We start from the raw sequence: 144,179 nt of genomic DNA on the forward strand, positions 1-144,179 counted from the left end.
AGTCTGTCCATTGCTTCCTAGAATCTTACATTGGTCTCCAATTTCCGACCATCAATAACATAATTTAAAAGAAAAAGAAAAAGAAAAAGAAAGAGAAAAGGAAAGAAAAAGAACGAAGGGGGGGAGGGGGAGGAAAGGGAAAGCATAATTGGGTTTATGGCGGGGCTAGCTAGGGTATTTAAACCAGGGGACTACTACGGTTCGGCTTGCGACTTTTTTATTCGTGACACGGCGAATCATTCGGTGAGTGTGAAGGAGGGGGCTGCGGGGAGTTCGCCCTTGTGTTTCCCAGCACAACATCCGGGTTCTTGATATACACATAAGTAAGTATGTCACGTTTTCAGTAATAAGATTCTGACCCCCTGTCTTTCTATTATGATGTGGGGTTCTATGGGGAGAATGGAGGGCTCAATTTTGTTTGTTTGTTGTTTTTTATGATATACTTTTCATATTTGGCTGACATTACGGATGGTTTTTTGTCAAATCTACTTTAAATGTTGTTATTTATCTTTTTGGTCCTCCCAAGACCCCTGACAATATGGGCTTTGATATAATAAGGCTTGGGGTCCAGCTTGATAGTTACTGGTATAGTTATACATTTACGTCTCGTCTTTGAGACAGCTGGGTATAGAGACTTATTTTGGTTGTCCCGCTGTTCTCAATATTGCTCTATGGAGATTTACGTTTCTCCTTTTTCTTTTCTCACTCCGTGGGTGGCACATATTAATTCTAATTGGTTCTTTTTCTTGTTTTTTGTTTCCTCTCGATTTTTGCATTAGAACGGGCGGCCAAGACTTTTGGTGGGACCCTCCCTAAGTTATCAAGCTATTGGGATCAAGCCAGTTATTCCGTTTTAGCGAGGTAAGATTCTCTCGCTTCTTATATAGAGGTGATATTGTAGATCTCCAACTCCTACCAAAAACATCCCCAATGGATATGTAACTTGTACGAACCATGGTCAATTTAAATGTTTGGACCTTAAATAATAATATTATAAAGAAACTTGATTATAATTAGTTTTGTTTGTTCACAGAACGGAAGCCCACTCTATTGCCAATAAAGTGACTTACTATTGTATGGTCAAAATTGAAATTCCCGTCTGTGAAATGATCGCAACAGCTTTAGGACAAGTTTAATACAGCGGAATTGTTCATTCACTATAATAGGTGAGAACTATGTATCTAATAGGGCATGTTCGGGTGGGGACTTGGTGTTTTAATTACTTCCATGATCTCCAAAATGCAAAACACAATTGCTTTCCCTTTCCTCCCCCCCCTTCGTTCTTTTTCTTTCCTTTTCCCTTTTTTCTTTTAAATTATGTTATTGATGGTCGGAAATTGGAGACCAATGTAAGATTCTAGGAAGCAACAGACAGACTATATATGTTTTTTTCTTAAATGTGCTCACATTTGTTGTTATTTAGAATTTATGAAAGTGCACACTGTGTTCTTTTGTTTTTGCGTGATGATATACATATTCTCAAAATCTAGTATAATTGGTTAAAGATGGTCTTTTTTTATATGTACTGTGAACCACTGCTACATTATGTGATTAAGGGACATGTAAATAATTGTTTTTATGTAATGTTCTGTAAGTTGGTGTTTTTCTATCAAACTTTTTTCAAGCTGTGTATTGATTGCACATTTTTAATTGTTTCAGCCCTGACGAAGTTCAATGTGAACGAAACACGTTGGCTGAGGAGTCTGTTTTTATGAGAATTAAATAAAATAAAATAATTTTTGGAATAAGATCTGGAGCTTTCGAGTACTCCCTTTGGTGCACCGTCCCTATATACATGCATACTGTTTTTTTTACTCCATGATTACAATATTCAGATGTCATATTAATTGTTATCTTAACTTGTTGTTGCCCCTCAGATTTTCTTTGAAACGTCTCCTTGGAGCTTGGAAGCATCACTAGCTTTTTCTTGCTGCTGGCACTCCAGTTCCTGTTCTTGCAACTGTGATACTGGTCCTTTTGTAACTTGCTGCTCAGATCACGTTCCTCGAAATTGGAGATTCTACTGACTGTGGTAGTTGTAATGTGTTTATGATCTTGATCCAGGATACTCTACACCACTTTATTGTTGTACTGAATGAGTACACTAGTGGTAGTTGGTTTGAATTGGGAACTGGAAGACTGCTGTATTGGGGTTATTTTCCTTCTCGTGCATCCCTCTTCTCATAAATTGAAGTTAACGCTTCCCGCTGACTTATCTTCTTCAATCTGTCACAGTTTCCTTTTCCTCTTGAATGCACCAGAGGGATATTTCCATCCAATGTCGTGGTCAACCATTTTTCCTTATGTTAAAAAGCTTGACCCTGCAGAATAAATGTAAAATGAAATGCCATTTTATATACAGAAATGGGAACATACAGTATGTCTAGGTTTTTCAAATATACAATATAACTATCACGAAAAATGGATAGGATTCTATTTCAATAGTAAATGAAAGCATGAAAAGTTAATCTTTTATCTAATATCCTATCCCCTAATACTTACCAATAAATATTTACTCATCTCAATCTAAAACATACTTGAGATTGCCTTTAATATGGTGACTCCTACAGTACCTCCATAATTTTTAAACACTGTGGATAATATATGCTGCTATTACCCAATGTAATAATACTGTATATTTAATCCAAAACATACTGCTCTACTTCATGACCTGCACAATAGAAAAAAGAAAGAAAAGAACAGAAAAATAAAGAGGCTACAGTTTAAGGAAGGTCCCTCAACATATGTAGGGACTTTCTACACAGATATATACTCGATCTGCAGGAACTTACTCCAATATCAGTGATATAAGTGTAATTTGCAAGTAGCCAGATCCACTGTCAGTGAGATTGCTCCTTCTCAGCAGGTATGATTTGACCTATTTAATTGAGTTCTACAGCAAAAGAAAGAAACCAATGTAAATATTTAGTGCAAAAATGCACCATTGTTCAATCTAGACAACACCATAGGTAGTATTCTAAACACCTTGATGACCCACTGGCTGCCTCCGTGAAAACCTCGCACTACCTATGGGCTCAAATCCAGTGCTCTCAGTGCTGTTCTAATCACCCACCAACAACCTACAGTCATACAGACACATATAGGCACTATGGTTCAAAGTATGCACAATAAAATATTGAAATGTTGCATGGAAAAAATACATAAAACCAAATATCTGGAAAAAATGAATAGGGAAGTAAAGTAAGCAAGACATGTGAAACAAACAGGAGCAGTCTCTTTGGCATGACTAACATGGGTTGGTTGCTGTGAAAGGGTTTACAGTCATTGTTGAGATATCTATCAATGTTTTGCCCTGTAAAAGATATCAAAATACCTCAAAATATAGACTTCTTTCAAAGTCAGAGTTTATTCACTGCTTGGCCAGAGACCCAAAGGTACCTGCCTCACTGAAAGCAATGACCATGTGTTTACACTGCTTAACTTGCTTTGGTTAAATCTTCTCTTTTTAAGAATCCCCCAATTTGCTTCGGGACTTGCAACAATAATGTAGAGCTACAAGGCCCAGGAGAGAGTCTACCTCTCCTGGGGTTTGCAGCGCTGAATCATGGCTGTGATAAGGCTTAGTGTTGCCTCCCCACCCTTTCTGGTTGTGTCACCCATTATCCAAGGCTGCCATGCCCCTGGGAAGGGAGTCCTTTGTCTAGGCTTTGCAGCGCTACATTATGGCTGTGAGTCACAAGACAGTGAAAATCATTCATTGTAGGCAAGCTGCACCAAAGCAAAGGGAGCATCATAAACCCGCTATCATGGCTGTCAGTGAGGCAGATACCATTGGGGCTCAGGCCCAGCAGTAATTAAAATCTGACTTTGAAATGGGGCCCTTTCACTCTGCAGTGATGTCTTTTAAAGGGCAAAGCACTGATGTAAAATATGGTTGAATTAGAAAAAGAACCCATTAAGTGAAGCACTCTTAGACCAACACACCCAGCTTTTTCCAAACTGAGTTAAAATGGTTAAAATGTCTGTGACCCAGTGTCTCCCTGGTTGTCAGTCCTTGCCTCATTTGTATAGCCATCAGAGTTCTTAAGATACTCTCTACTTAAACTCATGAATATTTTCAACGTCCTTGCATCTGCCAAGTTCCCCAGGCCCATTTGTAATGTGATGCTCCAATCTAGATTTTTTCTTTGAATTATGGGATTTGCAGTCCTTTTGATCATGGAATAAACAGAACTACAAGTGCCAGAATTCACAAACCTGGACTGGAGCAGCACTTCATGCATGGAACAGGGAAACTTGGCTTTGCTGGCCCCTTAGTGACCATCAACCAACCTCCACCATTACGCCCTGATTTCACTCCTCTAAGCCCACTTTTATTTCTTTAAATCGTGTTGTGTGTTTGAAAAACAATTCATTCTATAGCCTTTCCTTTCTCACCAGCAAGATTGTCCCATAGTTCAATTTACAAATCCTTTCACTTTGCACTCAAGAAAAAGTTAACACCAATCTCCTTTAAAAAAAAAAAAAGTAGCAATATGTCTGCAGGCTTAGTGTGACATTTGACCTTTGTCTTTTAACACACAGCCAATGTAACAAGCTAAAAGCAACACTGAAAGGTATCTTTATTCCCATTCACTTTGGAACTGCAGCAGAGTAATTACCATGTTAGTTTTGGGGGCGCTACAGCATCTTCCACAACTGTACTATTGGAATCCATCTGCACTGCCTACACCATAAATGCACATAGAAATTAAATCCTCCACGAGTTTCCCAGCCACCACTCCGTATGGACTGCGGAAGCAGGATGTGAGTTGATTGTTACACGGCATTTCAGTTTTTTGTTTCACAGTTTATATACCACAAATTGAGCCCAAGGTCAGAATAATTTTTTAGATATGGGGATTTATGTGATTTGCCAAGAATCACAGGATGTTGAGCCGACAGCAGGACTTGATTTACAAAGGGTTTGAGGATCAAAGCACTGATACCCGCACAAGTCCTAACATCCCTGATTATCAAATACAAAAAGGTGCAAAGGGGCTTGAGGCACATCCCCTATACCTCAAATAATTGGGGAGCCAGTCGTCACCCAACCGACTTTTCCAAAACAACAGCAAACAGAATTAGCCCAGCACACTTAAAAAGGTCAAACAATAAACAGTCTTAGAATGCAAATATTTTCCAAGGAAGAGTCGATGTTATGTAGTCATGTTAAACGTCATCTTTTATTTTTCTGTCTTAAAAACATTTTGCAACCGCCAACGCGTTTTGTCCACGAACAGACTTCTTCAGGGCTACAAAAATACATAAAAAACACTATTTACAATATTGCAGACAAACATTTAAGATCAGATCCAAGACAGTTATTTTCGACAAACATCGGTTGAAACAAGTTCGCAATGATCATATGAAAGCGCATCAAATACATACTGTGAGGTATTTTACAAAAGTGTTGGGGAGACATGTATATGGTTATTAAAAAGCAATAACATTGATTGAACTAGATCTTATGACTTATACATATAACTATACTTGGAACTAAGTTCTTTGTTGATATATGGAGTTGTCCCTCCCTTCTCCTTCTTTCTTTGCCTTGTTGTGTGGTTTTGGTCAAAAAATTTCCCATTAAGGAAATAAAAGACAGCAGGACTTGAACCTGGTTCCCAATTCCATGGTATAGCTCTGCAAGGCAAATGAGAAGGGCCCCTTTCCTGGGCCTTGCAGGACTACATAATGGGTACAACGCCAAGGAAAGGGGGCACCATAACTGGACCTTGCAGTCTGACGGAGAACTGTGAGGATGGCTGCCACCTTTCAAATAGAAAAATACTTACCATTTCTTGGTGTTTTAAGAAGTTGTGAAGGCTGGTACTGTTACTAAATAGGGCTTCAATCAAAGTTGTATACATTCATTTGCAACATGACTTTTCTGTATTTGTTTACTTTAGTCTTTGGTTGGCGATTAAAACCATCTGTAAATAGGGGTGGCTTTGCTCTTGCAGCAACGTTGTAGAAGCTAGAAAGACACATCCTCTATCATGATGGCTATCCTTGTACACAACTAAATGTGAAAGTGAATCTCTGTGTAGTGTTCAATGTCGAACGTTCTGCATCCCATCCCATTACCTTACTTTGAGCCAACTTCCCATGTCCATATAGCGTCCAAAGGTAAGCAGACACAGAATATTTCACACAGATAACTAACTTCACTGTCACAATATGACAATACACACACGCACACAACGCAGTTAATGTTGTTTTTTTATAATGGAGTATAATTAGCCCATTAATATAAGGGATATGATTCCAGCTCACATGTTGTTCTGGGTGTGTAAAATAACCTAATATCAAGCAGTGAGTGGACATTGACATAGAACAGGGTCATGGGGGGAGACCTCACAGGAAGAGAGCAGACAAGAAGAGGTATTTGCCACATAACTAGGATCACATGGATACTGTGGACAGGTAGGGTTGAATATACGGCAGGGGAGACAAAATTATGCAGCAAAGAAAGGGTTTATTGTGCCTCAAGAAAGTGAAAATTATGTTGCATATATTTGTGATTAAATGCAAACTCTGTAGCATTACTGGTCAGCTATGTTGCCATTTCAAAATATAAGGATGCAAAAGGAACCCTAACAATTGGAATGATAAACAGGTTACATAAGAAAGAGACTAATGTATATTTAATTGTTCCTGTTCAAAATGTTATTGGCAAAATGAGTAATTGTGTCTGGCACAAAGGAACACACATTGTATTAGGATTGTTTTCACTCCCTCCCAGATGAAATCAGTTCGTATGAAATATTTGCTAATTTATGCTTAGCATAAATCAAGTTTAGATGTCCGTATTTCATGAAAAATTCTTCATGCTGCCCTCATGTTTTAACACCTTCGTGCTGTGCTGAAGGTTCGAAAAAGGGGCGTGGTCGTGACGGAACGGTTCCGTCATCAGCACAGCCCAACCGACGCTGATGTCGGAACCGTTCCGTCATTAGCGTCGAAGGGGTTAAAAAGGCGTCTTCAGTTTTTGGTTTACTTTGTGTTCTCACCGTAGGGCCACTCGTAGAATAGCATTCTATTCAGAAACCAGCCAGAGAGGACAACATTGCACTTCACATATGTTTTATCAACATGGACCCCAAGCTGTGGTCGAAGTGGGGGGAAAAATGTTGGGGAACTGGGGGCGGAGAATCAGAGGGCAGGAATAACTAGAGGATTGGGTCAGTGGGCAAAGTCAGAGTTGTGGCCAGAAAGAGCAAATCATTCTAATTTTTAGTATTTGTTTGGCATTATACTACCCAGTTACAGATTATTACTTTATTTAATCTAATCAATGGATAATACGAGTTATTGACATTAAAATACATTTACAAAGTGGGATTAGATTCCAATCACTGAATGTCCCAAATATGCTTTAAAGTGGAAGCACAAGCCATTTGTCTCCGAACCATGGAGTTTCCGTCATCAGCACTTCTAATCACTTTTCCCACAAGACAATGTTTGTTGGTGCCCCTCCCCCCCATGACTACCTCAGCCATGGGTTTCCCCAATACCACCCTTTAACAATGCCCCTCAAGTTTCCATAACCACACTCTTGCTCACTTGCATCTAATTTGATTTACAGCACCACTGGACCAGAGTAGGGTGTCCGAGCACTTTACATCACACACATTACACAGAGACAATCAATCATATGTGTAAATCACTGTATTGCAAATGTTACATAAGACAAAGATTACAAGGTGACAACCATACTAGTAGGCAGTATAGGTTAATATTGTTTGGTCCGTAGAAACACAAACTTTGAATTTAGAACATAATACCATTGTTGTGAGTTTTCTTTGATAATCCGAATTGATATCTATCCAAATGTACCCTTTTTGCAACATGAGGATAATGAAAGGCTGGGGGGGGGGGGGGGGGTGGACGGACCATAGCACTCTAATTTATACCGTGCAGTTCGCATGCAGTTCTTAGTTATTAACTCCCTATTCTTTGCTAGGATTTTGACTTATAAACTGCAATAACAAAAGGATCTAACCGACAAATGCAGTAACCAACTGACCTATTTACATTATGCGCACTTTGTGATCTGCATGGTACATATTCTTTGCAGCAGGCACATTAACCCTTTGTGCTACCTTTCCACAAGTCAAAACTTCCACTTGACAAAACTCCAGATCTCTCTAGTAAGAACACTAAGCACCGGAATTATCATGACATTTTTATTGTTGCCGAAAATTTCTGGAGGCCAGGAAGGAGGCGTCAAGCGCTTTTAGAAACCTAATATATATGCAAACATGACGCCCCCACCAGAAGTCAGCATCCAGTGCGATCCCACCAGTCGCACCACCCTGGAGCCGCCCTGATCAAGGGTACCATGACCTCAATGACAGAGTCACTGTCACTCTAAGGTAAGCTGCTTCATAGGGCTGCCCTCAAGCATGGAGGTTGAACTTCAGCATGGGTTGTGGTGGACAAGCCTTCAAGGTTAACCCACATTTGCCACCGCTAGGGTCCACCTGCTGGTGCTAAGACACCAGGGTTTCTAAGGTCTTGCGGGGTCTTCTCAGGTTTAGCACGGGAGTGTGCTCCCTCATGAGAGAGGTCTGGGGGACTGGTCATGAAGTATGAACCTAGTTCCCTAGTTCCAAATTTGGCAGCTCTGACCATAGTGCCACATCCTCTGTGTCTCCCACTGAACACCATACTGTCCCACTTAGAGCAACTCGCACTGCCTTCAACTACAAACCCAATTGTGACCTGCTATAAACACCTAGATGCGGCTCAATTCAAATTAAGCATTAGATAAGAGAAACATGCTGCATAAAAAAATAAATGTAAAAAAAGTAACAACATCCTGGAAAAAGCAAACACTCAAGGGAATGCAAGATTAAGTAAAGCATGTGAAATGTACGAAGGAACAACATAGTTACCTTAACGCTTTTACACTCATTATTCAGAAATCAACAAGTGTTTTTGCCTGAAAAGTTGAGGACATGACTACGGGCCCAGAAGGGACCCGTTTCAATGTCCATTTCTTATATCCTTACAAAACGTAAGCAGCATGGTTTAAATAGGCCTATCCCTGAAAACAAAGCAGCTGTACACAATTTATTTTCCAATACAATCAAGCATGTGTTGCACAGTACTTCCAGGAAAGGTGCACTTCCCCACCCAGGGAAAACAATGTTGTTCAAAGAAAGACAAGAAAACAAAAGTAGCTCTTCACTTGCAAACTCTGTAAGGTGGTGCTAATATGTTTGGGTGTGAATAAAATCAATCTGGCTACTTTGCAACCACTCTATCTTGCTTCATTTCGTTATTTTTCACATTATTTATCACTGTTGCAAGGCTGCACTTTGGAATAGAAAAATGTACGAAAAAGATGACATTTCCAGCAAAAGTTGGGGTTTTTTGGATCCATTTCACAGAGGAACAAATAAACGAAAGGAGAGGAAAGAGGGAGAGGGAAGAAGAGTAAGAAAGGGGGGGGGGGGGAGAGCAGGAGAAGCAGCATTGTGCTCGTCTTCTCTGGGCAAGAAGGAAAAGACCGAGTCCTTTGCCTTCTCTGCCTGCCCTGCCCGTCACCGAATGGCCATGAATGCTATTTCTGCCGTCCTGAGATGCGTGTATAAAATAAAAAAGTTGGGAATCTATTCAATTAAATTAGATGGGGCAAGCTACTGACCCCAGGACTCTGGATACGAGACCTTCTAAAGACAGGCAAAATATTTGTAAGTAACTTTATAGGCCATCTTGACATACCTGTGGCCCACATGCCCTGGGCCTCGCAGCACTACATAATGGCTACAAGGCCCAGGGAAGGAGGCCCGACACCTGGACCTTGTAGCTTGATCCAGGGCTTCGCGGCAGTAACGAGGCACTTGACAAAACACCACCGTACCACGAAAGTTCTACATACATTTTAAATGCACATTTCTATTAACAGAAAAAAAAATCTTTGCTTAGTTGATCTGGCTTCTCTCTCCTCCCCTCCCTCCCCTCTCCTTACCTGTGCCCAGCTGGTCCTGGAACAAAGGGGTCTACTGTCGCCTAGAAACAAAATGCAAAAAGGGTACCTAAAATGGCTGGTACTTAACAGAAGCACTGCCCCGCCCCTGACACTGTGCGGCAACAAAATTTCCGGCTCAGCTGCTGAGCCGTCCCCCATTCGGTTTGTCCCTTCCCCCCATCCCTGCACACCCAGGAATGCCACAAAGCCCTGACCAGCAAGGTCAAGACACCTCGCATTCCTAATGTGATTGGGTAGGGCAGGGCCCCTGGGGGAGCAGGTGGGCTAACTGTGACAGCGTGGCCTTTCACAGTGAAGCAGGCCCGCTGTGTTTTAGCGGAGCGCGTGGGCCTCATGCAGCGTCCCACACTACCCATGCTTAGCGCCGGCCCTGGCTCCAACCAACACTCACGAGGCTGGGGCCAGCTGGGTATTGTTCGCTGCGGAAGGGGGCTGTTGAACTTGGTCACAGGGGTGCAGATTTCTCCAGGCTCACTGCCAATCTGGGGCCGCAAGACGGGTGGTGAATTTGCTGGTAGTCGATCCCGGGTCCTCACCCCCCATCCGCTACTGCACATCAGTAAGGTGGTCTTGGTGAGAATTCCTGCCTTATGAGGGTAGTCGGCTGCTCTCCAAGGAGCCAGGCCTGGTCATATGTCTAGTTCTGCGGTCGGGGGCAGGGCTGCGAACCGCTGGCTGTGTGCCTACGGACCGACCAATGTCTCACCAGGGTGCTGCCTCTGTATTTCTTTTTTTGCTGGGGGGGAACTGGGAAGGGGTGGGGCTCCAGAAAGAGTTGCATGGGTTGCAAATCCACGGTGTTGCCCGGGCCTCTCTCCCCCTCACCTTCGAAAGACAGATGCTTTGCCTTGGTGAAGGAAACACAAAGACCTCCCCCGCCCGGGTCTCCCGGCGCACCGGCTGCTCACACTGCCCCATTGGCAAGAGGGCTGCACTTGGCACCATCCTGTATGGCTACTGCGTTGATGGGCCCGACATTGACGATGGTAGGGAAGGGTTTGTGGAGGCCCCAATATTTGGACCCCCTGGAGGCGTTGGCTACTCATGCTGCCCCTGGACAAGCGGGCCAGGTATTGGCCACTCGCCAGAACTACCCCAAGTGGTCACCGAATGTCAAGTCTCCATTTACCTGAAATCCAGGATGTTAGATTTAAGAGATGAGACACTTGTTTTCTACGCCCCCAAAAATCAATGACTGTAAAACCGTATGTAGAACACAGCTTAACAAGAACAGATCTTCAGGGAATGGGGGAAAATTAGACAAAATATAAAAAAGAACAGAAAGAAAACACTCTGCTGGATTCGGATCGTGGTACGACTGTGGCGCTGATCGCAATATCTTAACCACTATGTAAACACAGCAATTCTTCTGAGAAAATATCTATGTACAAACGATAAAGATCAATAAACATTCATTAACCTTCTTAGTTGAATACATCCACTAGTATCCTGATTTATGTTGCACATGAAGATAACACGTTTCACTTTAATTTGCTACTCAACATGTAGCTGAGATAATGTTTCCCTTTTATCATCAGATGTATCACGAGCTTAAAGTGACGTTCTTAAACACATGCTGCTCTCTGTAGTGAAATAAACAAACACCTTGTCACCTTTTCAGCATAACACACAAATAACTCAAATTCAGATGTTCCATGAAACACTAACAAAACACCGTTTTCTTGTCTTTAAGAATATCATAAAATAAAAGTAATACAAACATGAAAATTGTTTCAACAGAAAATGTCTTATTTCTGAGTAGGAAATGAGTCTGTCTCTCCTTACTTTGAAAAGTCTTATTTGTCTCACTCTTGAAATATGAAGAAACTATTATTAAATGAACCGTGGGGCATTTCCTCTGTGAGCGCAAAGGTTGTAAATTATCAGCCTTTGGAACAGAACAGAAAAGTACCTGTTTAATCTTTGACATGCTTCCACTGAAAGCTTTGTTAATTAGAAATGCATTACTTGACAGAGCGCTGCTTTTTCTTTCTTTGTTGCAGGCCAGAGTTATTTCCTTGACGGACCAAAAAAACAAAATAAAAACATTGTTTCCAACACCAAGGGAATAAATGGAGCAGGCAGCAGCAGTCAAGGCAACAACCCAAACACCAGCCAGGATGTCCAGCTAGAACCCCAGGGGAAGAGGACGAGTAATATAAGTGAGTAGACTAATCCCACTTTAATAACAGAGGCGACAAAGAATGAACACCTTCTATTTGTTACCTTCAAATTGCCATTAGGGACGGAAGAAGACATTTGGCAGTTGTTGGACTTGGCCCTTTTGGCAGGTTCACCCCTAAACTTTTTGCTTTTAAATGTGACCTGATGTTAGTTGTTCTTGGCTTCTGCGCCCTTTAACACTGTGTCCCAGTGTAAAGTGCGTGCGCAATCTGAGTGCGTGTGGTGAGATTGGCTTGCCCTCCCATAGGAATGCATGGAGGATATATGTGTCCATGGTAATTCGTGGTGTGAGAGGAGTGCAGGGGCGAGTTTGGTATGTGTGAAATCGTGAGAATAAATGCTGCGCAATGGTGTGCGCAGATTTAATGGGACTAGTGGAGAAGTGTCACTTTTTGAAGGGGTTGGGTGGTGAGCTTGGCTCCAGGAGCCAGGATGGGTCCGCCCGGTGGTGAATAGGGAGATCTGCATGTAGATGGGAGGGAGGAGTTGCACCTAGGACCTGAATAGGGCTGTGCCTTCCCTCCACAATGCTGGCTCCGCCCCCTGTTGTGCGTCTGATGTCCCTGGCCCATCCTGTGAATAGAAGAAGAGGAGCTGAGCAAAACAAAGTGATCAAGTGCTCCCAAACCAGTTGCATTTGGTTTTCCCTTAACCCTGTGCTAGGTTAGAAAGGAAATTTGTGTATAAGAAGGGTCTGTGACCCCATGAAAATGTTCTCTCTCTGTATTCCTAACTTGAGGGGGGCCTGCTGCTGCTGGGCGCCAGGAGGTGCCACCACAGGGGACCCTATGAGCTGGCCCCTGGGCCCAGCCTTTGCCCCCTTTATTCTGCAGGACTTTACCTGAGCCCTGCCTTGCTTTGGCGTGGAAGAGCACTTTGTTCGGACCCTGGACTTGGGACTTCCAGGACCTGAGCGTGCTCCCTTTTGCTGTTGTTCTAGGTGGCACTTTTCTCATCCCAGGAGCACGTGGGCTTCGCAGCGCGGAGATGCCTCATCTACAGAGGGAGCCCCGGCCTGGGGATTCCCCCGCCATTGCTATCTCCCAGGCAGGTGCCCACCCTGCATCTGTGCGCTGGACAATGTGTTTTTGCCACATTTCTGCTTATGCCACAAGCGGGTGCCCACCCGCGTTGTGGCTACTTTTTTTTAATTAGGTCCTCCAAGCGTGTGCCCACCCCGCATCTTTGGCGGTTCCTGAAGCTTATTCCCCTAGCGGGTGCCAACCCCGCCAGGGACTATGTGCATAGAGAGACGGGAGCCTACCCCGTACTGCCGCCGCCAGGAATTGAAACACTGAGGGCCGCCGCTCTGCCTTAGCGGCGACCCGGAAGTAAAGGGGAGAAACAGGAAGCAGATGGGAGCCCACCCTGCGCTCCTGTAAACTGAAGGAGGCTCGCCCGACGCGGAGAACAAAGGCGGCGTCGGCACCCCGGCCCCCGAGAGCGAGGGAGAGCCCCGTGGTGCCCAGAGAAAAGAGGAAGCCAGAAGCCGACAGGAGCCTACCCCGGACTCCGGTGCCCAAAGGAGAAGTCGGCCGGTCGGGACACCAGCGGAGCTGTGCCGGTGTCCCGGGAAGTGCCGCATTAAGACAACCCAGGCGGGAGCCTACCCCGCGCTGGGACGTGAGCGGGACCCAAAGGGGCGGGTCAAGAAGCAGCCAGTCCGGCAGCAGGGCTCCCAAGCACTGAAGAGGCCCGAGGCACATTGCCTGCCCCCGCCGCGGTAGGAGAAGTGCTGAGTGGCCAGCGAGGACTCTGCAGAGAAAATCGTTTAGAGAGCCTCAGTGTGGATTCCGGAGGGCACCAAGTGCCTGTGCCCATCCTCTGGATTTTCTACAGCTGCCTAGCAATTAGTCGGAAGCTGCCACGTTTAGATGAGTTTGGCGCACTTTGCTTTCGCTGCCTAGGCAGCGCGCCCTGACACTGTTGAACAAAGGGCATTTGAGCCCCATGGAAGGCCAGTTGGCCTGGGGTCAGTACCTAAAGTGATTCTGGCGCAAAGTGATTAAATCCTGTGTTTCAGGTCTAATATGTTTAATGCCTTTGGCGTAATGTATGTATGCACCCTGTGTTAGACCTCTAAATGTGTTTTATCATTAGGAGGTTGTTTTGCCTTGCATAGTTTATGCTAGTTAGTTTGTTTCACTGCGTGACCTATGCCTAAGGTGATTAGCATTGCGTAGTGTGTTCCTACCTTTTACCAGTAGTTACTGGTTATGTCCTACAATTTTGATTTGTGCTACATTTATAATTGGTGATTTGTGATTGTTCTAACAGTGGCCCAATTGGCCTTGTCAGGTGTATATAATCCCTTGTAGATACTGCCCAGTGCCCGTTGGCACAGTGTACATTGTGTGATTATGATCTAATGTGTTTAAGGGAATACAAGGGCTATTTTTATATATAACCTTGTGTGGAGCTCCTTTTGTGGTGAGCCTAGTGTGTTGTTGCTGTGTGTGTGTGTTGCGCAAATGCTTTACACATTGCCTCCGGGATAAGCCTGACTGCTCGTGCCTAGCTACCAAGGGGGTGAGCAGGGGTTATCGTTGGCGTGCAACTCCCAAGCCCCGACTAGAATGGTGGTCTCTGCCTGGCTTTGGCGCAAGCCTTAGCCAACCAGAGATCCCATTTCTAACAGCAGTCCATAGTGGAGAAGATAAATAGTGTATGGCAAACTAGAAGGACAGTGCCAGGGTGCAAGAAGCGCTGGTCTGAAGGTATGAATAAGCGCAGGACCAAGGAGAAACTGGCCAAGAACCTGAGGGCAGCCATGCAGACCGGAGAAGGACAGGGAGGTGCTGGCCCCCGCGGAGGAGCAGGTGGCATCGGTCAAACCAGCAGAGTTGGTGGCAGGAGGTGCCTGAGAGGACAGTGCTAGGGTTGAGGACCAGGAAGATCCACAGGGTAAGTGGTAACAAAGGACAATATGTTTAAAAATGTAATGCAGTGCAGAAAGCTACACTACTGCACTGCACTGTGCGCAAGGGAAAGGGCAGGAATCTCACATGTTTAGTAAAACATTGTATAAATGTAAGTCATTCTGCCCAGTTACTTTTTGTACAGCCCAGGCCAGCTCTGGCAAGTTTGTTAGGTCAATACATGATGTGCTGCCCCATCAAGGTTCTCCTTTGCATACTGGTACTTGTAGTGGAATGTATAACATCATTGACCAGTCCCACAATACAAAGCAAAAAACCTGGACTGGAGCAGCACATCGTACATGGACGTTTGAACCCTGCCCAACCTGACTGTGATAATGCAAGCCCCCTTGCACCATGAGGCTAGTGTGTCGGTCTCAGGCCAATGCAGCCAAGTGTAATGGAATGGGGTTACTAGAGGATTAACACATCACCTGAAAGGGGATCCAAGTGTGGAGTAAGTGACGTATCTCCAAGGAGGAAAATGAGAAGAGCAACATGTACAATCTCTAGCATGAAACTATATTGCACACAGCTATCCTGATGTGTGGGTGAGATCACACAGGTGTTGCCTGTCATGTTAGAGACTACCCTACCCCTGTCATGTACAAATGAGGGGTGGGGGTGAATGCAAGTGATACACATCAATGGACCATGAGTGAGTGTTTGAAGCATAAATGGTGTGTGAGCCCCTGGTAGTGTAGTGCAATGTAAGTATGGCTGAAAGCATTGAACTGGCCGTGTGTCTGAAAGGTGAGCCATTAGATAGCAAGGAGGGGAATTGTGATGCGTGTACAGCAAGGTACCCTGACCAATAGTCACACACTGCTGTGTCTGATTATTTTACACTTGTGTAGCAGCTGTGAAGGGATGGAGTAGACGATGGCATTGGTGTACTACATCGTACATGTAATGTGGGCCTAGGTGAAGGTGTAGCAGTTGTCAGGAGAGAGGGGTTAAAAGAAATGTCGGACTACACCACACATGCCAGATCAGGAGGGAGTGAAACAGGGAATAGTGAAGTGACAGGATGAGCTAGGTGACCAGGATGATGCACAGGTTGTGTGAGTGGGTGGAGGGTGAGGTGTTTGGGCCTAGTTGTGTGGTCTACCAGGGTAGATACATGTTACAAAATATCATCACTACCATCATGTGGGGTACAACTTGAGCCATAGGCCTCACATACAGGTAGGCATGTTGGTCAATTTCACATGGTAACATATTGGTGGTGTTCATGTTACATACGAGCCAATGTATGATCTGGGTGTCATCAGTGTGTGACAGTAAGTTGAGTCCCTGGGTCTAAATGATGATTGCCAGAAGAGTCATGTACAGGTACAAGTGAGCGGTGTTGAGAAAAGAGATGCGGGATACTCAGATTATTAACTTTGGCAATGACTAAATGGAGTGAGTGTCAGTGGTTGCAATTTTCCAAGCTTGACGGGCCTATCCCTCTCTGAGATGGTACACAGTGCCTACTGTTCTGAACTAAGGAGAGGAGTGTGTTTAATGAAATTACAGGATTACACACAAATAAGTAAACCATGGTAAGTATATGCTCTTACACATTCCTGAAGTGTAGCAAGGTTGCTTGCTCTGTAGAGTTGAGTGGATCAAGGTAAAATATGGGGCCTTTGCCACACGAGTGCACGAAGTGCATGCAAGACAGCACAACAAGGCAGGCTGGCGTAGTGTACTGTGTGAAAGGCAGAGTGCAGGACCAAACTCAATAGATGACTAATCCTACATCACTTTCCCAGGAGCTATGGGCTAAGTAGTGGCTGGTAGGAATGCAGGCACTCTGGTGACTTGGTGCAATGTGCACAGTAGTGGTGTCAATATAAGAGGATCTCAAATCAGTTTAGCTATCACGAAAATATTAAGTTAATCAACATGGTAAATGTGGCCCTTACCTGCACCTACCCTCACTGGCAGGGCAGCAAGCTGCGTAACTGCATTGTAATGTGTGGTATGACATGATAAGGCATCCTGGTCACACAGTGGTTATGTGACCAATCCAAAGATACTGCCATGTAAAAGGCAACTACAGTATAAATTGGCCTCATTTTCTTTCGGTAACATGCCGTACACGTCAATGTTTAACATAAAGTGAAGGTAAATAAAGCTGGTATGGCAGGCTTATTACTCTTGTCAACATCTATCATAGATCATCATTAACATATTCCATCATTACAGAGGGACAAACAACACTTCCTGACCAACAGCCTGTCCTAGATGACCAACCTGTTGGTGCATCCTGCCCCCACATGGACGATAACACCTTCTGGCAACTCCTGGACTCTACTGGAACTCCTTCTCAAGTCATGTCAAGGGGTGACAGTGCCACTGGGTCTCCAGAGGCACCACCGACCACCGCACATTTCCCATCTGCCAGCCCAAGTCCAAGGTTGCCTTCCAAAAGCAAGCGTTAGGAGTCCAGCAGTGACATACATATATATGTACATGATTGTGACGTTTAAGATAAGGCGTTATGAAAAACTACATTGGTCTATATTTCAAAAGATGTCATAAAAATCACCCTGTGCACTATGTGTTATAAATATGTTATCGAGGAACAATGTATAAATGGTATGTATTTGGTATAACAAAGAAGTATATTACGCTAAGGAGTCCTAATTACCGATTGGTTGACACGATGTAATATGAACCATGCCCAATAATGTATGTTTTTTGAGGCTCAATACTGTACTAGACAGACGATCATATTACGCTAAGGAGTCCTAATTACTGAGTAGTTGAGACGATGTAATATGAACTATGCCTAAAAATTTATGTTTTTGGCGTTTCCATACTGTACCATACACACGATCATTGAGGGAAGATACACAATTGAAATACAGTCAATGAAAATTGAGGTGTTAAGTACTCGTTTCTGAATTCTATTCTATCCGAGCTAAGTGTTATTAATAAATAGGACATTCCAAGATGGACGCCGAATTTCAAGTCCAGTTATACGAGACATATATATAAAAAGATAAATGAATTCAGTTGCTAGCGACAAAACCGGTGAAGATAGCATCTGTAAATTAATGCAGTGAATTAAGCTAATAAGTGAATGAAAATATCATGTCCAGTCACATTATTGAATGTGAACTGTTTTGATTTATGCCGAATTTTAGTCAGAACAAGAAATGATATATCGTTGAGTAAAATTTTATGTTTAAATAATGAGGTGAATAATATCTTAAATCTGCATCATATATAAAATTTGAACTCGATAGTGTGAGCAACTTAGACATTGCAAGATGGCGCCCACTCTATACGGCCATTCCTATGTTTTTCATTAATTAGGGCAAATGTCCGCTTCCGGTTAGTTCGCAAACTAGCTGTTGCTGCAGCCGTGCGGAATGGATATAATTCCCGACTTGGTCCATTATTGAGTAAGTTATTCTATTGTAGCTCTATTTAATGATAAAATATTCAAGTTCATTGAAGTGAGAGTTATCGATCTAACTGGCCACTTCTTTACAGGTGGTCGAGTTGTTTTATCGTCAAACACGCGGGATTGAGTAATCTTCTCTCCCCCTTTTTTGGAAACATAAGAAGTAATTAGACGCCGCTAGCGCACCGGAACTAAGTAAGTAACTTTCAAAAATACGAGCAAGGATCTCTCACTGTATTCCGGTAGTTACTTATGAGTTCCACCTGTTTTAGGCGGTGCATTCGTTACAGTGGAAACACAAATCATATCCTCTGGCTCAGACTAAAAGACGAGTCCTCTAACTGTGAGTCTCAAATAATTCGGTTTAATTACCACACACAGGGTGAGCACTTTTGATTAGTGTAACCTGACAGGTTGTATTTTACTTAATGATAAATCCATAATTACAGGTTGGATTTCCACTACACTACACGCAAGTACTGGTAAGCGCTTCTTTAGTTCCTTGACAAGCTCTACTCATTCTGCTCTATACAATAATAAAAATTAAGTTATCATTATTGTGTTTAGTCCCCAGATAAACTGTCCTGATGAGACCCGGTATCTAGAGAGGGTCGAAACGCCGTCGACGAAATAGAGTAAAGAGACACACCCAACAAACCAAAACTGTCTCATTTTTATACAGTGTCCTTTTGTTTTTTGTTTATGTACTGATAACCTTTATTTGAACATGTCACTATTTTTCACTGTAAATATGGTTACGGTCACCACACTTGGGGTTATGTGAATGTTTTTTCAATGTTTTTTATGTGAAAAGTATTTAAATTGCTTACTTTTGTAGAAATAAAAGTGCCTAGTTCGGTGAAATAGGCTACAACCATTTGGATGTTTTGTGAGCTTGTCAATGAGATTCTTATGATTAATTCATAGAGATATACAGAAGTTATAACCAGTATAGAGTTGTCTATCAGGAAGAGCAATTATTTCAATTGTCAAAAATTGTTACTAAAATTTCCAAATGAGTTCCTTGTGAACGTTGTTTTTCCAGTACAACTGTACTTACCCAGTTTGCAAGGACATATGGGTTGCTCTTGTTATGTATAATATCAGTTGTAATAAGGGCACCTCTGAGGCTATTAAAGGCACCTGCACTTGGCTCCATAGAATGGATAAGTCCCTGGCTGACATTACTAGAGTTATGAGGCAGAGGAAAGAACAGCCCTGCAAATGTGACCAGTGAGGTTGCCCTCCCCCTCCAGCTGAGGGCCATCTGTATCATCTTGCAATCTATGGAGCGCAAGCTGTACTCCTACATAACAACTATAGGTGACTTCCACAGCAACATTGTTGCCTTCTTGACAAACCATCAGGCTGATGTCAGTGCTGAGCTGCCTTCCGTGCTGGCTCAGATGCCTCCCACACAAAACCACCACCTTCAGAGGAAGCACAACACCCATCAGAGGAGGGAGATGTGGACGTCACCATTTTCTGTCTGCGAAGTGCCCGGTAACATTTGTCAGTGCCTCCTGGACAGTTCCTTAGTGGTCCTTGTACAGAACCATGCCACCTAGTACAGCCCCTTTTTGTTTGCATACATGTTTATCCAATCCACTTATGGACCGTGGGTAAGGCCTACCTTTCCTAATATCACTATGGACCTCCTCGCTGGAATTCTCCCCTCTACATGTCACATGACATGATCCCATATGGACTCTATCTGGACATCCTTTGGTTTTGTGGTCTCAAAAACTGCAAATATGCTCATGCTGACCCATACACGTGAAAATAAATGTACTCCTATGAACCAGTACGTTGCATGTCTGTTGCAGACAGGACTAACTAGACTATGGGGAATGTGTATCAGCAGCAGCCACATCTTAACATCTCAAGGAGAGTTAGCCAAAGTCACGAGAACCTTGGCCATTTGGAACTGCATCGGCACCGGACTTGCTATCCTTATCTTGTATGTATGTAACCTGCAATTACTCAGAGAGTCCTTGTGCAAACCGAAAAAACACCCACTGTCACAATGTAATTCCAATACAGCAATATAACAATTTAAACAAAAAGCACAGGTGAACCACCAATAGACATTGAACAAAGACTTTTTTAGAATCCAAGTTCAGAAGTATTCTTCCAAATTTCTTCTTTTATTTCAATGAGGTTTAAAACACGATCAAGATGATCAAAACACAGCAGACGCGTTTCGTCCTTTACAAAAGGACTTCTTCAGGGCTGTTGGTTAAACAAACATATACAAACAAATATATACAACAATGGACAAAGGACAGAAATGAAACTGTTACAACCACATTTATGAAGGTACATTTTGATGTTGCGTACTGTTAATATGTACATAACTTGTACTGATCTGTTGTCTGACTTTTAATAAAAATCAATAAGAAATTTCTGCCGTTATATGTAGCAAAGTTAGATTGGTGTAGTTCAATAACACATATCAATTGATAAATCCAAAGCAATTTAAAAAGTACAATTTAATTTTACATACTGTTACTCTGTATGTATCATATCATATTCTAATGCATGACATTTAATAACAATCTATAATAGATTACTGCCGTTAAGGAGAAGAGAGGTCAATTAACATAGTTGGATAACACAAATATCAATGTATAAATCCAGACACTCATGATCTATAGATTTTTAGCATTATGCAGGCCAAAGCCTGTTCATTGCTTACTGATAAGGAAAGAAGATAAAAGGAGCCTTCAAGCACCAAGGGATAAGACAGACAAAAAAATCCCAAGTGATAAGACCAGAAATTGTGGTGCAATTTACGTAGTGTAACACATCTAAGAGGACAGTAAGAGAGAGCCTTATTCCCAATCTGTGTTGCAACATCTATATAATTTACCCACCGCAATAAGTCTGTACACTTGTAAGTGTTGAAAATAGTCCAAAGAGTGAGGAGAGTGGTCAAAGTATGGTATGCTTTCATCATTGAAGTATCTATATTAGGAGAGACAGACGGGTTATTAATCTGAAACCGGGTGTGGACTAGGTAGAAAAGTTGAGATCGGACAGTAGGAGCCGAATACTCACTTTGCTTAGTTTTAAGCAGTGCCTTGTCCATTAGGGAAGGCAGGTATATATATATATATATATATATAAGATCCATGGTCCCAAGTAAGGGAAGAGGAAACCAATATGATGGCAATGGTGCATCGGACCGGCCTGAATCAAAAGAAATATGTATAATCGCAATAGGATCTCATACTGTCATATTCACCGAGTAACATCGTCCTAGAAAAGCATTAGCATGATATCTATGCTGAGCTTGTGTTGCCGGCTAACTTTAATGAGGGGGGTCAACTGATAAACAGGGAATAAACAAACCATACCTATATAGTGAGATAATTAGAAAAAGAAGGGTGGTGGTGGAGTGCACAGAGGCCACAAAAACGTCGTAGTAGACAGTTTATTTAAGCCAAGGACTAACCCCTGAGCCAAAATAACCCCTGGGCAAAGCCTTAGCATTAAGGTGGTAAAGTCCACAGAAGCCCTAAAATGACATGGTAGACAATTTGTTTAAGTCAAGGACTAACCCCGCGTGAGGCTTAGCCATTACGAGGTAATTTACCGAGATCCCCAAAGTTAGCGTTTGAAAATGCCAGATCCCCAGAGTTACTGTTTGCACATGCCGGACCGCATCGGGTGTCTTATCGGGGAAATGCACGAGTTAATGTACCAAGATCCCCAAAGTTAGTGTTTAAAAATGCCAGATCCCCAGAGTTACTGTTTACACTTGCCGGACCGCGCCAGGTCTCTTACAGGGGAAATGCATGACAATCAGACAATCCCCCAGGCAGAGTCTTGGCGTGACAGAGGTAGAGAACTAGGAAGCCCCAACATAACTTAATGAGCAGTTTATGTAAGGCGAGGACTATCCACCGAGTGAGTCTCAGCAAATACGGAAAAAAGGTCCCGAAATCTCTAAAATTGACATTTAAAACAGCCGGACCGCGTTGAGTCTCTTACCAATATCCGTCGGTGTGTACCTCTCTCGTCAGTGGAATCAGGACGCGCTGAGGTCATGTTAAAAAACAGCTTAATATACCCGCGTCCACTCCATACAAGCTGAAACAGCTGTGTATGTGAACAGGGTCAGCTTCTGATATTCTGGCATCAATGGTGCATGAGCCACCGCCATCTTGTGACGGTGTATTTTATAAAAAGGCAAGTAAAAGGAGAAGCTACCCCTACAAATCGAAAGTAGACCAACTCGGAACGGAGGAGAACATTCCTTGTCTGACATGAATAGAGTAAGTCAGAAAATAAATCAACTGTCCTCAAGGTCACCAGACCGAACGCCATGCCTGCCCAACATCAGACGAGGGGGTCCCAGAGTACTAAATAGTGTAACAATATTGCAACGTGTATTGGGTGACCGCTGATTACATGTTTTAGAGTCCCGAGACTGAAGGATAATCGATACACAAAGTGACGGAAAACAGACTATTACAGAACCAAGCCAAAAACGGGCGCCATCTTCAAATGGTGTCTATGTTCAGTGAAGTATTACGGTGTAATATAGAAGATGACATTCTTACAGACTTAAATACACCACCAAACGCAGTTCCGTCTGCTAGTTTAGGGAAGACGGTAGGGTAACTTCGGTATCATACTCCCATACTTGGTTAGAACAACAATTTTGAGTAGTGCTAAAGGCGAGTCAATATGTGTATGAACAAGGTGCTTAAAATATGAAAAAAGCTATGAATTAGTTGGAAATAATCTGATTAGTCAAACAGAGTGCCCAGAACAGCTACCATTTTAGTGGAGCTTAATGAAACAGCCTAATTTTATATTATGGGATAAGCTATAGAGTTAATTTGAAACAATATAATTAGCCAAATAGAGTGCCCAGAGCAGCTTTCATTTTTGTGGAGCTGAATGAAACAGGCTTATTTTATATTATGAGACTAGCTTACCCGTCGCGCGTTGCTGCGATCTCAGTAGAAAGGAATGTTGCTGCTGCTAAGAAAGATAATTATCTCAGTTTCCTATGTTTTCTGGGATTGGCCTATATCTTCTGAATACCTCAGAATGGCCTTTTAAGGTGAAATTGTAACTTTTTTCTCTGGTTTGTGTACGCTTTCTAATGATACTGGTGTCTCGCACTCGATATTGGCCCCTGTGTCTTTCACCCTAGACTACTTCCCCTCCGGTTCTATTTCGGGGTCCTAATAGATAAGAACCTCCAGATGGAGTCACAGGCAATTGAGACAGCTAGCGCGTGTTTCGGTCTGTTACGTCTGCTTCGCCGGATACTTCCTATCCTACCAAAGGATCTGCGCTCCCTGGTAGTAAGCAGCACAGTGATGAGCAGACTGGACTATTGCAACTGCTTGTATTTAGGGGCTCCTCAGTACATCATCCAGGGGTTGCAAAGAGTCCAGTCTGCCGCGGCAAAAATGGTGCTGAATCTGCGGCGTAACGAGTCCTCTACTCTTGCCCTGAGAGAGCTCCATTAGTTACCAATCAAGGAAAGGGTTCTATTTAAATCACTCTGTCAGGTGTATAGAGCATCACACGAGATGGGCCCAATCACATTACAGGAAAGGTTTTCCTGGTACATTCCGCAGAGACAACTCAGGTCCTCTGGTGCTAGCTTACTAGCAACCACGAGATTTAAACGCTCACAGATCGGGGGAGGGAGGGGGGGCTGGGAGGGCCTTCAGTGTGGTTGGAGCTCAGCTGTGGAATGAGCTGCCAAAAAGGATCAGACAAATTGACTCTTTAATTGAATTAAGCAAGAGCCTGAAAACTTGTCTCTTTCCGAAAGTCTGATCCGTACGTTCTATCTCTCTGCTCGTCATCATGCTGATCAGGTGTTATTATATCTGAGCGCCAGGATACCCGTAGGGTGGCAGTTGCGCTATATAAGCACAGATACAATACAATACATTACAATTAGGCCTCGTCGCATTTGGTATACTTTTGAACGCTGGCGCAAGAGCACAGCGCTTACATGCTCATACCTTGCGCCCCATCACGACTCTGGTTCATTCCCAATCCCGCACCGTCTCGCCAACACTCCGTCTCGGAACAACAAAGACTGATTCGACATGTTTGGGCAGCTTCTCCGGCCCCCTCAATGCGCGTAGCTGCGCTCGAGGAGGGCCAGGTTACATTAGAGGAATTCACCTTCGGAGCGATTCTCGATGGTCGTTCGTTTGAGAAGAACGGGCTTGATCAGTTTGTATTCGACCAGCTTCTAATCTTGCTTCGATTTTTAAAAAATGTTTATTCCAGAAACCTTCGCGGGAGTGTACTCAACAACTTCCCAAAGTTTCATGGCGATCGGATGAATGGTGTAGTAATGCATAAAGGACAAACAGACAGACAGACATACATTTGTGTGTATATATATATATATATATATATATATATATATATATATATATATATATAAATAAATTCACAAGAGTTGCCCCCTTAGTGAAAGCCACAAGACACCAGGTAAGTTTTTAGCAGTTTAATGAAGAGAGCTGCCGCTGCCACGAGCAAACACCCATCTGAATTGCAGTCAATTTCGCCGACGCGTTTCGTGCGCTGCACGCACTTCTTCATAGGCTGACTGAATGAATGATGCAAGCAGAGTCAGAGCACCGGCGTATTAAATCACCAACCCGCCCTGGTGGGCGTAGGCAGTCGCACTGCCTGCTGGTTACTGTAGTGCCTTGACGGTAAAAATCCAAGTGGATACTTGCCAAAGTCATTCACAAATGTTCAAAGTCCCCAGTGGGTAGAGGGGGGTTTTAACATCAGGGCGGCGACACCATCCGACTCTCCTCACTGCTCCTAGTGCCTCCAAATGCTGACGTTGTTTGGCGCCAACACACAGACCGAAGAATCAGCAGGGCTCCCACCGCGGCCGGACCAGCCGCATCAAATAAATTCACAAGAGTTGCCCCCTTAGTGAAAGCCACAAGACACCAGGTAAGTTTTTAGCAGTTTAATGAAGAGAGCTGCCGCTGCCACGAGCAAACACCCATCTGAATTGCAGTCAATTTCGCCGATGCGTTTCGTGCGCTGCACGCACTTCTTCATAGGCTGACTGAATGAATGATGCAAGCAGAGTCAGAGCACCTGCGTATTAAATCACCAACCCGCCCTGGTGGGCGTAGGCAGTCGCACTGCCTGCTGGTTACTGTAGTGCCTTGACGGTAAAAATCCAAGTGGATACTTGCCAAAGTCATTCACAAATGTTCAAAGTCCCCAGTGGGTAGAGGGGGGTTTTAACATCAGGGCAGCGACACCATCCGACTCTCCTCACCGCTCCTAGTGCCTCCAAATGCTGACGTCGTTTGGCGCCAACACACAGACCGAAGAATCAGCAGGGCTCCCACCGCGGCCGGACCAGCCGCATCAAATAAATTCACAAGAGTTGCCCCCTTAGTGAAAGCCACAAGACACCAGGTAAGTTTTTAGCAGTTTAATGAAGAGAGCTGCCGCTGCCACGAGCAAACACCCATCTGAATTGCAGTCAATTTCGCCGACGCGTTTCGTGCGCTGCACGCACTTCTTCATAGGCTGACTGAATGAATGATGCAAGCAGAGTCAGAGCACCGGCGTATTAAATCACCAACCCGCCCTGGTGGGCGTAGGCAGTCGCACTGCCTGCTGGTTACTGTAGTGCCTTGACGGTAAAAATCCAAGTGGATACTTGCCAAAGTCATTCACAAATGTTCAAAGTCCCCAGTGGGTAGAGGGGGGTTTTAACATCAGGGCGGCGACACCATCCGACTCTCCTCACTGCTCCTAGTGCCTCCAAATGCTGACGTTGTTTGGCGCCAACACACAGACCGAAGAATCAGCAGGGCTCCCACCGCGGCCGGACCAGCCGCATCAAATAAATTCACAAGAGTTGCCCCCTTAGTGAAAGCCACAAGACACCAGGTAAGTTTTTAGCAGTTTAATGAAGAGAGCTGCCGCTGCCACGAGCAAACACCCATCTGAATTGCAGTCAATTTCGCCGATGCGTTTCGTGCGCTGCACGCACTTCTTCATAGGCTGACTGAATGAATGATGCAAGCAGAGTCAGAGCACCTGCGTATTAAATCACCAACCCGCCCTGGTGGGCGTAGGCAGTCGCACTGCCTGCTGGTTACTGTAGTGCCTTGACGGTAAAAATCCAAGTGGATACTTGCCAAAGTCATTCACAAATGTTCAAAGTCCCCAGTGGGTAGAGGGGGGTTTTAACATCAGGGCAGCGACACCATCCGACTCTCCTCACCGCTCCTAGTGCCTCCAAATGCTGACGTCGTTTGGCGCCAACACACAGACCGAAGAATCAGCAGGGCTCCCACCGCGGCCGGACCAGCCGCATCAAATAAATTCACAAGAGTTGCCCCCTTAGTGAAAGCCACAAGACACCAGGTAAGTTTTTAGCAGTTTAATGAAGAGAGCTGCCGCTGCCACGAGCAAACAACCATCTGAATTGCAGTCAATTTCGCCGACGCGTTTCGTGCGCTGCACGCACTTCTTCATAGGCTGACTGAATGAATGATGCAAGCAGAGTCAGAGCACCTGCGTATTAAATCACCAACCCGCCCTGGTGGGCGTAGGCAGTCGCACTGCCTGCTGGTTACTGTAGTGCCTTGACGGTAAAAATCCAAGTGGATACTTGCCAAAGTCATTCACAAATGTTCAAAGTCCCCAGTGGGTAGAGGGGGGTTTTAACATCAGGGCGGCGACACCATCCGACTCTCCTCACTGCTCCTAGTGCCTCCAAATGCTGACGTTGTTTGGCGCCAACACACAGACCGAAGAATCAGCAGGGCTCCCACCGCGGCCGGACCAGCCGCATCAAATAAATTCACAAGAGTTGCCCCCTTAGTGAAAGCCACAAGACACCAGGTAAGTTTTTAGCAGTTTAATGAAGAGAGCTGCCGCTGCCACGAGCAAACACCCATCTGAATTGCAGTCAATTTCGCCGATGCGTTTCGTGCGCTGCACGCACTTCTTCATTTCATTTGTGAATGACTTTGGCAAGTATCCACTTGGATTTTTACCGTCAAGGCACTACAGTAACCAGCAGGCAGTGCGACTGCCTACGCCCACCAGGGCGGGTTGGTGATTTAATACGCAGGTGCTCTGACTCTGCTTGCATCATTCATTCAGTCAGCCTATGAAGAAGTGCGTGCAGCGCACGAAACGCGTCGGCGAAATTGACTGCAATTCAGATGGGTGTTTGCTCGTGGCAGCGGCAGCTCTCTTCATTAAACTGCTAAAATCTTACCTGGTGTCTTGTGGCTTTCACTAAGGGGGCAACTCTTGTGAATTTAATTGATGCGGCTGGTCCGGCCGCGGTGGGAGCCCTGCTGATTCTTCGGTCTGTGTGTTGGCGCCAAACGACGTCAGCATTTGGAGGCACTAGGAGCGGTGAGGAGAGTCGGATGGTGTCGCCGCCCTGATGTTAAAACCCCCCTCTACCCACTGGGGACTTTGAACATTTGTGAATGACTTTGGCAAGTATCCACTTGGATTTTTACCATCAAGGCACTACAGTAACCAGCAGGCAGTGCGACTGCCTACGCCCACCAGGGCGGGTTGGTGATTTAATACGCAGGTGCTCTGACTCTGCTTGCATCATTCATTCAGTCAGCCTATGAAGAAGTGCGTGCAGCGCACGAAACGCGTCTGCGAAATTGACTGCAATTCAGATGGGTGTTTGCTCGTGGCAGCGGCAGCTCTCTTCATTAAACTGCTAAAATCTTACCTGGTGTCTTGTGGCTTTCACTAAGGGGGCAACTCTTGTGAATTTAATTGATGCGGCTGGTCCGGCCGCGGTGGGAGCCCTGCTGATTCTTCGGTCTGTGTGTTGGCGCCAAACGACGTCAGCATTTGGAGGCACTAGGAGCGTTGAGGAGAGTCGGATGGTGTCGCGGCCCTGATGTTAAAACCCCCCTCTACCCACTGGGGACTTTGAACATTTGTGAATGACTTTGGCAAGTATCCACTTGGATTTTTACCGTCAAGGCACTACAGTAACCAGCAGGCAGTGCGACTGCCTACGCCCACCAGGGCGGGTTGGTGATTTAATACGCAGGTGCTCTGACTCTGCTTGCATCATTCATTCAGTCAGCCTATGAAGAAGTGCGTGCAGCGCACGAAACGCGTCGGCGAAATTGACTGCAATTCAGATGGGTGTTTGCTCGTGGCAGCGGCAGCTCTCTTCATTAAACTGCTAAAATCTTACCTGGTGTCTTGTGGCTTTCACTAAGGGGGCAACTCTTGTGAATATATATATATATATATATATATATATATATAGATAAGGTTCTATACAACCATAACCTCCATAGTATACCAGTGAATTGTCCTGGTTTGTATTGCTGTAATATATGGACAACTCTGTCGACATAGCAAAGGGTGATAGTGAGTATTGCAACGTATTGACTCTTTAGGTTGGATTTTAGACTTGTACTAGTGATACCGGTATCAACCTACATACTTGTAGCATTATTCTGGGAGATAGCAACAAAATACAGATACCATAGCTCCCAGATTTCAATATATGGAACAGAGGAGAGTAACCATAATAAGCATAGTATGACAAACACAATTGTAACCGATGCGGGAGTCATTTGATACTAGAGGAAAGGTATAAAGAGAGTGATTTGAGAGAGTGGTAAAAGAAATAAACAAAAGAAAGTATATACATTTTACATGTCAATATTTTGACAAATTTCACCATTTGCGCAGACACAGATTAATCCAGCCTATCAGTGTGTGCTAATCAGGACCGGTACACAAAGGTACAACTTTTGAATTCTGAGATATAACCGTTATGATGACAGTGATTCGCCATGTTGAATTCACAGCTGTTCCTCAGAGACATTTCAACAGTATAGAGAGTCTATAAGAAGTAATGCATCTCCTCGTCACTGTTATGACCCATCTCTACACACTGAAGTTTACAAATCCAGCCAACTCCGTTTTTTCTCCGTGATAGAGCTGGCCTTGATTAAATCCACTGCAGAAATCAGAGAGGCACTTGATCAGGGTGGTGCCGCAATTCTGATTATGTTCGATTTGGCGGTGGGCTTCGACACGGTCCACCACAAAGTGTTGTTGGACCGGTTAGTCGAAAGGGAGATTCAAGGTAAGCCCTCTCCCTTTTAAAATCTTTTCTCACTGATAGAACCCAAACAGTGGATCTGGGCAATGATTGATCGAGGCATTTCTCCTTGCCCTGCGGGGTTCCACAGGGGTCTGCACTCAGCTCTACATTATTTATTGTATACGTATCCCTGCTGGCAGCCCTTATACGATCTTTTGGGCTCCAGCTGACCTTCTACACCGATGACGCATAAATAGTGTTGTCAGTACAGAAGGGCAAAGAGGCTGAGATAGGTCGAGACTGCCATGAATGCATGCAAGCCATAGCAAGCTGGTTGTCAGCAAACTGCCTCAAGCTAAATTCAGGGAAAACTGAGTTGATCATCTTTGGTAATCTCTCGAACCTCTGGTCACCCGACTGGTGGCCTGAAATCATGGGTCCGCCCCCAGTCCCTAACATCAAGGTTAAGAACTTGGGGATGATCGTGGACTCTAAACTCTCCTTTGGGGATCAGATCAGCCGAGTGGTCTCTTCTTGTTTCCATCTTCTCAAGATGAGGAGGAAAATTTAATTTCTTCTTCCGGAGGATAGCCTCAGGACAGTAGTCACTGCTCTCCTTTTGTCTCAACTCGATTACTGTAACATCCTTTATCTTAACATTCAAAAAAGACACCAAAGCAGACTTCAGGTCATGCAAAATGCAGCAGCCAGGTTCCTTTTGGGCACTCCGATGTTTATTTCAGTGAAGAAGGGACTTCGAAACCTCCACTGGCTTCCGGTGAAACAACGTGTGGAATTAAAGGCCCTTTGTAAGGTCTTTAAGGCCCTTAAGGGTTCTGGCCCGGCTTACATGAGACAACACCTCCAATGGTATGTTTCCGGCAGAGCATTGCGCTCCGCTGAGGCAAAACTAATAAAAATTCCGCAAATAAAAAAAACAGTTGGGGGGGGCAGGAGTTTCTTATGTTGAGCCGCTAAAGCATGGAACGACCTTCCCCTCCATCTCAGAAGTGCAACCGAGCTCCTTTCTTTTAGAAAGGCACTGAAAACCTGTTTTTTTTTTTCCTGAATCGGTCATTCTACCAGTAACCAAGTAGGCAGCTCTTTCAGTGCCAGGACACCTTAGGGTAGTAGCACGCTTTATACGTTTTATTAACATAACATAGCTCCCTATCACCTCCTGTCGGGTGAGGCAGAATATGATCTATGCCTATGAACCAACATTCTTTATTGGTACTGTTATTTTCTTGCCTATGGTAAGTCAGAGGATATCTTATGATCACGGTTCCGGATAGCCCGTAAATGCAAGAAAATCAAGGCACCAATGACAAATTAGATTAGGTCAAATGATCTTTTTGGAGGCTTTTATTTTACAATAATGGGATGCTGGAAGTTTTCGGTCCTGGTGGTTGCACGCAGGAAGCCTACAACCCAAAGACATTTCTTTAAAGTGCAGAACCAGGAGGATTCAGGAAAGTGAGTAATCTGTTGATTATGAATGCTTTCCTCACACATAATGCTCGGCAAGCTCTTTCACCATTTCCCCCTTCTTTACATAGATGCAACGCACCCGGCAGATGAATAACCCATAATTGCAGCAATGCAATTCAGCCTGTTTCCTTCTATGGGAGCTGCCATTTTTAGCATGAGAAATGTGGGAACAGGGGGTGGTAGAATTTTGCCAGCACACAGCAGAGTATTTCAGCATGTGAGCTTGTTTTTTTTTTTTTTACCATTTGACACTTTATGGTTATTCTTGGTAAGTTAAACAGATGCGGATCCATGCGTGCCAGACTTTACTTGATTGCTCTGGCTTTCTTCTTTACAAAATGTCTGGGGTTGGAAGGATTACCGAGAACCTATAAACACTTACCTTGACACGATTATGAGGCCGTTCCTCTTCTGTACCATGTCAGGCGTGGTACCATGCATAAAGTTAACACGTTCGCTAGGAATTGAGATGCACAAAACTTTAGAATTGATCAACAAAACATTTATTGCAAAACCACCCTCACAATCCCATGCATTACGGGTAATGCAGATTCACGGAGGTAGAAAAGTTACTATTCAACTCAGATTTCGAAGTACTATAAAAATATGCAGGTTTCCTTCATATCCACATTCTACTCCCTTTATTTTTCAATGCCAAATTTGGCTTGGTCGGTACAGGATTAAATCACTGGAAGACACGCCTCAATAGTTGGGACTTGGTATTTTTCCCCCCACAAAAACAAATTATATATATCACTGTATCTAGGTGATGTAGCACAATATTACTTTCATACAGCAGCATTCAATACAAAGTAACGCATACAAACCTTGACACCCATTTCTCGTTTTCTCGATTCATGTGCACACCACGTTATGAATTTGATGGTAATGTCTAACGAAACGTTTACCAGAATGTTATCGTGTGTAGAGCTACATGGGTGCTCTCACATATTTTCCACAGAAAATGCAAGCATGAAGGATCAGCAGAAAATGAAATACTGGACAATCATTTACAAAAATGCTGAAATAATTATGAAAAACATTTATTCATAACTGATCTTAGGAAGCTCAGAAGACGGTGGGAACAAAACTTTCATTTACACTATTAAAGAAAAATGTTGCACAGCACTCTGTAGTTTTTTAAAAGTAATTGTTGTCATATTGTCATATTTTCGCAGGATTCGTAGATTAGAGAGGGTTAAATGAAACCATGCCCAAATGTCAGAAATGGGGCCCAGCATCAGGGTAACAACATCTAAATCAGAAAAACTGTTAAAGTCTTTAAATCTCATACAATTTACATTCATCCATAAAACTACCAATTGGCAGAGCGGTGCACTCAGACCCCAGCTCTTTGCACCCAGGGAATCAGCTGCACCTTACCAATGAGTTTCAAGCAGGCGAAAATACACTTGGGGGGGGTTACTCTTGTTCCTATATATTACGGGCAGGGGTGGATTACAGCGGTCCTCGCAGATCCAGCTGGACTGGTCCCGCAGGGCAGGGCCAGGAACGGATTACATATTTAATCCCCTTTTGCAATTTGGCAGATGAGCTAAAAACAATTAAGTTGAATGGTTCCAAGAGAAAGATGCTTGCACCAAATACTTCCATACAACATCTTTTTCGCGCTCTAAAAGGAAATAGCAGCACCTGCATAACTGATTTTTTTAACTGTAGGAACAATGCTGACAATTTTGGCAAGAACATCAAATTTTTTTTTTTTTTAAATACATGGGCACCAATGACATTTTTGTTTTCCATTTTCACTGTTTCTGTTCCAGTCTACTTTACTGTACCATGAACAGGAATACTGTTTGCGGATAAAAAAAAAAAGTTTTTTATTCCAATAAGCAAATGTAATTATTTTTCTTAACAGTTTACACTTTCACAGTGGTGTTAGGTAATTGTGCAGGCACAGGATTTCCTGTAGATTTCGAACGTTTCCGTTTCCGCTTCTTTCCAGCAGGTGATGTTGCAGCGGGTTTTGGTGGGGTGGGTCCTTTTTTCTTTTTCTTCATGCAGCTAAGAGGATTAGGGCCACTCATCCTCTTCCGTTTATGGCCTCTGCGGACCGAGTCTTTTACAATCCCCTCTTGTTCTTTGAGCATCTCAATGCTTTTATGCTGATGTACTGGGACAAGCTGGGTTACCTGCATTGACTGGACAAACGCAAGAGACTTTGGAGAGGGTTTGTCCAACACCATAGTGTTCTGAATGATGAAGAGGAGGGGAACCCCAGGCTTTTTCTTTACTTTTTCGGCCAACTCTTGATCCTGTTTAGACAAAAGAATAAAATCAAAATGTTCTTTCTGGTCTTTACAGTTTCGGCTTCTCAAAGTCTAACCACACAAAGAAGTTGCTCCAACTATTTTCCTAAAGAAGAGACTACAGTAAGAACAAAAAATAATAAATAACTACATTAAAGCTGCATGTCTTGGCAAACTGAAGTTTGGCACAAAATGAATCTGGCTGAGATAGTGCATAGTTGCGGTAAATTGGATGTTTTCAGATGAGTGCGATTTATACAACCAAGAGAATGATCTAAGGGGTGAACCATGAAGATGGACTTCTTCAAACAATTATTATGTGTTATGGACCCTACCTAGAGATTGACTACACAGATTCAACTTGCCTTTGGCTGCCCATTGCTTTGGGGAAAATAGACTTACCCGTAAACCCAAAAATATTTGACCCTATCCAGGAGAAACCCTAATGCACGACTGACGTCAAGGGTGCAAATTACATAAATCTGCCACTGGACAACAGATAGTTGGTTAATCCACTTATTATCTTAATCTAAACAAGTCTGTGTTCAGAGATTAGCGGTAAATCTAATGTCAAGGGCAATACTTAATGCTAAGGGGTTCTAAACTGCATACCAATATCAATCCTTAATTATGGTGATTGGAGAAGACACATGAAGATGCTCACATTGTTTATAACAATTTCACCCGATAAGCATGCCTGCCGCCCAATAGCAACTGTATCAGCATGCATTGTCTATCAACTTAAGTGCATGTTCTCTGAAACGGTCATGTATATGGACTGCCCCATGTGTGATCACATTATGAAATAAGCCACCTCATGCATGGATTTTCTTGGGATGGAGAAAGAGAGAGTTGACACTGCCAAGGACTGTGGGATCTATAAAGTATTGCCATTTTCTAGTTGTCACAAAATCCACCATGATTTTAGAATGAATGTAGCAGAGTGCTACTGTGTGTGTCTCCCCTGACCCCAATCCCATGTATGTACAATTTTGTCTTTTATTTTTCCAATTACAGGTACACTGTGACCTTTTTTCCTACGAAACAGGTTGATAATTTCCCTCTCTCTCACAGAAAATACACACTGTAAGTTGTCACTTGATTCACTAATTCACTCGTGGTCCTGAAGAAAGCCCATAAGTCCTAACCAGGCGTGTTGGGCTGAAACATGTCGGCCATTTTTAACCACTAACTTTAAGTGCGCTAAAACTCATAATCAGTCCATTAAACGCACTTTTATAAGTTTTTTCTAGTTACCCGAATCCAGACCTAATAAATTGAATCATCTGGCTGTCCGGGTATTTTATTCACAGCACCATCCACGTCACCAGATCACTATTGTTTTAACCATGGGTAAGAACCTCCTGGTGGAGGCTGCATAACCATAATGACTCGATGATTATGCACACACGTGAATGAAGAGCGGAGAACCAACATATACCGCTGTTACCAACATTCCCATCACGTGCATGAGGGTCTTTTACACGGGACACCCTACGTTCCTCCTGCATACCTTGGTTATGCAGGGCAAGTGATCCTTCCCCAATTGATCAGCGGATTTTTTCAGTGGAACATATCACTAGCAATACTGCTGAGAAGCTGAAAACAAACTGTAGAAAGAGTGCACATAAAATGTCTTGGATAGTGGCTCACAAACATAGTATTTTTGTGGCTGTCCATGGAAGTAAATATTGAGGAGGATATGTACGGAGTGCATGAATAGTGAAAGCTGTGATACTAACCAACAGATTTTAAAACAAGTAACTAGCAGTTTTTTAACATAATACCAGAGAATCATCCTGGTCAATTATAATAGCAGGAGGAAATTGACGAGATCGGTTACTAAGCTTAATACTGCTATATTGGTAATTTTCTTGGAAGCTGATCTGGTGTACGAAGGGTTCCTGGATGAGGCTGTATCAGACAATGATGTCCAGTTTATGACCAGTGAGTTGCAAAACTTTCTTTGGGAGTTTGATATAATAAATCAGTGCACAGTGCTATATCATCCAAAAATAAAAGTGGCCAAAAGTACAACTGTTTCAAGCTAAACACTAGCAAGAAAGAAGTGGTGATCTTCAGAAATGTTGTCTTGTCATCGGACGCCAACTGGTGGCCTACAGACCTTGGACCAACTCCAACTACACAAGCAAGAAACCTTAGGATCATCACTGAAAATCAACTGGACATGTCCTCAGAGGTAAATGCAGTCACCACATCCTGTTTCCACACCATGAGGACACTGAGAAATATATACAAGTGACTACCAAACAGCACCAGAAAAAACGTCACCCGAGCCCTCATAACGAGCATGCTGGGCTATGGGAACTTCCTCTACGCAGGAACAACCAAGCAACTCACGAAGAAACTACAGACCATTCAGAACACAGTTGCCAGACTCGTCGTCAACCTTCCACACAGGTCACATCACGCATAAGGGAATGTCACTGGCTCCTGATACACAAGCACACCCAATTCAAGCTTCTCACCCACAAATAGGAAGCACTACACAATTCAGGCCCATCCTATCAGCTGGGCTCTTACTAGCATGCATCCCACGCATCCACAGAAGTAGATCCGGGGGTAAAACATTCTCATTTATCGCTCCTAAAACAGAGATTGACCTCCCACCCCACAGAAGACCCTCTTCCTTACTCCTTGACTTCCCCAAGAAGCTGAAGACTTGGCTTTTTTAAGAAAGTCCCCCTCCCCGGACACGCCTCTCACACCTGCAAAGAGCCAAGACACCCTCATGAGTGACAGTGCACTATCCAAATACATTCAACATGATTTACAAACCAATGGAGCCATGGAAATATAAAATGGGTATTGGTTGAGTATATCCAGTGGGCAAAATTATGTGGCATGAAGATAGAGCAAGCAGTTCAGAGTATATTTTAGGTCCACTACACTATTACACATTCTTCAAATGGAAGTTTCTCCTTTTAAACTCTGGGGAGAAAGGCAAGAGTTGTATGAGAGGTGTCCTACTTGGAGGAGGAAGTGGGTTGACTAAAATAAAAAATCATAGGGGACTGGATGATGGGGGTATGCAAGAACGAGAGTGAAGTCAAAAGGAAATCTAAAATCGAATATGCTCGAAGGAGGAATGTCATAAAAAATTAATTAAAGAAGGACGACTGGCTCTGCATGAAAGATTCCACTTAGTGAAGAAAGTGTTTATAATTTCAAGGGTCCTTTAAAGATCGACTGTGTGACTAGAAACACTGTAAAAGTATGAGGGTAGAATGTAAAAAAAAGACTTGCTAAAATTGTGAGTAGTGTCTTAATGCCCTTTTTTGTGCGTTCACCTCCATTTATTTGCTGAATGTTCTTGCCAGTTTTACACCCTGAATACTTTGAGCCCTCTTGTCTAGTGTAGGAGGTCCGATCCCTAAAGTATTTAGAATTTGGCTGGTCGACGAAGCATATTATAAAGTACAGAGATCATCTTTTTATCCGAGTATTTGGTTGTAAGCCATTTCTCATCCGTCGACAGTTTTCTGCTGACCATCGGGCACACATCGGGGTGTAGGAGCCAATGGCGGATTTGGAAGTATTGGAATCGTTTCGGTTCTTTGATATCATAGGCTTCTGGGAACTTGAGGAACCCCTCTAAATCAAATAGATGCCCTGTCGACTTGCAGTCTGAAGTCCGAAACTGCGAGAACGCTCGCTCTTCTACCCCTGGTGGAAATTCTGGATTGTCAAACAGGGGTGTTTATTCGTGAGAAGAAGGATGTGAATCAGAGTTTAACCGATACCGTGTCCCAGACTCGCATCACTGTGCGTGTAAGGGGGGAGCCCTCAAGGTTCGAGGGCCTATCTGAATGCTTTAAAAAGGGTACCTTCAATAGGGATAACTTCGCCATTGCCTGATCTTGAAACAGCCATCTCTTTTCGGACTCAGGTCTGCTCCATTCTACCAAGTATCTAAGTTGCGTCGCCTGAAAGTATTCCGGGAAATTTGGAACACCCAGCCCCCCCGTCAGGGGGGTCGATGAGATAAATCTCCACGCATCCGAGGCCGCGCCCCAGCCCAGATGAATTGTTGCACCGCCGCTTGCAGTTTGTGAATGGTCCTCGCCAGGGGCCATGTCGGGATGGTCTGGAAGATGTATAACATTTTCGGCAGTATGGACATTTTGACTGCAGCAATGCGGCTAAGGAGCGACAAAGGGTACTACTGCCACTGACAAAGATCTCTCCGGATCTGTGAGAGGAGTGTAGCATAGTTGTTGGTGACGGTTTGCTCAATAGAGGGGGCCAGGACTATCCCCAGGTATGGGATCGAAGCTTGGGATTGGAGTTCTCCATATTCCCTTTGTTCTCCCCTATGTGGGTTCTCATTTAGGCCTAGCGGCAGGATCATCGATTTCCCCATGTTCATTTATAAAACCGCAGACTCTCCCAAAGGAGGTCAATTTCTGAAGGAAAGCTGGCACCGAACACTCGGGTACTTCCAAGGTCACCAATATATCGTCCGCATACAGGCTGATTGTGTGCCTTTCTCCTCAGAAGGGAATATCAAGGATGTTGGGGTTGTCCCTTATCCTTTGTGCTAAGGGCTCTACGTAAAGCGCATAAGGAGGGGAAAGAACGGGCATTCCTGCCTCGTTGGATGTCGAAGGGCTGCGAGATTGTCCCATTGACACGCATCGTAGCTCTGGGCTTGTCGTAGCAACTTGCCACCCAGGCTCTGAACCATTCTAGGACGCCAAAATGCGTCAGTGTTTTGTCCAAGAAGCCCCAGTCGACTCGGTCAAATGCCTTTTCGGCATCGATCGACAGCAGTAGGGCGTTCATCTTGGTGCGTGGGCTTTGTCGATTAGATGCATGATGCGTTTGGTGTTGTCGCTGCTCTGTCGATTTGGTATAAAGCCGGACTGGTCTGGTTCAATGATACCAGGCATGCTTGGGCCTAGTCTGGCCGCTAGAACCCCTGTAATCAACTTCATGTCCAGCTTGAGTAGGGAAATCGGCCGGTAAGCACCACATTGAGTTGCATCCTTCCCAGGCTTGGGAAGGACGACGATATCAGCAGCTAGCATATCTGGGGGAATAGATCCATGGCCCTGGAAGGAGTTAAAAAGGCGAGCTAAAAATCGGGGCTATGAGAGGACAAAACTTTTATAAAACACTGCCGAGAAGCCATCTGGCCCTGGTGATTTTAGAGGTTTGAGACGGGGGAAGTCCAGGAAGGTTTCAGCTATCGGATCGTCTTGTTCCACCTTTTCTCCCTTACTATTTTGAAGGGTCGAAATTTTGAAACGCTGGGCTCTAAGTTTACTCGCTAGGAGGAGTCCTATTTTGTCTCCCCCTATATAATAAGAGTGTTTGAGCCGCAGAGCTGCTTATTCAGTTCTGTCGAGGTCAAGACTTGCTAAAAAGAACCCTTTTTGACAGGTAAAAAGCTACCTTTTCAAATATAAGTAAGGTATTCCTGTTAGACTTGGCTTTTTCAGCGGGTTTATCCCCGGATTTATTGCTTTTTGGCGTCCTATTTTGGACCCTGTTATTTGGGGTTTTAGGACTCTGGGCACTTTACCACAGCTAATCAGTGCTAATGTGTGTATGCTCTCTGTGTAATTTGTTATTATGGATTAATGTTTCCATGATTGGCTTGTTTGACCTACTACTAAGTCTCTAGTACCGTGCACTGTGTGTGCCCAGGGCCTGTAAGTCAAATGCTGCTGGTGGGCCTGCAGCACTGACTGAGCCACCCACAAAAGCAGCCTTTTAAAAGGGGTCTCCGACCTGCCACTGCAGTGTCTGCGCGCAGTTTCTACTGCCATGTCAACCTGGCAAGTGCACCCACTTGCCAGGCCCTAACCTTCCCTTATCTTACATGTAAGACACCCCTAAGGTAGGCACAAGGTACACCTGTGGGCAGGGTGCAGCATATGTGAAAGGTAGGACATCTACTAATGTGTGTGTGACATGTCCCGATAGTGAAATGCAGTGTATTTTGTTTTTCACTATTGAAAGACTATCTGTCCCATAGAGTAGAATGGGAGTTTATTTATAACATTTTATATGTATAACTTCCCATTGAGACAGGATAGAAAGATGGAGTTTAGTATGCCTGAACTCAGAATATAAAAATGCATTTTTTAGTAAAGATGATCTAAATGTTGTGTCTTTGAAAATGCCACCTTTTAGAAAGTAGGTATTTTCTTGCTTAGCCATCCTGTGTGCCTCTGCTGGTTTGTGGATTGACTGCCTGGCTTTGGAATGACAGGGGCTTGGGGTGTGCATTCACTATAGACAGCCTCTGAGGTGAGGTGTGTCCTGCCTTTCCTGGATGAGTCCGAGCTGGGCTGAATGGACCTGGGCTGCATTTAGAGAAGTGCAATGAGATTTCCTTGCACCTGAATGGGCCTGGTCTGCCTTGCACAATGATGTCTCCACCTCCGACCTGTAAGCTGAACTAGGGAGGACAGAACTGGTTTTGAGTGAGCTCAGAGCCTCTTTGCCACAAGAGAGCAAAGAGAAACGGAGTATAAATATTGGGGCCCAGAACCCACAACTTTAGAATACTTCTGGACCCAAGAGAAACCTCTGACAAGGAGAAGAGCTGGGAAAGCTGGAGGAGAAGTACTGCCCCTTTGCTATGTGCTGTGGCTGTTTCAATGGAGAGGACACAGACTTTGCTGTGTGCAGTATATCCTGCTTAAAGACGATCTCCAAGGACTTGAAGTAGAGCTTGCCTCCTGTTCTGAAGTCTCAGGGGCACAAAGACTTCACCACCAGCTCCCCTGAACTCCCTTGCAGGGAGTTCTGACCTGTCAAGAGGTGCCTGTTCCTGTGATGGGCTTCTGGAGGTTGTTCCTATTGGTGTGAGCTAAGGAAAGAGAAGCAACTAAAGAAGCGTGATGCACCTACACTCGTTTCCAATGCAGCACCCCCCTGCGAGAAGAATTTCAACGCATCGCTGCTGTGCCGCTGAAGAAACCGGCACAGCATCTACCAGTGGCAGGAGAAATCGCCGAACGCTGAGTCTCGTGCACGATCTCCGAAATCACTGCACTGACTGGGACGCAGGCCCTGCTGTGCGACTGCAAGAACCAATGCATTGGGGGACCACGGATGGAGAGATCGATGTAACGCTATTGCTGCATCAAAAGCAGATGCCTCCCGAATCCCCATGCATCGCACTAGGGCGCCAGGTCTACAGCAACACCGGGGCCGCAGTAAGAAACCGACACATCACCTTCCCGCACAGTAAGAAACCAAAGCAGCACCTCCTTTTCAGTGACGAACTGACGCATCACCTCCCCTGCGTGGCAGTAAGGAATCGACGCATCACCTCCCATGGAGCAAGGAACCGACGCATCACTTTCCCTGTGCGTAAAAAGAAAATAGATGCATCACCTTACCTTCCCTGCAGCTGTTTTTGCTTATGATTTCGACGCATCCAATGTACTTTGTGTTGAAAGTGTTGCATCTATAGTTTTCTATGGACAGAACTGTTTTTACCTTTTAAAAGTCATATCTTGATAACCATGTTGGATTTTTGTTGTTTTGGTCTTGTTTGGTTTAGATAAAGATTACTTATTTTTCTAAACTGGTGTGGTGTCCATTTGTAGTGTTTTCACTGTATTACTGTAGGTGTGCATAAATGCTTTACAAAATGTCTCTGAGATAAGCCTGTCTGCTCGTGTCAATCTACCAAGGGGGTGAACAAGGGTTGTCTAAGGTTGTAACTCCCTGACTAGAAGCAAGGGTCCCTACTTGAACAAAAGGTGCAAACCATTGCCAACGAGAGAGCGACATTTCTAACAATCCCTATGTGGGTCTTGTAGCCCACAAAGTAGAGTGCATGGTACTTCAAAATGGGACAGGTAGAACCTTTAGGTTACCAACTCCCCACAGTGACAAGGTGTAAAAAACTATTTTTACTGCGACACACCAAGCTGTTCTATGTACAAAAACAGAGTACATATTAAAATACTAAATCTTAAGAACAGGACCAGCTTGATAAATAATTAAACCACCATTTAATTGGGCTTTTAATAATTAATAAAAAAATGGTGAAGTTGAATTTGTAATAAATATTAAGGAAAAGTAACTTTTAGAAAGTTATCTATTCCCTGCTGGATGTGCCTAGAGGCTAATCTCTATTAACTCTACAGCTCCTCACAGCCTATGCTCAGCCTGGGAAAAGACGTGAAACAGCTGTGAAAACCCTCCCAGGAGCAAAGATTAGGCTCACTTAAATGGGCAGAGAGGACTTCTCAGAATGCCACAGAATATCCAGTGAAGGGGAAGTGGTCATCCTGTGACAACAGTGTCACATCCTGCTTGACGCATCAACTGCGCCAAATTTAACACTTTGGGCACACTTGAATGGGAGAGAACAGGATTCCAAGATCACTTTAGTGTATCCCCTGCCTCATAGCTGAAGGACCCTGCTTTAGTCCTACCAGGCTTCTGGGTTTGTTATGGGCACGGTGGCTGCTGCATACTAGATGTTAGTGTTACATGTGGAATGACACTGGTGATTTCATTTTGGTTCTCCCACACACACCCTGAGCCCGAAATAAACAAGTGTATTGTGGCGAAAGACTCTCGCCATCTTGAAAATGCCCCGCCATAAGCCATTTTGGGCGATTTTGTAGCTAAGCAAACCGGACTACTTTAAAAGTAGCTAGGTCAGGGCCTGGGAACCTTTACTCAATTGGTCACAGAGGAAATAGGAGGGTCTTAGGGTGTATCCGGCAGCGCCACTCCCCACCTACTCAAAGGCCAGTGATCCCTACAAAACTGAACCCTCACCCAGCCTACAAAACTGAACCCTCACCCAGCCTTCCTCAGCACGAGGCTGGACTTGCAAAAGGATACCATGTGAATGAAACCAACTGCACTGGGCATCTGTGACTTGTAAGAAGGACCTGAAGTAGTGTGACCCCTAACCACCTAAACTCCAAGGCCAGAAAGCTCTCCAAGGATCTTAAGTCAGATTCCCCCTCAGAGGCTCCAAGAACATAACAAAGCTGAAGGACATTTCTGTGAAGAATCCCAGCTGACCAGTGACAACTGGCTGACCAGTGACAACTGAACTAGCACTGGACTTTGCTCTTGCCCTCTGCCTGACATCCTGATAGTCTCAACGTGCTCTCCATGAAGACCACAGAAGTGTACACCTGTGGTTGTTTGGGCACCAAAAGAAGCTTGGGAAATTTTGCAAAACCTTTGCCTCAGATCTTGAAGGGGACAGACAGGCAGATTCACAGCATTTGACTAAAGTTTAGGTTTGCCTCATGTGGAAAAGAGGTTTTCCTCAGAAAAACAACAAAGACCCCGGCTAGATTTGGACTTGGATACTTTTTCGAATTTCCCTACTTCCTGGCAGGGCCAATCCAATTGGTATATCCGACCACACTCCATCTCGGTCGGCTTCAAGGACCCGGTTTACTGCAGCCATTGACCACTATTGACACTTTGTTCTTTTTGGTGCTATTTTCCCTCAGATCTTTGAAAATGCATATCTCTTGTTCCCCTTATCGGAGGTGTGTTCTTTTGGTGTTATTTTGCTTAATAAACTTTTCTCTATTTTAATACACTGGGTGGAATTTTTATAGGTGTTGTGTTTTTTACTTTCCAGAGCATCAATTATATCAAAGGAATCCAGTTGAGCCTTCTTGCTGTTGGTTGGTAGGTTGTCAACGGCTGAAAGAAGACTTACTTCCATTAAGCCTGCTCATGGAAATCGATTAAATAGGTCAGGGATGAAGGGGTGAACCACACTGTTCAACCCACACAGGTTTAATTTTAGTGGCTCAGGCCTTCAATTATAACATGATATCCTAAGGTCTTTACCTCTGTTCCACTCCATTCATTGTTATGGATTCTTCAAACCAGCTCTTAGTTACTTCTGCATCAGTTTCTGCCTCCTTTACCCCGTGGCTCGAATTTTAAAATAGATTCAAAGTTCTCCTTTAGTCTTACAAAGTGCGTTGATGCAATTTAAATCTTCATTAAACAAAGACGAATTTTCAAACACAGAGGCAGCCACTAGATTGTTCTCTGTGTAAGGCTGTCACGAGAAGCGATGGCCTCTTTATTCTGTCCCAAACGTTTGGATGCCACAGGGTATGGCTGTAGGAAGGCAAAAAACACTGGAGTTCTTCCAGGCTGATGGCAATGGGAGTCATCTTGTCTTTTCAAAGTCACACCTTCAGTTTTGCAGCTCTGGGAGGTGACAAAATCAGAGCCTTGCTAGAACCGAAACCTTGCAATAATATGAACCCCGGTGTATTCAGTGAAGCTATTATCAGAGCACAGATATAAAGAGAACACTGCCATAATTTGTCTCTGTTACAGAACAATTGATTTCTGAAGCTTCACGTCCCTTGGCCAACCAGATATTTTATGAAATTCCATACCACTGACAACATTATGGGCCACTATCATCACATCAAATGTCTCACTCCCCTTCATAACAAAGGTATATATTTGGGTGTTGATTGGGAGTGTCAATAGAGACAATCTTACCCCTCCACTATTCCAGAGATATATGGAACGTAAAACACCAAGAGGAGAAGGACTCTTCGGTTATCAAAATGGATCATATATATCAATAGAATGCAAATACAGCTGCAGAGGATATTAGGATGTTGTTAAAGATGATGTAGAAAACATGGGAATGTAGTTGTGGGTGGACTGTTTAGCCTTTTCTTTTTGAATTCACAAAGTGCAGGCCCCTCAAATCTCCTCTTGTGCTGAAAATGTGTTTGTTTTGGTGTCCTACTGAAATATGGGCACCACAACTCCTTTCACCTCTTCCTCTATTGGTTTAGCCCCAGCTACCACAAAAAGTTGGTCTGCACCTGTGCTTTAAGAACCAATGCAGGACTGCTCACACACTGGCCTATATGCCACTCATAATAATGCTAGGTTCAACAATTCAAGAAATGACAGGCGTACAGACATGAGGAATAATGATGTCTTTACATCTAATGATCTCTTAACATTAGATTTATTGGTTGCATTGTGAATGGGTAGAGAGGTTTCAACTCTGACAGAGTAAGATCAAATCAATCACTGAGTGCACCTAGGTAACAGTCACACTTTAGAAAACAAGGATGCAAATAGTCCCTCCTTTCAAAAAAAGACATCCTAAACTACAACCCCAGGCACCACGGTCAATTCCATAACCCAAAGTGGAACAGCCCACTGAGCAGCCAATCAACAAGGCATCCTTGGTCCACAACCAGAATTCAAACGTCACTGACGGAAGTGCTTCATGGCTAGGAGCTAGAAAAGCTCTCACTATAATGTTCACTGTTCCAGGCTGCCTTATGGGGCCACAGTTGGTACATATTGCCCTTGTCAAAACTAGGCTGACAATACCCAGGAGTCCAAACAAGCAGCACTAATATGGAACAGTACCAGGCTGCAGAGCTGCAACCATCAAAGTCCAGCACACAGCATGGAAGAGTGAAGTCAAAAACACTCACTGTGTAGCGAGACTTTATTCCAAGTGTACCATTGCTATATTACCACATTTAAGTACCAACCAGCTACTGTATAGCCAAAGACCACAGAACCTCAGTGTACAAGATCAGATATCCAAATTATTAGGGAACTGCAAATGCTGTAAAGAGCTTACAACTGACCATGTGTATGAGCCTGAAGCTAGGATAAACGGTCAAAAGGGGGTCAGCTATAGGGAGGTATTAGGCTTTATTACTTCAGAGGAACCCTGCAAACAGCAAACCTAATCCTCTACCATCAACGTGAACTTACTAGTGAAACAAAAACCAGGATGAAGTTACAGAGGGTTGTGGCGAGAAGCATGAATATATTAGGAGTACCAGGAGTACTACAGTGATCGCATAACATAAAAAAGAGAAAGTCAATAATTCCTTCACATGGGAGTAAACCTTGAAAAAGGGGTTTGCTAAATATCTGCAAAGCATAAACACTGGTGCACAAGATTCCATTTCAAGTAGTTCATTTGGTAGTCTCTCAAAATGGCAAGATATAAAGGGGGTATTCTGCAAGAAAACAAGACAAGCTCTATAGTACAAGGCAAGACACTGCATCTTTGATTTGCGTTGACAGTAAGAAGAGGGATATATTGGGAGTAGGGTTATACTTTCATCTGCAGACAATGGGAGGAGCAGGAGAGTTGGAGGGCTGTTTACGTGTGTGTAGTATTTGCCATAATGGAAGGGGAGGCGTAGGTGGTATGCGAAGCAGCGAAGGGAGATAAGAGGTGTACGAGGTCCAATCTTGATGGGTGTTGTAGCAAAGATCTTTGAATGAGGACGCTGTTTACGGGAACTTGTATGTTCAAGTTTTCCTTCAATATTCTATACATGACACAAGAAACAAACCTAGTCGGAACTGTACAAGTGGCTATCTTAAGTGTGCACTGCTTGAGAGCCAGTGACTTGTCTAATTTTACAGTAGTAAACGGTGTGTCAGAAGTGCTTCTGTAGGTTACTGATGTACTCTGTTGCTTGCAGATGTTATGTATGAGGGTCATACCACACGTTAACACAGATGTAGTTGTAAATGCAGGATTATTCCCATTTTTTGCTCTCAGAATTGTGCAGTCTATAGAAGAGACAGTTTTGTGTGCATACCATGGAAAGTCCTTTGTCACTGCATTACCGGTTTGCTGCAGTGCAGTCCTGTATACAAAGAGCTGTAGAGGGAATTTTCGCCAGGAAGCCCTGACCCCATAGTAGCATGCCGTTGTAAAATGAGTCATCAGTCTCTAGTATTCCTTGCTTTTAGGCTTGGTTTCACCATCTTAGCAAGAAACTTTAAAAACAAGTGAAAACGTTGGGAAACTTTGGGTTTCCGTAAGGGGGAAGGTATAGTCATTGAGAAAGGTGAAGCTGTAGCCTGCATAATCATAATAGAGCTGCTGTAGGGATGCCAGTTTCTGAAGCAGTCTTGGGCTTGGTAAGTGGCTTTTAAACTGTTAAGTTCCAAAGCACACGTTACTGCACTGATCTGGATCTGTTGTTGGGCTAGTGACATTCTACCGTACAGCCAAATAAGGATTCTACAAAATTTTCTCTAGGGGTATTAAATCTGCTAGTTATCATGGGCGTTTTGCGAGTTGCCCCACAACTTTACAGTACTGCAACAAAAGTCCTTTGGCTTTTCTCTTTCTCCCAAAACCTTTAAAAGGTTTTAAAAAAAAAAAAAAACGTATACCACAATGTCAAGAAGACAAACAATGCTGCTCGTACATCAAATTCACTCCTTCTGGCAAGTAGCCGGTGCCCAAAATCATGAATAGTGTATTATCGATCAAGAAGGCTATCTGTGTAAGCCATCCATTCACCCCAGATCTTCTCGTAATTCTGTGGGAAGCAACAGGATTTATATTGGGGTTTTGCCGCCAAATAACAATACTCCTTCCCACATGTTCACCACTGGTCGTTGTCTAGCTATGTCCCTTTTGCCTGGGAGGAATCCCATGGCAACTAATGATCTCTTATACCAGCTCCCTCCACATTCGTCCATGAGCCCTATCAGCTTCGGTCTGGGTGTTATTGTTCTACACGCAAATTGTGATAGTGTGGTGCAAGCGTCTGCCAGTACTTTTGTATGTTGGATCATTCCCATATCGTGTGACAAAAGGTGCCTGGGGCTTGTTGAAATCGGGGGTCTGTGTTTCCCTTCATCCTATGTAGCTGTGTAGGGCTATAGTAGATGCAAGTATTTGAGCTGAATTAGCCACAGCTGATCAGGTATTGCCAGTACTCTGGGAGCCATCCTGGCCTCTACCCAGTCTTCCTCCTCTAAGGCACCCACATCTTGTTCCCATCTGCTACGTGGTGCCACTATCTGGTCGGGGACATTAGTTACCAAGGTACGATATAATGAGATTCCTTTTTTTTTTACCCATTTGTGACTCTTTAACATGTGCCGTAAGGGGATTGTATTGTGGAAGTGTATTCTGGGAGTCCAGGGGAGCCTCAAGTTGAAAATATCAATAGGATTATGTATTGAGTAAGTGTCAGATAGGTGCTGGAATGTGCACATTGAGTTGCCCACCCAGACATCCCCCAGTTTGAATATTTCAATGTTGTACCACATACAGAAGCTCTGGAGTGCAACCGTGGGGTTAATCCAGTTCTCAACCCACAGCATCTTTTCTGCTTTCGGGACACCATGCCACCTGATCCATCGTAGTGCCCAACGCCAACATGCAAGAGATGTTTGCGTTGCAGGTGGAGGGGTTATCGGTGTACTGGGGCTGTAGAGAAGGTTTAATATGCCATGGTGTTTAAAAGCACAGATTTCCGCTGTTATGGAGGGTTTGTCTCGTCCCGTGAAAACCCAGTTACTTATGGCGACCAGGTGGCTAGTCTCAAACAATAATATAGGCCAGTTTAACAACGATGTTGCCTAACTTCCATTGCCAATAACTCGTTAGTCTGATTTAAAAGAAAAAAGAAAACAATAAATATTTCATTCATAAGTTTATTTTCGTGGTAAAATTGGTTCTTGTAAATTGCCTAATAGGAATATACTGGATAATAACATCCTTCCAATATGGCGGCAGTACTTCTGCATAAACATAGCTGTGTCCCTCGTCGGTTTCAAACACAACCCGGTAGCAATGGGTGTGGTTTGCGGGCAATTAACAGTTGTATTTAAGGACCTAGGGATACGCGTGCCCGTGAACGTTGTTTGGCAGAGGATTCGGAGATTTTATTAATCCCGGTAAGTTTAATGTAGCGCAATGTAGAATATAAGCCCGTTACGAGGTGGGCTGTTTAATCTAACTGGGGATAAGTGTAAACTATTAGCAGTAAGGGAATTGCCCTGTAAACCACAATAGTCGAGGAGGTCATGGAGCTTGATAACGGTCGGAGGATGTTGAGCTATTGCCGTAGTAATTTGATGTATGCCAGTCATTTATAATTGAAGATTAGAATTCGGCATACATTAATCAACATGAGTACGTGTTTTTTTTAAAAGAAAATTAATACATGTAATAACAAGCTCCATATGAATATGTGCGTGATTATGAGATTATGTGCTATAATCCAGCGACAAACAGAGGTAATATATAGGAGAAATCGGTACATTAACCAGCATATTGGTAATATTTATTGGTGTCATTACGGTTACCCAAATTGATACAAGATCCGGTTTACCATGGATCGATTTAAAAATGACGAAGATAGGAACATAGACCAAACGCGTACTCTTATCAGCTGGAGTCTCTTTATAATTGGTTAAAGTGTCTTGATATAAAACGTTTGTGATTAGTCTCCCTAAACAAAAGAATATTATTGTTTTTAGGTTGGATTGCCAAAATAGAGTTGCATGTAAATAAAATATAAGAAAAGAACCACGTACATGAAAAAATAAAGGAAGACGTGGCACCTTACATTTCTTAGGTAATGCTAATGTAGAACTAGCTATATAAGTTCTTAGATTATGTATATACACCGCTTTATTAATTATAGGTGTATACCTTGTGTTTTAGGATTATTGAGCTATCATTGGTGGAAATTGAAAAATCCCCTACTCCTAGAACGCCTATGGCCTCCGGCCCTGGTATGTATGTCAATAGGAAGAATGGAAAGCAGTAAATTGATTACCCCCTAACAACTTTTGAGATATCTTATTCGGATTCTATATATTTTCATATACTTTTCTAAACATCAGGAAGATATCATATGAGGATCACTCTGGGCAACCTGTGCTGATTATGGTGGGTATTATCAACACCTTGTGTGTCTACATAGACGAAGGAGGTTGTTTAACCCCTTGCTTTCACACCTGGCCCATAAAATAAGAAATAACTATCAAATATAACATAACTCATTAGTACTAAATAACAGTGAGTAGAGTGCTTAGCCTACATAAGTTTGGAAATTTACACCGAACTTTGGTTATAAGAACAAAACAAATATATGAAATAGAATAACTAAGGATTGAATGTGTGTTTAGAATGAATCTGGAATTTTGTGAGTTGGGTCTCTTTATTAACAACACCAGTAAATTAAAAATTCAGTACAGTGCTTGTTAGTCTAACTAAGTCCATAAATCTATTGAAAACCTCCACAAATCGTATGCAAACGAACTATGTATAATGCACATTGTTGTTGTTGAATAATAAATAAAATGTTTTTTGTATTTATATTTATATAGATGTGCAGTGTTGAAATAGATGTGTGGCAAGCCTGAAGAAGGAGGTGGATCAACTTAATCCTCCGAAACGCGTCGTCTTTTGCTCACAAATTACCAAATATATTGTTATTCTCTACCTATGAATTATTGAATGTATTTGCACATTATCCTTTGGTATAACTAAATGATGTTTCAATTTTGGGGATGTTTCTATTATTTTCTCGGTATTTTTGCGACTTGGTTTTTTTAAAGAAAAATTGTTTTTATAATGTGTATATTGTTGTACTATTTTTAGATAAATATTTTTAATGATTTTATATGAACAAGTCTAACAAAAACTAAATAAATTCATTCCTTTATGGAAAATAATCCCTGTCTAGCTGTGGACTTCCTGGTGTTGATGGTATTGACCCTATGTATGTCTTTGAGTATTGTGGAACATTGAGGTATGATTGAACACATTGTATGAAAATAAGAATATTCCAAAGGGAATTTTTCTCAGACTTAAGCAACCAGGTGGCTAGTCCAGTAATAAAACTGTATATCTGTAATCCCCAAACCCCCATTATATAGGTTCAGAACATATTTGCAGTAAGAGATGCGAGGTTGGCCTCCTGACAAAGCAATTTCACAGTGTATGGCTACAAGGTGCAAAACAAGGTAAGGAAGATGTAGTGTTGGTAGTTCTGTAGCATATAGAGGAGCAGAGGCAGTGCCATCATCTTAAATAATGCTCCCCTGCCAGCTATATTTAGCGGGAGCTTCTCCAAATGTTCCAGGTCCTTCTGTACCCAATTTAATGAAGAGGAGATGTTAAGGTCCCATATCTGTTCTAGAGTGAGAGCAATGTGCACCCCTAGGCATTTGGAGTGCTGAGTCGCCCTTTGTATGGGGAAGCTGGCCCTGATGTCTAGTTGAAGTTCACTTAAGGGGATGTAGGTGTATTTGGGCCAGTTCATGGTGAGCTCGGATGCATCTTATTTATTTAATTTATTTTTATTTAAACAGTTTTATATAGCGCTGGCAAGACCCAAGGGTATCCGAGCGTTTTACAGGAGAAGGACAAGATCGAATAATACAATAATACGTTCGAACAAAAAGGAAAGGCAAACAATTAGAGCAAAAAGTAAAGGACAATAGATATAAAACCAAAGGTATAGGCAGTAACATTAAGAACCAACCTGGGCATTGGATGACTGAGTAAGTGGGATAGGACAGAATAGAGGGGAGAAGGAATAGGGGTAAGGTGGGGCTAGGGAGGGAGAAAGGAGAGAAGAGAACATGCAGGGGAATGAGGTGAGTACAAGTTAACAGGAGGAAAGAGGATAGAGGTAGATGTGGGAAGATAAGTGGGGGTGGGAGGTCAGGTAAGAAGCAGAGAGGACAGGATTAAGGACCCCAATATTTGAGGAGAAGGTGTTTTCTGAGATCTTTTTTTAAGCTGAAGTATGAGGGGTTGCAACGTAAATCTTTGGGGAGAGAGTTCTAAATGTTGGGTGCATTACAGGAGAAAGAGCGTACATGGGTAGATTTCTTTTTAACCAATGGAGGAACCAGCATGTGGGCATTGGTGCTTCTCAATTCTCTGGAGCAGCCAGCTTTGTGAAGTTTTTGGGAGAGATACAGTGGGGTTTGAGGATGCAAGGCTTTATGTGTAATGCAGGCGTTCTTGTAGATGGATCTGCCATCCAAGGGAAGCCATTGGAGATCTTTGGGGATGGGAGAGATGTGTTCCCGCCTCTTAGAAACAGAGATAAGCCTGGCCGCGAGGTTAAGGACTGTCTTGATTGGGACTAGGTGGACTTTAGGTGTATCTAAGAGCAAAGCATTGCCATAGTCGAGTCTGGAGAGTACTAATGATTGAACAACAGATTTAAAGTCATCAACAGGGATGAAGGGTTTGATTTTTTTGAGGTGTAGAAGTGAAAAGATAGCTCTTTTGGCAGCGTTTTTTTATGTGGGGGGAAAGCCTGATGGTTTGCTCAATGCTAATTCTGAGAGATTTGACTGAGCTAGAGGTGGAAAGGGAGCAGTTGAGAGCATTAAGGTCAGAGAGCCAGTGTTGAATGGGGAGCTGTTTTTTTTTTAAGGGTCAAAGAGAATAACTTCAGTTTTTTTAGGGTTGATTTTCAGGTGATTGTGATGGAACCATTGTTGGATCTTAGTCAGGGTGTAGTTGAGGTGCAGAATGTCTGAGTGGGATTTAATTTTAACGTAAAGTTGGGTATCATCTGCATAGAGGTGGTAATTGATACCTGTTTTCTTTAGAATGAGGGTGAGGGGCTCCACGAAGAGGTTAAATAGAGAAGGAGAGAGAATAGACCCCTGGGGAACACCCAGGGGGACAGGCATAGGTTTAGAGAGGCAACTGCTGATTTTGATTTGTTGGGATCTGTGCTGGAAGAAGAAAGTGAACCATTCGAGAACGGGACCATTGAAGCCAAACCGAACTTTGAGGGTATTGAGTAGGGCAGAGTGGTTGACAGTATCGAAGGCAGCGGAAAGGTCAAGAAGGATGAGAAGGGAAGCCTCACCCTTGTGGAGGGAGTGATGGAAGTCATCAACAATGTTGACCATTGCAGTTTCAGTGCTACAACCCTTTCGGAAACCTGCCTGTAATACATCCAGAGGGCAAAATGAGTCAATGTGTTTGTCTAGTTGGAGCAGGACACATTTTTCGAGGGCTTTGGAGAGAAGAGGTAGATTAGAGATGGGGCGTAGATTGTTACGGTCGTTAGGGTCTGCTGTAGCATTTTTGAGGATGGGTGATTTTTGGCCTGGCTGGAGGAAAACAGGGACACAACCCGTAGCCAGGGAGGAATTGATGATGGTAGTCCAATAAGGAGTGATGATATGCTTTAAGTCTTGAACGATGTTGGCGGGGGGGGGGGGGGGGGGGGGGAGTGGGTCCAGGGTATGAGAGAAGGGTTTGAGTTTAGAGATGATGGTGAGTACTTCTAGCTCGGTAACTGGGCTAAAATGAAGCCAGGAAGCATTGTTTTTAGGCTGTGGTGAGAGGAGAAGGAGGGGTTAGACACATTGCGGGGGGAATTGAAGCAAAGGATGCGTCAATCTTGGCAATTTTTGCAGGGATGAAATTTGCAATTTCTTCACAATTTTCGGTGGTAGCGGTCAACTTGGGGGTGGCAGAAACAGATTGTTTTTTGATAATGTTGAATAATTCCCTGGGTCTATTCTTGGCTCGATCAAGTTGAACGCGAAAGAAAGAGGCCTTTTCACTAAGGATGGGTTTTTTGTAATTATACCTAGCGGATCTGAGGAGGGCGAGGTTAGAGGGAGAGGGGTGTTGTCTCTAAGAGCGCTCGGACATTGAGTGCACGTCTCTCATTGTTGAGTTCAGCATTAAACCAGGATTTAGAAGAGATGTTTTTTTGCTGTTTTAATTTGGCTGGTGCAATTTGGTCAAGGACCTCAATGATTGTTTTGTTGTAATGTTCAGTAATTTCATTAACATTTTGTGAGGCAGGAGGGAGTTGAAGTTTAGCTTTGAAATTAGACTCTAGTACGCCTGGGGGAATAAGGTGAAGGTTTCTGGTTAATTTCTTAAGTTTAAGGTTTATGGGGGAGGGGGAGGAGTAAATCTGTTGATAGTGAAGAGGATGAGGTGATGGTCCGACCAACCAATGGGGACAATGTGCGAGAGGGAGGCCAAATCTTTGCTAGTGATGATGGCATCTAGCGTAGCTCTGTTGTGTGTGTAGGAGAGTGGCTAAGTTGGATCAAGTCAGTAACGTCAAGGAGGTCTCTGAGGGTTAAAACCGAGGGGTCATTATTATTGTTCCAGTGAATATTGAAGTCTCCGAGGAAAATGTTATTGGAGTAGGAAATCGAGGCTTGGGAAAGTAGGTCAGACAGTTCATCTACAAAGGATATAGGGTCACCAGGGGGATAATCGATATTATGTAGCCGAATAGGGGGGCCCCCTGACCTATAAGTTCAGCAACCAGGTATTCGAAAGTGGTTTGGTCAGAGTTCTTCACAAGAGAGAGAGGAAGGTTATCTTTATAAATGATGGTTAGACCCCCCCCCCCTGATTTTGACAGGCCTATCTGTAACCAGGGGGGCGGGGGGGCATGTCAAGAATAGATGAGGAGTGAGCCTTGAGCCAGGTTTCCGTAAGAAAGGTGATGCCAATGGCTTCACTGAGGATAGTCTCCGAGATTTCAGGGGTTTGGGATTGATAGCAGGAGTAGTTTCAGGGTGGACAGTGGTGTGTTGCGGGGAGGCCTAGGCGAGCGAGGGGAGATGGGGGTGCGGCTTATCCCCAGGATCACGGAGATAGTGGAGTGAGGAATATCCTTATCGGTAGTTACAGAAGGTGGTGGAGGGGGCTTGGGCGAGCCAGCGGTGGTAGGGATGAGGTTTATCCCAGGGGCCGACAAAGGTGGGAAGCGGTATGTGAGATTCACCAGTGAAAGAGTTGGGGGGGGTAGGAATTATTTAGGACCCCTAGGTCCAGGGAGGAAGGGTGGGTAGGTGTAAGAGGAGGGATCGGAAGGCAGTTACGGGGGAGTCCATCGTAGAGGATGTCATGAGGAGAGGTGCCTCTTTGAGGAGGGTGAGAAAGGTTGGGAAGAGTGTCGCCGAAGGAGATGGGATGGTTGGAAGGTTCCGTATCAAGGAGGGTGATAAGTCTTTCAAACATTAATAAGATGCCTTCTGACCAGTTCCTATTTTTCAGTATTAATTGCCGCTCACTATCTAAGCATCGAACTGAAATTTTCAACTTACTCTTGGATGAGGTTCCCGATGCAGTTTTCCTAACTGAAACATGGCTTCAAGACAGTTCTGGACCTGACTTAGCTACGGCACTCCCTGAAACTTATGCTATTGTCAGACTCGATCGTGAGAAACCGCCAGGAGGAGGGATAGCAATTATTTTTAAAAAACGCTATAATTGCGAATTCAACAGACTCCCATGTGAGGGTTGTGAAGGCGCAATTTTTAAACTTTCACTCACACCGAATTTTACCTTTTCGGGAGTGCTCATTTATAGGCCACCAGGTATTGCTTCTAGATGGATACCTCATTTTGTCGAACTCCTTGGACCTTTAATTATGAAAATGGCTGGCTTTACTATTCTAGGAGATATGAATTTACACTTGGAAAAAGATGACTGCTCCATAGTGAGCAACTTTAAAACGGATCTTGCATCCCTTAATCTGATCTTAAAGAACTCTGGCTCCACACATAGAGCCGGTCACTTGTTGGATCCCATCTTCTCCAACTTAAATGACATATCTAAACCCACGGCTATTCCTGTGCCCTGGTCTGATCACTTCCTGATTAAATTTTTCCTTCTTGTAAAAACTTCTAATAGGGTTAAAACATCAGTACCTACACAATTAATCAGGAAATGGAAAAAGCTTGATCTAGAAATTCTTAACTCCATGCTAGAGGGCCATCTCCCCTGTACAAAAGCAACAGTACAAGAGTTCTCAACATCAGTCCAAACTTGGCTCTTAGAAGCCGTTGATTCCATTTTACCTAAAACCAAACTAAAACAAAACTCCCACCGCCCCCCTGCTCCGTGGTTTACTGAGACTTTGAAACAGGAAAAAAGTATATGTAAAACTGCAGAACGTCAATGGAGGAAATCCTATTGCCCTGACGCCAAATTGGCTTACAAAAATAAACTCTCTAATTATCAGAGACTCTGTGCTAAAACCAAAGCTGAACATGTTTGCACGAAAATCACCGAAGCCCTATGTCAGTCTAAAATACTTTTTAAAACTGTAAGAGAATTAGCTGGTTCCCTCACCTTACAATCTCCTCCAGATCTAAACAAATCACAATGTGATACTCTTGCAGCCTTTTTTGTAGAAAAAGTTGATAAAATCTATCAGGGTATAGAACAAACCACAAAGGAAATCGCCAAGTCCAATGTGATTCTGCCTTCTACCAATACTGGCCTTGAAACCAATATTTTAGCCTCCATTATCCCTACGGAAAATGAGTTGTTCTCCTGTATACTCCCACATGATGCAACACCTCCAGCTATTCTAGATAAATGGCCGCCGCTCAACTTAGACCTGGTTCGGAAACTTTTGGATTCCATTAAATCAGGTTCACCAAACGATCCACTCCCTTGTTCCATCTTGAAAAAACTAAATAATAGAGCCCTAGAGACAATCACCAATCTTCTAAATAAATCATTACAGGAAGAAACCGTACCGAAAGAGTGGAAACATGCAATGATTCACCCGTTATTAAAAAAAGCTGGAACAGATCCCAACTTGCCATCCAATTTTAGACCTATCTCATTATTACCAACTTTCGCAAAGATATTGGAAAAACATGTTCACAGAGCCCTCACTGATTTCATTACCATCCAGGATATACTACCTCTTCATCAGTCAGGATTCCGCACAGGATTCTCGACGGAAACAACCCTGCTGGGTGTAACTGAGAACATCCGTCTACTGTTAGATCGCGGTGAAACGGTTGCCTTGCTGTTACTGGATCTCAGTGCAGCATTTGATACTGTGTCACATGCTGTACTTGAGCAAACTCTTCATGACATCGGTATTAGGGGCGCCGCCTGCAACTGGATCAAATCCCTATTAGAACAACGCACTTTCCAAGTTTTTTCCCAATCAGCATGCTCAGATACCATGATCCTCAAACATGGAGTGCCGCAGGGCTCTATATTGAGCCCGCTGCTCTTCAATATTTACATGAGCCCACTGGCCAAAATGATAGAAGACTCTGGCCTACTCATGTTCTCGTATGCTGATGATTCACAGCTTATTTTTTCTCTTTCATCTTCGGACTCCAACAACATCTCGTCATTAAAAATCGGCCTCACCAACATCGCTGAGTGGATGAGAAAAAATGTTCTCAAACTTAATGGCGAGAAAACAGAGCTACTTGTTATGGGCAAGAATAAAGAACTCTGGGGACCCCAGCACTGGCCTGATGATGTGATGGGTACACCCCCAGTTCCAGTCAAATCAGCACGCAATCTTGGTGTCATCATTGATGAATCACTTAGTCTCAACCAGCAAGCTACTAAGACATCAGCTACTTGCTTTGCGATCCTAAAGTGGTTGAAGAAAATCTGCTGGATGCTGCCCAAAAATACTCAAAAATCGGTCATTAATGCTCTGATAACCTCCAGGCTCGATTACGCCAATGTGCTGTACCTGGGGGCCAACAAGGCCATAACCCGACGATTGCAGACAGTGCAAAATGCTGCCGCAAGATTACTGTGGAAAATTCCCATTTCCACGCCCACAACCAAGTATATCCGCGAATTGCATTGGCTGAAAATCGAGAACCGGGTAAAATTTAAATCCTTATGTCTTATGCATAGGATTTCAACTAACAAGGCACCCAAGTACTTACAACATCTTGTACATCCCTACCGTCCATCCCGTACTCTTCGTTCAGCCACAGCAAACCAATTTGTGATCCCCAAAGTCAGGCTGGCGAGAATGGGCGGTAGATCCTTTTCATATCTTGGACCCTCCCTCTGGAACACTCTCCCACTGACCCTTAGGCAGGAAACTAATCACTTGAAATTCAGGAAGGCCTTAAAAACCTGGCTGTTCAACATCTAAAAAATCTGAATATCTCAATGCACTGAATCATCAGCGCCGGGAAACCCTTTGGTGGGTAGCTGTAGCGCTATAGAAATGAAATAAATAAATAAAATAAATTTCCTGAGGGAAGAGAGTTCCAATGATAAGATAGAGAGGTGGAGTTCAATGTTAAGAAGTGATTGAGTTAAAAAGGAGGACGATAAGGAGGCAAGGGGTTCAGTGGAGATGGGGGCTTGTTCCAAATTATCCGGGGAGAGAGGGATATGTGGTGGGAGAGGCGGGAACCCAGGAGGCAGGATGAGAGGGGTGTTCCCGATTCTGACCTGATGAAGGCTAGCTGTGTGAGCGCCCACTGACCCAGAGGTCTGATGGATGCTATGGGAGGACGAGGGGGAGAGTGGCTGGGGAGGAGAGGAGCACTCATATCTTTGAGGTTGAAGATCGATAAGATAGGGTGGAATAGGAGAACAACCTGGCGCGGTAAGGGAGAATGAGTGAGGGGATTCAGTGTGTTGGAGGGTGGAGTAGGGGCATCAGGCAGTGGGGGAGAGGAGGAAAGAGGGGTAGGAGGAGCGGGGTTGGGTGAGGGGGTGGAGAGGTTAGAGGGGAAAGGAGTAGATGGATCAGACAGCAGGGGAAAGGAGGAAAGAGGGGTAAGAGGGAGGAGATTGGGGATGAGGAGACAGGGTCAGACTGATTTGCATATGGCCATGTCTGAACTGGGGTGGCAGAGTGGGCTAAAGAACGGTGATGGATTAAACCCAGATCAGTTGACTGGGGGTGAGTGATTGTATTGTCAACGCTCCGTCCATCACCACCTTTGGTTTTCCTTATTTGATTTACTTGTCAGACCCTAGTACAGTGCACCATGTGTGCCCAGGGCCTGTCGATCAAATGCTGCTAGTGGGTTTGCAGCACCGATTGTGCCAGCCACAGCAGAAGCTTGTAAAGTGTGGCTCAGGCCTGCCATTGCAGAGCCTGTGTGCAGTCTAGTACTGCCATCTCAACTTGGTAAGTGCACCCACTTGCCAGCCCCTAAACCTTCCTTTTCCTACATTTTAGTCACCCCTAAGGTAGGCCCTAGGGCAGGGTGCATTGTATGCAAAAGGTAGGTCATGCCTAACCACCCAGCCTGCCTCTGCTATCTTGTGTATTGTGTGTCTGGTTTTGTGAGTGACAGGGGCTGGGGATACCAGGAGACAGGGGAGTCAGCACAAGGCTAATTAGACCTATCTGCATGTAGAGTGGTGGGAGGAGTAGCACCTGGGCCTGAATAGGACTGTGCCTGCCTTCCACAATGCTGGCCCCACCTCCTGTGGTGTGTCTGATGACCCTGACCCACCCTGCCAAAGGAAAGAAGCAGTCATGTAAACAAAGTGCTCCAGGACTGCACAGAACTGGTTTGGACTAGGTACAGGACCCTCTGCCTTCAGAGGACAAATGATTTTGCAGTATAAATATGGGGACCCAGACCCCAAGATTTTAGATCACTTCTGGAACAACATGACAAAATTCTGCCAAGGAGAAGATCCAAGGAAGCTGTAGGAGTTCAACTGCCCCCCTCCCTGCCATTGTGCTGCGTTGCTGGGTTGGCCTACAGTGGTGTCTTCAGTGTCAAGGAGATGAGAAGGAAGTTTCAAAGAACTTTTATCATCTTGCAGAATATTAATCCAGGGGCTCAAGTTGAGCTTGCCTCCTGACCGAAGTCTCAGGGATACCAGACTTCACCCCTTCTGTTTGCCTGCCTCTGGAACTTGCTGTTCTAGCAGCTACAGGAGGAATTCTGAAACACCGACGCAGGCGAGCGGCACCGTCATCTGCATCGAAGCTGGGAGAGCTGCTCCGACGTGCAACGTAGACCAGCCGCAGTGCCCCATCAACGCCAGCGAACGACATCGTAAGCCTGCCAGAGCCGTGAGCGCTGCTCCGACTTACGATGTAGGCCCGATCCCTGCTGCCGTGCCGCATCGACTCCGAAGCAGACATCATCGCGGAGCCGATCGTCAACATGGGTGGTCAAGAATCCATCGACATCGTGACATCGTATGTAACCGTGGTTTCGGCGCCATCGTGACATCACCTCTTCTCTGGTCAGGAACCAACGCCTTCCTTGTCTGCGCAAGCATCCAGGAAACCAACGTATCTTCTCCCCCGAAGCAAGGAACCGGCGCCGCAATGCGCCAACGACACCGCACCTCCCTGACGCCGTGAGCGGTCTTTGTTTTTGCTTTTTCAAGGTACTGTTCTCTGGGTCTGTTTTGACTCTGGGCCCGACGCAGCGCGCCTCGCGGTCTGCGCCGTACTTGGGATTTCTTTGACCTTGACATTGTGATAACTCCTGTTGGGGTTATCTGTTGCTAAAGACTGCTTTTAAGTGAATAACCTACTTTTGAACTATTTCTACCATCTTGAAGAGTTATTATTGGTTACAGAATTGTGGATTTTTGTCGTTTATGGTCTTGTGATAAGTCTACATAAAGAATACTTATTTTTTATAAACCTGGGTGATGTCCATCTGTAGTGTTTTCACTGTATTGCCGTATGTATTCACAAATGCTCAACACACTGCCTTTGAGATAAGCCTGCCTGCTTGTGCCAAGCTACCAAGGGGGTGAGCAGAGGTTAACCAGTAGTGTAATCCCCTTTCCCCGACTTAGAAGCAAAAGTCCCTAATTGGTCAAAGGTGTATACCATTGCCAACTAGAGATCCCCAGTTCTAACAGTAAGCATTTATGTGTTAAGGTGATGCCATTTGTAGCAATTTGGATTTACAATTAAATCTATATTGCACTTTGCATGTCCCCTGAAATTTAAAACATGGTCCTTTAACAAGTGTCATCGCATTATTCTGGATCCAGGCCCCTCCCCAAGTGGAAAGGCTGTGAACATTAAACAATGTCATTTAAATATGTTCTAAAAGAAATACCTGTGTGGCAATGAAGTAATGATGAGGGTTGCCTTCTGCGATCATAGACAAGAGGCATGCTGAGCCGCCAACTGGGCTCTTAAAATGAGCACAGTGTCGAACTTGAAATCTCTGTGCAATTAGTTTGGCACCATACAGCTCCTTTCCCAACGACTGCAACTCCTTTAGAACACAGCTGAAGAAAAAAGAAATAATTAAACTACAATTCTGAAAAACATGTGCAAAAGATCAGGACCGCTTCAATCTGCTTATTATTTGATTGTCACACGAAAAGCAAAAGCACACCGCAGCAGACAAAGGTTTAGCACATCAACTTCCTCTGTTTCATGAGTTATTATGGTGCAACCACTCTCCACATCCGCTGCCAGGGATGTCTGCTATACAAAGAGTTTACAAAAAATTTGAGAGGTGCACTCAATGGTGTAATTAGCAAAAAAAGTTCATAAAGTTTATAAGTCCTGTTCTTTCTTTATTGATTTCTTTTTTTCTTTTTTAGGATACAAAGGCACAGCCAACGCGTTTCATCCCCTTTCGTGCCATGGGAATTTTGTTCCAGCACACAGACGGAGGAGCAGACGGTGTCGTAGACCATATCAGAGGTCCTACAACAGACGACTTACACTGCTTTGGTAACCTGAATAAACGCCATCCGTTATTAAGTTCACCCATATTTCTAGGAACTGCTGGCGCCACGGACAACCCCCCCCCCCCCCCGGGGGCAAGGACAATCTTTCGCTTTTCCTGTAAATACTACTGTTCATCATATACGGAGGAACGCACTTGGACTTCCTTCCTGAGAACTGCTCAGAACAAAGGAATCTGAGACTTGGATCCTTAGCAATATTTTTGTCTTGCGCCTATGGTGAACGTGCATTTTTTCCTTTGGATTATTGGATTGAGATGATGTTATTTTAGCCCTGACGAAATTCCCATGGCACGAAAGGGAATGAAACGCGTTGGCTCTGCCTTTGTATCCTAAAAGAAAGAAAAAAGAAATCAATAAAAGAAAGAACAGAAGACTTATAAACTTTATGAACTTTTTTTGCTAATTACACCATTGAGCGCACCTCTCAAATTCTTTGAAAACTCTTATTATTTGATTGTATTTCCATTATTAACTCGCTACCTGCTTTCCTTAGGATTTAGGAGACCATTGTAACTTTCCAAACTGACACACATTCATTGTCCCACCTAAGGAAGGAAGTCACTTGCCTAGAACACTACTTTGCCGGTTAATATGTCCTAGAGATGCAGCTTTTTGCTATAACAGATCACACATGAACCACTGCCAGCAAATGGCACAATATCCTACAGGGTTAGGTTTCCCCAGATGTAAACACTTCCCAGGTAGCTTTTCCACAGCCATAAAATAGTAGGAATCCAGATATAGCAATACAAGTGTGAAATTTCATCTACAAAATTTGCAGTAAAAGACACTTCACATCACGGTAGTTTCTGGCTTGCTCACAGAAAATATTGATATTAGATATCTACGTAACAAAAGGAGGACACATTTTTCAAAAACTGCATTTTGATTTTGCCCTTTGACTTTGATTTTATTTTAAAGTGTTTATTAAAATTGCAGACACACTGGCCAGAATACTGGTCACTATTATACAACCGGGAAAAATGGTGTAAGTTACTTTGTATGTTTTGAATTTTAATGCTTGCATGCAGTCTTGTCAAAAGAGTTAGTGTTGTGGTATGGAATATATATATCAAGAACTTGGTATCCACATCCAAGATCCAGGACAGACTAAAACGGACCGATGTAGAAGATTTGCAAGTAGTTTTATTCCATCAGTGTGCCGTGCACCGCCATGATGTCTTTTCGGGCCCGGTGAGCCCTTGATCACATGACGCTAGTCAGAAAAGCCCATACATTTAAAGTGCAACAGTGCCTATCCCGTGACCCACGGGCCAATGGACATAGAAAACAGATATTCAATCATTGCTTAAAATACTGCTAAAATCAATATCAATAGATTCACTTTGGGCAATTAAAAACCGGGAAACAGTGCAAAGACATGCAATAGTGCAAATTGTAAATACATGTGCAAATTACGCCAGGGCTGTGCAACAATGCTGCAAAAACATGTATTAGTGCAAATTCGAAATAAATGTGCAAAATACACCAAGACTGTGCAGAACTTGCAGTATTTACAGTACCAACATATGTCTGACACATATTGTATAGTTGTAAAATAATGTTCACAAATACTCCATTTTTGATAAAATCATAATGATATTGCATGCATGTTGATTACAACTTAAGGCACTTGCGAGCAATATTGCTGAAAGAAAGCAGTAGCAGTCTACTCTTCCAATCTGTGTAGCTAGCAGAACAAGCATTTACAATGCAACGGTCTCGGCATTGAAAAAGTTAGAGCTATTAGCATTGTAAATGAACGCGAGTTTAAGGTCTTGCATTGTAAATGACAAGGTCTTTTATTTATGTTTTAAAAACCAAAACATCAATAAAAGTCATTGTCATTTACAATGCCAATAGCTCAAAGTCGCGTAATGTGTATGCCAAACTACAGTAGCCTCCTGACGAGTGCCCTTTCACTTAATTTTTTACAAATGAAAGCCCTGGCATTTCTTTTTTTTACAAATTAAGCACGGGTGGTGTCCGTGTCTGCATGGCAGTGGTGGTGTGCGTGTGTGCACGGCAGTGGTGGTGTGCGTGTGTGCACGGCAGTGGTGGTGTGCGTGTGTGCACGGCAGTGGTGGTGTGCGTGTGTGCACGGCAGTGGTGGTGTCCGTGTGTGCACGGCAGTGGTGGTGTCCGTGTGTGCACGGCAGTGGTGGTGTCTGTGTGTGCATGGCAGTGGTGGTGTCCGTGTGTGCATCGAAGTGGTGGTGTCCGTGTGTGCATGGAAGTGGTGGTGTCCGTGTGTGCATGGAAGTGGTGGTGTCCGTGTGTGCATGGAAGTGGTGGTGTCCGTGTGTGCATGGCAGTGGTGGTGTGCGTGTGTGCACGGCAGTGGTGGTGTGCGTGTGTGCACGGCAGTGGTGGTGTGCGTGTGTGCACGGCAGTGGTGGTGTGCGTGTATGCACGGCAGTGGTGGTGTGCGTGTGTGCACGGCAGTGGTGGTGTGCGTGTGTGCACGGCAGTGGTGGTGTCTGCAGATCAAGCCTATCATTCAGGTTCAGGGACTTTAATTACTGTTATGGCCCTCAGCAGCAGATTGGCATGCTATTAGATAGCCTGGAATTGTGGGCTTTCCAAAACAATAGGTATTGAAGGGAATACAGAGGGGTTCACTTGTATGTCTTATTTTTCCAGCAAAGTCTTGAAATGTACTGCATATTAGCATATGTGTTAATGACCGACGCTGCAAACCGCACTAGAACATGGCTACTGCATACTCACAATCCATTGCCCGCGTCATAGTTTGCACACGGTAGACAATTCATGCACGTGTTTAACGTGAAGCAGGAGCAGAGTCCCGGGATGGCCTGTTTTGCAACACATCGCAGTTTTTCAGACTCATTGCTGAGGCGTTATATACACTATGCGGGGAGTGACGCCGAGTAGGATGTTTGTGTACCATGAGAGTGGGAGAACCAGCTATAGATTCAGATCCGTTCTGAAGTTATGTGAAAGGACCTGCATCACCGCGATGAGGCTGCCGCGCACCTCGTGAAGAGCGCTGCGCGCCCCTCTGCAGACTCCTCTGCATTCCAGAGAGGCGCGCGACGCGATCCGGTCTGGAATGCAATTCTGTGGACACAAGACCTGGCCGCGCGCAAAACGTTATCCTATGGGGAAACGCTGCGCGCGGCCAGGTCTTGTCTCCCTTCGGCGTCTCAGACTGCTGAGACGCCGACAATAGTTCTCGGCGAGAACGCGCTTTCAGCGCGTTATAGCCGAGCCCTAAAAAGCCTTCAAATGATCAAATGCCACTAGATAACTTATATCCTATCTCCTTACTTCCGACACTTGCCAAAATAGCAGAGAAAGTGGTACACTACCAACTCACTGATTATATCACTACTAATGATCTTTACCATCCCACCCAGTTAGACTTTAGGACATCCTACTCGGCGGAATCTGCTCTTTTGCTACCCACTGAAACTTTAAGGAAATGCGCCGATGCCGGTCAAATGGCTGCACTGATCCTTTTGGACTTTCGGGTAGCCTTTGACACAGTCTCCCATAGTCTGCTCTCCCAAAGACTCAGCCATTGCGGGGTTGTGGACACTGCGCTCTGCTGGCTATGTTCCCATCTCCATCACCGCAGCTTTCCGGTGTCTCAGAAGCCTTTCCTATCAGAAAATACGCCTTTAGCGCAAGGTATCCATCAGGGTTCTATTTTAAGCCCAACTTTGTTCAACCTGTATATTGGCCCATTTGCAGATACTATGAAACGGCACAAGGTGCCTATTGTGTCATATGCAGATGACACCCAACTTATAGTCACTCTATCTCAAAATCCTGAAGCTGCAGACTCCTGCTTCTCCTTATGCTTAGAAGAGCTAGCCACTTGGATGGCTAATCACTGCCTTAAATTGAATGGCAATAAGATAGAGATGCTGATTGTAGGGAAATCACCCTCTATATGGTCATCGGCACGGTGGCCCACACCCCTGGGTCAGAACCCCACTGCCAGAAAAAACACAAAAAATCTTGGAATTTGGTTTGACTCGGATCTTTCCTCTGACCACTAAATCAGAATAGTTGCAGGCAAGTGCTTCGCCATTCTTAAAATACTAAGGAAACTGATTGACCTTCTACCTCTATCAGCTAAAAAGACCATTGTGCATGCACTGGTCACATCGCAACTGGAATATGGTAATGTCCGATATCTCGGTGCCAACAAAGGGAGTCTGCGGAGACTCCAGCGCATTCAGAACCCAGCAGCTCTCCTGCTATTAGGTCCCCCTAGAAGATCGTCAGCCACGAAAGCACTCAATACCTTACACTGGCTACCAGTCGAAAAAAGAGTCACTTTTAAAGCAATGTGTTACTGCTACAAAATCTGGTGGAACAGCAGACCCAGCTACCTGCGTTCTCTAATCCCGCCTTACCACCCCCCTCTCACACCCTCGGGTCATGCGGAAATTTGCAGACAAAGGTTCCCAGAATCTGGAAAGCTAGAATGGGTGCTTGTTCTTTCAGCTATTTGGCTTCTAAAGTTTGGAACTCCCTACTGACCCGATGAAAGCATGCTCGGCCAAACAAGCTTTTTGCAAACAACTAAAAAATTGCCTATTTAGGTCTCTGTTTGAGGTCTTATTGTTGCATCTTGCCCTTCTGCTCTATCCCAGATGGTCTGAATCTAGTGTGGGGACACACCGTTGGTGTAACCAGGCGCTCTTTAAATGGCATTTCATTCATTGATTCATTTCATTGTGATCAATTCTTCATCAAAACATTCTAAATCTACACCTCAACCAAATACTTGCAATTCGTCCCCAGAAAAATTGTGTGCCTGTGCCACAACTTTGTTCCTAGATAGAGCATCAGCTATATCATTTTTTGATCCCGGAATAAATTGCATCACAAAATTAAATTCTTCCAGATTGGCCAACCATCCTGCACTTCAAGGAGCCCAAACCCTTTGTTGAAAAAACATTTATCACCGGCTGATGGTTCGCTTTGATCACAAAAGCTATGCCCCATAAATAAGTTCTAAAGTGTCTGGCAGCCCAAAAAACAGATAATGCTTCTCTTTCGATCACTAAGTAGCGTTGTTCAGTTTCACATAATGTGCAAAGAACCATAAGATACTACAATCGCCAGTGTTCTGTATTCCACAATCCTTTAGAGAACACTGGCCCCACTTACATTAATACATGATACATTAATACAGGAACTACTCTTGTAATGATTAAAAACAAAACGGAGAGCATTGGAATAATACAGCCTTATTAATGTATTTGTTCTTTTTCCTTACCATTCGTTTTTATGTGTACATTCTGTGCCTGTTTGTTTTTGTATTTTAATATACGTTCATATGCATTGTGTTATGGTTTTATTAACTAATAACAAACTATACTTCTACCGTTAATAGGGCGGAGCGTGAGCAAAATTTACACCGAATACCCACAACAGGAAAGAACATGTATGGGATCCAGAGTAAAAAGCAGGACTCAGAGTGGGTGACTGAAGGTATTAACCACTCCCCTCCATCTGCTGTTACCTGGTCTCGTGTAGACTTCTAAGTATCTCCATAGCGAACAGGTCAGTACCAAAGAAGAGCACACGCCAAGGAGGACACCGCCGCGGGGCTCCCATGCCACTCATGTACCGAGGAAGGATCCTCCTTAGCCCGCACATGTGCTGGGAAGAGCCCGCAGACGTGGACATAAAGCCACGAAGAAGACCCTCCCACCATCCTCCTGTTGCGCTCGGTAGCACGGTCACAACCCACAGCACGAGCCACAGCCCCCGTCTTGTGGTACCCATTGTACGGGGTCATAGAGCAAAGCCTAAAAAGTCACGCATGGGCGCCGCCATCTTGGTTTTCCTCTACGTAATCGTCCAGTGTTTTATAATGCCTGCTAACCCAAACAAATTAAGTGTGTGTGCCTTGCTTCTTCGGTCTACTCGTTTTGTGCCCAAAGTGGCTGTGGCCCTCTCAGTACTCCCTCCTCACGGAGAGCTCGAAGCCCTGCTGAATCTCTCATCCCAGTGCCTTTGGCTCGGCAGTCCCTCAGCGTGAAAAGGCAGAAGCAGTTGCGAATCGAGCTGCTCCGAAGTAATACCGCTGCCCCGCGATCACCACCTCCTGTCAGCGTGAAACAAGGAAGTGATTCGTTAGCATAACGATGACTTTATGGTATGGAAGAAAGTACGAGTGACCCAACGGCTTCTCCTCATGGTTGTATGTGAATAAAAATTTCTTCGAAGATTAATTCTTTAATGTTTTCAAATTTGGGTCAGCGCCTCGATCGTCAGGGGTAGTAAGCCAACACATTTACAGGGAGAGCCGAACCAAGTGTCTGCCTTGAACCAAAGTTTCATCACAAGTTTAAACAAGCATTAACAAGAAACAACGGCACAAACAGGGGGGCAGAGGCTTACCTCATGGCCTCGGTAGACGCTGCTCGGAAAGCACAGCGTCCTGTAGGGATTCGGGGGCGTGCTCTCTCTAGGAAGGTAGATCCCTGACTATGGTTGCCCCCAACTTTTTGCCTGGTGTTTTGCTGGTTTTCTGACTTAGTTGACCTGGGGCCCTGCTATTCAGGACCCCAGGCCTACTGCTCTCTCTGTAAAATGGATTCCATGTACCTTAGGTACATATCTAATCGGATACTGAGTCACCTTATCAGTCCCTGTACAGTGTACCTTAGGTACCCAGGGCATAGGTGTGCCCAGGGCCTACCAGGGGCTGCAGCATGTATTATGCCACCCCTGGCTGGCCATCCAAATCTGACACAACTGGCTGCACGACAGCTGGGGCAAGGTGGTGTAAACACCCTTTGCTTTAGATATAGTATTCCTATATCTAACCCTAAAAATGGACACACAGATCTCCTATCCGTCACTCCTATGGCAGGCCTTGACAATCCTGAAGGCAGAGTGCTTGGAATCGTGTGAGATAGTGCTCTGGCATGAGCTGAGCCTGTCTGCGGCTTTCGGGATCCATCCCTTAGCAGTTTCCATGATATCGCATACCATATACTCTTAAGTGCATACCAGAGTATATGCCAACTCTGGTATCGCTTTATCAAAACATGTCGAGTAAGGTGTCATACGAATTGGAATACTAACCCCTCGCCAATTCTAGCGACGGGGTTAGCATTCCACCCTTCTAGAGGGACACGACATGTATGTAACCTGTAACCCCGGTTAAAGTCAGACATAGCCTTAGCTCCACAAAATGGATGCTGCCACCGAGACACAAGTCTGCCCTCCTGCTGCTGGGAGTCCTCCCAGAGCAGGAGGCAAGGACAAAGGGTTTCCTGTCAGGGGCGGTGCCAGCACCGTCCCAGACAGGATTTTGTGTATCCTAGGTAGGCAGGGCTTTAGAGGAAGGTGACTGCAAGTGGCACCCCGGTGCTCACTGTGCATAGGCCGGCTGAAACCAGTTCCAGGGGCACTCCAGCCCCTGGCCTGGGGAAAGCCCGCCAAAGGAGAGGGGTGTAACCACCCCCCTCCTAGTCCCACCCATAGGGCAGGACTTAGTCGCGTGCCAGCCCCCTTATTCAGGATAAAGGTAGGAACTGGCCCCCTTCCAAATCAGATCATCTTTGAATCCTGAAACTACTTTCCACGAAAGGAACTCAAGACTTCTTCCCAAGATTCTCCCTTGTGACTAAGGAGTAGTCACCCTGCAGCAGCAGGAACCAACCAAGCATCGCGGTTTGTTGCCAGTCTCTCCTTCGGATCAAGACTGCTCCAGCACGACGAGAACCGGCTTCCCTGGCACCTCTGACCTCAACCTACATCATCAGCCCAGCTGTGATCCGTGGGTGTGACGAGACCTCGAGGGACCGGCCATCTTCAGAACTGCACGACGCTTGTCCAGCACGGCTCCCGAGTGACCCTCGACTGAGTGCTTTGGGGTAAGAGAAGCCCCGACCCTGAGCAGCTCCAGAACCGAAGTTCAGCCCCCCTGCATCCACGAGATCTGCGTGGGGCCCTTCTGCTCTTTGCTGCCAACCGCGTTGTCCAGGTCGCTTGCCCGTTGGCTAGTGACCCCTTCACGACGCTCCACGACGACAACTACTGCTGGTCTGGTTGCTCCAGACTAGCCCTTGCTCCCCTCCAACAGAGGAGCACCCTGGACCCTCCTGGTCCACTCAAGACGCCATTTTAGGTCCACCGCGTGGGCCTTGCATTTGCCAAGACTTGTTGCCCAATCCTGGGTCCAGCGACGTCGACAGCAAGAACCTTCGTGGGACAGCTCGCACCTCCATCCTGGTCGCCGACAACGCCTCCTGGTCCGAGAGACTGCAGAGCCCAGCAGCGCCCACTCACCTGGCTGAGGTGACTACGTCCGGTGCCATCCTGGTGCCCACTCAAATCACTGGCTAGTGATTCAGAACTTGGTCCCCTCTGCTTACAGGTTTCTTCTTCCCTGATCCAGGCTTGGATCACTCCGAACTTTCTTCACTGGCCGCCTGCCAACAACTCTTTCTTCAGGCTCCTGGATCTTCAACGAGGGTTTCCGACGCAACTTCAACCCTATGCAGCCGCAGCCCCTGGGCTAGGTAACCCGAGTACTCCGGTGCTCCAGCATAGTCCAACACCCTAAGTGTTCGGATCCACTCTTGTTTCCGACCCACCTAGTCGGGTTCGCCCGAGAACAGTAACTTTGCAACTGCTAGCCTCCATAGACTTTTTCCCGCCTTACGCGTGAGAGTTCCCACTCTGCACACGACGTCCACAGGCCTCCTGCATCTAATCCCAGTGTTTAGAATTGTAGGCCTAGCGATTCCTGAGTCTAGAAAAGTACTACTTACCTGCTAGCAAGTTCGCATTCCACTTACTGTGTATATGGTTTTTCGTGCCCCTAGGGCATTTGTGTAAATTGTGCGACTTAAAGTATTTTCGTAAGAGTTTTGTTATGTGCTTAGCTCCCTGACTCATAAAGAGTTCAGGGTAGTCTTGTTATAAATAAATATCTGTTTATTTTCATAAGAACTTGTGTGGTGTCCTTTCACTTGGTGTTCAAGGGGTAATGTGATGGTAAAACAGCTGGCTTAACACGCCCTCTAGAGTCTTAGCCTTAGACTGCTCGTATCCATGCTACTAGGATAGCTGGTCTATAAGGTTGACTTACAACCCATCATCAATAAGGGTTGTTTGGACTGATACATAGTGATCACTAGAATAGTGAGCACTGCATATCAGGCCAACTTCTCACACTCTCCCCTTCCCATTGGCTGGAAGGTAAAATTCCAGCCAATGGGAAGAGGAGAGGGCGGGACTTAAAAAAAGACCCAGAAACGCCCCCGAATCGCGTCAAGGCGGGCCCTGAACTGAGTGACGCACCTCTCCTCCAATGGCTGGCCAGCATTTACGAGGCCAGCCAGTGGAGAAGAGGGGCGTGTTCAGGCCCCCATACTACTAACAAAAGATTTCGGCTCCGCCCACTGCTTACGCAGTGGGACGGTAGCCGAAACCTAAAAATGACATACTAAATAGCTACTAAAACCGCTCGCTCGTGCCTGGGTTGTCCGTAATATAGTCACCTAATAGTGTCTTTAAATCCCCAAGCACACTCCTAGGAGTTTGGATGTAATTTCTTAATCCTCTAAGTGAGGTACCCCAAACGAGTATAAATGGAAGTATAGAACAAATGTATGGTCAGCCGAGCCAGACAAGCCCCTAGTTGGTCACTTCCCAGTGTCAATGGCCTATGAAAAGTAGTAAGCAATGCATAATAAATCTCAAATGTGTGTAGCAACTGATAATTACTAGCTAGTTTGTTTAACCTTGCTCCAATAGATCCACTCACGGAGTTGGATTACTGATATAATGTTGTGTGCTTGGAATCGAGTAGATTCAGCCCATGTGGGCAAAATACGGTGCAAGGAAAAATAATATGTACAATCTGCCCTTAAAATGGTCACTAATCCATAGTACAAAATGTGTATAAATATACCTTAAAAAAAAAGGAGAGTGAAGTGCAAGTGGGTGTGTATATATATATATATATATATATATATATATATATATATATATATATATATATATACACACATATATATATATATATATATACATATATATATACATATATACACACACACACACATTTTTAAAGAAATTCTTTGTTTCGGCCTAACAAGACCATAAAAGCACAATTAAAAAGAAGTACAACAATTCATACGGTTTAAATTCTCCATTAGAGAAATCCATGTGCAATAAAATGTTGTTAGAAAAGTCTTGAGGAAGTTAAAAAATATAATAAATATTTTAAAAGTACACATTTGTGACACTCCAGATGTAATAAAATCAGATTTGTAAAACAATTAATCACAGTGGTGGAGTAGGGTGATTTAATTGGGCGGGCCCTAACTTTAAAATAGCGCACCACATTGAAAACAGATAGCGAGAAACTGAGTTCGCAATAGGCATACTAGTATCGTATTTTAATATCCTGAAAGCCTATGCACAATGAGTTGTTCCGAGGTTTCGCCACAACTGCAGTAACCATCTGTCTCACTTTCTTGTATGCCGGGCAAAAGAATAATACATGTTGGTCCGTCTCCGGTGTATTATTACATATCGGGCAGCCCTGGATAAAATTGCCCCCCCCCCCAATTATTTGTAAAACACGTAGGGGAAGTGTACCGTGCCTAAACTGCAGATATAACTTTTTAGCAAGGGCTGGCTGTAAATCATCGATAACAAGTTCTAACCTATATAGCAGTCAATACACCAGTTGTGAAACTCCCCTGTAATAAGGTAAGATTGTATTCCTTGTAATTCTTTGACAGGGCCTTCCTAGGTGTTGACGGGCAACTACCTTCGGCACTAGCGTATAAATCCCCCATTCCCATTAGAGACTTTTTAATATGGGCCAACCATGAAATTTTACTTGCTCCCTGTAAATTGACCACTTCCCTCAATTTTTGTTTCTGTAGGCAGATAATTCTGGGGTGCTCCATAGACCTCACCAGCAGTGGCGTCACTAGGGAGGTGCGGACCGCACCGGGTGACACCCTCACATGGGGTGACACCATCTGGTTACGCTGTGTATGTAACACAGCTCTGCAGTCTCGCCTCTTCTCTACTTTGCTTTATCATCAGGAGGAACCCCCAGCCTAATGAAACGTTATGCCTCTCTGACAAGCGCAGAGGCTGCTCTCCCAGGCTCCCCACCCACCCCACCCCACCCCCGCTGCGCTCGAAGGTGAGCCTGAGGGCGAGTGTGTCTTCTGGTGAAACGCATTGGTTGTTTTGTGTAAACCAATTAACAAAAGGATTCACCACAACATCTAGAGAACAAGCATTTATTTCTGTCATCTCTTTCTTTCTCTGTTTTTGGGATTAAACCCTATAAGTGTTGTTGTTACCATAATGCCTCTCTCACTCTGTGCGTATAATTTATTACTGTTGGCTCAAGAAAGTGGGGAGGGAACCGTGCGGCTGGGCATTATTGATTCCATTGTGCTGTTGAAGTGGATAACTTTAGTTTTCTATCCATATATCTGGAGCCTGGTATGACGCGTCCAGGTCCAAATTCCGGTCAAATAGTTGGTCATTTTTTTGCAATGTCCATAAGAGCCAATCATCGCCCTTAAAAGTTTGGTGTCATGAGAGTATCTTTGGGATTGTAGCCCTCTCTGATTGCTCATCTATAACAATGGGCAGATACAGACGTTAAGAAAGGAGAGAGAGAAGCCCTGTGGGCCACTTCACATCACGTAAGATGGTGGCAAGGCTTCGTTGGCGACAGCATCCAAGGTGTCACTGCGCTTATACAAGGGAGAACAACCTCTAACGTGGGGTCAGTGACTAAGGAGGCTAAGGTTGTTCTAGGCGTTCAGCGCCTACCTTTCACTGGCCCTACTATGGTAAGCCCCTGCATAGTGAGACATTATGTCTGTTAGTGAACCCTGCCTACTGCTGGCTGTACTGTGTATGAGTGAACCCTTTGCTGTTTGCTGCGGTCTATGCTGAACGAGGCTGGGTGTGACTGGCGGATGCTCACATTGCAGCTGCTTTACTGTAAATATTATTTTGGGGAGAAGCATGCCCTGGATCTGCCAATCGTCGATCTCGTTTGTCCTTCTGACTAATGCTTGCACTGTTGTTGTCCCTGCTGTTCAAGTACTGTTGTTAGGGGTGTGGATGTTGCACACTGCTGACTGCACTATACACGGCCAGTGCCTCTGACACATGTATTGCTACTTCCCAAGCGATCACTATTGATAGGGTGCAATATGTCTGGACTGCTGCCTGGTATGTTTAAGCGTGTGTGTATATTTAAACTTATCCTCAGTGTCGCGTGCACGAATTCAAAGCACATTTCATGAGTTTATTTCAGTCACTTTGAAAAGCCGAGAACTGTGAGGGAGAAACCATGGGGGGGGGGGGTTGGGGAGAGGTGGAGAAGGCGACGAGAAAATTGTTAAAAGAGCAGCAGACAGGGGAGGGGGGTGCAGGCAGAGAGGGAGATGCTGCAGGCAGAGGGTGAGATGCTGCAGGCAGGGGGGGTGATGGTGCAGGCAGGGGGGGTGATGGTGCAGGCAGGGGGGGTGATGGTGCAGGCAGGGGGGGTGATGGTGCAGGCAGGGGGGGTGATGGTGCAGGCAGGGGGGGTGATGGTGCAGGCAGGGGGGGTGATGGTGCAGGCAGGGGGGGTGATGGTGCAGGCAGGGGGGTGATGGTGCAGGCAGGGGGGTGATGGTGCAGGCAGGGGGGTGATGGTGCAGGCAGGGGGGTGATGGTGCAGGCAGGGGGGTGATGGTGCAGGCAGGGGGGTGATGGTGCAGGCAGGAGGGGAGATGGTGCAGGCAGGAGGGGAGATGGTGCGGACAAAAGGGGAGAGGGTGCAGCAGAGGGGAGAGGGTGCAGCAGAGGGGAGAGGGTGCAGCAGAGGGGAGAGGGTGCAGCAGAGGGGAGAGGGTGAAGCAGAGGGGAGAGGGTGCAGCAGAGGGGAGAGGGTGCAGCAGAGGGGAGAGGGTGCAGCAGAGGGGAGAGGGTGCAGCAGAGGGAGAGATGGTGCAGGCAGAGGGAGAGATGGTGCAGGCAGAGGGAGAGATGGTGCAGGCAGAGGGAGAGATGGTGCAGGCGGAAGGGGAGATGGCGCAGGCAGAGGAGGGGAGATGGTGCAGGCAGAGGGGAGATGGTGCAGGCAGAGGGGAGATGGTGCAGGCAGAGGGGAGATGGTGCAGGCAGAGGGGAGATGGTGCAGGCAGTGGGGAGATGGTGCAGGCAGAGGGTGAGATGGTGTGGACAAATGGAGAGATGGTGCAGGCAGAGGGTGAGATGGTGCAGGCAGAGGGTGAGATGGTGCAGGCAGAGGGGAAAAGGTGCAGACAGAGGGAGAGATGGTGCAGGTGGAGGGGAGATTGTGTGGACAAAGGGAGAGATGGTGCAGGCAGAGGGAGAGATGGTGCAAGCAGAGGGAGAGATGGTGCAAGCAGAGGGAGAGATGGTGGAGGCAGAGGGGACATGGTGGAGGCAGAGGGGACATGGTGGAGGCAGAGGGGACATGGTGGAGGCAGAGGGGACATGGTGGAGGCAGAGGGGACATGGTGGAGGCAGAGGGGACATGGTGCAGGCAGAGGGGACATGGTGCAGGCAGAGGGGACATGGTGCAGGCAGAGGGTGAGTTGGTCCATCCGGTAAGTTGTGATGGGGTGACACCATGAGTGACCCGCACCGGGTGACACCAACCCTAGTGACGCCACTGGCCACAATCACTCAGCCTGCACACAGGTGGATGTGTTCAAATGTAACTAGCGAGAGCGTCTTACTGTATGTGCTGGAGACTCATTTATGCACAGCAAAGATTTAAAAAATGTGGCGGTACAAGAGAAAAACATTTTTGGGGGTGAGGGTGGTAGGTCAGGAGTGTGCAGCAAAGTGGGGCCAAATTTACGGAGAAGGACAGTAAACATAGAACATCTTCAAGGAACATGGGTTATACGGAGAAAGGGACAGGTCAGACTACAGTTCCGAAAGGTACCCGGATGTACACAAAAGAAGGGGCTATAATATCTGCTAGAAGTGATGGACAACTCGACTATGGAAATTAGAGTAAGATATAGAATGAGTAACTGTGTGTGTACTAATATCTGGGTCGATCCCAACGCTTCTGGAACATTGCACATATCAGGGGTATTAAATCTCAAAGTTAGCATGCAGAATCTGGTGATTTGTACAGTCCTGGTATGTTGCTGCAACCCTGTTATTTTCTTAGTCTATTCTATATTCACAAGAGATCACTGAGGGTTCTCATCATAGAAATGGTTAAGACCACAAAGCAGGGCTCTAAGGGTGAGCACCCAAGGTCCATCCCACCTGATCAGAGAGTGGCTACTTCCTTCTCTATCCAAGCTAAGAGACTGATAGTTGCAGCAGTGTAATTGTAGTAAAAGAGAGTGGACTTTCTACCTGCTCTCCAAAGGTGCAACAGTTTACCCGCTTCTTCCATGTAATGGTCCCTATGCCTTTCCTAACTGGGTATTTTACCTTCATCATGCCTGTGGCATGCAATTAAATCCTGAAACTCTATGTGCAGTGTACTCTATATATGTGGATGCCAACTAGATGGTGTCTGGTCTTGAATGAGGCCGTAAATAGTCCACACAACCTGTGAGCCTGCTTATTTTAGATTCATTTTCTTCTTGCCTGGATTAAAATTTCCCTGTGAGTGTGAAAGGCATCCACTAACCCATTTCATGTATCTGCAGTTCTCTCTTTCAGGGATACATCTGTAGGAAAGTGGATTCTCATGGGCTCTGGTTGTGAGACCTCACTATATAATAATGTCACAAACTAAAGGGTCCAGTTAGGTTCATTAAATTAAAAAAAACGTTAGCTCCATCCTGGGTAGCTGTGGCACAGGGCAGTCAGGCTTAATCAAAGGTGTAAAGCATTTAGAAGTACCTAAACAGTCAGTAAGAAAGAAGCAGGACTCAATAAAAATCCACAAACAGAAAAAATCCCTTGGAGAAATCTACTAGTGGTAACTAGACATCAAGCATACTTCATTCACGCTGGTGTCAAAAATCAGAATGCCCCAAACCTATGTATGTTCAAATATGAATAAAAATTATTACAGGAGAAAACTAAATATGAAAAATTCTAGTACAATTTTATTGATACAAACATCAAATAAATAAAATCACTGTATTAAAAAGTATTCCTATAGATACACGATCTACCAAAACATAAAAAATATTTATCAGAGACAAAAAAAGTGAAACGTATAGTAAAACATCATGAATTATTAATCCGGCTGGAATCTAAATGTCATGTCCCATTAGTATCAATTGATGACACCCTACTGGTTCCTCAGATTTAATACCAAGAAATATGCGTCGACGCGTTTCGGTGGTGTGACTTGATACGCACCACATTTTTCAAGACGAAAATTATATGTTGTCTCTTATTCAAGTTAAAATAACTCCCATACGCAGGTAGATGTTGCGGTTAGACCGGAGGTTAATCCAAGTCCTCACTGAAACTGTTTGTGTGTTAGGTACAGAATCAGATAGTTAAAAATGTTATCTTCATAAAGGTGGCTAGCTTCGTAAAACGTCTTGCTGCCTTTAAACAAGACTCTCTAGGTTAGATGCCAAGGTTGTATGGATATCACTTCTTTGGCATTTCTAATTATTGACAAAACCATCATCCAATTGTGGCCTAATCGACTGTGGACTTGTCCATAATGGTCATCTGCTGCAGTTACGTGATGAGCAAATGCCCCGTTCGGTCTAATTCAGGAATTGGTTCCAAATACGGTAAATCTGATATTCAATCCAGCAAGGAACGAGTCGATCAATCTTCCTTGCGGTATGCAACAACAGATAACCAACACCAAATTATTTATATATAAAAAAAGTTGCATTATTATCTTCAAATAGACACTAAAATGGCTAACATCTACGGAATGAAACCAGAGATATGATTTTTCAAAGTTAGCATTAAGCACTGTAGTTTAATCTTTAGAATGCAATACAGCTGTGTAAGTAATTTAGCAGTAATGAGCCAGCAGGCTAGAAAAGCTACTAAAACTCTTGGAAGGGACATAACAGATTGGGAAACATTCACAGGAACGCTCAGGTCCAGGAAAATAGTTACCTGTCAGTTTCAGAAGTCTCAAGGAACTTGCTGTATTTTTTGGTCTCGCCTACGCAGCGCACATGCATTGCATAGGAGGAGACCTTTAGGAATCGAGTCGCTTTTTCGCCCAAAAACGTGCCCGCTTTGCATTGCTTTCAATGGCAAGCGTGCACGTTTGGAGATTCCCTTGCGGGAGCGAGCTTTGGCGACATCTGTTTGTAATTAACTTTCAAACAGATGGTGCCCCTGCTCGCTCCCGCAAGGGAAACGCTGTGTTTTTACCTGCTTTCGCTTTCTCCGCATCCCCTCTTTTAACTTATTCTTAGACACTCCTGCTTTTGCTTTCTCTGTATCCCCACATCTTGCCTCATCCTTTTCTCTCTCCTCTTTTTGTATCCTTGTCCTTTTCACTCCCCTTTCCCCGTAAAACCTCGGTCTGGTCAGTAGTTCCCATATTAGATTTTTCAGTTCCGTTTTGGGAGAGGTTTGCTTTTCCTCCGAGATAATGTTTTTCATCCCACTTAAATCCCTGGCTTTATGGGGAAAAAAAGCAAACGCTGGGTCCCAAAGCATGAAATGAAATAAAAAGTTAGTCGTACGGGTTGTGCCTCAAATCTAAAATCCAAGCGTGATCTGTGCTGGAAGTAAAGCCTACGTAGCAGAAGGGTACTACAGCTCCATACAGCCAGTTCGTGGACCCTACAATATTATCCACCCCTTTGGCGTGTTCCAAAATGGCAATTCTTTTTTTTTATAATTCTTTTTATTGAAATAAAACACCAGCAAAGAGACACAGTACAGAGGTTCGTTCAAAATTGCAGATTATACATCAGGGGGTCACAGGATAATCAATATATACAATTGAAAGGGAACTTCACAGGGAGGGGAGTCATCAAGAATGGCATTTCTGGGTGGCGTACAGATTTCTCCTCTGTGGCGATTCAAAATGGCAATTCGAATGATTTTGGTTTTGACTTATTCCGGGATAGACTGGGATTTACACCGGACATAGCATTTGGGGGTATTTCTGTGTTGTGGGCAAGTCCGGAAGTATAGTAGCGGATGCAGGGTGGGGCTGTAACCATTTCACTTCTCCGGATACAGAGCTTAGAACAGAAGCTGCAGTCATGGGAACCGGAGACGACGAGTAGGACTACCTTTTCAAAGGCAAGTGGGGGTATTGGTGGAGACAGCCAGGTCTACACGTATGGTTATATTCTCTTTGTATTGTATTGTAATTGCATTTATATAGCGCTTACTACCCCTGATGAGGCGTTGAAGCGCTTTTTCGGCGAGTAGCACGCTACTCCGGGACCCATAGAGGATTAGTGTTGAATTAGTATAGTGAAACATGCAAGTACATTTTAAGTAATGGATAGGTTAGTCAGTTATTTGGATTTGGAATGATAGCAGAAGGATAGAGGAAAAAAGGTTTGTATTTATATAGCTCTTGTTACCCCTGATGTGGTGTTGAAGCACGCTACTCCGGAAGCCCATAAAGGTTTAGTGGTGAATTAATATTCTGAAATATGAAAGTAATTTCAGAGGTGGATATTAGTCAGTTATTTGGAGTGAGAAGGATAGCGGAGGGATAAAAGGGGAAGAAAGGTTTGCATTCATATAGCACTTGTTACCCCTGATGGGTGTTGAAGAGCTTTTCTGGCGAGTAGCACACCACTCCGGAACCCATAAAGGATTAGTGTTGAAAATTAGTATAGTAAAATATGACGTAATTTGAGTAGTGGATATATTATTCAGGTATTTTGGTAGAGAAGGGTAGCTGGCGGGATAGAAGAGGGAAAGAGGTATGTATTTATATAGCGCTTGCTAACCCTGATGGGGTTTTGAAGCGCAAGTAGCATGCTACTCTGGAACTCATAAGTATTAGTGTTGAATTAGTGTGGTGAAACATGAAATTAATTTTAGTGGTGGATATGTTAGTCAGTTATTTGGATTGAGAAGGGTTAGGGAGGGGTAGAAAAGGGAAAAGGTTTGCATTTATATAGCGCTTGTAACTCTGATGGGGTGCTGAGACGCTTTATTGTCGAGTAGCACGCTACTCTGGAACCCATAAAGGATTAGTGGTGAATTAGTATCGTTGAATATGGAATTTAAGAAGTGAACATGTTAGTCTGTTAATTTTGTTAGAAAAGGATAGTGGAGGGATAAAAGAGAATATATATATATTTTTTTAGGTCTTTGCAGTAGGAGGAGGCTTTTGGATGAGTAAAAAGGAGTTTTGGAGGGAAGGAGTCGGAGGGAAGAGTTTAGAAAGGTTTGTTTTGGGGGATCGGTATAGTAAAAGAGGTGTCAGATGATGCAAGGAGGGGTAGAGTAGGAGAGAGTCTAGAAAGGGTTATTTTGGGGATCATAGTAGTGGTATGGGGTTTGGGATAAAGGAGAGAGTGGATGTAGAGGATATATTGATAAATGTATAGGATGAGAGATAGGGTAGTGCATTGGAAAGAGTAGTAGAAAGACGTTTGAGATGAGTCAGAAGGTTGGGATAGAAGATATATTGAGAGAAGTATAGGATGAGATATAGGGTAGTGCATTGGAAATGCTAAATTAGAAGAAAGTTATAAATATATAGATCCATAAGTACATTGAAAGTATATAGATACATAAAGGAGGTAAGTATACACACAGATCCAAGTACGGAATGTACATAGATGCACAATGAAATTAAGTACATGTAGACCAAAGATGATTATTATTTATTTTTATTATTATTATTATTTTTCTCTCAACAACATAATTATTCCACATGTTTATACAAAGCAATACACAAAGATAGGTACATATCTATAGTGAAAACAAATGCTTATGTACAAAGGGATATGCTGAAAATTTCTGTTTGCGTATGGTGCCTGCGGATGCGTGCATTGCTTCATTTGCTTGCTCGCGTATGGTGCTTATGTGGGGAAGAGCCAATTCTGAAGTAGTTTTCTGAAGATAAGGTGGTTGTCGGTGGATCTTATGTTGGGGGGGGTAAAGAGTTTCATAGTTTGGATGCTTGAACAGAGAAGGATGTGCCACCCATGTTTTTTTCTTGTATCCTGGGATTTTGAGGCGAGATGCTCCTTTAGAGTGGAGGTTCCTCTGTTGAATGTGTTTGGTGATTTTATTCTTGCTGAAGAGCGGTCTCATACCATGTATTGCTTTGTGGGTGATACAAAGCAGCTTGAACGTGGATATTCTGGCAACCGGTAACCAAGGCAGGGCTTTCAAGGCAGAGGAGATGTGGTCTCACGGTTTGATATGCAAAAGTAGTCTGGCAGCCGAGTTCTGAATCCGTTGTAGTCTTTTCATGGTCGTTAAAGGTGATCCGTGGTAGAGGCTATTGGTGTAATCAAGTTAGGACAGAACAAGGGAGATGGTAGCTTGGACCTTGTGTGGAAATCCCAAATGAGGGAAAATTTCTTCCAGCGTTTTTATAGTGACAAAGCTTGATCTTGCTAGTTTGTCCACTTGGGCATTCATCGACAGCTTGGAGTCCATTGTCATTCCGAGGTTTCTAACTTCATTCGATACTTTAGGCGGTGATCCCACTTCATTAGGCCATGCGGCAAGTGAGTTGTAATGTTTCCAATCGCCACACATGAGTATTTCCATTTTTGAAGCATTCAATTTGAGATGGCTCCAAGTCATCCACGGCTCTGAGACAGCTGAAAATTGGTGATTTTCCAATGTCTTTGAGGCATTCCAGTTGAAGGAGTATGTGAGTGTCATCTGCATAGTTATAGCACATGAGGTGAAATTTATTGATCAGTACTGGTAATGACTTCAGGTAGATGTTGAAAAGCATGGGTGAGATCAGTGCTTAATTTGAGCGAGGGCTTTCCGGTGCTCAGCACCGGCACTTAATTAGTGTCCGGTGCTCGGCAGCGGTACCCAATTGTCAACATTGTACGTAAAACAGTCTACCACATGGTGGCGCAGTACATCTAATTTAAAGATGAGCAGAACAACGGTAGTTTAGGACTACAGTGTACATAAAAAATGCTAATACCTGCCTCCCCAGCCATTTCTCTAGCTTTGGGGACCTGGAATAATCTGAACTGTCGCATTTATATGCGAGCGAGATGGTGAATAGTTGTTTTGGCAGTGATGACAAGGACGATCGGTGGTGCAAGCTGCAGTGGCTTCCTGGTCAGAGCCCTGGCACCTAATATTTTACAAATTAAGCACTGGGTGAGATGATAGAACCTTGAGGGACCCCTGCTTTTGTGGAGTATGGTTTGGACAAGAAAGGTGGGGTGTGGATGACATTAGTTCTATTTCGAAGGTAGGACGCAATCCAGTCTAGAACAGTTCCCTCTATGTCGGCTTCATAGAGTCTTTGTTTCAGAGTGTCATGGTCAACCATGTCAAAGGCAGTTGAGAGGTCCAAGAGGACTAGCGCAGCAACCCCGTTGCGGTCAACTGTATTCTTCAGATCATCCCAGATGGCAAGGAGGGTAGATTCAGTGCCTCTTCCCCGACATAATCCTGTTTGGAAGTCTGATAGTATGTCATTCTCTTCAATGAATTGTGACACCTGGGCGAACGTTACTCTTTCTATCAGTTTGCCCAGGACAGGCCCATTTGCAATGGGTCTGTAGTTGTCAGGGTCCAGCGGGTCCAAGTTTGTTTTCTTCAGTAAAGGGCGTATGTGTGATTTTTTTAGTTCTTCTGGAAATATTCCGGTAGTGAAGGAATAGTTGATGATTCTTCTTACTGGAGTGGCAGCAGAGGTTGCTAAAAGAATGGTCTTGAAAGTTTGGGGTGGACCAGGGTCAGAAGGGGTGCCGCAGCTGCCTGCTTGCTTTGACCAGGTCCATAAATTCATTGTGTGAGATGTGTTGGAAGGAACGGAGAGGCTTGGTTAGAGTATTCTTGGATTGTTGTTTTGTACAAGTGTTAGTGCTGGTGCTTTGTTTCTGTTTTAAGTACGAGTCCAACGTGCATGCTTTGTCCATGTAACGATTTGTCAGTTTGTTTGTGAAATCTTGAGTAACAGGATGAGTTTCTTCTAGGCAATTTGGTTTGCGAAATTCATGGAGTTTTTTATAGAATTCTTTATTTGCACATTTAGCGTTTTGAATTCTGTCTGAATAGTACCTTTTCTTAGCTTTTTTGATAGCCGACTTGTATAATCTGTTAATTTTGTGTAGGTGAAGTTTGTCTTGTTTGGCGTTTGTTTTGAGCCAGGTACGTTGCAGCTTTCTAATTTGTTGTTTTATGCTTTTTATTTCTATGTTTCTCCAAGGCTTTTTTTTCTTTTGTTCTGTTGTGTGGTTTTGAGTAGTATCAGGATGTCAAAAGCTTCCTGTAGCCACTCATATAGATTTTGAACAGAATTTATTGTTTCCAGATTTGTACTTGATGTTACTTGTGTTTCTAAGTGTTCCAAAGTGAGTTTGTTCCACGGCCGATAGGTGGATGGATGTAAGGTAGTTTTAGGTGAGTCGCTTAGTGTTGTTTTATGTTGGAAAGCGATACAAAAGGGGATGATGGACTGAGCGTTTGAACAAATCAAACACTCACCCCCAGTCAACTGATCTGGGTTTAATCCATCACCATTCTTTAGTTCACTCAGCCACCCCAGTTCAGACATGGCTATATGCAAATCAGTCTGACCCTGTGCCTCATGGGAACAGTCCAGCCCGAACTGCCAAGCCATGTCTTCCCTGGACCGGAAACATGCATCATGGGACTGGCAATGGCAAACTGTATCAATGTTTGAGGTTGGAGGACTCTATAGATTTGAGCCTACTTGGGGAGATCTCTTTAAATTTCAAGGAATCAGACACCAATTTATAAAAATAGCTGATTTTTATATATTTTGTAGATACCAAAACGAACTCGATACATACAGGATAACCAGAGCTATCAATTTTCAAGCATTAAATAAATCAGTACTCTGCAGTGCAAAAACATTAATGGTACAGTCGGGGGAAAACACGTATATATGTAGTTGGTTACTTAGAGAGTGAGTTCAACAGAATCCACTCACGGTTAAGGTCTTGTTAGTCCATAGACTAGTTCAAAACAGCTAGCACCATTTTACTTGGCTCTGGGAAGTGAAGTGCACTTTAGCTGTCAATCAGGCTTGGAGTCTTAAAAAGACTACACTTAGCAAAAAAGGTACTTGCAGGTCAAGTTTAGTAAAACCCTTTCGAACTTAAGGAGCTGGCCCTGGACCAGGAGTCTTCAGGCAGATCGACTCTATCTGGCTTGGGGGACTCGGGTGCAGAGGTGCTCTTGGTTATCCATGGTACTGAACGGAACCGTGGCTACTGGTGAGGACAGTCAAATATACTGGATTGTGTGGTGCACTCCTATTTAATCATACTCATAAATTAAACTTGTAATCTCTAATTTGCCGAACGGTGTGCTGGGTGGGTTAGAGGAGCCACCCTCTTGTTGAACTGCAAAAGAATATAGACTAGCGACACATATCACTAGACCCAGATATGAATCCCTTCTTTCAATCGGAACAGTTTAGTCCGCTGTTTATGTGTATGATCCCGGCAGAGTGATTTAAATGGAGAACTCAGCGTCTTAGTCCGTTATCGTTCACCACGTATGGTGAAGATCTTACGATACGCACGTAAATCAACCTAGAGGTGGCTTCGATCTGATTTCCGTACTACATACAGGTATGTTAAGAACAGGATGTGTTCCCACGTAGCGGTATTTTTAGAACCTTATTTTAAGAACCTCATGCGAAACTAGTTCTTCTCGTTTGCTTCCTCTGTTTACTAGCCAGACAATTTAAATCCGGCGTTTTGAGAGAAGCCGTTCTGTCCAGAGACAATCGCAGAATAGAAAATTACGAGTGTTTTCTCCGATTCGAAAAATAGAGGTACCATGATTCTGTTTCTCTTTTCTGTTCCTACGTAGCGTTATTTTTAAAACTTCGTGCCAATCCTGTTCTTCTCGTTTATTTTCTCTGTTTACTAGCCAGACAATTTAAATTCAGCGTTTTGTGAGAAGCCATTCTACCCAGAGACAGCCACAGAATAGAAGACTACGAGTGTTGTCTCCGATCCGAAAAGCAGAGGTATCGTGATTCTTTTGCTCATTTCTGTCTTTATCTGTGAACTAGAGAACGTAGATTAACTGCAGCCATCCTCATTATGGTACAGCCACCCACCATTGTATTTTTTCACTTCACAGTGAGAAGTGACCGGTTGTTACGTCCAGTGAGGTCTCCCCAAACAGATTCTCCTATTCTGAGCATTTGATAAGTTGAGGTATGAGGCTTTGGCATTACAGCCATCCATTTGACTATCTTCATCCTGTGCAACAGTTAAGTGAGCTAGTTATATGTGTTTGTTCATAGGTGTGAGACAGTCACCTTTATTAACACAAGGGTTGCGCCACGATTTTGCATTTCATCAGAGAATCTCCACAGCTACCTTTTCATTTACAGGCTTATTGTATTGAAGTTTGATGTGTTTTGACTTCTATTTCTTTTTGTCCACATAGTACGCCCTCTTTACAGTATATGTATCTAGGTATTTCTGAGCACATTATAACACGTGTTTTATTTAATTTTTGTTTTTCACTGTTTGCTTATGTTTCTAATTTCATGTATTTGTGTATGAACAGTACAGCTGTAACAATGGTCCCAGTCTGACATATCACAATAACTCCTAGTATCAGGCAACTAAACAAATAGTATAAGTATAGACTTCTTAGTGCTGGATGTTACCTGAAGTTAATCACATGGAAACTTATGTATGTTTATTATTTTTTACAGTGCCCCTGACGAAGGGATATTATCCCGAAATGCATTGGGACTGGATGTTCATTTAATGATTTGTTTGTAATTTATGATTTATTGCAATGTTTCTCACAACAATTTATATGCTTAACTGAGGACATTGAGACATTGAATGTTTAAAAGTCAGAAATGCATGTATAAACATTTAAAGCAATGAATTTTTGAAGTAAAATTGTTAGAATTAAAAGTGCTAGAACTCTTAAACATGAGTACATATTTCAGTTACACAGGCAGATGGAATTCTGCCCAAGGTAGTGCGGGCAGGGTCTAGTGATATGTGTCGCTAGTCTATATTCTTTTACTGGTGATGACAGGCATGCCAAGAAAGGGAAAAAACAAATGTACGATCTTCACGACGGGCCTACTGGGGTGGTTGGTCATTTGTGCAGATGGATTTCTCCTCTTGAAGCGTCGAATAAAGCACGCAATAGTTGGACTGAAGACCAACATGCCTTGGCACCTGCAAAGCACTGCAGTTGAGGAAATCTTCTTCAAGAGGACCAAGGGAATGGTGTAGAAAGCAGAGCCTCGCTGAGTGTTGGGTCTACAGTTCCCAGAAGCCACCTGCCCAGTGACGTTGAGCGGCCATGCTGAACAGCTCTGCGGACAGTACTTAAGGGTCGTGGATTTAGCAGTTTGTGCCTGCCGACGACTAGCTCCTCTAGCCCAAGGTAGTTCTTGTGAAGTCTGGAATTTGCAGAGGGGTTCACCTTTCTTTTGGAACTGGCCACTTGGTCGAGTCGAAATCCAGTGGGTGAAAGGTGGCTGCCACAGGTGCAGAGCTAGTAGAGTCCTGCCTTATCATGGAAACGGGTCTCTTCTTGATATCACGTCGAATCTAAAGTTCTGGTGTGCACCTGAAGTCCTGGATTTAGGGTGTGTGTGAGGACTACTAGCTAATAGGCACTTATTCCGTCCCAGAAGTGACCATATCCAGTCGGGGGTATGTCAGTAAACTAGTCCGAACCTGCTTTTTAGGCTAAATTCAAGATGGTCAAACCCATCTTCGGTCAAACACCTCAACTGCAACACATTAGAGGTGTGATCAGCCTTGTGGAGGTGTACGCCTCCTGTGTAGCTCATTTTCCTGCCTGTCCGTCAAAAACAGTGCCTGGGGCTGGGGGAGGCTTTGTCCTCGAGTGGGGAAACAAGTTCCTTTGTCCAACAACAGTGGTGAAGCCTTTGAGGCTCACTTCTAAGCATGAAGAAAAATCGACTATTCCATAATGGAGCGGTCCATCTGGGGGGGTCCAATGTCCAGCTCATGTTATCATACGGCGGTTCGGTCATTTGCGGTAGAACTACGTTTAGAATGCTACTAAAGGTCAATATATGCTGGCACATATATTTCCACACATATAATATAATGCAGCAAGCTTCTTGGGCTATAGGCTGCTTACCTTAGGTGTGAGACATTAAGTACAGTGAGGTGACCCTGTCACACAGGGTGTGTGCAGTGTCGCAGTCAAGCAGGCAAGCAGCTTGTGCAGGGCGGACATGGCAGACCTGCAGCCTTTGGTTTCATTCAGGGTGGCACACTACGTGCTGCACCCTTGATGCCTCTTTTACATCCATGCCCTGGGTACCACTGGTACCTTATACTAGGGCCTTACAGGGGGATAAAAGTTCTTGCCAATTTGGTGTACCAATTCACATTTACAGTTTAAGGGAAATCCCGCTGGGGCCTAGTTAGCAGGACACAGCATATTTTCAGATCAATTACCACAGCATCTAGCAGCGCACCGTGGGAGGGGTGACCATCCAAAAAGGGCACTTTACAGCACATAGTAAACATCTCTGCCTGCATCCAAGATGGCTCAACTCTTCTTTCCATGTGTAGAGCTTTGGGCACACCCAGAGATGTACCCAGTGGCAGGCCCAGAGTCATGTTTTCATCTGGTCACTGTGGTGGTGACACAATTAAGTGCCGTAATTCACTAGTTACATTTAACTTACTAGCCCTGGTTGTAGTGTCTTTAGGAAGGAACACCTTTGGCTCCAAACGGACTCCATAGAGCTGCGATGTAGGGGTCAGAGCGTAACACAATGAAAGCTTGTTTTAGAATGTGGATTTCGCAGTTACACACACATCAATGAAGAAATGTATAACTAAGCTCTGTGTGGGGCGTAGTCATTGGCAGGTACCCCGGCTGGGATGACACTACTGAGCACCTCTGGTATCATATGCTAGGAACTTATATGCAAATTAAATTAATTGCCAATAAGCAGTCAAGCATGCTGCTGATATTGCTGACTTCATCCTAAACAAAAACTTAGACCTAGCTATACTAACAGAATCTTGGCTCAATGAATACTCCTCCCCTTGACTGGACCTATTAGTCCCTCCAAACTACAATATAACCAGACTGGACAGACACTCATATAAGAAAGGAGGAGGCATCACCTGCATCTATCGTGAGGTGCCCAGAGACTGCAGCTCTAATGGTGCGATACCGGCTGGGGTCCCCAAGTAAGTGACATTTCGCCGATTACAGCGCACAAGGCAGTATGGACCAGCTACAGCTTTAGGGGGAAACACCTGCACTCAATCCTCTGATCCAGAGGCTTGGGTTGAGGTCATCGCTGCTCTAAATAGGGTTGCCTCTGAAGCATACTTCAGACCTGAATGCCTGGTCCAGTGGTGGCGGAGAACTGCACTGAGGGGCACCTGAGGCTGGAGGGGTGGGGGGGGGGGGGGGGGGGGGGGAGGGCCTGGCCGTGACGACACCCTCCAATTAGCCTGCGTTGGTGTAGTAGACTACGGCTGCCTCCTGGGGAAGCCCTACAACTGATAATCCTTGTCGCGGAATCTGAAGTTAGGCGTGGGAACTACTAGAATACCCCGGACTGCCTGAAGTCAGGTCACTGCTCTGGGAGCCGAGGCTGGGGCCCTTATGATGGTCTAAACTTCAGTCCTTCAGGTGATATTGCAACAGTGTGCTCCACGCAGTGAACAGAGTAGCTCCCTAAATAAAGACGGTGAAGACATCCTTACATATTGATGGTAGGCCCACGGCATCCAGAAGCTCAAACTATACATTCAGGACTCGGGGGTAGAGGTGCCTAGACAGCAACTACGGAGGCTATACCCACTAACTTACTCACTTTAACCGACGACGTGCTTTCGCCTAGTGGGACATCTGCTAACACGTTGCCATGGCGACAGGAGGGAAAGGGCCTAGGGCAACCGCCCAGAAGCAGCTGGCCAAATTCGCATGGTCCAAAGTGGGTGACAAAGGTGACTCGCCAATGTCGGATAAGGATGGAGGGGCGGTGGCCTCTAAGCAAGAGCCAGACCAACGATGTTATGGCGGCTATAAATGGAGAGCGTGCTTCAGTGGACTCTGTCACAGTGGAGGTCTCCTTAATCAGGGCAGACTTCCGAAAAATGGATGAGAAAGTCAAGGAGCTCAAGATAGTCACCAACGCCCTACAGACTGACACATCAGAACTTCAGACGCGGATGCTTGAAATGCAGAGGAAGCAGGAGAGGATGGCTCAACAGCTCAATGACTATGAAGGCCGGGCCCGCCGCAACAATGTTCGCATTTTAGGGGTTCCGGAAAGAACGGAAGGGCCGGCGGCAGACTTATATGTAGAAGACCTTATTACGAAGCACCTACAGCCCAAGAATCTGTCCAGCTACTTCTCCATTGAAAGAGCCCACAGAGTACCAGGAGGTAGACCAAGACCGGGTGCACCCCCGAGACCCATTATTGCTTGGGTGTTCAACTACCGTGATAGGGACATTATACTGCAGACGGCGAGGTCCAGCCCCCGCTGAAAATAGATAACTACGAGGTGGCTTTCTTCCCTGACTTCACGGCCAAGGTGCAAGCCCAGCGTCGCAGCTTTCAGGCGGTGAAAAGGGTACTGGTTGACCGAGAGGTGACATATGTGATGCTCTTTCCTGCAAGGCGGAGGGTGGAGTCGGATGGAAAATCGTGGTTCTTTGACTCACCAGAGGCAGTCTGGGACTGGATGGAAGGTTGGAACGAAGTTGGGAGACAAAGACGAGATCGATCTGAACGGACTAGCCAAGGAAGGGGTGTTCATCCAGAAGCCGCACAGGAAGGTCCGGCGGGAGAAGAAAGTCCGTTGAAGGAACAGGAATGAGGACCCTTGATCATATTGACAGAGAGCCATCGACTAATTGACAGCGCAAGTAAGGGAGGTTTTGGGTGAGGGGGTGGTTTGCCCATCAGGATTGAGGACTAAGCAAAGTGGACTTGGTGGAGGGTTTCAAACCGATGGTTGTAAATGATTTGACTTGAATGGGACATGGCAATACGAATAGTGGATGGCTAATATACAAGTTAATTGTGGTGTGTGCAGGCGGGGATGGGAGTTGATCCCCCGTGCGTTTCTAGCATTTCTGGGAGGGGGGAGGGGGGAGAGGCACTCTGCCATGTTCAGGAGTGGTTAGTTTTAAATCCACTGGCAGGGGGGCAGAGAGGGGAACGGTTGTTGAGGGGTCAGGGGTTTGGGGGTGTCTGAAGTTGCATCATTTTACGAACTGGGTGGGAAGGGAGGGGACCAGGGAGCCTGGACTTTAGGGGTGTTTCTTTTTTGAATGTTTTATTAGTAAGCACTGTAATACTGTAATTCAAAAGGAGTACAATAGTCATACTTATTAATCGGCGGCGGTTGGGCGGGCAGATTCAAGGTTTTTCTCAATGTGCAATGTTCCGAGTGTTGGAATTTGGTGTGATACATGGATATGGGTGGGGATAGAGATCGAACCCTTTCTAGAATGACCTGAAATGTCAATGGTGTTGGGGATAAGATTAAACGAGGGATAGTGCAACAGTACCTAAAGCGGCATTCACCGGATGTGGTCTTGCTGCAAGAAACGCATCTTGTTGGCCAAAAATCCAAGGCCCTCACCAGGTGGGGGTATAAACTCCTAGTACACGCTGAATACACCACAGGTTTGAGGGGGACGGCAATATTGGTAAAGAAAAGTACGCCCTTAATTGTTCATAAGATATGGGCAGACACGGGGGCCGCTTCGTGCGGGCGGAGGCCCAATGGGATGGAAAGGACATCAACATACTTTCAGTGTATTTACCGCCCGCTCTCGGTAAGGCAGCATTGGAAGATCTAGGAAGTAGGCTGACGAGACTCAGAGAAAGCACACTTGTCATGGGGGGTGATTATAACATGACCTTAGATGACACCGTTGATCGCCACCCACCAAAGTCTAGGGGGAAGTCTAACGACCTAATGGCTAATTTTGCGGAGGCACTAGGCTTGACAGATGTAGGCCATGCACTCCACCCAACTGATAAATTATTCACGTACTTCTCTAATGTTCATAGTAGTTTGTCAAGCATGGACTATTTCCTCACGAACCTGTCCTCGATAGGTAATTTCACCCACTATAAAGTTCTACCCAGAGGCATATCGGACCACTCTCCTGTTTGGGTGGAATATGCACACTGGGAACGCCAACCGCGCAGCACTATCATTCTCAACCCATGGCTCCTGCACATAACGGATATTAGGGAAGAACTCCGTACACAAATGGAAAACTATTTTGCTGAGAATGTGGGTACAGTTGATTCCACACAAATAATCTGGGCAGCAAATAAAGTGGTTCTCAAGGGGCAAGCGTTGTCATTAAAGACGGGTTATATCGCTAAAAAGCACGAGCTCCTGATCCAGGTAGAGTCAGATCTCCTTGAATTAGAACGGGAACACTCACAAGATCTCTCCCCAGACACGAGTCACCGGCTACTAATGAAATAAGATGAATACAGGAAAAAACAAGGGAACATATGGTGGCTAAGCACTGTGCCACCCAGCACAGACTTTATGAGCTAGGAGATAGGGCTGGTAGGACATTGGCGTGGCTAGTAAGGCAAGAGCAGGGGTCCAGGTGGGTACACAAACTGACGAAACTGGAAGGTGAAACAGTGATTCATCCATGAGACATAGCGGAGAGGTTCGCAGATCATTTTGAGAGGGTATACTCCCCATCTACACACTACACGGCGGAGGACTCCCGTCAGCTTCTCCTGGACAGCGATGTGCCGGGCCTCTCTGATGTGGAGCGAAAGACCCTGGAGGTAGATCTCTCGAATGAGGAAATAAGCAAGGCCTTGAGACAGATCAAGTCTGGTAAGGCGATGGGGACCAATGGAATTCCAGTGGAGTTTTTGAAGGCCACTGCCTCGTTGAATGTGCCACATCTGAGAGCCATGTATGAAGAGAGCCTGGAAGTGGGGGAGTTACCTGTAGATCAGCGACTGGCCACCATAGTGATCATTCATAAGCAGGGTAAACCAGCAGATGAATGCGGCTCCTTTAGGTCAATTTCACTGATAAATGCGGAGACGAAGGTACGGGCAAAGGTCCTGGCAAACAGATTGGTGGCAGTTATTGCTTCTCTGGTCCATCTGGATAAATCTGGTATTATGCCAGGCAGAAATACGGCCCTCAACATATGGCATCTGCACAATGTGATGGCTCGTAGGAAATAGATCGAATCTTGACGCCTTGATGGCATTCGATTTCATCGAATGGCCGTATTTGTTCGAAGTCCTACAGAAGGTGGGATTAGGCCCTAAGTTTGTAGCCTGGGAAAAGCTCTTCTATACCGGTGTGCTGCGACAGGTGAGGGTCAACGGCTTTACATCTCGGACATTTGAGTTACGGAGAGGTACTAGGCAGGGATGCCCACTCTCCCCATTGATATTGTCTCTTGTGCTTGAGCCTCTTGCGGCCTGGGTCCGCAGAGATGTGATGGTGCGAGGGATGCGCTGGGCGGCTGATGTAGAAGACCGAATATCTTTGTATGCGGACGATATACTGTTATACCTCGCATCCCCATATAAATCAATTCGTGTAGTGCTAGATATATTCATGAATTTCGGTAAATATTCGGGATATGCGATCAATTGGCGTAAGTTCATATTGTTTATGTTGCGAGGAGAGGTTCCCCGCCTTCCGGCCGACTGCACCATTACGGTGGCGATGGAAGGGTTCCGCTATTTGGGGATCTTTGTCACTTCAGATCCAGCTTCTTTCTACTACTCTAATCTGGCCCCCCATTGGCCAGGTTGAGAGCGGGTGTGAAACATTGGAGCACTCTTTAAAATGTTGGCCCTTCCTCGTTTTCTCTATATATTACATAATTGTCCCTACAAGGTCCCAGACTCCTATTTTAGAGCTTTGGAAGCTGAGATTCGCACGCTGCTGTGGGACGGAGGGGCCCCCAGGATAGCATTGCAGAAATTGACGAAAGGCTGGTACAATGGAGGCATAACACTCCCTGATTTTCAGCGTTACTACTGGGCAGCGCAACTGGTGACCATCAATCATTGGATGTATCACCCCCCGGATGACCCGGCATACTCGCTCGATCGATATCAAACTGACCGCTCCGGATATCTGGGGGCCCTGTACACCACGGATAAGAAAAAGAGGGGGAGGTTTTTTCGATCCACCAAACATACTTTGGAAATTTGGCATATCGTCACCTCCCGGTTGGGTTGGACGGGCTGTCTCTCGCAGGCTACACCGCTGTGGTACACTCAGAAGTTGGGCATGCTCTGTTACTAGCCCGGGTTCGACAAATGGGACCTTATCAGGGTCTCAACGGTGAAGGACTTGGTTAGAAGGGGCGCACTACTCACCTTCTGTGATCTCCAGAAAGAATACCACCTAGCGCAAGGAGAAATGTATAGGTATTTGCCGATTAGACATGCGATTCAGGCGGCATTCCCGTCTCTCACAGATATACCAGAGTCGTCTCCTATGGAAGACCGATTGCTAGACGGGCCCCTCAGTTCAAAAGCGATATCTTTAACTTACAGGGAGTTGAGTAACAACTTGCCAGACACCTTTACGAAGCTCAGGGAGCGGTGGCAAGATGACATTGGTCCTATAGATGACGAGGACTGGCAAACGGCGCTTATGTCTCCCCGAGAAGCGGCAATCACGCAGAGATTTAGGCTGATTCAACTTAGGATACTCCACCGATCATACATCACAGGGACAGTGTTGGCGAAGATTGGAGCTAGACCTGATGATCTTTGTATGAAGGGATGCAGTCAGCAGGCCACTTTTTATCATACCCTGTGGACTAGCCCAATGATACGTGCCCTTTGGGAGGGTGCCTCAGATCATATGCAAACTGCTTTGGGGAAGGAAGTAGTTTTAACACCGCAATTGGGACTGTTGAATATATGGGAGGCGACGGATCACATGGAAGCTGAACAGCAATTTGTAACACTAGGATACATAATGGTGAAGCGAGAGCTGGCTAGAGGTTGGCGGGGGAGCAACCTCGCCACTCGTCACCCGGTGGGCTCAAGAAATGGATAGATGCATGTTGGCAGAGACCGAGGTTTTTAAGGCACGGGGGTGACCCAAGAAATGGGATATGAAACGGGCACACTGGAATAAATAAATATCGAGGGGATCCCCGTGTGGCGCCTGCTGTTGAAATGGAGATGCATAGACAGTGGGTTCTGTAGGAAATGTTTAATATGCCATTGGGATTAATGTCTGCTCGACTATTATGTTGCCAATCTTTTTTTTTTTTTTTAAACGTTTTTATAAGCATTTTATTATGCAAACACATAACAAGCATGTCATTAATAACCATCGTGCCCCACTCTTCATCCCCCCGCCCTCCTATTTCCAGTACTATAAACAAATCACAGTCCTCCATTTCCGCCGGTGCAGTCAGACCTTCCTCCCAATCCCATTCCGATACAACATTTAAGCCTCTACTGCACTCCCCCCCCCCCATGTGAGGCTGAAGGTCGGCTCACTTTCACCAGTTCAGAGTCCCCCATCCAAATCATGATAACAGCACCATTGGCCCCATACTCTACCAAACATTTTAGGACATCCCCGTGCCTTATACGTGACCCTTTCGGCTGCCATGTAGATATCCATACCCCTCCGCCACTCTTCCAGTTGTGGCAGGGTGGGTATCCCCCCCCCCCCCCCATCTCCTCGCCACATCTCTCTTGGCTACCTCCAAGACAAACACCAAGAAAATCAGCAGTGGGGGAGTCAAACCTACGTCATTTGTCATCCCCAACAATACGAGCTTAGGGTCTAACGGCAAAGTAACCTCCAACACCTCTCCAAGCTCTCTTAGGACCCCTTCCCAGTATGTTTGAATTGCCGGGCATGCCCAAATGGTGTGGTAGAAGTCTCCCCTGTCTCGGCCACAGCGTAAGCAGCATGGGTCACTAGCCCTCCCCATCTTATGTAGCCGTACTCTGTCGAATTAGGTCCTATGGAGTACATTATATTGTACAAGACGTAGACGAGACTTAATCGCTACCTCTCTCGGTGCATCAGGACCGTATCCCAATCCACCGTGTCCATCTCCCCTACCTCCCGTTCCCATGTGCTTCTAAGGTGTTCCAGCCCATCCGGCATGTTATTCATCAAGGTTCTGTATGTCAGTGAAACCGCTCTAATCGGGATCTGTTCTTGTAAAAGGCGGCCTTCCAGTGGTGCATACTCCGGGAGCGATCCAGCCAGAGTCTGATGCCCAATCGAGCTACCTAGTTTAGCTATAGGGGAGACAGTTCGGAGAGTCCCTCCTTGGACGTCACCTACCCAGTCTGTCCTCAGCCAGACTTCCTTTCGTCTCTTCCCACATCCTCCCTCTATTTTTGTCTCTCCTTCTCTCCTCTCTCAATGTACTGAGACTGAACTATTTTGTCGAATGCCCGATGCAGCTACTTGGCTTAGCTATAGGGGAGATGGGCCGTGGACTCCCTCCTTGGTCGTCACCTACCCAGTCGGCCGTTAGACAGACTTCATTTCGTCTCTCTCTGTTGTCTCTTCCCCTATCTCCCCTTTATCTCCTTCCATGCCCCCCTTCCCACTACGCTCCATTTATTTTGCCCTCCATGTTTCTTTAATTGTTTCTCCCATTGAGACCGAGCTATTTAGCCAATGCCCGGTGGAGCTACCTAATAGCTATAGAGGAGATGGGTTTTGGGACTTCCCCTCGACCGTCACCTACCCAGCCGGACTTTGGACAGACTTTCCTTTCGTCTCTCGGCCGTATCTCCCTCCTATCCCTTTACCCTTACCCCTTCCCCTCTACACTTCAATCATCTCGTCTTCTATGCTCTTGCATTTGTTTGTCTAGCAACTAATGTAAATTGGAAATGATGTAATTTTGTAGCAGCGTATTCTGACGAAGTAGCTGATATTAGCTACTTCGTCAGAATACGCTGCCACGGCCGATCGAATAATTGATATATTCATCAGCGCACGATCATTCAATTAAACGTGAGGATATAACGATTGAAACTATTCAAAACACAAACCTTTCATCCACGTCTTTCACATCAAGACCTAAAGAGAAAACGTGACGATACTGTGTTCCTATCGGAACTGCAAACATCTTACCAACGTCTTTTTCTCTACAAAACTGAAAGCGCGGATTGAAATATAGCCTCAACGAAGGGACCAAATTATACACAACCCCTCAACCAACAAGACTGATCAAGAAGTACTTGTTTTGACTCTGAAGGGTCTACATCTAAATGCAATAAAGTTTGTGTCCTGAAGATGGTCTTATGAAAGCATAACACGAAGACCGAAACGTCGACAACCCTGTCTATTTCTGCATGAGATTTATTCAATATTGATTTCTATTTACTTGTTGATTTGGAATCTTTATGTTTAATCTACTAGCAGTTTAGATTTTTGTGTGATATACTTGTGAAATATTTATTATATACCCTGTATATCTTCATCGCATCCTTTTTTGTACCCTATGTATGATATATGAAGAATTCTTATGTCGTTAAGTAAATAAGAAAACTTTTTTCAAAATCCTGGTTCGTGTATCATTATCTCTAATAATGTTAGTGTGGTAACATTATTTGTTTGTTGTATAAATGATTTATTTTAGCCATTAATATAGAATATTGTGAGTACTCAAGTCAATCCAAGTCTCATATTGGCTGTATAGTAACGATACAAATAAAATCCCTTGCCGGCGCAATCCTACAATATTATATCTGCCCAAGCCCGCAAGGGTATATTGGGTCGCTCACCTATTCTCATTTCTTATCATCTTAAATAGGGCAGCACGGCCTAGTATCGTAAGGGGAAGCATTCTCCATCGTGTCGCATCCTCCACAAAATTGTCTATTACTCGCTTAATGTTCCGGTCATAGGAAAGTTTAGGATCTCGCGTCACCTAAGATCCCAAGGTAGACAAATCCCTCAGTCGTCGACTGAGGCCTCCCTGGAAGATCTGGCCATATCTCCCGTCCCTGGGGATCGTAAAGAATCGACTTGTGCCAGTTTAGCTGATAACCTGCCCGGGCTCCATAGCGGGCCATCTCCGAGAACAGTGCTACGATCGTGGTATCCAGTTGTGTGATATATAGAAGGATATCGTCGGCATACAACGATATTTTTTCCTCCTTAGTATCCGCCTGCCCTATTCTAAACCCCCTGATTTCTACATTCTGTCGGATCGCACAGGCCAATACCTCTATTGTGTGAGCGAAGAGCAAAGGTGACAGCGGGCACCCCTGCCTGGTCCACCGTCTTATTGGGAAATCCGCCGACATCACTCCATTAACTAACTCTTGCCCTGGGGTCAGTATACAACAATTTCACCCATTTCCTGTAGCTGGGCCCAAAGCTAAATCGCTCCAATACCCCTTCAAGGAAAGGCCAGTGGACTGCATAAAATGCCTTTTCGGCGTCAAGTGACAAAAACAAATGTGGGTACTGTCGTACGCTCACCTCCATTAGTCAATTATGGGTCCGCCTAAGATTTAACCTGGTTGCCCGATCCGAGAGGAAGCCTGTTTGGTCAAGATGAACGAGCCCCGATATCACTCGTCTCATTCGGAGGGCTAGAATCATCGCGAAGAGCCTTACCTCCACATTTAGGAGGGAGATGGGGCGGTACGACGCACAGTCGTCCGCCGGTTTACCTTCCTTATATATCGGTATGATTGTGGCGAGACGAAGGTCTGGCGGGAGCTCACCCTCCTACTCTGCGTCCTCAAAGAGCCCCAGGAAATGACGGACCAGTAGGTCTGCAGTTTTTTTTAAGAATTCCGCCGGGAATCCATTGGGGCCAGGGGACTTCACTGCCCTAAGCTTGGCTAGGGCTTCCTTAATTTCATCCAGCGTAATGCCTGCATCCAGGTCACGTTGGTCCTCCTCTGTTAGCACCGGAAGCTCAAAATGGGCCATGTACTGCAGTGCATCGTCCCGTGACCCTAGATCCCTGGCGTCAAAGAATACTCTGTAGTACTCCGCAAAGGTCCCGGCTATCTGTTCATCCGTTCGCAGCACTCTCCCTTGTCCGTCCCTCACCTGCTCTACCCACCTCGCATCCCTTTCTTTCCGGCGAAGCCATGCCAACAGCCTCCTAGACCTGTCCCCCACGTCATACAAGCGATGTAGCATCTCCAATGCCTGAGCCTTAGCCTCTCCCGTCACCATGCTTCTATATTGACGCTGCACATCCGAAAGTCTTCTGAAGACCCCCACATCTCTAGTGAGCTGGTGTGCCCGTTCCAGGGCCAGGATTTGGGCTTCCAGGAAACGAATCTCCTCCAGCCCTTTCCCCCGCCAATCTATTCTGCGCTCTGTCCCGCAGGATCGCCTTCAGTGCTTCCCAGAGCACAACCCGGGACGAGATTGTTCCTTCGTTTTCAGCAATGTACACTTTCACGTCGGCCCGGAGACCTTTCAGTATGCCCTCAGTCTGAAGATCCCATGCCGTCAGTCTCCAGGTCTTGTACCTCTTGCCCCCTCACCCCCCCACTACTACCAATAGGGGTGAGTGGTCTGAAATGCCTCTCGTCTGGTACACCGCCGTGTCCTGTACATGAAGCGCATGCCTAGCCATAAAGATGTAATCTAGTCTTGAGTATACCCTGTGTGCTCCAACGAAGAACGAGTATGTCCTTTCCCCCGGATGTAGCCACCACCACACGTCCATCAGTCCCAGTGTGGTCATCGTCTTGTATAGCAGGGTGGGTGTCGGGTCCTAGTCCTTTCCCCAGTCCTGTCCGCTACTCGGTCTATGACGTCATTAAAGTCACCTCCCAACACTCGTAAGGTGTCTGCCGTGTTCAAGAGGATGTCAGTAACTGCCCTGAGAGTACCTGCTTGCAATTTGGGCGGTGCATAGGCCGAGATAAGTGTATACTCCCGCCTTCCCCAGTGTCCCCTCACCCCTACGTATGTCCCTTGTGGATCTATCCAGGTCTTCGCCATCAGAAAAGGAAGGTTCTTTTTTATCAGTATGGCTACCCCTCTAGAGCCCGTAGTAAACCCTGCATGTGCAAGTACTTTATATTGCCCCCTAGCCAGAAAAGTGCATTTAGTTCCCTGTAGGTGTGTTTCCTGCAGCAGCACTACGTCAGGTCCACTCTCTTCACATAATTGTGGACCAACCAAGTTTAATTTTACTGCAGAGGCCATTAACATTCCATGTCAAAATCCTAGTCCCCTTCAGGGCCGAAGCCTCTTCCACGGCCCTATCTGTCATCCTGCCTTGCATCACAATGTGGGTCGGTCAAAGACTGTAAGAGGGCCATCCAGGTCTCGGTCACGTATGACTATCTCGACATGCTGTAACAAACCCCCCCTCCCCCCGTTCCCATTCCAAGCAAAAAGGCTAACATGCACATTCAAGCCCCCCCATATGTCCCCATACAACAACAACGATACATTCCCCCAACTCCCCCCTCCCCACCTCTCCCCCCCAACCGCCCCATCTGAGCAACAGGCTACGTATAAGACTTCCGGGCGGAAAAGGTCTGTCACCCTACCTAAGAACCCCCCTAGTAACCTATCCCCAAAACGCTATCCACACAGCATATAACACTCCCTTCACCTGTAGTTACATACCAGAGGACAAATTACCCCAGTTAGCAATAGAACCAAAAAGGTATAGGGGGTGTAACAACTTGCGTGGTGCCTGGCAATGAGCCGTAGATTATTCGTCCATTCAAGCCCCAGTTCAGGAATGTGAGTCCTGGATGTCATCTTGCGAGGCCCCAGCCTCCTTGGCCGACTCCTGCTCGTTGATTGCCGCCACCAGTGGGTGGATTGATTGCACCTCCTCACCCTCACTGTCAGTTGTGGCACCACCAGGTTCTTCCTCCCCTTCCGATCGGGCGTTTCCAGCCAGGCAGCGAAACCGAGAGCCTGCTTGATCTCCTAGACCAGAGGATGCTGAAATCCGCCCCTGCCGACTGCTCAAGCTCAGCGAGGGATACGGCGTCGTCTTTACCCTCCTGCTGCCCCTTGTTCTCCTTGTTCTCCGTCTTCGGTTGCTCCCACTGGGCCCCCGTGGTAGACGAGTCTGTCACCGTCCCACGTCTCCCCTCCTCTGATCTCCAGAATGAGGGGCGCTCCTCCAGCCACTGCCATGCATCGTCTGGGTGGGTAAAAAAGTGAGTATTTTCCTTTTACATGACTTTCAGTTTCGCCGGGAAGAGCAGCATATACTGAATATGTAGATCCTCAGTTTTGCCTTCACTGTGTCAAAGGAGCGTCTCTCTTTCTGCACCTCCTGACTGTAATCTGGGAAGATCATAATTTGCGAGTTCTCCATACGGATCTCTCCAAGCCTTCTGGCTTCTCTCAAGATCATGCAAAACCAACAATTGATGGACAGAATGCAGAACATTGTCATACATTCACCCCAGTACAGAGATCTGGGTCTAAATCCATCGGTTTTTTTGCACTCCACACCACCCCAGTTCAGACATGACCATATGCAAATCAGCCTTGACCCTGAGCCTCATGGGAACAGTCCAGCCCGAACTGCCAAGCCATGTCTTTCCTGGACCGGAATAAAGTATCCTAGGACCAGTTTCTGGCTATCAGCCGTCTTCAGCCAGGATAGCTTGACTCCAGTGGTGTGGAGAGCATGGGACTCACGTCTGAGCATACCCATCCCACTCGGGGTGACAAAGGCAAAACCGACAATTGATGGACACTACTGGAGTCAAGCTATCCTGGCTGAAGACGGCTGATAGCCAGAAACCGGTCCTAGGATGCTTGATTCCGGTCCAGGAAAGACATGGCTTGGCAGTTCGGGCTGGACTGTTCCCATGAGGCACAGGGTCAAGGCTGATTTGCATATGGCCATGTCTGAACTGGGGTGGTGTGGAGTGCAAAAAAACGATGGATTTAGGCCCAGATCTCTGTACTGGGGTGAATGTATGACATTGTTCTGCATTCTGTCCATCAATTGTTGTTTTTGCACTTCTCTCAAGATCATGTCACGGTCCACAAAGTTCAGGAAACGGGCAGTGACTGGCCTCGCCCTCGCCCCCACCAGTGGTTTCGCTAGCAATGGCCTATGTGCTCTTTCAATCACAAAACAGTTCGAGAATTTCGCCGCCGGGAAGGTCTTCTGCAGCCAGGAGAGCAGGAAGTCTGCCATGTTGGACCCCTCGATTCCTTCTCTAAATCCCACAAAGCGGAGGTTATTGCGGCGGGCCCTGTTTTCCATGTCATCTACCTTCCATTGGAGTTGCTTATGTGAGGCCTGGAGCTCCGCTACGTCCTTCTTCTGGGTATGTATTGTATCTTCGACCTCGCCCAGTCTGGTCTCCGCCATGGTAACCCTCTCCGTCAAGTTGCGAAAGTCCTGGCGCAGCAGAGTGACTTCTGAGCCCACCTCTCCGATCTTAACCTCTAGTGCTGCACGGGAGGCCTGTATATCTTCCCTCGACGCTTGTATGGCCCCCATCAATAGTGCCGTGTCCGAGCGGGGGCCTGGGAGTTCCGTATCTGTAGAGGTAGAGGCCGTAGCATAGCGGTCCAAGGTCCCCTGATGTGGGTTTCTGGTGCTCGGCTCTTTTTTTCCCCATTGCGCACTCCCCAAGGGGCTGGAAACCGTTGATGACCCCCTTATTCGGCCTCCTCCTCTCTTAGTCTGTTCACTAGCCTCCCACTTGCAAGTCAGGCCCAATGCAGCTCCCCTAGCGGATCTCCCACGTGTGGCTGGGCTGTCTTCATGGTGGTAGCACAGGCCGTGGACCCAGCCAGATGTCTCCTCGAAATGCGGAGGGGTGGCAGATTTCTCTCGTGTGGCATGCGGTCTGGCTATCCTCACGGCGCCGCCGCTGGCCGTGGACCCATCCCAGTGTGTCCCTGAAGTGCATGGGGGGGGGGGGGGGATGGGCTACCACCACGTTTCTTCTCCTGCCTCGTAACCCAGATACTAGGCCGCGCTCTGCCTCCTCGTCCCAATCCAGCTGACTGTGCTCATTATGTTGCCAATCTTGAACGTCATCCAATCATGTATGTATGACTGTGATTAAAACCAATAAACAAAGATTAAAAAAAAAAAAAAAAACAAGAACACAAGTCAAAGACAGGAACCCCTGGTTCACTGGTTCCCTCAACATGGAGAGGAGGTCCCCACGACAATGCGAAAGAATATGGAGACAACACCCCTCAGCGACGCATCTTAAACTTCTCCGCCAGGCGAGAAACTCCTACAACAAGCACATCCTTAATTCCAAAAAAGAATACTTCAGATCTGAACTGAGCAACGCCAATAATAGACCCCGTAAACTCATTGAACTGGTCAAACACCAATCCAACAAACTGGCTAAAACACAGAAAGAATCCCCTATATCTCTAATATCATCAGAGTAATTCTCCTCTTTCTTCGCTGATAAATCCACGGCTTTAGGAATTGAACTCAGTACCGCCTCCTATTCACATCCCCTTCTGGACCCACCCCCTTTCCCCGCTCCACCCCTCTGGTCTCTCCTAAAAACCAAGCCCGTTGGTCCGAGTTCGAATATTATGACGAAGACTCCATCTCCAAAATCCTCTCCACCCTAAAACCTAACAATCACTTTAATGACCCGCTTCCTTCTAACTGCCTCACTGCTGTCTCTCAATCCATTGTTCCTTGCTGGACTGCAATAATAAACGCCTCTCTACAACAGGGATCAATCCCGGACTCCTTGAAAGATGGCCAAGTCCTCCCTATTATGAAAAAAACATCCCTTGATCCATCCTCCCCTGACAATTTCAGACCCATCTCCAATATCCCACTACTAGCCAAAGTACTTGAGAAATGTGTACAGCAACAACTAAGTCAGCACATCAATAACTTCCACCTACTTGATGACTGCCAATCTGGGTTCAGACCGGGGCACAGCACTGAAACCACTATGCTCCCGATTGTGGATGATGCCCTTCAAGCTCTAGACCAAGGCAAGACCTGCCTTTTAATCCTCCTAGATCTTTCCTCCCCATTCGACACGGTCAACCATAAGAAACTTCTCGAACGCCTTAATCTCAGGATGGGTCTGGATGGTGCGGTCTTAGAATGGTTAAGGTCCTTCCTCCAAAAACATTCCCAGAGATTCCTCATCAACGGCAACCTATCAGCTACTACCCCGGTCACGGTTGGAGTCCCCCAAGGATCAACTCTGTCCCCCACCCTCTTTAATCTTTACCATGAGCCTCTCACCGAAGTTCTTCGTACCGCCAACATCTCATACCACATGTACACGGACGATACCCAAATATACATCAAGATCTCTTCGCTTGAGAAGATCCTCTCCCTGAACGAGACCCTGAAATTGACTGTCCAATGGCTATCCACTAACCAAATAAAAACTCAACGCAAAAAAACGTGAATTTCTCCTAATCTCCCCCCTAAAGCCAACCCCGAGATTCAGTTGTGGATCAAGGCCATTACAGCCCTAAACTGCCCGCCGACAATTGTGGACTCTGCCAAATTCCTGGGCATAATCCTAGACTGTAACTTGAACATGCGGGACCACATCAACTCAGTGGCTAAAGGAGCTAGATTCCACTTGAGCTACCTTTGGAAACTGAAACCTTTCATTGAGGCTCCAGGCCTAAAAATGGCAGTTCAAGCTCTAGTCATCTCCAGACTGGAATATGGTTGCTCCACCCTCACTGGTCTACCCAAGATCTCCCTAGCACCCTTAAAAGCTTGCCTCAACGCAGCCGCCAGACTACTCACCGGTACCAAGAAATTCAACCACATCTCTCCACATATGAAAGCACTGAGCTGGCTCCCCCTAGAGGCCAGAATTCAGCTGAAAATGGCATGCATCACACACAAGGCTCTTTACTCAAACTCCCCTGCTTATCTGGCACAAAAACTAGTGGTATCTGGTCCGCCAGTAACCTCATACTCCAACCCCCCTCTTTACAGAAAAAAAGAACCTATAATAGGGCATTTACCGGGGCAGCACCTAGAATCTGGAACTCTTTCCCACCTGCCATCCGAAGAATCCCTTCTCCAGCCCGCTTCAAGAAGGAGGCTAAAACCTTCCACATGGGTAAATTCATTGCCTAATGCCAGCCATGCCTGACCACTAATCTGATGTTTCTAAGACTATGGTTTTTCCCAGATCACCAACCCTTCCTGCAGAGAATCTATGGGCCTTTAATGTCTTTTCTGAATCTAATTAGGATTGCAATCTTACTTTGGTATCCTAATATCCCCTATGTTCCCCACACCCCTTGTCCCTCCCCATCCCTTTGTATAGTTTCTGTATACTTCTGCACATTGACTTTGTTTGTACACTGTGATATTTCCTGTAAAGCGCTCCAATACCCTCACGGATCAAGTTCGCGCTCTATAAAACACTAAAATAAAAATAAAATATACCAATCAGGTATTGGACAATTGTGCACATACTTGGAGGATCAAGCAGATGCACTGGGGCTTAAACAGCAGAGCCCAGTGCACTTCAGAGTCACAAAACTAGCAGATTAGTCCAAAACTTAGGGTGGTTGGGTGGCGATTATACAAAAAGAGACTTTCCTACACCAGCCCTTCTGCCTTCTTTAATTTAAAAACCTGAAGAATCTTACAATATATTTCAGGCCAATTTTAATTTACCCCTAGACTAGGCCAAATGTGGTCTAGGTGAGAAGAAAATGCAAAACCTCCCACATGCGGTCACTACGTCAAAATTCTAAGTAACTGTCGGACCTCACCTTGGTTTCTGGAGAAAAATTGACCATAACCGTCTGGCATGATTATTGGCAAGAAACCAAGATCTGAAACACATGTCATTTAAATAAAACTGCGATGGTGAACGTCAATTTGTTACGTAGCCATGTACAAAAACAATAGCATGGTTACGACGCATCAGTGAAAAGTGTCGACAACCTTATAGTGGATCCAGTTCTATATACTATTCCTTGTATACAGCCAACAATAGCCGTCTGGTGTGATAATTCACAAGAAAACAAGCACTCAAGCACCCCATGTTTAATTAAAACCGCAATGGTAAACGTCAATTTATTACACAGCTGTGTACAAAACTTTTTTTTCTTCGATCACAATAAATTCTTGAGGGTGATTGAGCATTTCAAATTTTGTAGTGAACCTTTAGGTTTAAAGAATGTAGATCCCATGAGATATGTTAGATTACATTGTACAATAGTTTATAGAGCTGGATCCACTATAAGATGGGCGACACTTTTCACTGATGCGTTGGTAGCCGTGCTATTGTTTTTGTCAAACGGCTATGTAACAGATTGACGTTCACCATCGCAATATTATTTAAACAACATGTGTTATAGAGCTCGGTTTCTTGCCAATAATCATGCCATACGGTTATGGTCGATTTTATCCAGAAACCAAGGTGAGGTCAGACGGTTATATAGAATTCTGACCGCATGTGGGAGGTTTTGCTTTTTCTTCTCACCTAGACAACATTTGGCCGCTCAAACTTAGTGAGTTTTCTTGTTGTTTTTTAAGGGATTGTATACAGGAATAGTTGTATGCTTCGCAACTTTCAAACATTTTCTTAACTTTATGGGTGTCCGTGTAATTCTTTACGAATACAGAGGCTTAGAATACGAGTTTTTAGCTTACGAAGATAATCATTTTAATTATTTGTTGGGATCTAAAAACACCAAGATGACATTTGGCCTCAAAAACTTAGGGAGTTCTCATTGATTATTAAGGGATTGTATACAGGAATAGTTGTATGTTTTATCTCGCAGCTTTCAAATGTTTTTTTTTACTTCATGGGTGAATGTGTAAAGAAAAAATTCACGAACTGCGAGGTTTAGAATACGTGTTTTAGCTTACGAAGATAATAAAAAGCATGATCTCTTTTGCTATTCTTTATACAGAGTACCGTTTGTTGGGATCAACCCATGGCAGAGAGGATATGAAGTCCTACTTTAATAAACATATTTAGGAACTTTATTACAAGTTTTGATGCAATGCCTTTCTGTGCGACCGTTTCCATAAAGAGACATTTTTGGTGAGCACAATTAGGTTTTATATCATTAGGCGAGGTTGAGAAATTATTTTACACTCTTAGTTTTTTCAGTATTGCATTTTTACTTCGATACTTTTTATCCATTTATGGACTTCTGAAATAGTGTTTGCGACTGAAATATGGTCAACATGTCTATTTAGCTGGCGAGTTATTTTTGCTAAAGGTAGCAAAGAGAATTATATGAGTGGGGATGAATCTAGTCTTACGGACAATTTCTATTGGAATGAATTTTCACTACTAAACATCTTGTATTTTTTTATATGAAATGCACTTTATATGAATAGGAGACATTAAGACATTCGAAGGCTAAATTGTTTGTGTCTTGGCACTAGTTTTTAGGTCTCGGAGAGGTGTGGGCTTGAGCAGCGAGGCTGCTGGCCACACCTCTTCGAGAGATATTGTTTGTAAGAAGGGTACTGTCAGCCCCGCCCCCTTTTCCATTGGGTAGCGTCAGCGTTCATGGTAAAGGCTGGCTTCCCATTGGAAAAGAGGGGTTTTGGGTGCCACCCTGTCCGCTTTTCTCACTGCCCCTCCGGACAATATAGCCTGTTTTGTGGCAGGCGTAAAAGAGTATTTTTATCTGCTTGTTTATTTAACAAGCAGATAAGGAACATTCTTTCAGGCATGGAGAGCGGAGGCGCAGGGCGCACGGAGAGTGCAGCTCTACCCCCACCCACCCCAGCCGGGCTTTTCCTGTGCCAGTGATGTGTAAACAGCCCTGTGAGCTTGTTTTTCTCCCAACGAAGCAGCGGTGCAGCCTTCATTCTGCTTCACAGCTGGTTAAAACAGCATTTTTAAACATCATTTTTAAACAGGCAGGAGACTGGGCCTGTGCAAACAACAGCAAGAGGCAATTAGAAATAAAATTACCTTAAGACTTCAAAATAATTGATTTTAAGTGAATTTGCATGCTTGTATCGTTAAGGTGGCTCAGTCCTAAACCATAAAATGTTATGAGCAGTTATTACTTAGGGCTTAATTCAGTTGTGTAATGTGTTGTATTTCAGGGGTGTTTGGCTATTCCCTGGTCATTTGTGAATGTGAAAAGTTGGCAGAGCGGTCATTAGCCTTCACCACAGCAATTTAAGCAAACGTTTAAAAATAGCACCGGTTTTGAACTTTCCTTCCTTAATGTCAGATTTTGTGCTGCCCTCTGACACTCAACAGAAGTCTAGTAATAGTTGGAAACGATTTGGCGATTCAACAAGTTATGCCACTCAGAGACTCTTTATGAATATTGCTGAACCGTGTCCCTCTGCCAAACTACGAGCGGGCCAGTGTTTAATTCATGGTGCCGGGAAGCAATGAACCCAGTTTCACTGGATGGACATCTTGCAACACACCACATGAGGAGGGACATGGGCTGCAGGCACCGCCTGTGAGACATTAGCCTGGCATACGATGTCCACTATTCTAGTGGGCACCTAGCACCAGTCTAAACGACCCTTATTGATGGTGGTTGTAAAGTCAACCTTATAGACAAGCTATCATAGTGGTAGCATGGACCAGCAGTCATAGGCTAAGACTTCAGAAAGCATGTAAAGCAAGCTGTGTTACCAATTATAATCCCTTGAAAGGACACCACACACGGTATATATCAAATATGGATGTATGACGTTACAACGCATGCTTTTACCACACATGCTGTTACAACGCAGTTTTTACAACGCAAACCTTTACAACGCATAGCGCTTTGGGGTGCTGGATAGTGAATAGTTTAATTTACTATTCCAACTCCAGTCCCCGTGGACACTAGGGAAGGTGTTGGATAGTAAATTAAATCTATTCCCTATCCTAGAGCGCCCCCAAGCGCAATGCGTTGTAATGGTTTTCGTTGTAAAACCTGCGTTGTAATAGCACTACGTGGTAAAAGTTTCATTGTAAAGGATGTTTCCCATCAAATATATATGTATTTATTTCTAACACAACCCCTCTACACTCTTTATGAGGTCAGAGATCGAAGCACATCACAAGTTACTCAATTAGCATACGATAAGTTGCACAAATACAGTTATGCCCTAGGGGCCTCACAAACCATATACTAAGTAAGTGGTATAAGAACCACTTCAGAAATAGTGAATAGGCCTAGGGCATCGCTGGGGTTACACTAAACAACCAAAGGTTAGGAAGTAGGAGACCTACAGGAGCAGCGTGCAGGGTCTAAACACAGTCGTGAGTTACCATTGACTTATAATGGAGAACGTAAGAGTTACAAAGTTACTGTTTAAGGGCACTTCCGGATGGACTACGACAAAACCCCTTTAGACTAAGACACTTCGAGAGTCAAGACCCACGGGAGCACCGGAGTACTAGTGTGACCTCACCCAGGGAAGCCGGGTGCATGGATGTCTTTTCGTGCCGGGTTTCATCGTCGTTTTCTATGGAGATCTGCAAAGAAGTGCTGCAGGCGACCAGAGGAAAAGTGTCCGGGTGGATCCAAGGGTGGATCAAAGATGTGAAGAACCTGAAAGCAGAGGGGACAGAGTCTGGGTCACTAGCCAGTAACCAGGAAGGAACTAGGAAGGAACCAGGCGATGTCGCGATGATCTCAGGTGAAGAGGTGAAGCCACGAGGACCAGGAGGTGTCGACGACGACCAGGAGCTGGATTCGAGCTGTCCCACGAAGGATCTAGTTGACTGCGGTGTCGGTACCCGGACTGGACCCAAGAAGCCTTGGCAAACGCAATCCACGCAGGAAGTGAAGATTGGCTTTGGAGCAGACCAGCAAGGTCTGAGGCGCTTCACCTTTGCAGGGAAGTTTGAGCAAGCCTGGAGCAACCAGGAAAGCAGTTTGGTTTCAAAGGTTTGTCTTCAGGGGGCTTACTAGCCAGCGTGCTAGCAAAAGGGAAGACGTGTTGAGATGAAATGCAAGAGCGGGCCCCACGCGGCACTCGTGGAGTGTGGAGGGGTGAGCTTCGGTGCAAATGGCGCTCGGGTCTGGGGCTCCTCGTACCCTAATGCACAACTACAAGTTACCTCAGGAGTCGATGCAGTTAGCAAAATGGAGGATGTCCAGGGTGTCCGGTCCCATGTCTCTCGTGTCCGCCACGGGTCTCAGCTTTGCTGTGGATGTGGGTCGGAGTCAGAGAAGTCTGAGAGTCCAGTTCCTGTGTCGCCGAGTCTTCGGGTTCCGGCGGGAGCGTCGACAAAGCAGACCGGCAAGTTACTGGTGGTGCCTGTTGGCACTGGGTGGTCACTCCTTGACCACAAGGGAGATGTCTTCAATCTTCTAGTCAAAATAGAACGTCGAAGGTCCAAGAGTTTCGTATCAGAGTTTTGTTCCAGGATAATCTAAAGTCCTGGGAACACAGCACCTATCTTTATACCATGAAAATGGGCTGGATTACCTGCTAGGTCCCTCCTATGGGTGGACCTGGGAAGGGGGTGGTTACACCCCTTTCCCTTTGTCCAGTTTCGCGCCAGAGCAGGGCTGGAGTGCCCCAGCAACTGGTTTGAACCGGGCTATGCATGGAGCACCTTGTGTGCCCCAGGCAGTGTCTGGAAAAGCATCTTTCCATTCAACCCACCCTGCCCCAATACACTACAGGCTGTCTGGGGAGGTGCCAGCACCTCCCTCGACAGGAAACCTATTGTCCAGGCCTCTCTTGCTGGAGTTTCCCCCAGCAGCTGGAGGTCAGACTCATGTCTGTGGCAGCACCATCCATTTTGTGATGCTGAGGCTCTGTTTAACTTTAACCGGGTAAAGCAGTAACTACATGTCTTCTCCCTCTAGAAGGGTGGAATGCTACCCCCACCACCAGAACTGGTGGGGGGGCGGGTAATATTCCAAAGTGTTTGACACCTTACACGACATGTTTTGATAAAGCCAAACAAAAGTTAGCATTAACCACTTAAGAGTATATGGTATGGCTATATCATAGAACTGCTATAAGGAGATGGTTCCGAAAGCTGCAGAGGGGCTCAGCTCATGCTAGGGCACCCTCTCACATAAAACCAAGTACTCTGCCTCTAGGATTGTCGAGGCCTACCACAGGAGTGACTTATGGGTGGATATGTGTCTATATATGGTAGATATAGATATACTATATCTAAGTAAGGGGTGATTACACCACCTTACCCAAGCTGAGTGATCAGCCTGTGGTGTCAGTTTGGATGGCCAGCCAGGGGTGGCATAAAACATGCTGCAGCCCCTGGTAGGCCTTGGATGCACCTATGCCCTGGGTACCTATGGTACACTATACAGGGGCTCACAGAGGTGACCCAATACCCAATCTGGTATGTTCCTAAAGTACATGGAGTCCATTTTATAGGGAGAGCAGATAGCCTGGGGCCCTGAATAGCAGAATCCCAGGCCAACTAAGTCAAAAACCAGCAGAACACTAGGCAAAAAGTTGGGGTAACCATATAGTCAGATATCCACCTTCCTACACCGCCCACCCTACCCGCAGCACAGGGGGGGACAGAGAGCACCTACTTCGGGGAAGCCACGGCCCCCCCCTCGAAACAATGGCATCCCCATCCTAAAACCATGGCCCACATACCCCCACGATCTCCCCCCCCCCCCATTGATATTAACCATTTGCTCGGAGCAGATAGTAAATAATAGTGGAATAATCCCCGGAACAGAGGAAAGAATGTGGATTTTTAGGTCGCCTTAGTTATTCCCAGATATGGCTACTGGAGCTCACGATGACCAAAATATTTTTGGAGTGTTCCCAGCCAGAATTATAGATTCCGATCCGCCTGTACCCCTACATGATTTCAGCTACTCGTAATGAGAGCCAGCGCTTTTAAAAAAAATTGTCAGTGGTATATAATATGTACTAAATGGGTACCAGAGACTATGCATGTGCAAAAATGAAACCAAGAAATATTAATTTATATACCTACTGTGAGTGCAACTAAAACAAATATGTTATTGTTTCTAAATGCCACTTAACAATTTAGAGATAGCTATACAAATGCTCAAAAGTCTACATTTTACCCACCTTGTAGTACGAATGTGCTTGAAGGACTGCAATCTCTAATGTGTTTGAAGGATAAACAAATGGCAGTACATGGAATTTGACAGTTACAGGTGTGCATGTAGGCATACCTTCCTAACAATCATACTATATACCCAAGTAAAATCAGTGATGAGTAGGAACTGAAAGGTGTACATTATAGAGGTTAATTGGGACAGTGGAGGAGAGGGTAGGAGCGTGGACTATACTCTGAACAAGCATTTGCAATGCAATGGGTCTCGCACTTATGCGAGTTTGAGCTATTGGCATTGTAAATGACAATGCCTTTTATTAATGTTTTAAAAACCAAAACATAAATAAAAGGCATTGTCATTTACAATGCTAATACCTCAAATTTGTTAATATCCAGCCTTTAGCACAGCTCGTCAGTACAACATGGACACTTGTAGGACCAGGGTCCAGCGTGGTCAAGTCGAGAAAATCAAACTTCAAACTGAACTGTCCCAGGCTACACAAGAGCATCATAGAGTTAGATCCCAGATTTCCAGCCACAATCTCCTCGAGGCGAAGCGTAAGATGAAGGAATTTTATTACGAACTAGGTGAGACAAATAGTAATTTTCAGGCACAAAAAATCTATGAGGAGAGTGAGTACACAGGAAAGCTTCTGGCCTGGCAATCTAAAGAAAAGCAGGCTCGTAACAGAATAGATCAGTTAACTGACTCCATCACTAAAAATCAAGTTAAGACCACCACCGCTATTGGCGAGCTGTTTTTAAAACACTATGAGGGGATATATCAAGCATCTGCGGGGACCACACCTGAATCTATCACAGATTTTCGTCAGCCATTGGAAATACCTAAAATGGATGCTGAGGGCAAGAACTACCTCACACAGGATTTCACATTATCAGAACTAGATGAAGTGATAGAGTCTTTCCCCAATGGCAAAGCCAATGGCGAGGATGGTCTTCCCATTGAATTCTTTAAAAAATTTGGGGGAATATTGCGTAAAGAATTCTTGGAATTAATTAATAATTTACTTCAAGGAGGTCCCCCACCAGACTCTTTTCACACAGCGGTGGTGGTTAGTATTTTAAAAAAGGGAAAGGACAAGGAAAATATAAATTCTTACCGACCGATTAGCCTTCTGAACACAGATTACAAAATTTTTACTAAACTTTTAGCAAACCGATTAAATAAACTAGTAGGATCACTAATAGCTTACGATCAGTGCGGTTTTATTGCAGGCAGGCATCTCCATTCCAATACTACATTTTTACTGGAGGCGATAGACTATTTTAAAACTAACAAGGTGAAGGCTCAAATTTGGTTTTTAGATGCGGAGAAAGCCTTCGATCTAGTCTCCTGGGATTGTCTGTTCGCAGTTTTACATAGTTTTAATTTCCCGAATGCTTTTATCTCTCTTTTACGACACTTGTACACGAATTCTAGGGCACAAATTATCATCAATAATACCAACATTGGGTCCTGTGAGGTCACTAGAGGCACACGACAAGGTTGCCCCTTGTCCCCAATTTTATTTGCACTTTTTATTGAACCCCTAGCGATCGCCATTAGGAATATCAAAGCTGTCACCGCCCCAATTTTAGGAATGACAAATATAAAACTATACGCGGATGATATTGCCCTTTTTTTAGACTCTAAACCTTCAAGTCAATTGAAGATCCTAAAAATCTTCTCTGACTTTCAAAAGCTAGGAGGTTATAAAATTAATGTAAACAAAACAGAAATTATCCTACTTAACTGCACTACAGACACTTTAGCACCTGAATTCAGGCAGATATACAACACGGGTCCAAAGAGATATCTTGGTATATTTATATCGGATAGCCTAGACTATCTTTACTTCTTAAACTTTCTACCTCTATTAAAAAAGGTGGGTTCACTTTTAGATCGTTGGAATCTACTACCCCTGTCTCTTATAGGGCGGGCATCGCTAATTCGAATGTCGGTATTACCCCTTTTTAATTTCCTCTTTAGTGCGATTCCCTGCGCAATCCAGGCCTCATATTTTAAAAAAGTAGAAGCTCTGATTTCTTCTTTCCTATGGGCAAAAAAATCCCCTAGACTTGCACTGAGCACTTTATATTTATCCTCCACACAAGGAGGGTTGTCCCTCCCAAACATTAAAGAATATTATTTTGCGTCTTTTACGCATTATAGTCATAGGTTTTTTTTCTCCAGATTGCCACGAGACAGACCATTTTTTTATGAAAAGGATGTTGTTGGAATTGAAAATCTATGATCCGGTTAGAACCACGAAAGACCCAAAAAAAGTACGATATAAAACTTTGCAGTGGATTTTTAAGGTCAAAACTCAGTTCTTAAAATTTTATGATTTACCCAATGTAAGTAATAAGACGAATTTAATGAATTTTAGCCTGGGAGAAGCAGGTTGTATGGACAAAAATATAATAACTCTCTGGAAGCAAAATGGTTTTGAAAAAATTGAAGACTTCCTACTGGGAAATAGGTGGAAATCTTGGGATGAGATTTACAGCCAGTTAATTCACTCGCATACAATTCTGAACTGGTCATTCATTACGATAAGTCCAAAACTTAGGGAACTCAATATAGGAAATTTATCCCACAAAGAAAATATTTCCACTACCCTTAATAATAAAACACAAAAGAAAATGAGTATTTGGATTAAAATATTAATAGAAAGTAAGGACCAGGACATTTACTGCAAGATAATTGAGCGATGGAAAAAAAGAGAAGATATCATAATTAAATCAACAGGTTTGGGACAAAATAAACAAATTCAATAAAACCATCTTTCGAGGAGCAAACTTTAAACGTATGCAATTCTACAATAAATGGTTAATATACAGAACCCCGTCCTTTCTACATGATATCTTCCCCCTCGTAGCCGACAAATGCTTTCGATGTGAAGAAAAAGGTACTTGGAAGCACATTATTTGGGAGTGTCCAAAAATTCAGGTTTTATGGAAGGAAATAGAAAAATATCTTTCAATCGTCCTTAAAACAAATATTATATTCAACAACCTAATTACCCTCATAGGCTGCTCTCCTTTCCTCACCCAATATGACGAGCCCCTCTTTATAGCTTCCTTAATAGCTAAATCCCTTATATTACAGTCCTGGAGAACATTGATTCTGTCCCATCCTTCCAGGCATGGAAGGTAAAATTACAGCGAATCCAGGGTAGGGAGAAAAAATATGCCCTTAGATCAGGGGCTCTCAAAAAATATGATAAATATTGGAGTGTGTTTGATGTTTAGATCTCTCCTGTTATTACTTAATTTATGCTTTATTGAAAATATTTATTAGTCTATTACGACTGTTCTACCTCCGCACGCTGCACTTTAGAACTTAGCTTTGGAATATTAAATGTGAAAACATTTATTATATATGTATGCTATGTATTCTTTCAATTCTAAACAAAATCTTTTGGTTATTCGAACCAGTTTACTAATTATCTGCTCTTATACAACCTTGCACTTTATAATTTAAATGTTAAAACGACAATTTGTATGAATGTTTTTCAGAATTTTCCTTCCTCGTACTGTGTTAATTGGATTTCTATTGTATTGTATTGCTATATTTGAACTCTCAATAAAAAAAAAAATAATAAAATTTAAAAAAAGTCCTTCTGTCTCAAACACATTAGCAAAGAATTGAGCTGTGTCGGAGACCCTGTACAGCATGTCCCCCACTCCATGCTGTTGGGATGGTACAGACTTCCTTCCCCAAGTGAATTGTGACAGGGACATCATTTTATGGATTGCTCCGAATAGCAGATGGGCCTTCTGTAGTACGGCTTGCAACTCCTGTGGAATGATTTGCCTCCTTTTTAGGTCAAACCTACCAGACAGTGCAGGTGTCTGGCTGCTGGCGTTGCGGGTTGAGTGGTGCTGTAGGCGTTGCGGATTGAGTGGTGCTGTAGGCGGTGGGGGTTGAGTGGTGCTGTACTCGGTGGGGTTGAGTGGTGCTGTAAGCGTTGCGGGTTGAGTGGTGCTGTAAGCGTTGCGGGTTGAGTGGTAATGTACGCGGTGGGGATTGAGTGGTGCTGTAGCCGTTGCGGGTTGAGTGGTGATGTAGGGGTTGCGGGTTGAGTGGTGATGTAGTCGTTGTGGGTTGAGTGGTGATGTAGGCGTTGCGGGTTGAGTGGCGATGTAGGCGTTGCGGGTTGAGTGGCGATGTAGGCGTTGCGGGTTGAGTGGCGATGTAGGCGTTGCGGGTTGAGTGGCGATGTAGGCGTTGCGGGTTGAGTGGCGATGTAGGCATTGCGGGTTGAGTGGCGATGTAAACGTTGTGGGTTGAGTGGTGCTGTATGGGGTGGGGATTGAGTGGAGCTGTAGGCATTGCGGGTTGAGTGGTGATGTAGGCGTTGGGGGTTGAGTGGTGCTGTACGCGGTGGGGGTTGAGCAGTGCTGTAGGCGTTGGGAGTTGAGCGGTGCTGTACGTGGTGGGGATTGAGTGGTGATGTAGGCGTTGGGGGTGGAGTGGTGCTGTAGGCGTTGCAGGTTAAGTGGTGCTGTACGCAGTGGGGATTGAGTGGTGCTGTAGGCATTGCGGGTTGAGTGGTGCTGTAGGCATTGCGGGTTGAGTGGTGCTGTAGGCATTGCGGGTTGAGTGGTGCTGTAGGCATTGCGGGTTGAGTGGTGCTGTAGGCATTGCGGGTTGAGTGGTGCTGTAGGCGTTGCGGGTTGAGTGGCGATGTAGGCGTTGCGGGTTGAGTGGCGATGTAGGCATTGCGGGTTGAGTGGCGATGTAAACGTTGTGGGTTGAGTGGTGCTGTATGGGGTGGGGATTGAGTGGAGCTGTAGGCATTGCGGGTTGAGTGGTGATGTAGGCGTTGGGGGTTGAGTGGTGCTGTACGCGGTGGGGGTTGAGCAGTGCTGTAGGCGTTGGGAGTTGAGCGGTGCTGTACGTGGTGGGGATTGAGTGGTGATGTAGGCGTTGGGGGTGGAGTGGTGCTGTAGGCGTTGCAGGTTAAGTGGTGCTGTACGCAGTGGGGATTGAGTGGTGCTGTACGCAGTGGGGATTGAGTGGTGCTGTAGGCATTGCGGGTTGAGTGGTGCTGTAGGCATTGCGGGTTGAGTTGGACTGTAGGCATTGCGGGTTGAGTGGTGCTGTAGGCATTGCGGGTTCAGTGGTGCTGTAGGCATTGCGGGTTCAGTGGTGCTGTAGGCATTGCGGGTTCAGTGGTGCTGTAGGCATTGCGGGTTCAGTGGTGCTGTAGGCATTGCGGGTTCAGTGGTGCTGTAGGCATTGCGGGTTCAGTGGTGCTGTAGGCATTGCGGGTTCAGTGGTGCTGTAGGCATTGCGGGTTCAGTGGTGCTGTAGGCATTGCGGGTTCAGTGGTGCTGTAGGCATTGCGGGTTCAGTGGTGCTGTACGCGGTGGGGATTGAGTGGTGCTGTAGGCGTTGTGGGTTGAGTGGTGATGTAGGCGTAGCAGGTTGAGTGGTGATGTAGGCGTTGCGGGTTGAGTGGTGCTGTACGCGGTGGGGATGGAGTGGTGCTGTAGGCATTGCGGGTTGAGTGGTGTAGGCGTTGTGGGTTGAGTGGTGCTGTACGCGGTGGGGGTTGAGTGGTGCTGTACGCGGTGGGGGTTGAGTGGTGCTGTACGTGGTGGGGGGTTGAGCGGTGCTGTAGGCGGTGGGGGTTGAGCGGTGCTGTAGGGATTGAGTGGTGATGTAGGCGTTGGGGGTGGAGTGGTGCTGTAGGCGGTGCACGTTTTCAGTAGGCACACTCCTCCAGCCGTCAGTGCACACTTTCACCAGGCACACAAGACTATCCGTCACTGCACAGCAATCGTAGTATGGCGCACTTTACTTTTAAACATATTCATCTAAAAGCGCAGCATGCCACCATTGCTACAAAAATAAATACACATTTTTTTGGCCTACAATTTATAGACTTTTGTTGCAGTTGGTGTTGCAATATTTAGCAATGCCAATAGCTCAAACTTAATTAACCCGAGACCTATTGCATTGTAAATGCTTGTTGAAATTGCAACTGTGTCCTTTAATCTCTTGTAGGAAATTAATTACAGTGAATATTTGCAAATATTGAGATTGGTCAGTGATATCCAACTTCGTAGAATTGTATCTTGAACGCATCATAAATATATTGTAGATATTAAGATTTTGTTTTTTACTTCTGTTATTTTTCCAATTGTGGTTATTGTAAATACACTGTTTTGGGGTTTACGCAATACAACTATTAAGGTTTATGCTATCTGACCAATAAGTAATTAACAAAACTTGTACACTGTATCAGTTTACATGTTTATCTTTAGTGTTGTGTCACCTAAGTTATATTTTACGTGTGTTTCTTAACAACCCTGAAGTGTGGAATGAAACGCGTTGGCTGTAGTTTTTGATGTCTTTTATGTGTAAAAAAAACAAAAAATCATGTAAAGAATATACAGGATGCCTTGTTGTCTCTTTCTGATATTAATTGTTTAATATTCAAATTACATTCTCCTGAGAAAAAAAAGTTTCCTTGATTATAGAGGTGTGAATTAAAGGACACATGTGAATGGGGTTTTATAGAACCACTAATCTAGTTAACAGTGTTCCTCTACCTTGCAACTTGAAGTTGTAATATGTCTGGGGTGTTTTGAACAGTTGACCCAGTGAGCGAGCATGCTTATTGTACAGGAATTAACAGGGTGCAGCATTTTTGTACCACAACCATTATTCTATTGATCTAATTATATAGTTCTGGACTTGTCACTTGAACATCTGGTCCCTATATCAGGATCCACACGGTCTCTGGCTTTGTCCTAAAATGTTCGGTGCCCATGGTGGGCACCAGCATCCCACTGGGTACCCCGCCACCAAACTCTCTTGACCGCGACCAGTTTCTTTATTGATATAAGCTCCACCAAACCTTCTGTGCCATCTAAAGTGCCTTGGGTCCTTGACACAGTAATACAACTCATTAATTACACTGTTGGCTGGTGGACCTCCAGTAGACTGTGCTTTTGCCTGGGCACTGGAAAAGCAGACTTCATCTCTGTGCCCCTAGAAGAGACTTTTTTTGCGTGCTAGATTTGGATGGGCAGGTCATCAAAACCTATTGACACTCTCCCACCATTAACTGAACCTACAACTTTGGAAGTTAAAGGTTTAACTACAAATGTTTAACACTGACTGGAGTGGTATACACATTCAAAGGCATTATTGTGTTAACTGTGTCTGTTATCTCGGGTGAGTCAAATGATATAAGGAAGAAGTACTCAGTCATTCAATTTGGGTTCAAAAGTGCTGCAGCCACAGAACACCAATGATAAACGACCTCTTGTCACAAACAATGCTAAATAAACTGACTGCTCCAGAAAAACTCTTGACCCTCTTAAGAATTTGTAGTAAATCACTTCAACATGGTGAAGATAGAAAAGAGATTTATTAAAGAGAACTACGCAGCTGCAGGTCATCACTTGCCAAGTCCAACAAATCAGATGCAAAGATTCAGTTACAATTTCAACCTTTGAACAGTAACATTCTGAGCATGCGCTTGACACTGACATCACAGCATCAACAAGACAGCATCATGGAATACTTCAGATTCCAAATGTTGGTTGGTATGGCGGTCTGGTTCCAGAATCATCACCATGGTCTCTCAATAAATGGTCATGACCATGCATGGGTCACAGCGACTGCTACTGTGTGGACACCTCCGAGATCAACGCCCTACTCAAAAAACCTAAGGCAGACCCAAGAGACCTCAAGAACTTCCTGCCCATCTCTCTGCTCCCCTTCCCAGCCAAGGTCATCGAGAAAACCGTCAACAGACAGCTAACCAGATATTTTGAAGAAAACAGAATCCTGGATACTTCCCAGTCAGGGTTCTGCAGCAACCACAGCACGAGACTGCCCTCATTGCCACCACCGACGACATCAGGACCCTGTTGGACGACGGCGAGACCGCAGCACTCATCCTCCTAGACCTCTCTGCCGCCTTCGACACAGTCTGCCACCGCACACTACGCGCATGCCGCAGGGATCCGAGACAAGGCTCTGGATTGGACCACCTCCTTCCTCTCCGGCAGAAACCGGAGCGTCCGCCTCCCCCATTCTGTTTCAAAGCCTCTGAGATCATCTGCAGGTTACCCCAGGGATCCTCCCTCAGCCCGACGCTGTTCAACATTTACATGGCCCCGCTCGCACACGTAGCCCGACCTCAACATAATCTCCTACGCCGACGACACTCAGCTGCTCCTCTCCCTCACCAAGGACCCCATCACTGCCAAAGCCAACCTCCACGAAGGAATGAAGGCCATCGCTGACTGGATGAAGACCAGCCATCTGAAGCTGAACTCTGACAAGACGGAGGTCCTCATCCTCGGCTCCAACCCTTTAACCTGGGACGACTCCTGGTGGCTGACGGCACTGGGGACAGCCCGGACACCCACGTCCATGCACGCAACCTGGGAATCATCCTCGACTCAACGCGCTCAATGACCAAGCAAGTCAACGCCGTCTCCTCCTCCTGCTTCAACACCCTCCGCATGATCTACAGATGGATCCCGACAGATACAAGAAAGACAGTCACCCTAGCCCTCTTCAGCAGCAGACTCGACTACGGAAACGCCCTCTACGCGGGAGCCCCGACCAAGCTCATCAAACAATTACAACGCATCCAAAACGCCTCGGCACGACTGATCCTCGACATACCACGCCACTGCTACATCACCCCCCACCTTAGAAACCTGCACTGGCTCCTCGTCAACAAGATTATATCCTTCGAGCTGCTCACCCACGCACACAAGGCACTCCACAAGACCAGCCCAGCCTACCTCAACAGACGGCTCTCCTTCTACATCTTCAACCGCCAGCTACGCTCCTCCGACCTCTCACTGGCCACCGTCCCGCACATCTGAAGAACAACCACCGGTGGGAGATCCTTTTCCCACCTCACCGCCAAGACATGGAACACCCTCCCACTGAGCCTACGACAGACCCAAGACCTGCTGACCTTCAGGAGGATACTCAAGACCTGGCTGTTCGATCAGTAGCGCCCCCTCCCCCCCAGCTCCTTGAGACCCTTGCGGGTATGCAGTGCGCTTTACAAATGATTGGTTGATTGATTGATTGACACCTCCTGGGCATGCTGTACCCTCTGTGACCAAACATCCTGGATTTGAAGGGTTAGCCCCAGTTTGTGAACGTCTTTTGCGGGGACCTGGCCGTGTCGTAATGAAATTCAGCAGGAGTGTCATTTGATGTTGAGCACAGCACACAAATGTTGCTTTTGCTGACACCATCATCAACAGGTTTGAGATACTGCGTTGATTGTGTATGTGGGGGCGAGGGTTAGTCATCATTTCACCAGCAGCGTTCTCTCTCCCTCTCTGAGAGAAGGGGTAGCAAACTAGCTTGGCATGACAGATATCAAACTTTTATGCCATGTGCTGCTTCACCCTATCATTCCATACCCGTTTTTGTTTCGCAACTTGCAAATTAAGTCTACTGTGACACCGGTAAAAACATTAGAAGCGTTTGCATACAGCATGTCATAAAACATCGCCAACTCAACATCCCGCACAGCAATGTTTATAAACATAGTAAGTCACTGTTGTACGTTAATGCCAATATGCAAAGGATTTACAGAAAGTAAATTTCATTTTTCACTTGTGGTCATCTTTTATACACTTATCACGTGGCATGTTGGTTTAAATATGTAAAGTTTGTAAAGTCTCGCGAGCTATGCGTTATTAAACTCCTATATCAGCGAGGGCTCTCATGTCCCAGTTTTTGGGCTCACCCCTAAGCCCTACATAGACAGCTTTCACGCCTCCGAGTCACACTTGCATACCCTTCCACCAATTATAACCCACCTACCTCTCTGCAGTGCAGCCACTCACCTGGTGGTACAGAGGGTCACATCGCCCAGAAGGTACTTGGGAAGCTGTTCTTTGATCTGGATCTGGCCACGCAGCGCTGCCTGGCAGAAGGTCCCGTCCAGTAACACCTGGAAAGGCTCCCTCAGCCCAAAGTTATGCTTGTAGAAGGACAAAGTCTTCTTGGCGTGTTTCTGCCGCCGAATCTTCATGTCGCTGGACTCCAAAAATCCTAGTAGCTCATAAAGCAGAGGGGCGACACGGCAATGAAAGTAGCTGCAGCACAGTGCCCGTTTCCGGAGTAAACACAAAAGCAGGACAACCCATTGCACACGTGCATTGGCAGCCATCTTTGAATGCTTTTATACTTCACTGGATGCTTCAGCTCTGCCGTAGTGTTGGATGGAAACTGTGCGCTCATTATGATTACTCTCCTCTACCTGCCTCTTAAGTGACTGAGGCGGGCTGAGAAAGCGGTAATCGCTGAAGATCATTGCTTGCAGAGAGCTCTCTTCAGCTCGGCTGGGCTGTGCCTCCTCCCAGGGCTCCTCTTTCCTGCAGCAATTCAAACCCGACTTTGGATGGATGCTTACGGGTATTCTATGATACAGGCAAAACACAGATGGATTTTTTGACAATGTATGTTAAAACCAATAGGGAATCCTTTTTAGTGATGCATTTATTCTCGGTTTACATTTCAATATGTTTTAGTTGAGTTCCAAAAGAGTGTTTGCTTTTTCCCTATAGGTTCTATAATTGTGTTCTTCTTGCAAAATAGAAGTATTGTATTGCTCCTGCTGTAAACTTCTTCACCTTCACGCGCCTCGGTGGGTTCTATGTGTGGAGTTGTAATGGAGTGCCTTACAATGAAACCGCTGATTCAATTTGTATTAATAACGGTTCTTTATTGAATTACATCTATTCCTGAAGAGCGCCGAGCCAGCGCTCCGTTATCTCGGCTCGCGCCTCTCTGTCTGCGCTGCGCGCGCAGTGCGCCCAAAATGGCTGCCGCACGTCACGTAGCTACGTGACGTGCATAGACTAGTGCGCGCCACTACATATCTCCCTTTTTTCCAAACAGTATGAGAGTCACTTACAGTTCAAATGTCCATCTCAAAATCTTGAAACCTGGCTGGTCTCACCACAGATCTTCCGCTCCTGGTCACCTGGGTCGAACTCTCCTGGGACCTTTGGCTCGGCACCTCATCACTTCTTTCCTCTCTCTGTCCAGCCGTGTTCTCCTCTATGCTTCTTCTTTCCTCTCTTAGTTCGTCTCTACCACTTCCTTCTCCATGTTGCTCGCCAACACCTTGCTCCCCTTCTGCATTCAGCTCTTCTCCATCTTCCCACTCAGCTCCATGTTGATCCCATTGTAGAACTTTGTTACACCTGGCCATGCGATCTTGGGACCACACGTTGCAGTCACTCAACAAGGCCGCTCGATCGTACACCTCCTTGACTTGCATGGGCCTGCTGTATTTGCTGTCTCCCTTCTTCTGTAATGTTGCTAACTTTACTCTTACCCACTCATCCTTTTCCAACCTTGTCCCCTTTACATTCCTCCGTTTGTTGTAGTGGTTGGTATATATCAATTGTGCTTTTTCTAAGTTCGCACGTACCACCGCCGGGGACCATTCGCTGGTGATGACCTTCTCCTTCCAAATCCGATTGTCATGTGTGAATGGCTCTCGCCCTCTCAGGATCTGAAAAGGGCTGTATCCAGTTCCTGTCGGCGTAATCCTGTAGGCCCATACCATGTTCTCTATGGCTTTCTCCCAATCTTTATTGCAGGAAATTGCTGCTTGTACTGCACCCATCACCACTCGGTTAAACCGTTCCACCAAGCCGTTACCAGCGGGATGGTAGATCGCTGTGTGTTTGATGGCTATGCCGTTCCTTTTCATGAAGCTATTCAATTTTTCAGACGTGAATTGGGGGCCATTATCGCTCAAGATGGACTTGGGTATGCCTTCCCTCACGAAAGTGTCCGACAGAAATTTCAGGATGTTCTCCGTGTCCATGGTCTCGTCCACCTTCAACTCGGGCCATTTGGAGTATCGATCCATGAGGACACATACATACTTCTGCGTGCCCTGGCTATCAAGGATGGGTCCCAATATGTCTATTGACAGTTCTTCCCACGGGTTCTGCGGGGTTTCGAACTGTCCTAACGCAGGGCGCAGGGGCTTGAGTGACTTGTCCGCTCCCTGGCATTGTGGGCATTCTCTGACATGCCTCTCCGCTCTCATGTCCATGCCTGGCCACCAGTAATTTTGTTTGGCCCTTGACTTCAGCTTCCCAATGCCTAGATGGCCTTCATGTAGCAAGTCCAGTAACTGGTTTACGAGTTTTCTCGGAGGGATTACCTTGTCCCCTCTGTATGTGAACACTCCTTTGTCCCCCACTGACAATTCTTCTCTGACTTCATAGTAGGGTTTGACATCCTCGCTCACGTGCTTCTTGTCCGGCCATCCCGTGATGATGTACTTCTTCACCTCCTTCAACACGCAGTCCTCCTCGTATTCTTCAGCCCACTCTTGGTAGCTGATGACTTTGCCTTGATCCCCCACCAGGGCCACCAGTTCCCTTTGGTCTGCAGGGTCTTCTTCTCCAGGCTCCATTGCTGCTGCCCTGCTCAGATAGTCAGCTACTCGGTTGCGATTTCCTGGGATGTACTCCACATCATATCTGAATTCGAGTAGCTTTAGGGACATCTTCGAAATCCTGGGTGTAGCGTTGGCATGCCCACTCGATGTTAGCACTTTTACCAAAGGCTTATGATCCGTCCTGAGCAGGAATCTGGTGCCCCATAGGAACTGCCGAAATCTTGCTGTGGCCCACACTACCGCCAGCATCTCCTTTTCGATCACGCTGTACTTGCTTTCCGTGGCCGTCAGTGCCCTGGATGCAAAACTGATAGTCTCCATCTGACCTTGACCTCGTTCTTGCATGAGCACTGCTCCCAGGCCCTTGTCGCTGGCATCGGTTGTGAGCACGGTAGCACCCTGCGGGTCATATCCTTTCAGTGGCACTGCTCCCGTGACATCTCTCTTAATGGTATCAAACTCCTTTTGTGCCTCAGGTGTCCATTCAAAACTGGTGTTTTCTCTGGTCAGCATCCTCATGTTGTGCGTTTTGGAGGCAAAGTGTACCACAAACTTACTGTAATACTCCGCCATGCCCAAAAACGACCTGACTTCCTCCTTGTTGGTGGGGGGCGGAGCTTCAGCAATTGCCTTCACATTGTCTGCTTTTGGTGTGATGCCCTGTGCCCCAATCTCATGACCTAGGTATGTCACCGATTCTAGTCCCAAGCGGCATTTGGTCCATTCAGCCGTGAGGCCTTTGCTTTCCAGGGTCTTCAACACTCTCCCTAGTTTCTGATCGTGGTCCATCCTATCTCGCCCCATTACCAGAATGTCGTCCTGGAAATACTGGATGCCAGGTAAGTTCTTAAACAGTTGGTGCATTAACCTTTGGAATACCGCAGCCGCCGAGGCCAGTCCGAACGGCATGCGGCAGAACTGGTAGCATCCGAATGGGGTGATGAAAGACGTGAGTTTTCTGCTGTCTGGGTGCAAAACAACCTGGTGGTACGCAGAGGTCAAATCGATGGTGGAGTACCATTTGACTCCTCTGGTCTTTGCTAGCATTTCGTCGATCCTTGGGAGGGGAAATTTTTCTACAACAATGTTCTTATTTAGCTCTCTCAGGTCGACGCAGAGCCGGACCTTCCCATTCGGCTTCATGACTACAACCAAGGGTGCGAACCACTCTGCGCAGGTGATGGGCTCAATTATCCCTTTACTCTCCAATTCCTGAAGCTCCTTTTGGACTGCCTCTCTTACCGCTATGGGTATATTCCTCACTTTGTGGGCAACTGGGACGGCGTCCTCCTTGAGCACGATCTTATGTTGGAATCTTTCAAGCTTTCCCACCGTGCCTCCAAACACTCTTGGGTACTCCTCCTTCCATTTGGTGAGATTGGGCCATGTGTCTGGTTCCGTGAGCAAGATCTGTTCTTTGCCTCCCGGGTCTAACTTGATTCCCAGGTCGCCCTGGTCCAGCCACCCTAAGACGGACGGTCCTCTCTCTGAGATGTACAGCTTGCATAACGCTGATCTGCCTCTGAACTCAAACTTCAAGAGTCTATACCCCACCATTGGGATACGATCGCCATTATATGTGACTGGTCGGATGTCCAATTTCTCCAACTCCGGTCCAATCTTTGGTCGGAATGTTTCCTCCCACACTGCTCTTTGTATTATCGTGTAGGGGGAACCTGTATCCGCCACTACACTGATGGTTACTCCTCCCATCTTCATTTCCAACACGGGTTTATTCGTCCTTTTTCCATCTATACACATGATCTGGTCGTATATGCATAGCACGGTGATGACTTCTTCCTCTTCCGTCTCTTCCGGGTTCTCTTCTTCCTGGTCTACATATTTCACCACGCTCTTGGACATTTTCTTCCGGCACACTTTCTCGTAATGGCCGATGATGCCACAGTGTAGACACTTGGCCCTAAACGCAGGGCATCTTCTGTCGTGTGCCTCATGGGACCAGCTTCCACACCTGTAGCACGTTTTCTTGTTGCCGCTCCCTTCCTGTTTCTTTTGCGGTCCGGAGTTGCCCTGCCATTTGTTGGAACCCTTCGACGTAGCACCTCTGTACCTCTGATCCTTGCGGGGTTCTTCTTCCTGTATCCTGTTTACCATGGCCGTGGTTGGCGGTTCTTTCTTGGTTGCGTCAGCGCACCTCCGCGCGAGTTCAGCCCTCTTGACAATGACCATTACATCCTTGAGTGTGGTATCCCCACTTGCCCATAGCTTGTCCTGGACGCTCGTGCTGGAGGTGTGCATTACTATTTGGTCTTTGATAAACTCTTCCTCCCACAGGCCATACCTGCACGTGGCCGCTAGTTTCTTCAGGGCCGCTACATATTCCTCAATCGACTCTCCAGCCCGTTGTTTTCTCTGCTGGAAGTTGAATCTGTCGACCGACACACATACCGTGGGCCGATAATGTTCATTCAGGTCGTCGATCGCATGGGCGTACACATCATCGTCTGAGCCATCTCTCTGTTTGGGTACCAAGCTTTTATATATTCTAAGTCCTTCAGGCCCTAGATTGAGTAATAATATACGTTTTTTTCTGTTGGGTTTGAAAGTTTCTTCATTCTCGTCCTCTAGGACCTCTATGAAGTTGTTGATGTATTCACGCCAGTCCTCCCACTTCATCAGTGGTTCTCCTGGCTTCGGGAGGAACTGGACTGGTGCAATAGCGTATCCCGCTGGAGCGCTCATTTTCTCCTCCTTGGCCGTCGTCGTTCTGTTTCCCTTTCCTGTGGGGCTCCCTGGGGTGCTATCTGTCTCTTCTTTCTTGGTCTGTTCTTGGGGACCCTCCGTGTCAGCCCCCTCACCCTCCTTTAAGGTAGCCAGGTCTGACCTCTCTGTGGATAGCGTGGGCTGGATGCGGCACGCTGTCTGGCTACTACGGGGTCTCTCTGCTATCTTCTTTTGGTGTGGGTGATAATGGCTCTGCCGCGCTCTTCAGGGTACAATACCTCCTGTGGTGCTCGCAGTCCTGGTGGTTCCCCCAGTAGCGCTGCACCGGGTTGCTACTCAGCTGGCAAGTCCCACTTCAACCTGGGTGGCACTGGTTGCCTAAGGTTCTGCTGGCTCCCTGTGCCTGTGTGGATGGGACTTTGCAGTGTCTCCCTCTGCCACGTGGTGGGTGTGTTGCCATCCGTTTTTTCTTTATCTTTTTTTTTCTTCTTGGTCGAGTCCCGACCTCGTCGCCACTGTAATGGAGTGCCTTACAATGAAACCGCTGATTCAATTTGTATTAATAACGGTTCTTTATTGAATTACATCTATTCCTGAAGAGCGCCGAGCCAGCGCTCCGTTATCTCGGCTCGCGCCTCTCTGTCTGCGCTGCGCGCGCAGTGCGCCCAAAATGGCCGCCGCACGTCACGTAGCTACGTGACGTGCATAGACTAGTGCGCGCCACTACAGGAGTGTCAAATATGCCAAAGGTTCCAGATTGCTAGGTGTGTCATTTTCATAATTTTAGTGTAATTATGAGTGACAGTTCAACAACCACGAGTGACACTTTCTCGGAGCAAAATGAAGCTATGAAGATGAGGGAAGCGTATTAATATCAGAAATTATACTCATTTGAGCAATGAGAAACTCTAAGAAGATTTTGAAACTGCTGTAAAGCATGAGAAAAGGAAGGGCACTAACCTGGTGATAGAGTGCGCAGGTCACCCGACTAGTCTTTTATCAATATTCGCCTGGGCCCATAATCAAATAAAAATCTCACAAATTATGCAGGTAACTGTAATGACGTATGCAGCAGTCTAGTGGTTGGGGGGTGGAGCCGCAGGATGCACAGGAACAGGAGGAGTTGGGGGAAGGGAAATAGGGGCAGAATAGAGTAGGGACAGAGGAAGAAGGGTGATACTAAATGAAGCTCCTCGAATGCAGCACCTGCGTCTGTCTCATCGTTGTAGGGACGACGCGACAACTGGCGACGAGGGTGGGATGAAAGTGCATGGTCTAAACGCACCATCCCCACTAGTGCCTCCGTTCCTGTACCGCCGCGTGTGCGGTAACATCGCCGATCGCCGCGAGAAGAGATTGCCGGGGCACGCAATCCTGTCGATCGCAACTGCGCTGAAGTCTTGCTGCGCAACCTCCCCAAAGTGTCCGCGGGTCGGGGGAGAAGAGTGAGTCCGAGCGCGAGCTCGAGCTGAGGTCCGGGTGCCACTCCTGCCTCGTATGTGGAAAGGAAAGCTGCTGCCCACTGCCGGGAACCCACCCCAATCTTACCTGCTGCCCAGCGTCGTGGAGAACACGGCGAGCCTGCCCCACACGCTCCTGCACTGTTTGCCAACACTGCCTGCCCGGAGAGTCTTTGCCCGGACTGTTTGGGAATCCCGAGGCCCTGGGAATGAAGATAGAAGTCAAATCTCGGAGAAAATGAGATTTTGAAGGCGGCGGCCATCTTTGAGTCAGGCAATTGCTCCTATCCCTATCAAAGTCATAGGGCGGCCATTTTAGGATCAGGCAGAAAGCCCAAAAGCATACAGGCATTGGTAAATGCAAGGAGGCAAAGAAACAAACACTGGTGAGTGTAAGGAAACAAACAACAAGCATTGGTAAATGCAAGGAGACGAAGAAACAAGCACTGGCGAGTGCAAGGAAACAAATCCAAGTATTGGTAAATGCAAGGAGACAAAGAAATGAGCACTGGCGAGTGCAAGGAAACGAATAACAAGCATTAGCGGATGCAATATGACAAGTAAACAAGCACTGGCGAGCACAAAGGGGAAAGCAAACCAGCATTGGTAAATGCAAGGAGACAAAGAAACAAGCACTGGCGAGTGCAAGGAAACAAATAACAAGCATCAGCGGATGCAATGTGACAAGTAAACAAGCATTGGCAAACTCAAAAAATATATATAGTCCTACAATATAAACACATACCGGTGGAGTTTGCAATCAAGGGACATTGGTACATGTACTGCAAGACAAAATAATGCATATAAGCAGTGACAAATCCAACCAAGGGAACCAACAAAAGAGAGTCGTCAGTGCGTGACTGACAGCAACGATACGCAAGATCTCTACCGAAGAGGGTCAACAAATAATACATGAAGTATAGTGAGCACTCCCGTGGCATTTTCATACTAGCACATTCCACCATCATGTGTGTGAAAAAAGAAACACAAAAATCTAACCCCTGCATTGGAGTACCACCTCCAGTGACACAGACCGGCACCCAGAGTTTGGGTCCCAAATGGAACCGGTGGCTGGAGTCACTGGATGAATTTCTTGCAACAACCGGTGAGCGAAGAGATGGAAAACGTCTGCTACTACTACTTCAGCTGGTGGGTCATGAAGGCCGACGCCTAATCTGAACATTTTCAACAAAGGACACAGAGACATATGAAAAACTAAAAGAAACACTACGTGCCCATTTCAACACAAAGAAAGACGTGGATCATGAACGCATTATCTTCAACGCAGCACGGCAGGAACCAGGTGAATCATTAACAAAGTTCATTACAAGGGTACAAAGTCTGGTACAATACTGCCATTTCAATACATTCACAAATGAGGAAGCAATTCGACTCAGGGTAATTGAGGGCTGTTCAATCCCAGACACGAAGCGCAAGATCCTTCAAAAGCAGCTCTCGCTAAAGGAAATCATCAGGAGGGCCGAAGCTGGAGAGCGGGCCAAAGCAAGAGAATTGCACCTCAATGCAAGAAAGGAAGACAAGAGAAATGAGATGGTCAGTGAGCAAAGCCCAAGAAACAAAAAAAGACAGAAAGAGTGAGGGCAAAAGCAGACCAGAGACAAGATATCATGGGAGACAAAGTGACATGAAATACTCAGATTCAACGATACAAAAGGCAGTGGAGGATGGCAAACAAAAGACCGGGACAATCCGGGATTGTGACATCCTGAATGATATAACCGCAAGGAGTCAGTCAACAAATTTTCCAGATTATTCAGAAGAAGCATCAAGCAGTGGGACAGACCATACAAATTGAACAGATGACAGCATGCCCAACGAGCGTGAAGAAAAGACGAACGACAGAAGATTGGGTAATTCACTCAGACACCGGAAATGGGTACGCAAATGCACTCAAGACACCCATGACAATAAGGAGAAAACTGAGAGGAGCAGAGACAAAATGCCCTGGGGCCAAACAAAAGAAATAAACACTTGGCTATCAAATAATTCCTCCATTGCAAGAGCACATAAGACACTTCGAGAGATGTACCCAAAGAAACGTCCCAAATATAGCTGCGACTCAAGGAGCAGTTCATAACAGCCTACCAGCCCAAGAGATTCACCAGTCAAAACACACCCAAAGGAACGTCCTCAAAGAAAATCAGTAGAAGATTTATCCGATTCAGAAAGCATGTCGGCATAATCACTCAGGTCACCAGAGTCAAGATCAAGAAAACGCCCACGGCGTCAATCACCCGAATGCAAAATGGAATCAGAGAACGTTCTCCCCATCCAGAGCAAAATATCATATGCCAATGACTCAGAACATTCATTTACCCCACCAGGCAACATGTCATGTCAGCTATATTCCCATCAAGACATGAATAATATACCGTCACCTCTGATGGGGTCAGCTAGGCTGACTCAAAGAGCTTGCAGAAGGAGAACGAATGGATGGGACATTACTCACAAATGCTGGGAAAAGGCTGTCTCATCACTCTGTAAGAAAGGCAAAAATGTGTTGATAGAGACATGCCATTCTCAAGGAAAGGAGGATGAGAAAGGAGCATGCATATGCCCGGATGGTCAAAGACTTCAACATCCCCAAACGCAAGTGGGAGTGGGTGAGGCAAACAGAACAAGTAGATGGGTCCCAGAGCCGATCGTTGTCCTCGTGTAGCATCGAAACAACAAACCCCTCTCTCAACAGAAACCTCACTCTACCTCCACAGAACTAACAAACCAACCAAGGATGCTCACCTCACCAACAAACGCTCCCAGCAACAGACTTCACCCGCAACATCTGCAGAACCACTCTGATGTCATGTCTCCTGTGGACAGGTTAAAGAAGGAAAAGATGAAAGGGTATGCGGACGAACGTCGAAAAGCCTCTCACGCTGAAATTTGGGAAGGAGACTGGGTGCTGGTACGGCAAGAGCAGCAGAGAAAGACTGAGTGCAAGTATCATGAGACCCCGCTGGAGGTTCTGAAACAGGAAGGAACCATGATCACCGCGGAAACGGATGGAAGAAGAGTCAACAGGAATGTGACACACTCCAAGAAGTGCAGCCCTAGCGTAAAAGAACTATTGACTGAACCAATCTCTGAGGACAATGATTCTGAGGCACCAGGCAGTAGCAGTCAGATATTGATACAGACTCCTGATGAACCTGAGAGGGGTACCCCTGATCCTCAGTTGCGCCCCAACGGACCATCTGCAGACCTGTGCGATTGATTGAGGAGCTGTTAACATTTATAATTCAATTCTGTTTCATTAAGAAAGGGGGAGATGTAATGACGTATGCAGCAGTCTAGTGGTTGGGGGTGGAGCTGTAGGAGGCACAGGAACAGGAGGAGTCGGGGGAAGTGGAATAGGGGCAGAATAGAGTAGGGACAGAGGAAGAAGGGTGATACTAAATGAAGCTCCTCGAATGCAGCACCTGCGTCTGTCTCATCGTTGTGGGGACGACGCGACAGTAACCTTCGCTCTACTACCAGTGTATTTTAGACAGTTAGGACTTTGACCTATCTATACCTTGACTTACCAATCCACGTCACCGGTACCTAAAGTCCTAAGGGATCAAGGGTGTTAGCATAATAGGAATAATAACATTTGCACTCATATAATAACCACAAACTAGGGAAGTTTTAAATTCTTTATCTAAGTTTCTTAAATGGTCATGATCCAAAGATTAAACACCAAAAGACTTTCAAATATGAAAATCAGAATCACAATGTAACTATGCAGAAATTGTATTAAACAAATTTCGATCATTTAGCAAATAGGGTAGGTAAAGAAAGGGAACATAAAATACGATCAAAAAACGCCATAGCATTTATCAAAAGGGAGGGGAAAAAGGAAACATGTCAAACTTTAACAATAGGAAAGGTAAAGAGAAGGAAACATAATATGCAAGTACTATTATCAAATATGTAACATTTGGGGAGGGGAAAAGAAGGAAACAAGTCAATGACAAACCCAAATGAATTTATATTTACCTAGGAATGGTGTGAAGAACTAACCCTGGCCACAGGTCAGTTTGAAGGACAGAACCCCGAAAGTTGCAATCGCCAGTAGGCTAGCAGGTGCAGATCAGAATCAGGACAGGTAAAGCCAAATTGGATCAGGACAGGACCACCAAAGGTCAAGACTGGCACATGCAGTTGAGTTGCAACGCCTGCGCTACTCCTTTTCTGCAGCTAACAGCCGGAACCCCGATTGGGTTATCGATTTCCCCAACAAAGTGCTTCGCCAGCACTTCAGCTTCCCAGAACCCCGATTGGGTTATCGATTCTTCTGACAGAGTGCTCCGCAGCCCTCTGCTCTTGGTCACCTATTGAGTGCGTTGGGTCAGTGACAGGTCAGCTATTCGAACAAGTCGGACAAAAACTCTAGCTAAACCTATGCTCGTTATACTATTTTTCAGGTCAGTGTACCACCCCTAATGTTGCAAGTGTAAGGAGCCCCAAATTTGATTGGACAGAAAGATGAGGAGAGGTCATCACACCATACCAAAATGACACTTTTCTCTTGAATATTCTGTTTAACGTTCCCGCCCATCAATTTTATTTTTCTCACATATGTTTTATTCCACCCGGCAGTGAATGTATCAATAATGATTACAATGTAGTCCATATTTTAGTTCAGTTTCCTTTACAGAGGTCAGAAGTTGACTTTCCCAGGAACATCTTCTAGCAATTCGTGCCTTGGTTGGGTTTCAATGACAAATGACATAGCTCCTTCTGGAGTTTGACGTGCGCAGTTTGGCTTTACAAGATGGAGTAATAGAACCTCTCGGGCCCAAGGATTACAATACATGAAAAGTAGAAAAGAAAAATGTTAGAACACAGAATAAATGAATGCACTGTATACCATTTATCTCTACTCTATTCCCATGTATTTATTTTTAACTATTGCGTTAAAGTTAAGCAGAACGAACAGCTGCAAAATCAGCAGTGCAAGCTTCACGCATGCTGTAACACATACCAGCCATCTTTAATTCTAGTGCGCAGAAGCAAAAGATTCCCTCCAAAGAAAAGAGTACGTCTCCTGAGGCACAGCCGGGAGCTACGATTTCCTGTTTATTTAAAAAATTGTATGATTCTGTGTTTTTTAAAATTGTACACTTGCCTGCTCTTGGCATAGCGAATTCTCTTGGCCCTTAGACACCCCTGCACAGCGGATCTAGCGCTGCAGCGGGCGAGGTGTTATTGATTAGTATTGCCGCCATTTTTGCGTTCTGCTGGACACGCCCACCTGCGTTGGCAATGCCCCTTTCGCCAAGCCTACTTAAAGCGCTGAGCACTAGCGCCGCCCTGAATCACTCACTTCTCCTGAGGCACAGCCGGGAGCTACGATTTCCTGTCTATCTTAAAAATTGTATGATTCTGTGTTTTTTAAAATTGTACACTTGCCTGCTCTTGGCATAGCGAATTCTCTTGGCCCTTAGACACCCCTGCACAGCGGATCTAGCGCTGCAGCGGGCGAGGTGTTTTTGATTAGTATTGCCGCCATTTTCGCGTTCTGCTGGACACGCCCACCTGCGTTGGCCACGCCCCTTTCGCCAAGCCTACTTAAAGCGCTGAGCACTAGCGCCGCCCTGAATCACTCACTTCTCCTGAGGCACAGCCGGGAGCTACGATTTCCTGTTTATTTTAAAAATTGTATGATTCTGTGTTTTTTAAAATTGTACACTTGCCTGCTCTTGGCATAGCGAATTCTCTTGGCCCTTAGACACCCCTGCACAGCGGATCTAGCGCTGCAGCGGGCGAGGTGTTATTGATTAGTATTGCCGCCATTTTCGCGTTCTGCTGGACACGCCCACCTGCGTTGGCCACGCCCCTTTCGCCAAGCCTACTTAAAGCGCTGAGCACTAGCGCCGCCCTGAATCACTCACTTCTCCTGAGGCACAGCCGGGAGCTACGATTTCCTGTTTATTTTAAAAATTGTATGATTCTGTGTTTTTTAAAATTGTACACGCATGCTCTTGGCATAGCGACTTCTCTTGGCCCTTAGACACCCCTGCACAGCGGATCTAGCGCTGCAGCGGGCGAGGTGTTATTGATTAGTATTGCCGCCATTTTCACGTTCTGCTGGACACGCCCACCTGCGTTGGCCACGCCCCTTTCGCCAAGCCTACTTAAAGCGCTGAGCACTAGCGCCGCCCTGAATCACTCACTTCTCCTGAGGCAGAGCCGGGAGCTACGATTTCCTGTTTATTTTAAAAATTGTATGATTCTGTGTTTTTTAAAATTGTACACTTGCCTGCTCTTGGCATAGCGAATTCTCTTGGCCCTTAGACCCCCCTGCACAGCGGATCTAGCGCTGCAGCGGGCGAGGTGTTATTGATTAGTATTGCCGCCATTTTCGCGTTCTGCTGGACACGCCCACCTGCGTTGGCCACGCCCCATTCCAACCCTCCTACCCACTTGTATTTAGGATGTGTCCCTACCGGAAGCGCAGCGGACGAGCGCAGCGGGCGCGACGATTGCGCGCCAAAGGCGCGCCTAAGGCGAGCCCGTCTGCGCCCGTCCGCGGCCGACCGGGGCCTGGGGCCCGTCACTCTGCCCATATCATATCTTTTGCCCCTAGAGATTTGATCGCTCTACACGCATCCTGGCCACTGGAATCTACCAGCCACTTAAAATTAAAACAACTAGGCATTTCCCAAGCCCGCAGTACTTTTCCAGAGTTTAGGACTCTCCCGTCCTTCCTCATCCCCGAGCACACAGCCACCTCCCCCCTTTCTAAACCGTTGTCCACTCAGGCTCCTGCTAGTATGGAATTAGCAATCAATACCTTAACACCCGGTCGTTAGTCGGCCACCAACTTGACATCTGCCACCTCTTGGACTCAGACCGACCTGACATTCTACTCTTAACGGAGACCTGGCTGAATGAGGATTCCTCCCCGGACATCTTGGCAGCCCTTCCACCCGGGTATTACATTCTCCAAACCAACCGGCCAGCTGGGAAACCTGGTGGTGGTGTAGCCGCCATTAGCAAACTCTCCCTTAGGTTCACTTCCCTTTCCCTACTCACCATTCCCCAGGTCGACTGCCTGGCAATCAGATTCGAATCCTCGGTGTCCCCCCTCACCTGCATTCTGGTATATCGTCCCCCCAACCCATGCCCAACTTCCCCTCTCTCTTTGGTGACCTACTCTCTCAGCTCACAATCAACAACTCCAAACTCCTGGTCCTGGGAGACTTCAACTACTGGCCGTCAGACGTACACGAAAGCCCCCACTCCTTGGCTTTCACCGACCTTTTAAGTGGGCTTAATGGCCTCCAACACGTCCACACAGCCACTCATTCCAAGGGCCACATCCTAGACCAGGTATGGACCTACAATCTTGAAATTAAGTCGCTCACGATCTCACCTTGCCACTGGTCGGACCACTCCCTTATCTCCTTTCTTCTTCTGGTCCCTCCACCGCCCCCCCGCAGCCGAGGCCCTAGCCTCCTGGCCCGTAACTGGAACAAAGCAGACCTCGATCTATTTTTTACCTCCTTAATATCTTCGGCCCTGCCCAGCCCCGGTGCCATAGACTCCCAGGAAGCCGCACTCGTCAAATGGCTAGAGTCCGCGAGCGACAAGGTCGCCCCCCTTAAGTTAATTAGAACTAAGCGTCCCCATGACGCACACCGATGGTTCTCAGATAGCCTTAAATCTTTAAAACTAGGACTCCGCCAAGCCGAGCGTCGCTGGCGTAGAAACTATGACCCCTCAGAAAGACTACACCTTTTAAAACTATCTGGAGAATACAAACAGGCAATCTCAGCCGCCAAAACTGCTTACTTCTCTACAAAAATTCTTAATTCCGCGCAAAAATCTAAAGAAATTTTTGCCATTGTGGAGGAGCTTTCACACCCGGATAGGGTGACTATCAAACCCCTCCCTTCTCAGGCACTTTGTGACTCCCTTAACCTATTTTTTATAGATAAAATTAGTAAAATTAAAAACAGTATTTCCTCTGGACCCCCGGCGTCGTCCCTCACAGAGGTCATTCCCTCTTTTAATCCCCATTCCCTGACCCAGCTTCCCCCATACCAGAAGGAGATTTTCTCTCTCTGCTGAACAAAGTCTCATCTGGTTCCCCCACGGACTGTTGCCCTCCTGCGATTCTCCGTGCTGCCTTTTCGGCTTGCCCGGCCCCTCCGCTGGCCCTCTTGAACAATTCTCTCCTGCTCGGTGAGGTCCCCTGCCAGTTTAAGAATGCTGAGGTGGTTCCCATACTAAAAAAAAACAACGCTGACCCCGCGGTTATGGGTAACTTCCGTCCCATCTCCCTTCTCCCTTACTTGAGTAAGGTACTTGAGTCATATGTGACCAGCGTCCTCAGCTCTTTTATTGAAGATTCCAACTTCCTAGACTCCCAGCAAGCCGGGTTTAGACCCGCCCATTCGACGGAGGCGGTCATCCTCTCTGTCATGGAGGAACTTCGTAGAGGCGCCGACTCCAACACTAGTCAAGCCCTGATTCTTCTGGACCTGTCGGCGGCCTTTGACACGGTCGACCACACCATCTTGGTCGACTGTGTCAAAGAGGCGGGCATCAGTGGGACGGCCCTTAGTTGGGTCCGCTCCTTTCTGACGAACCGCCATCAATCTGTCCGACTCTCCCAGTTCTCGGCTGACAGGATGAAGCTCACCTGCGGCGTTCCGCAGGGTTCATCCTTGTCACCGCTCCTTTTCAACCTGTACCTCACCCCCCTGATCCGCTCCCTCCGGGGAAGGAATGTCACTGCATTTAATTATGCAGACGACATTCAGCTTGTTTTCAATCTCGATTCCTCGGACGAAGCAGCCCAAGACTTTCAGTCCACCCTCTGCCACATCAGTAATTGGATGGGCGCCCACCATCTTAAACTTAATCCCGACAAGACGGAGCTTGTTCTTGTCGGAGGCCCATCCAACCCCTGGAATTCCACCTTCTGACCCCTTTCCCTTGGCCCTTCTCCTCGCCCTGCTGACAAGGTGAAAAGCTTGGGAGTTTACATCTCCCAGGATCTCTCTATGAAGCACCAGGTCAGTGCCACTGTGTCCTCCTGTTTTTTCCAGCTTAGGAAGATCTGGAAAATAGCTCATTTCTTGACCACTGAAGCCCTCACTTTGGCACTGCTTGCATTAGTCATCTCCCGGATCGACTATGCTAACGCCCTGTATGCAGGCATCCCACAATATCAAATTAAAAGACTACAGCTGATACAGAACCAGGCAGCCCGCCTGATCTACCATCAACCCAAACATCACCACGTCCGTCCCTTGCTCAAAGCCCTTAATTGGCTCCCCGTATCGGAGCGTTGCAAGTTCAAACTAGGCTGTTTGACCCATAAATCTCTGGCCGGCATCGGTCCCTCCTTCATCTCCTCTCTTCTGCACCCCTACGTTCCTTCCAGGCACCTCCGATCTTCTTATCACGCGCTCCTCCAGACACCCAGGTTCAGGCGCAAAAAACACGGAGGTCTTAGATTCTCTTCCCTGGCTCCTTCATTCTGGAACTCACTCCCGCTGGAACTCAGACTCTCTCCTTCCTACCCTCACTTTAGGTCCCTCCTCAAAACTCACCTTTTCCGCAGCTTTTATACATAAGCACCTCTTATCTCCCCTCCATGCCTCTTTCTAATTGAGTGAACAGCGCCAAGAAACCGTCCGGTGTAAGCCGCGCTTTATAAAGATTTTTTACATTACATTACATTACATGACAGACGCATGCGCAGTAGAAAATCCCGCGTAGCAGCGGCCATTTTAGTTGCAGGCGGATTATGATTAGTAAAAGCACATATGCAAGCTTCATTTAGATACCCAAAATGTAGTGTAATGCAATATTACTAATACGAACCTGTTGATTAATTTATTACCGTTATGTTGAGAGGGTTGAGTACAAGCAAGTCGCGTTACATGCAAATCCTTGCTCCATCAATCCCCTCTTTGATGATATTTTATATCATCACCAATTAATAAAACAGATGCCAACTTATCACAATTCACCCAACTCAATTTCTTCAATCTTTCTTCTAGGATTTTTCTCATTATTTAGATGAAAGGTTTTCATTTTCTTGTAAATTTTGCCATTTAATTCTTCAAGTTCTATTTCATTGCAATTTCTTTTCTTCCCTCTTTCATTTACTGTGTATCTCTTTCTATGTTTACGACATTTGCAACATATTATTATCCCTAAAATCAGTAGGCCTATTCCCACCATTGGCCATCAGTATTCTACTTACAAAACTTTTCCCTACGTTAGAAATCCAGCTACCTATTGAGGAGAGACCATCATTCAGTCTCTTCTATGCACTATTAGCCTTCAGTGGTTTGAGCTATTTTTCCAACTGTGTAATATTTCTTACATACCCCTTAATTTCAACACTCTTGTCAGGTATGTAAGTGCAACAATGTTGTGCTTTCAACATTCTACAGACTCCACCTTCCTTTGCTAATAATGTATCAAGAGCAAGTCGATTTTGTAAAACCATTGATCTGATCGCAACCAATTTTGTATTGACCATCAAGAACCCTCCAGCAGTGTCAGTTGATAACCGATCCACTACTGTTGACAATTTGCAAATTCTATGCGTATTCAGAGCCACTCCCACTGTAGGTATCAATGCACTAAATATATCACCTATTATTTCTCCAAAACTAGCTCTTTTGCTACGTATTAATCCATTAGTTTCTTCATTGCTTCCAGTGATTTTATTTACATGATATATCTTTGGGAAGACTATTCCAAAATAACAGCTCCCATACCAATGATCTGGCAATTTGTAATAAGCCTTGTTTCCGCATATAAAATAAATTCCAGTAAACACAGGTTCAGTTCCATCTTTGAAACCCCAACCCCCAATTACCTTATAATTGTGTTCGCATTCACTGGACCCAATGAATATATTATTATAGTAACTCGTTTTTTCCCTATGGAGACAGAGTTTCCCTTTCTTTTCAAAATCCAGCAACATAGCCGCATGAGTTTTGCCATTTGGGGGGAACCCTATATTTTCAGCCCATTTAGGAATTTTCTGATTCTTGTCATTTGCTTTTCTTTGGAAACTCTCTCTTCTTTTCTCTACCATATTCAAAAATATTTTCTCTTTTTCTTGTGATAAGCATGTTAAATTATTTTTGTGTGCTTCAGCTATATCTATTGTACCTATAGTTAGAAAGTATTCACCCATATAACGTGTTACATCACTTTTAGTATGCACAGGATTCAGGTTACTACGTATAGGAAGCTCAGAAAATATCACATATGAATTAGAATAATAATACTCCAAAGGTCCTTTCTTATAGAATAAACTAGCTAAAACACTACATTAAATCCCATATGTTAGTGGTAAATGGTGGTAGGTAACACCTTCGGCTACTGAAGTAGGTAACTTCATACAAACATAGCAATCTTCTATTTCCATAGCTTCTACATAGTGTACTAATAAGTTTGCAAATACATTTAAGTGAGTTCTATTACTAATCCCAGTATAATGTAGTCCTTCCTCATCTGATGCTTCTAAATCTAACTTCTGTTTAATGCTAAGTGCCTTCTCTTGTGTATCTATCTTTCTAGGTGTATATATCGTTTGTAGCTCATTAGTATCATTCTTTACGTCTCTACTCATTATATAAGGAATAGCTATTATCACTCCTAACCATACTATGAGTACTATTGCTATACTACTTGCGCATATTCTACAGCATGTTTTTAGACAGTTTCTTTTCAGTCTTCCATTGACATTACGATCAGCCATTTCTGACCAAGGAGATTTAACCCCTCTTTGTAGCTTTTACACAGTATTTTACCCTGTGAAATTTCAGGTGGGTCTCACTTCTCCGTCAGACTGATCAGCAATCAATTCGTCATCACTTTCATCACTTATTTCTTGATTTTCAAAATATTCTAGAACAGCGTATGTCCATTCAGGGCCTCTGAATTTATTATTCAGCCTTTTCAGTCGTGGACTTCTCCTTTTTGGTTGTGTTACAGACTGTTCAGTCTGGCTTGTTATCTCATTTACTTGCTCAGGTTCTTCATATATGGTCTTTAAACGGAATTTCAGTCTTTTGACAAACCTAGGCCATTTGTCTCCTTTTCTGAGCCTTTTAGCTGGCACTGTGCTCTGGCCTTCTTCCAATGCTCTTTTATTTTCATTCAGTTGTGGCACATCTATTTCAATGCTGTCTTCGGTGTCCCTCTCTATCTGACTAGGTCCAGGTATTATTACCGTTTCTTCTGCCTGGTTACTAATCAGGCCTTGTTCAGGTGTTTGCTGAATTAGATTCTGACTTTGTTTTGTTTCACTTTCTTCTCCCTGAACACCTTTCCCTACACCCGTCTGGTCCTGCTCGGGCTCTTCGAACTCTTGATTTTCTTCCGCCTGAGCTTTCGCCCTAGTACCTTTCTTTCCCTCTTCAGACTCTGGAGTTCTTGGTGGGGTGTCAATTATCTGAATATTCTGATCTATCCTTTTCTGATCCTCCTCAGAATCACTTTTGACTTGTATTTCTATGATCAGAGTGCCATCTTCTATTCCTCTCTCGTCCTCACTATCACTCTGGCTGTCTAAATAAGTTCGACCTCTGGTTCTCACATATTCTGCAGGTATCTCAACTACTGGAATCCAATCATCTTGACTGGTGCTTGGTTGTTCTGCTTCAGCTACCTCAGGATCGACATCTTGAGACCCCTCAGCTGCACAACCTTCAGCTTCAGTTTCTTCAGGTTCGGTCACTTTTTGTGTGACTGGCATGGATCCAGTGTTGAACTCCTTCGCACCTTACAGCTGTGGTGGTAACTAAAATTACTTGACGTGGTTTTCCCCACCTCGGTGCAAGGCAAGATTTTCGAGTGTGTTTCTTTAGCACTAACCAATCACCTGTGTTCAGGTCATGTGCTGGAGTGGCTTGTCTGGCGACAGCGTCTTCTCCAACCTGGTGAGAGATAGAACGCACTTGGTCAGCCAGTTCTTTGAAGTACTCCAGTACCAAATCATCAGATATATTTATCAGCTTGTTTCCTGGTACCTATGCTTGCCTCATTGCTCTTCCCATTAGTATTTCATGAGGACTCAATCCTGTGTTCCGATCTGGAATACTTCTGAGTCCCATCAGAACAAGAGGTAAAGCATCTGGCCACTCCAGTCGAGTAGACTCATATATCTTTCCCAATCTTGACTTGATTGTGCCATTCAGTTGTTCTACCACTCCAGAAGCCTCTGGGCGATATGCACAGTGCAGTTTTTGTTTAACATTGAATGCTTCACAGATCAGGCCAATTATTTCATTATTAAAATGGCAGCCTCTGTCTGATTCAATTGTTACTGGAAAACCGAAATGTGGTATCAGTTCTCTGAGTAAGAGTTTGGCTACAATGATGCTATCATTCCTATGTGTAGGGTAAGCTTCTACCCATTTTGAAAATAGGCAGACAATGACAAGAATGTATTTTAGTCCTCGACAAGGGGGTAACTGAATGAAATCAATCTGTAATCGTATGAATGGACCCTCTGCCTTTCCAATCTTTCCTGGTAGCACTAAAGTTTTCTTTCCAGGATTCATCTGTTGGCAAATTAAACATCTTTGGCAAAGTGCTTCTGCTATGTTCCTGAATTTCGCATTGAACCAACTCTGTCTGAACAACCTAATCATAGCATTTCTTCCCATGTGGGAATCTCTGTGGAACATCCTAGCCATAGGAGCAAGCATACAGTCTGGTAACACAGGCCTACCATCAAGGTAAACAATGACACCATCTTCAACCCTTCTCTGACAACCTATCTTTCTCCACTCTTCCTTTTCCTTTCTGCTTCATTTTGCAAGTCTCTCACTTCTTCCCACGTTCTCACACCTTCAAGCAACATAGATTGGCAGCTGTTTTCACCTGCTTCAATTTTCTTGTTTACAGCCATTTTAAATTTGGCACAATGCTGGGCTAACTGGTCAGCATATTGTATTGTATTGTATTGTATTGTAATTGCATTTATATAGCGCCTATTACCCCATACGAGGTGTCAAAGTGCTTTTTCGGCGAGTAGCACGCTACTCCGGGACCCATAGAGGATTAGAGTTGAATTAGTAAAGTGAAACATGCAAGTACATTTTAAGTGGTGGATAGGTTAGTCAGTTATTTGGATTTGGAATGATAGCAGAATGATAGAGGAGGACAAAGGTTTGTATTTATATAGCGCTTGTTGACGCACGCTATTCAGGAAGCCTTCAAAGTATTAGTGGTGAATTAATATGGTGAAATATGAAGTAATTTCAGTGGTGGATATTAGTCAGTTACTTGGAGTGAGAAGGATAGCGGAGGGATAAAAGGGGAAGAAAGATTTGCATTCATATAGCACTTGTTACCCCTGATGGGTGATGAAGCGCTTTTCTACGGAACGCATTAAGTATTACTGTTGAAAATTAGTATAGTAAAAAATATGAAGTAATTTGAGTAGTATATTAGTATAGTTTAATATCGAATTTGAGAAGTGAACATGTTAGTCTGTTAATTTTGATTGAAAAGGATATTGGAGGGATAAAAGAGTGAAGTATTTTTTGTTTTTTTGTTTTTGTTTAGGTCTTAGCAGTAGGAGGAGGCTTTTGGATGAGTAAAAAGGAGTTTTGGAGGGGAGGACTCAGAGGGACGAGTTTAGAAAGGTTTGTTTTAGCGGATCGGTATAGTAAAAGAGGTGTCAGATGATTCAAGGAGGGGTAGAGTAGGAGAGAGTCTAGAAAGGGTTATTTTGGCAATCATAGTTGTGGTATGTGGTTTGGGATAAATGAGAGAGTGGATGTAGAGGATATATTGATAGATGTATAGGATGAGAGATAGGGTAGTGCATTGGAAGGAGTAGTAGAAGAAGTTTGAGATGCGTCAGAAGGTTAGGCTAGAAGATATATTGAGCGAAGTATAGGCTGAGAAATAGGGCAGTGCATTGGAAATGCTAAATGAGAAGAGAGTGATAAATATATAGAATCATCATTACATTCACAGTATATAGATACATATAGGAGGTAAGTATATGTACATTAAAGATATTGATAGAGGGACCGGATAAGAAATAGGGTAGTGCATTGGATATGCTTTTTCAGGAGAAAAGTAACAGACACACAGATCCAAGTACATGGAAGGTGCATAGATGCACAATGAAAGTATGTACATAAAGACCAAAGATGATTTTTATTGATTTATTATTATTATTTTTTCTCTCAACAACAAAAATATTTTCCTTGTTTATACAAAGTAATACACAAAGATAGGTACATATATATAGTGAAAACAAAGGCTTGTATACAGAGGGATATGCTGTAAATTTCTGTTTGCGTATGGTGCTTATGTAGGGAAGAGCCAAATCTTGAGTAGTTTACAGAAGATAAGGTGGTTGTCGGTGGACCTTATGTTGGGGGGTAAATAATTCCATAGTTTGGCTGCTTGAACAGAGAAGGATGTGACACCTATGATGTTTTTTTTCTTGTATGGTGGGATTTTGAGGCGAGATGCTCCTTTAGAGCGGAGGTTCCTTTGTTGAATGTGTTCGGTGATTTTATTCCTGATGAAGAGTGGTCCCATTCCATGTATTGCTTTGTGGGTGATACAAAGCAGCTTGAAGGTGGATCTTCTGGCAACCAATAACCAATGCTGGGCTTTCAAGGCAGGGGAGATGTGGTCTCGCAGTTTGATATGCAAGAGTAGTCTGGCAGTCCAGTTCTGAATCCGTTGTAGTCTTTTCATGGTCGTTAAAGGTGATCCGTGGTAGAGGCTATTCGCGTAATCGAGTTTGGACAGAACAAGGACGATGGTAGCTTGGACCTTGTGTGGAAATCCCAAATGGGGGGAAATTCGTCCCAGCGTTTTTATAGTAGCAAAGCTTGATCTTGCTAATTTATCCACTTGGGCATTCATCGACAGCTTGGAGTCCATGGTCATTCCGAGGTTTCTTACTTCCTTCGATACTTTAGGCAGTGATCCCAGTTAATCAGGCCATGCGGCAAGCGGTTTGTAATGTTTCCAATCTCCACACGTGAGTATTTCAGTTTTTAAAGCATTCAATTTCAGTACGGTTTGGACGAGAAAGGTGGGGTATGGATGACATTAGTTCTGTTTCGAAGGTAGGACGTGATCCAGTCTAGAGCAGTTCCCTCTATGACGGCTTCATAGAGTCTTCGTTTCAGAGTGTTATGGTCAACCGTGTCAAAGGCAGCTGAGAGGTCCAAGAGGAGTAGCGCAGCAACCCCGTTGCAGTCAACTGTATTCTTTAGGTCATCCCAGATGACAAGGAGGGCAGATTCAGTGCCTCTTCCCGGAGGGAATCCTGTTTGGAAGTTTGAAAGTATGTCATTCTCTTCAATGAATTGTGACATCTGGGTGAACGCTGCTCTTTCTATCAGTTTGCCCAGGAACGGTCCATTTGTAATGGGTCTGTAGTTGTCAGGGTTCAGCGGGTCCAAGTTTTTCTTTTTCAGTAAAGGGTGTGTATGTATGACTTTTTGAGTTCTTCTGGAAATATTCCAGTAGTTAAGGAATCGTTGATGATTCTTCCTACTGGAGTGTCAGCAGAGGTTGTTAAAAGAATTGTCTTGAAAGATTGTGGCGGACAGGGGTCAGAAGGGGTGCCGGCAGGCCTGCTTGCTTTGACCAGGTCCATAAATTCATCATGTGAGATGTGTTGGAAGGAACAGAGAGGCTTGATTAGAGCATTCTTAGATTGTTGTTTTGTACAAGGGTTAGTGCTGGTGCTTTGTTTCTGTTTTAAGTACGATTCCAACATATCTGCTTTGTCCGTGTAATGATTTGCCAGTTTGTCTGTGAAATCTTGAGTAACCAGATGAGTTCCTTCTAGGCAATTTGGTTTGCGAAATTCATTGAGTATTCTATGAAATTTGCACATTTAGCGTTTTGAATTCTTTTCTTAGCTTTTTTGATAGTCGACTTGTATAATCTGTTAATTTTCTGTAGGTGAAGTTTGTCTTGTTTGGCGTTTGTTTGAGCCAGGTACGTTGCAGCTTTCTAATTTGTTGTTTTATGTCCTTTATTTCTATGTTTCTCCAAGGTGCTTTTTTTCTTTTGTTCCTGTAGCCACTCATATAGATTTTGAACAGAATTGATGGTGTCGAGTTTTGTACTGGATGTTAGTTGTGTTTCCAAGTGTTCCAAATTGAGTTTGTTCCACGGCTGATAGGTGGATGGATGTAAAGTAGTTTTAGGTGAGTCGCTAAGTGTTGTTTTATGTTGGAAGGCAAGCAGGTGGTGGTCTGACCATGTGACTGGATTTATAGTTTGAAAGGTAACTAGTTCAGTATTAGCAAAAATAACATCTAGGATATGTCCAGCGGTGTGTGTCGAAATTGCGGATAATCTGATGCAGGTTCAATGCGTCAAGCCCTTTGATTATTATTTTTGGATGGGTCATATTGGGTTTATCAAACCAAATGTTAAGGTCACCCACGACGCAAAAGTTGGAGTGTATTGTTATCAGGTTTGAAACTGTGTCTAGAAGTGCACCTGGGAATGTTGCCTTGCTAGGTGGAGGTCTGTAAAGGAGCAGGAAGTTACAGGAAGAAGACGGTGTAGGATTGCATCTTGTTAGAAGAGCCTCACAATTCTTTATGGAGATGTTGTCAATTTTAGTGATATGTACTGTTTGCCTGAATACAACAGCTTGACCACCTCCTTTTTTGGATATACGATTTTGGGTGATTATTTGATATCCTAGAGGAATGGCTTCATGCAGGACTGGAGCCATATCTTCTCCCAACCATGATTCGGTTATGAATAGTATGTCTGGTTTTGCATCGGTGAGAAGGTCGTAGATATGATGCTTGTTTTTAGAGAGGGATCGAGCATTTATTAGTAGACAGTTTAGTGAGAGGCCTTTGGTGATAGCTGGACTTTGTTTGGTAGAAGAGTGATCAGTATTGTGTGTGTTTGTAGCAGGTGTGTTTTAGTGCTGGTATTAGCTGTAT

General features: G+C 45.2%; 1 protein-coding gene and 1 long non-coding RNA gene across 2 annotated transcripts; one reads left to right on the top strand and one right to left on the bottom strand.

The window, feature by feature from the left end:
• Positions 1–31,562: 31,562 nt before the first annotated feature.
• Positions 31,563–119,829, bottom strand: UTP23 (UTP23 small subunit processome component). Its single transcript, XM_078686861.1, has 3 exons — positions 119,508–119,829; positions 59,960–60,134; positions 31,563–33,358 (listed from the first exon to the last, which is right to left on the bottom strand). Exons 1-3 carry the CDS (start codon positions 119,693–119,695, stop codon positions 32,963–32,965), a joined length of 759 nt encoding a protein of 252 aa, XP_078542987.1. The 5' UTR covers positions 119,696–119,829; the 3' UTR covers positions 31,563–32,962.
• LOC144827146 (uncharacterized) lies at positions 47,955–49,837 on the top strand. Its single transcript, XR_013610042.1, has 4 exons — positions 47,955–48,049; positions 48,635–48,732; positions 48,822–48,892; positions 49,490–49,837. It is a non-coding gene; the product is annotated as an uncharacterized LOC144827146 (long non-coding RNA).
• Positions 119,830–144,179: the final 24,350 nt, after the last annotated feature.

This window comes from Lissotriton helveticus, chromosome 4_1 (assembly GCF_964261635.1).
Source record: "Lissotriton helveticus chromosome 4_1, aLisHel1.1, whole genome shotgun sequence".
In the NCBI taxonomy this organism is placed as follows: domain Eukaryota; kingdom Metazoa; phylum Chordata; class Amphibia; order Caudata; family Salamandridae; genus Lissotriton; species Lissotriton helveticus.

Coding starts and splice junctions, on each gene's coding strand:
- UTP23 (XM_078686861.1), bottom strand. CDS start 119,695: ATGAAGATTCGGCGGCAGAAACACGCCAAGAAGACTTTGTCCTTCTAC. Junction 60,135..119,507: donor GTGACCCTCTGTACCACCAG/GTGAGTGGCTGC, acceptor TTTTTTCTTCAG/CTGTGTTCTAAAGGAGTTGC. Junction 33,359..59,959: donor ATTACTTCATTGCCACACAG/GTATTTCTTTTA, acceptor TTGTCTAAACAG/GATCAAGAGTTGGCCGAAAA.